The 123,032-nt window shown below is 33.4% G+C and overlaps 1 protein-coding gene and 1 pseudogene across 2 annotated transcripts; one reads left to right on the plus strand and one right to left on the minus strand.

Moving 5' to 3' along the window:
* Window positions 1-47,890: 47,890 nt before the first annotated feature.
* On the plus strand, window positions 47,891-97,573 carry Slc6a15 (solute carrier family 6 member 15). 2 transcript variants are annotated; one of them, XM_048804496.1, is made up of 12 exons: window positions 47,891-48,406; window positions 68,505-68,975; window positions 72,884-72,999; window positions 73,341-73,467; window positions 74,554-74,735; window positions 82,263-82,373; window positions 85,699-85,940; window positions 86,042-86,234; window positions 87,922-88,114; window positions 90,482-90,641; window positions 94,928-95,090; window positions 96,207-97,573. In XM_048804496.1, the coding sequence occupies exons 2-12, from the start codon at window positions 68,687-68,689 to the stop codon at window positions 96,585-96,587; spliced, it is 2,157 nt and encodes a 718-aa protein (XP_048660453.1). In that variant the 5' UTR covers window positions 47,891-48,406; window positions 68,505-68,686; the 3' UTR covers window positions 96,588-97,573. The 2 variants fall into 2 exon arrangements, with proteins under 2 accessions (XP_048660453.1, XP_015338142.1); XM_015482656.2 differs by having other exon boundaries at window positions 47,892-48,406; window positions 72,842-72,999.
* Window positions 56,678-59,484, minus strand: LOC107139708 (annotated as a pseudogene).
* Window positions 97,574-123,032: the final 25,459 nt, after the last annotated feature.

Raw genomic sequence — 123,032 nt, forward strand, 5'->3', positions numbered from 1 at the left:
GGGGCCGCTTGCAGAGCCGGTTGGGCGGTGGCTGCGGGATTGGACCTCTGCGCCCGCGTGGCCGGCCAAGATTCACTTGTCTGGGGCCAACTGTCACCTCTAATATAACTTACTACTTCCTGGCAGGTCTCCTTTCAGCGGAATTTTGCTAGAAGTTCCTCAGTAGGTAGAATGTAGCTGTTTTAATGGGTGTTTCTGATCCGGTTAATGTGGAGATACTGAAAGTGCTGCTTCCTTGCCGGCTGCCATGTTGGATCCCATAAGTGCATCTTTTGTCATCTTTGTTATTTCAAAACAAGTATAAAATAAAGTTGAGATATTTATATTGTTATAATTTTTGTCATATTTTATTGCATATAAAACACTGCATTTCTAGCTCAAACTAGATATTTTCTCAAAATCGCATTTTTATAATTATCAAGCTTGCAAAATTTTATAGTAAATAAATATGCATGCATCAACTAGATTCTACTATTAAACTTTTATTAGACTTGTTTGGTTACATAATTGCTAATACTTATTCATTAAATTATTTGAAACTTTTCCATGTAAGTCATAGACATCATTACATTGCCCAAATATTTATATATGGCTAGAATTATCTGTATTTGAATACTTTTCAGAATTATTATTTTATTTTGAGGTAAAATTTGCATGAATTGTACATACTTATTTTATTTATTCCATTTAAGAACCATTCAAAGGACACATTCTTGGGCCACCCAAAGACCTTATTATGATATAAAGAATTACTGCAACCTCAGAATTTCCTTCATGCTCCTTCCCTTGCTCCCCCATCCCGCAGGAAACCAGTACTCTTATTTTTTACATAAATTAGTTTTTCTTCTACTAGTACTTCATAGAGATTATTGAATATGCATTTTTTACATGAAATTTCTTTGTCTCAGCACTATGTGTTTGTGATTTCTCCATATTGTTGCATTCCTGCTTACTGTTGTGGACTATTCTTCTGTATGAATAAGCCACAGTTTATCTGTTCTCCATTTGGTGGACATCTGGGCTGTTTCTAGTTTGGAGATATTATGAATAAACCATCATGAACATTCTTATATAGTGTGTGTGTATGTGTATGTATGTGTGTATAAATGTTTTCTCTTCTCTTGAGTACATTCTAGGCTGTAGAGTAAGTGTATGCTTAGTTTTATGAATAACTGACAAACCAATACACAAAGTCATTAAGCTGTTTTCCATTCCCACAAATACTGTATGAGACCTGAGTTTTGTCTGTAGTCTTACTCATATTTGATGCTATCAATCTTTTTTTTATCCATTAATCATTTTGGTAGATGTATGATGTTTTAAAATGTGTTTCTAGGTTCTTCTTTTATTGATCACAGAAAACATGTTTTATTCTGATCAAAAACAATTCTGAAACATGTATGATGCTATAGAACTGATGAATCTTTCCTTCTTTTTTTTTTTTATGATCCTATCTCCAGGATGCAAGTTTGAGAAATGTCTTGCTGATTATGTCTAAGTAAGACTGTCCCACCTCAGCCATTACAGATTCCACCAGTAGTGAATATGGGGCCCAGAAGATCTGTGTACTTCCGGTATGTCCACCCTGGAGTCACCATTGTCCAGCAAAAGAGGGGGCCTCAGAACTCTGCAGGCTCCTGGCAAAGCCTTTTACTTTTCTTTTCTGAATACTTTTCACAGCCTCTTCATTACTATCTGCTTGAAAATGATCAGAACTCATTTATACCTGAAATGTAGAATTGTCTCTGTTACAACCAAGAGATAAAGATACCCAGGTCATCCTGAGTTCAAGTTCCAATGCGGTTCTGTAGGCAGTGGAGAAAATACATGACATAGTTCATATTTTATTTGTCATTTGGATTCTGTTACTAGTTTATAATTTCATACCAGCATTTTTTTATCTTTAGTGTCCAGAGTGCCTGGCACATAGTATAAAATATAAATACAAAAAATCATAAGAACATTATGAGTAGTTATGTGCCAAGAAGTTGAACAATCCAGAAAAAGTAAATAAATTCCTAGAAACATGTTCCCTATCAATACTAAATTGTAAAAAAAAATGTTGAAAATCTGAACAAACCTATGAGTAAAGAAGTTGAAATTAGTAATTTCCTATCAAGAAAAAGCTCTGGAACAAGATGATCTCGTGGCTAATTTTAATCAAACATTAAAAGAAGCAATACCAATCCTTCTCAAATTCATACAAAAAAAATTAATTAGGAGGGAATACTTCCAAAATCATTTCACAAAGATAACTTTACCCTGAGATGAAATTCAGGCAAAAACACTAAAAGAAGATTATAGGCCAATATCAATGATGAACAAAGATGCAAAAATCCTATAAAATACTATAACCCACATTCAGCTGTATATTATAAGCATCCTTCAGGATGACTGAGCTAGGATTTACCCTAGTATTCAAGACTGATTCAACAAATGCAAACTGATATATGTGAACCGCTGTATTAATAGAATGAGATTCAAAATAAGCAGTTGACAAATTCTGCTTCCTTCATGATTAGAATTGTCAACAAATTAGGGAATATTTCTCCAAAGAATAAAGGTTGTATATTACAAGTCCACAGTGAATGTCATATGCAATAGTGACAATTTGAAGGCTTTTCATTTGAGATCAGGAACACAGAACTCTTACCACTTCTGTTGAACATAATACTTTAAGATTTAGCCAAAACAATTAAATAAATAAGGAAGAAGTGAAATTGTCTCTGTTTGCTGATGACATGACCTAATATGTAGAAAATTCAAATAAGTCCACCAAAATTTTGTTAGAACTGATAAGTAAATTCAGTAAATTTGTAAATTTAATAAAATAATAATAATTTTAGTAAATTCTGTAATTTCAGGATACAAAATCAACTTACAAAATTCAGTAGTGTTCTACACAATAATAATTAGGAGTTTAAAATAAATTTAGAAAACAATTCTATTTGCAATATCATTAAAAAAACAAACTTATGAGTAAATTTAATCAAGTAAATGAAAAAGCTGTGTACTAAAACTATAAAACATTGGTGAAAGAAATAGAATATGAAACAAATAAATGGAAAGATATTTCATGTTTATGGATTGGAAGAATAAATACTGCTAAAATATCTATACTACCCACGCATCCTACAGATTCAAAGCAATTCCTATCACAATTCTAAAATCATTCTTCACAAAGTAGGAAAAAAGTCCTAAAATTTACATAAACACCCATAGACAATGCCAAAACAGCTATGAACAAAAAGAACAAAGCAGGAGACATCACACTATCTGATTTCAAAAAGCACTATAAGATCGTAGTAATCAAAACAGCATGGCACTGACACAAAAATAGACACATAAACAACCGGAAGAGGATAGAGAGACCCAAAACAAACCCAAACCATCTTCAGATTTTTTTTTACAAAGTTACCAACAAAAGAAGATGAGGAAAAGACAGTGTATTCAATAAATAATGTTATAAAACTGAATATACATATGCAGAGGAATGAATATGGATCCTTATAGCAGCTTTTATACAAATATCAACACAAAAGAGTGGAAGACATAAGGATAAGATCTAAAACTATAAAGACACTAGAAGAAAACATAAGTACAAACTGTATGCCTATGATCCAGGTGGTAATTTCTTGCATATAACCTCAAAAACAGAAGAAATAAAACAAAAATAAACAAATGTGATTACATCAAACCAAATACTCTGAGCAGCAAAGGAAACAATAAAGTGCAGACATAATCCACTGGAAGAAAATATTGTAAATTATATACCAGATACAGCGAATATCCAAAAGGCATAAGGAATTCAAAGTACTCAGTAGCCACAAGCAAATAATCCTATTAAAAATAAGCAAAGAACTTGAACAGACATTTCTCAGAAGAAGAAAGACTAGCAGATACATAAAAAAAATGCTCACCATCTCTAATCATCAGAGAAATGTAAATCAAAACCATAATGAGATATCACCGTACTCCAGTTAAATTGGCAATTACCAAAACCATGAAATATAAGTACTGGGGAAGAGGAGGAAAAAGTGACCCTTGGTAGACTGTTGGTAGTGTTTTAAATTAGTACAGCCACTTTGAAAAACTGTATAGAGTGATGAATTTTATTATTTTGTATCATATCATATCAATATGTTTAATAGACATATAAAAAAAGCAATGTGGAGATTCCTCGGAAAACTAAAAATAGAATTAGTATATGCCACCGCATTCCCACTTCTGTGTTTGTTCTCAAAAGAATTGAAAAAATATCTGCATTCCTACATTCATTGCAGGAGTATTCAAAACAGTTAATATACAGGAACAATCTAAGTGTTCATTAGTGGATGAATGGATAAAGAAAATGTCACACACACACACACAGGCACACACAGAATGGAATACCTATCAACCTTAAGAAAAACACCAGGAAATTCTGTCATTTGTGACAATAGGAATTAAAGCAGAAGTCATTATATTAAATAAGCCAGACACAGAGATATAAATACTATATGATCTCTCTCACAAGTGCAATCTAAAAATGTTGGCTCATGGAAATGGCAAGTAGAAGGCTAATTGTTAGAGGGTAGAGGGGCAGAAAAGAGAGATGTTGAACAAAGAGTAAAAAAAAAAACTTTAATTAGGAGGAATAACTTCTAGTGTTTTATTGTATAGCATGGTGTTTATAGTCAATGGTAATATGGTATATATTTTTAAAAAACTTAAAGAGGGCTGGGGTTGTGGCTCGGTGGTAAAGTGCATGCCTGGCAATTGCAAGGCCCTCGGTTTGAACCTCAGCACCACATAAAGATGAATAAACAAAATAATGGCATTGTGTCCAACTACAACTAAAACATAAATTTAAAAAAAGACTCAAAGAGATGATTTTAATGTTCTTACCACTTAGAAATTATAAATATTTTAGTTAATGGATCTTCTAATCAGTTTGTTTTTATCATTCCATAATATATATGCTTTGAATTATTACATTATGCCTCATAAAATATACAATTATTATTTGTTAATTAAAAAAGAAATAAAATTTTGCAAAACTCCAAAACAAAGAATTGGTATAAATACACAGCAATTCCAGAAATTTTATTTGTAAATGTAAAGATTTGTGTCATTTATAATATTTTGAAAATCATTGTATGTAATTATACATTTAAAAAAGTTTATTAGTTAAGATTATCAATTTATTAGTTATGTCATGCCAACCTATTGGTTTACCTGTCAATTAATCTCAGTGAATTTGAGAATACATGCTCCAGTTGGTTCAAAAAATAACAACGATTTTTTGGAAATATCCTTGTGTATTCACCCTCCTACCTCTACCTAATGTACAGTTAAATTCTCTCACTAGTTTGACATTCCAACTTTTGATTGACATTTCCAGGAGCATTGAGAATGTTAGCAGGATGTTAAAATAGGATTTTTTTTTACTTGACTTCTGGATTACTCTTTTTAGTGTTCTATACTACTACCTCTATTAATCATCATAATTAACTTTAGTAAGTATTATCATTATTAATTAAGTAAGAGAACCTTATTGAAAAGAAGTCTTAAACCAACAAGTCAAGTTAGTTGGAATTTGAATCTGGAAAATCTATCTCCAGGATAAGTGCTTTTAGCTAGCATACTATTAGGCAAAAGTAAGAGAGACTGTGCTAAAGGATTTATAGGAAGTACAATCAAAAATCACGCATATGAATCTCGAACAGTCACAGTCATTTTAGGCATATAGAAAGACTGAAAGACTAGATATTGACTAGAGTCTTTCCCAGAGTAGTAGGGAAATATGCTCCCTCTTCAGTTTAAAAAGAGACACAGTGTGAGTGTGTGTTAGTTCAAAGAGTCTCTCAGAAAAGTTGCTACCTAACTCCTAATGTCAGGGAAGTAAAGTGGACTTGTTCTAGACTCTCATCTGTGACAGCAAACAATAGAAATGGTTTAGGTAGCTGCTCAAAAGATAAAAATGAAAAAAAGTTTGCCATCCATTTAAATTTGCTTTCTCTCTAATCATTGGAGCAAAGTATGTGTGTGTTTCTTGAAGGCTATATGTGAGCCACTTGCAAAAGGAACATGAAGACACTCTTAGACCTTAGCCAGTAAGATCACATTAAGGTGTGAAAAAATACATCATTAAGCAGTAGAAATCACTATATTTGTGAGGTTAGGCAAGAAACCACAGAGAGAAGTATTCACTCAAATAGAGGGAATTGTGTGTGAGTGAGGGGTCTCTGATGAATATGTAAACACAACTACAAGTGACTGCCATATTTAAACTATAATATAGTATTCCCATAAAGAATGAAGCAAAGATCAAAAATACCAACCAAGTTTGACATGTCTTCCTCCTTGCTGTCTTGCCTCCCTGTTTATGCCAACTCTGAATAATCAGATTTTCAGTTAAAAAAATGGAGAAAAAGAGTTGGAAGACTAAGGAAAAGGGAGAAGTGCCCTCATTTTAAAGAGAATCAAAAACATTGACTGGTATATAAGACCAAGCATTCTAAATATTGAATTGATACTGTTTTGTGACATAGAAGTCAAGGAAAAGTTAATTATCTACAAATAATATATAAAAATCACAGAACTACCCCCAGTTTACCTAGACAGAGAACTTTCTTACAGAGGCAAAGACAAGTATTTTCTGATTATATTTCATGACATCCACTTTGTTCAATACAGAGATTATAAGAAGGTCTTCTCAAATCATGATACTTTCAAGATTTAGGAGTTGACATGTGGGTGGAAATAGGATTCCTAACTTCTTTTCATCTTCTTCACAAAACCAATGCATAGTATCTTCCTGTGTAATTCAAACTTTGTGTTGCTGTGGCTAAATTGTCTGATCAGAAAAGTTCAGAGAAGAAAAAGTTTATTTTGGGCTCAGAGTTTCAGAGGTTTAGTTCGTGGTTGGCCAACAACATTGCTCTGTGCCTGAAATAAGTTTAAAAAATCATTGCAGGAGGGCATGGTGTTGGAAAGTTGTCAGATCATGCCAGCCAGGAAGCAGAGTTAGAGAAGACAAAGAGTCAGGTATACAATATAATTATGTTGTATTTTATAATACAATATATTCCTACTTCCTCCAGTAACACACAACATGCCTACAATTACCACCCAGTAGTTCATTGAAATTATTAATCCATTAAATGGATCAATCCATTGACAATGTTATAGCTGTTGTAATCTAATCATTTTACCTCTGAACATTCTTGTATTGCTTAACATATGAGCTTTTGGAAGGGACACCTCATATCAAAACCATACCACCTCCCTTTTCATAAAAGTACATAGATAATAGATAATACTTGGTAGTACAATTTAACTATACAAAGTCAGAGTGAGTTGCCAATGATTGACTTAAAAAAAACACACACACAGAAATACTTTCAGAAAGCATTCAACAGCTACCTCTCAGAGATCAAAATCATTAATAGTCTAGGTGTATTAGCTAGTGCAATGAGTGTGGTAGCCAGTTTCCAAAGATAGTTCCAACCAGTTCCACTCACATTTTTCCCTCAAATCTGCTCCCCCCATTAAGAATTGGGGGTCATACCTCCTACTTTCCACTGAATCTAGGCTGGGCTTACCACTGTGTTGACCAATAGTATGTGAAAGAAAGGCTGTGCTGGGACTTGTGAACCTAGGAATGTAAAAGCCTGCCATACAGCTTCCTCTTCCTTCTTGTCAGAAGTCTGATTCTCACATGAAAATAGTTTAGGCTGCTCTGCTGGGGAAGAGCTACCACATGGAGGATCAACAAGGGGCCAGCCATTTGGTCGCAACAACCATTTGACTTTAACTTTACAAAGACTCCCAGCAAAAGCAGCAAGAAAAGTGTATATCTGAGGCCCAACTAATCCAAGCAATCTGAGATGTGACAAAATAGTTGGTGTTTTCTGCTACTATTGCCAAGGGTTTGAGGGGTTTGACTTGTTAGAAAGCAAGAGATAATTGAAATAGTGAGAATTCCCTAAATCATGTCTTCTCTAGGTTGTATTGAACTTCATTTCTTTTTTCAACCACATAAATAAAGAAGTCTACCTCTGTTAAAGCCAGTAGGCATTAGGTTTTTGAATTGACTCCCAACTTTTTTTTTAACCTCACACAGACGGCATTTCTTCTACCTAAAGCAAATGACATTAAAAAACAAAACAAAACTCATCTCCTATACATTAGACAAAACAGATCACAATCTCTCTTTTCCTCAGGGGCAAATGACTAATTTAATCAGCTAAATATTTATTCCAGTTTCACAGATGTTATCTAACAATGCCATGCAGAAAACCAGTAGAGTGACAGGAGATTGCCAAGATAGCCATTGGTACATTTTGTTTGTGACTTCTGCACAAGAATTAATACTGTGAGCTTACATTTTGTGAAGATTTACATTACACACATTTGAGTTGGTGTGATATGAAATATTTCTCATTTTATGATAGATATCACACAATTAAAATGACTCTTAAAAATCACATCATTTGGCTGGGTATGGAGGCACACGCCTATAATCACAGCATCTTGGGAAGCCATGGCAGGAGGTTCTCGAGTTCAAAACCAGCATCAGCGAAAGTGAAGGGCTAAGCAACTCAGTGAGATGCTGTCTCTAAATAAAATATGAAATAGGAGGTCTGGGGATGTGGGTTAATGGTTGAGCCCCTGAGTTCAATCCCCAGTACCATTGCTCCCCACAAAATCACATCATTTCAGAAGCTACTGACTACCCTTTATAGTTTGCTATGTTATTGTCACATGATGGATCTATATTGATTGGAAAATAGATTCACTATCTTCAGAAAAAAAACATAACATGAAATTACCAGGGTTTTCAATTATTTATATTATAAGAATCAAGATTTCTTGAATGAAACATCTCTTCTCTGAGTATTTCAGGGTATGTTGCCTGTCCTGGTAATGAAGGTAAGTAAAGAAGAATGGCAGATTTCAGAACATTATTTTCAAGATGTAAGAGCTGTGTGTCTACAGAACAAATGTTTAAAAGCCTCTCTCAGAATTCAGGATATCTGAGTGGATTCTAAACCTACATCTGCTACTTATCAAATGAGTCCAGTACCTCATTTGACCTCTGTTATATTTCAGTGATGAGAGTCATTCATTCTATTGGATTTATTTATTCATTTATTAACTCAGTGAACTTTTTTCAGTGTCTACACAGTCATTGCTGGCAATGTGTAATGAGAATAGAAACAGGAACACCTCATGATTGTTGATATTATAGAGCAGATATTATAGGGAACGGAAATGTATGTAGTAGATAATCTCTAGAGTATGCTCTAGATAATGATTCTTTTTTGAAGTTCAACCACAAACTGAAATTTAATATGCAAAGACAGATATATTTTAACTTTATTTCTTGTATCTCCTTGAAGTCATAAATGATCAACATACTTTCAAATGAGACAGCTTGCTTTGATATTGTAATAGCATTCCTGTATAGTTAATGAAATCCCCATGAGCTGAGGTATAACCACCAAGAAAAGACATATTTTTCCCAACACTCTTGACCTGAAGAATGGCCTTCAGACAGATGTTACACACTGCATGAGCAAATTGGAGCACTTTAAAAATATTGAAATTCTCCCTACTTCAAATTTGGAAACCAGAAAATCAGTTCAGTTTGGAAACACTGACCTGGGGATTTATGAGAGGTGAAATGAGACTTGGAGAGAATTTGTCATATTTTCAGGGTTTCACAGTGCAATCTGCAGACTACCTGCTTCAGAGATCTCCAGGGGCTTGCTGAGAAAAGCAAATTCAGAGGCTAAATCCAATCCTACTAAAAGAGAACTTTTGAACCCGGCCTTGGGAATCTGCATTTTAATACTCTCCCTGAGATGATACTTTAAGGCCCTTAAAGTTTGCGGCCCGCATCTTCCAGTCCCACCACCTTATCTTGCAAATGAACAAATTGGGTCACTAAGAAATTGAATAACTTATTTAGTAGTTTCCTACATTTTTTTTCTAGAAATCCAAGAAACAGCAAGGATGGCATTTTAAAGAGGCTCTACAGTGGAAAAGGAGAAAAAGAAAGTATAAAAAAGACAAGGGAAATTTTTTATAACTTGCTTTTTCTGTGTTTGGATCTATGACAGGTCTGTTCATACCTTTCCATTTTCTGTGGAAAATTCCTTCAGCTGTTCACTCTTCAGCTGGAATTTTAAATTTTGTTGACCTAAAGTCAGCTTCAAATCATTTGACAAGCAAGACAAGTAAAGTCACAATAACTCTTTTCTCTCAGCATATCTCATCATCTTAGGCTGAATACACAATCAAAACAGTGTTGAAGGGGGAAAATCACTTTGTAAAAACACCTGAATATATTTAAAGTCAACTGTCTCATGATAATCTGAGTGACCCACTATTCGCTTATTAAAACTATACTGACATTGTTTGTTTTATTTAGTTCATAATTATCCAACATAAGGTAAATACTCTTTTTTGGAATTAAGTATATAATTGAGTAAATGGCTTTAGGGTTTTTTTTTTTATATAATTTTAGTATTTATTTTTTAGTATTTGGCGGACACAACATCTTTGTTTGTATGTGGTGCTGAGGATCGAACCCGGGCCGCACGCATGCCAGGCGAGCTCGCTACCGCTTGAGCCACATCCCCAGCCCCCCGGCTTTAGGTTTTGAAACTTTAATCTTTGCATTTAATGTATACAACAGATAAACTCACTGACCTTGCTTTAGTATGCACTATCCTCATTTTGATTGACATGGAAGCAATACATCCTTCACATAGTGGGCACACAACTGACATTTAAATGACACTCTAAGTCATAAGCCATGCTTTGTTCAAGAACCTTTTGAATAGGTGCTGAACTTGTATAAATGAAAAACATTTTTAATATCACTAATATAGTTATTGTTTATTTCTACTTTTCATTTATGAAGAATTAAACATTTTATAGCTACATATTAGATATTTTACTATCATGAATTACTTCCTTTCTAGGAAAATAGAATTTTAAAAGTATTGTTCTTTGGAAATCATCTTCTGAGAATGGGATACCAGTTATTTATGATACTTCCTTCAAGGAAATGAAGGAAATGGAAACATATTTTTAAATTAGCTTAGGACTTGAGAAACTGTGACTTGGAAAAAGATTATAGATGTGAGCAGTGTCATCCTGTCTGTTGTGGTTTTATGCACATTGCTGGTGGAAATTAATTTTCTATTTGATGTTGAATTCTTAACAAAGCTTTAACTTCTCAAGAATTATAGGCTTATAAATACATGTATATGGTGAAATTTTATGCCCTTAAGCCTCATAATGCTCTTGGTATTTTATTGTTCTCAAAGGAGAGCCTTTGAACATGTTGTTTCCTGTACCCACAGGCTAATCCTTGAAGCGTACATTCATAACTGAACATTAGTCTACAATTTTGGAATAAATCCTGTGACATTAATTAGTTAAACATATATTACTTCCTGTAAAACAGTGTTTTTTATTGACATTTTCAAGTGGAAAATAGAATTAAGGCTTTTTAATATCCCATTTTTAAATTTAAAAATATGAAGAAATCTTATTTTAAACAAGATTTCTATCAGTGGAGATAGAACTGGAAGGGGACAGTGGATGCTTGAGTATTATCTAAGATCAATGCAATGATCCACTATAGTTAACATTAAGAGTTCATGTAGTTATATTTAAATACAAACTTACTGGAAGACTTTCATTAATTTCCCAAGAAATATGTGTATCATTGCAATTAAAAATAAGACAATAAGCAATCTTTCTATGCTATCTGGTTAACTATGGAATTTAATAACATGATACTGATAATATTGAACCATAAGCCTTAATTAAATATGGGAGATTTAGCACAAATATTGCAAAACAAATAATTATTTGGTAATCCATACAAGCAGTGTTAGTAGTACTTATATGTATTGAATAGCTGTTATATTTCAGGCACTGTGATAAGTACTTAAAAACATTTTTGTTTGTTTGATTTAAATTCACAGCTTAGCGATGTCTGAGATTAACCCACTGTGCTAGCAGAGGTAAATAAGAACTAACTTACTGGAAAGGGAATAGTTGATACAAGACAAATCTAAAATTTGAAACTGAGTCTGATTTCAAATTTCATAAAAGAAAAATATAACTTAGGTGTTCACATAGGCATTCACTTTTAAGGCAATCAACTTAAAATACCATTTTTTTTGGTGTCAACTCTTTCTATTTGCAGGTATTTTTCCAAAGAAAGTTCCTCAATATACCAAGGAGAATAATGTTGACTATGAAAGTAAATTGTAGTTTTAATCACAGCAAGTAGTGAGGCAGCATATATAACAATGGCTAGACTGCTAGGTTAGAATATGCATTTTGGAGTCCGACATGCTAAATTAAAATCTTACTGTCCCTGTCACAATTTATTAAGTGTGCAATGTTAGGCACATTATTAGTCTTAAAGTGGCTGGGTTTCAATATGTAAAATAAACATATTAAAAATAACAACTCCACAGAATACTAGGTGAGCTAGTGTTTGTCAAATTCTGTGCCTGTACAGCCAGTAGGGTGTACATTTAAACCAGTGCTCCTTTACATAGGACATTTGTGATTCATGATCATGATATTATGAGATGGGTACCAAGTGTCAGGTTAGGTGAAGGAAGTTTAGAGTCGAAGAAAGAGTACATACATTTAGCTCATTAATGGGATAAAGAGTGAGAAATGATTCCCATAATTAAGACAGAGAGCTCAGTATCATATTCATACTTAATTTATTATTAACTGATTTATTCATAAATATTTACAGAATGAATTTGCACTTTGGGCACTTGATAAATGTAAGAAATGACCTTGCACAGTAGCATATTTCTATAATCTCAGTGACTTGGGAGGCTGAGGCAGGAGGATTGCAAGTTTGATGTTAACCTAGGCAATTTAGCAAGACCCTGTCTCAAAATAAAAGAAAAAGGGGACTGGGAACGAAGCTCAATGGTAGAGTATCCCAGGGCCAGATTTCAAATTTCATGGAAGAAAAATATAACTTTAAAATATTGGCATTCACTTTTAAGGCAATCAGCTTAAATATAAACTTCAACTCTTTGCATTTGTAGTTACCCCACATCTGAACCATGCATACACGCAAAAATGATAGAAACAAAGTTAAAGAAAGAAGCATAATCCTTGCCTTTTTGATGCTATAGTTAAGACTTGTGTCAATAACAAAATTCAGCTCAAGTAATCATGTTTTAATGCAGCTATGAAACGGAGACTCACTAGAGTCTCCAACATGGGTTCAGCATAATCAGTATCCACTGATGTTACTTATTGCTGCAGTATCGTATAAAGAAAAGTACCTTTATATGAATTAGCATTATAATCAGTGAATGTAGCATGAATATACCGGAACATAAATTATCCTGTAGATTTACAAGAGTAAGGAAGAATAAAATTAAAATGTAAGTGCACAGTTTTAGATTTGGTCAAATAGAAATTGACATTTTGATAAAAATTGGTTTTATAAGGGGTATGACAGAATGTATAGAATATCTTATACTACTTTCACTCTTTCTTTAAAATTGTATCTAATTTCTGTAAGTTTTCTTATGGAGTAAAATTGGATTATAATTGTATTCATTTTAATGATTTATATAGAAAAAAATCAAACTTTTAAAAATAGATATTTTAGAAGTTTCAATAGTTAGTGACTGAAAAGGGAAAGCCTGCCCATGCAGTTTATTTTTATTTTGTTTTGTTGTGAATCATACACTGATGTAATCAAATTTACTAGCACTATTGAATAGTTTTGGACAGCTTAACTAATATAGACACTAAAGAATGGTTTGTTAATGGCATACCTCAATAGTGACTATGCACTCACATTTTATATGACACTCTTACTTAAATACTAGTTTTATTGGTCATAATGTGAATTTGGTTTAAAAATGCTGTCATTGTTTATATGGTTAATTTAAAAATAACCTGCATTTCCATGTATACTATATAAGTTAAAAAGTTATTTGAGTGTTTTTGATGAAATTTTAATTTTTAGCATGATTTGAGATGTAAGTCAATAGACATACTTTTTTGTATATGTTGAATTTTGTGACGTGTGGAATTTGCTATTAACTGTCCAACACAGTAAGAAGACTTCATTAGTTTTATTGGCATAATATCCATTGTCCGGAAGTGAAAAGAAAATGCCATTGAAGGGTGCCAGACTATTTTGAAAGAATTATAATAACCATAAGGAAAAACAAGGACATTAAATTTTCATTCTACTACTTGATATTCAATAGTGCTTTGCAATATTTGTCATGAAGTCACAACATCACATACAGTAACATATATAGTATGAGTAATATAAAGAAGCTTAGAAGAATCTCCTTGCTTTCAATGAATTTATGATTTAGCTAGGGAGAAAAGATAGGAAAATTGCAAAAAGGCAGAAGTAAATCTGAGTAATGTTAATGCAAAGGCGAAATATATACAAATATGATAATTATTGATTTTCAATAGGATTCTATAAAAATTTAATGGAAATTGAATTTGAATTAGATTTGAAACAGAATATAGAAGAAGTCATTTGCCATGCATAAATGAAGAGTGAATAATACCATTGAACAGGAAAAAATCTACCATGTGGTCAGAAGATGGTGTGTTTAAAGGCTGATTTGAATGAAGGGTCTATAAAAGAAAGATCAGTTTAGCTCCCTTCAGAGAATACTGTACTCAGGCTACATGCCAAGACTACACAGGATCCTGGAGAAGGAGAAGGCACAGATCAAGAAAACATTATGCATTCAGAGTTATTTTCCAAATACCATGAGAGACCTAGCAATGGTCTCCTGTTGTTCACACACTTGTGTGGTCCTTTCCATTGAGTCTTTAGGTTGCATATAGCAATTCCTTAAAAAGAACTAGAATACAGCAAAAGCAATTGAATATCCCTTTTAAGATTAGATAATAAAATGTGATGAGTCAATATCTTGCTTGTTCTGGATCCCTCTGGGAAAACCAAGAGACGTTCATTGCTAGGCAGATAAGCTGGGGGCAAGAAACTGGTGTCTTCAGCCATTGGGAACCCAGGCAAATATTATGGGTGTGTCTGTAAGGATGCTACTGGATGAAATTAACATCTGAGCAAGTAGTACAAGTGGAATAGATTGCCCTCCCTAATATGGATGGTCTTCATCCAAAAAACTGAAGCCCTGCATAGAATAAAAATGCTCATGAAGAGGAAACTGTAGCACCTGACTGTTAAGCTGGTACATACATCTTTCTGTTCTTAGACTCCAACAATCACATCAGTTCTTGGGTTTTCAGCCTAACAATTATGCAGCTTGGAACTTATATTATTGGCTCTCCTGGATCTCATATCTTCAGACTCAGACTAGAAATACACATAAACTATTCCTTGGCTTCAGCCTGCTTATTGCGAATCTTATAACTTAACAGCCTGCCCAATTGTGTGAGATAACTCCTTATAATAATTCTGTTTGTTCCATTTCTCAGGGGGACCTCAGTAATACAATTATTCTTTTGGGGTATTTCACTTACTATGGTATAATTCATTCCCTCTTCCTCTCGCCACCTCCCCCCCCCTTTCTTTCTCTGTTCTCCCAGGATGGACATGGTCCAATACAATCAGCCTGTCAGCCAGTAGCCAACTGATCACCCCCAGTGGCCAACTGATGTCAGAGCAGGTCCTTGGTATCTATCTCTCTGGTGGGCAGATAAGGCCCTCAGCATTATTGAAACCAAATCATTCTCGGTGAGGTGTAAATCCACATTGCAGAACTCAATACCTGAATCCAGTGCCTGATTCCTGCCTTCATGGTCACTTGGTTCAAGAATCCATTATGCAGTTATCAGAGTGGCTGGGGGAAAGAGAGGCCCACTGTTATTCACAGAATTGTCTACCTTATCCACTTATTAAAATCTTCATCTTCTGGGTTACCTTTTGGAGAACATTTACAAAGGACAAATATCCTCATGTTTTTGTCATTTTTAGCTAATTCAGAAATCTCTTCCATATACCTCTTTCCCACACCTCCTTGTGAACAGTTTTCCAATTGTGTTCCTTCCAAATCCTGACTATTCTGCCAAACCAGCAATCAACAATCCATGAATTTTTATACCTGAATTTGTGTAGGTCGGATTCTCCAGAGACACAGAACTAGATGGTAACATTGGGTGTGTATGTAGGGAAGAAAAAATATGTATGTATTTGAATATGTGTGTGTGCACACACACACACGTGAATATGAGAGACAGGGGGAGAGAGAGAGAGAGAGAAATATTTTAAAGGTCTGAAATCTTCAAGGCAGGTTGACTGACTGACAATTCTGGCAGTAGTCAATGTGGCAGTGTTGGAGCCTGAAAGCAGTCTAGAGACTGGATTCTTGCCCAGTTGGAAGCTTCTGTCTTTGTCTTCAAGGTCTTCAGTTGGTAGGAAAAGACATACCTCCTTTATGGAGAGAAATCTGCTTTACTCAAAATCATTTGATTTTGGCATATTTACCTTTATTCAGTGTATACTGATTTCAGTGTCAATTACATCTAAAAAATACTTGCACAACAATATCCAGACTGATGATTGCCCAAACAACTGGGAACCATAGCCTTGACAAGTTAACACATAAAATTAACTATCATCAACAATATTCTTATACACATTTTTATAGAGGCATAAAGTTTTGTTTCCTTAGGTAATACTTAATTGCTCCTCATATGTGAGTATATTTGTAATTTTACAAAAAGGACAAGTGGTTTTTGTAATCTTTGCAACCATTTTTAAACTTCTACCTTAAGAAACTAGAATAAGAAGATAAAATTAAACACAAACATAGTAGGGAATGCATAATAATGATTAGAATTAAAAATGAGTAAAATAAAAAAAAATAGAAAACCAGTAATAAACCAAACTAAAAATTCTTCAGATAGGTCAACTTGATGAAAAACTAGCTGGGCTTATAAAAAGAAAGCATTAAAAGGCTCACGTAAGTAAACCCAGAAATGAGAGAAGGGTCATCATTGTTGAAATTATGGGAAAAAAATGAAGTGAAGGAAATACCATCAACAACTATATGCAAACAAATCAGTTAAATTGGACAATATTCTGGGAAGAAACAAATCAAGCAAAACTTATTCATGAAGAAGCAGAAAAAAAAAACCCCAAAGGCTGAATGTTCTCTCTGATATATGGATGCTAACACACATAAGGGAGGGAGGGAAGAATAGAAGTTCATTGGAATAGACAAAGGGGAATGAAGGGAAGGGAGAGGAAATGGGAATGAATCAAATATAACTTTTCTGTGTTCATATATGAATATATGACCAGTGTACCTCCGTATCATATACAGCCACAAGAATGGGAAGTTATACTCCATGTATGTATAATATGTTGAAATATACTCTACTGTCATAGATATCTAAAAAGAACAATAAAAAATTTAAAAAATAGCCATCTAAAAAGAAAAGAAATTGAATTAGCAATTTAAAAACTCCCACAATGAAAAGCCTACTCTAATTGTTTCAGTGAATTCCACCACTCAGATACTGATGCATCATGAATTCTTCCAAAATATAGAGAATAGAGCACTTCTCAACTCATTCTATGAGCCCAGCATTATCCTGATACCCAAATCAGATAAAACACCTTATATGTATGAAGATCCTCAACAAAACACAAGCAAAACAAAACAAAACAAAACAAAACAAAACCCACCAACAACAAATGTAGTAAAATATACAACTAGAATTTATCCTAGGAATGTGTTTTAATATTTGAAAATAAATCTATGTAATACACAACACTAATAAAAATAAAAGTAAAACACCACACACTCACTTCAACATATGCACAAAAAAATTTGACAACCCCCCAAACCTTTTATGATAAAAATGCCCAACAAACTCAGAACAACTGGGACTGTCTCCAACTTGACAAGCTCAGGTTTACCTCAAACCTGGTAGAGAGCATCTATGAGAAATCCACATTTTAAAATCGTATTTGATATTGAAAAGAAAATGAGTGCTTTCTAAGATTTTGTTTTAAAGACAAAGATTTTGCTCCCATACTTCCTTTCTACATTGCCCTGGTTTACAGGGTCATTAAAGAATAAAAGAAATAAAGGCATCTAAATTGAAAAGAAAGAAAACACTCTTTTGACATAATCTTGTCTACAGAAAATTTTCAGGAATCCTCAAAATGCTCTGTGAATAATAAGTGAGTTCACTAAAATGATAGATATGAGATCAATATTAAAAATATATTTTCTTCATATAGATTCTAATGAAAATTATGAAGATTCAATGAATAAAACAGTTCCAGTTATCATTGTGTTCAAAAGAATAAAATACTTAGGAATAACTTATAGCAAAAGGTGCAATATTTATACCCTGAAGTCTTGCAAATGGATGAGACAGATAAGTTATACAATCAGAAAAGTATGATAATACCTTTGAAAATTGGAATATATTATGCCGCTCCATAGGGTGTGGGTACTTAGATGCTGAAGGAGTAAGTATATATGCTTTACAGGATACATGCCTAGTAAGCAGTGAGATGTAGGAATCTAAATTTCAAGAAGGTCAATATTGAGCAAATGTTCAACATTGACATATAAGCAGTTGATAAGTATGAAGTGAATGAGAATTTATAGAAGAAAAGTGTAACTGTTTTAGAGGAAAGAGCTCTAGGAGAAGACAAAAAGAAAAGTTTTTAGATATGAGAGTCATGGGGCCTATTTTCCCATGTAAACCAAAAAGATTATAGCTTTAAAGATATATCTTTTATACATACCAAAAACTTCAGGTAAATAAGACATAAAAAGTGTCATTGACCCTGAAAGCCATATGTTTGGTAAAATGGTAAGGACAGAATGTGAAATTGCAATAATTTTGGCATAAATAAAAAAAAATGATAAAATATATTTATTTCATTCTGTATTTTCTTCTGACCCTTACATATGGCTTTATATTTTTTTTGTTTACATTCCCATTTTAATAGCAGGGATCACTTACTATTTCTTTTGTATCTTCAGTACTTGGCCCTAGCAGATAACTTAATGATATATATGTGAGGGGAAACAAAAATCAATGCAGAATTTATTGGTAAATCAGTGAGGAGTTAAGTGGCGGATTGTGTAGGATCTGATGTGTCATGAATTGCCACAGAACTTTGAACAGAAGCAATATGGGCAGATCTACATTTTAAAAATATCACTCTGATTTAGGACAGAGGAATGTGAAGGGCACACTGACATGAGGAACATGACAATGTGTACATATTTACAGGAAGAGACGCTAAATGATTGATCTTGATCTTTGTTAGTATAGGTGGCAAGGAAACAAATTGAAAATAGATAGGTTTTAAGTAAATTATTAGATATTCCAAGTAGACTAGTTGAGGAAACTGAAAATGAGGAGGAGTTAGGGATGACCCTCAAAGTATCTCTCTTCCTGACCATATGCATATGGCAGTACCTAATAAAAAAGAACAGGACAGTTAGCTTTGGAAGGAAATTCTGGTTAAATTTGACCTTGTTGAATTGGAAGTATCTGCAGAATGTTCAGCTGCAGATGTTCAGTGGGAAGAGGGCATGAAGCTACAGAAGTCATCTAGGACTTTCATCCAGGTACATGTTTAAAAATAAACTAGTGAGATGACTCATATGCTTTCTCTTACATTATGATGGAAAAATGTAGAGATCGAAATATAATAAAACTTAATGGACATGGTTGACTTAAATTACGATTAAGATATTTTAAATCTTTACCTAACATCAAGTATATAAACATAATATAGAAGACCTGGATAGAAATTTTGGCATATGTTCAGTGTTTCATTGTATTCAGTCCCAATTAGAGAGAACTATACCACTTCTGAGTTTCTTGTTTTCAAAATATGAAAAGCTTTGGAATGGACATTAATTTATGAATAAAATAAAGGGTGAGAAATAAGAAGAGAAAGAAAAGGCAAATGATTAAGGGAAATCTTTGATAAACTTCTGGTGACTACTTCACACATGCTGTAATTAGATGCAGTTTCTGGACAGTGCTTGCATGTGGCATACTTAATACAGAGCATTAGATGACTGCCAGTTTTACATTCTTTATGTGTCCATGTGTGTCTCATACATATATCATTGTTGAGTCTTGAATGTTTTGATGAATAAGTATTAAATTGCTCAAATTATTAGTAAAATAGCACAATAAAAATAATTTGAAGAAAAGTAGTTTTTTTTTTAAATTACAAAAAATGTCTTCAAGATGGCCAATAGGACTGATTATCATTACCCTTGGTGTTCATGTTATTATCTCAGTGTTGTAAACTAAACTGAACATAAAAAGAAAGAGGAAAAAAAGTGTTCTAAATGTTTTATAACATATCCACAATATTTTCCCACAAATCTAAAGTTCAAAAATTGAAAATGGCTTATAATGAATTTAGGGATGAAACTTGAAGTGAACTGAAGGGAGACTATTTATGGCTTTAATAAAACAGTGTGAATATGTGTGTGTATATATATGTGTACACACATACCTATAGAACAATATATTTATATTTACCTCTTTAGCCAACCATCCCTCTATACATTATTTTGCTACAAAAATATTCATGCTGTTCTGCCCCAGGTTCTGCCAGTGTTACCCCAGGGTGTGCCATATGTATACTTTCTAAAATTATTTTTTAAATGGCTATAAAACATTTGTTATTCCAGGTATTTTGGATAAGGAATTGTGGACCCGGACTACCCATATTTTCTGAGAAGAGTTTTACTAACTGTAATGGTGAACATGCTCTTCCTTGCAATTATTGCTTTATCTACCTAGAAATTCAGAAGTAGACAAGGTTCCGGGTATATTAGTTAAATATGTGTAGTGTGTTTTTCCTACAAGCCACCACTCTTTTATTCTCCAATTTAATCTCTACTTGGCATTAAAAAAATATATATTTGACACTTTCCTGTTTTGTTGTCATATAACAAGATTTAGAAGAAAAAATACTAGTTCCCCTGGTCTTTTCAAAAATATTTTGTGTTGTTGTTGTACATAGACACAATGCCTTTATTTTGTTTATTTATTTTTATGTGGTGCTGAGGGTCAAACCCCATGCCTCACACATGCTAGGCAAGTGCTCTACCACTGAGCCACAACCCCAGCCCACCCTGGACCTTTTTTAATAGTGAGAAGCTGGGTGCAGTGATATATATCTGTAATCTCAGCAATTTATGAGACTGTGGAAGGAAGATGGCAAATTCCAGGCCAGTCTCAGCAATTTAATGAGACTGTTTCAAAAGGACTGAAGGTGTATAGCTCAGTGGCAAGTCACCCCTGGGTTCAATTCCCAGCACAGAGAGAGAAAGAGAGTGAGCATTTTTTGTTGTTGTTGTTTTTGTTTTCCCCCTAGAAGGCTCAATGAACTTCTCTGTGTGTTTCATTGGACTGAATTAAATTATGTGCTCTGGTAATGCCTTAGAGGGATGGGGTGAAAACAACAACAACAACAAAAACACTCTAATTCTGTAATTTGCTTTAATAAAAATGTAAAGCATAAATTTTCAGCAAAGAGTATTGATAGATATCAACTGGAATATGTAAGAATGATGTTTTCTAGTTTTTCTGGTCATGTTTTTGACAGTAGTATTGCTATCTTGCATCGCTATTAATCTAATAATTCACTTATGGATGCACATTAAAAAGTCCAAAGTAACAAAAAATACTGGTCAGAGGCTATGGAAATAAGGCCCTAACATCAGTATTTTTTTTTTTTAAGAGTGGAATTGGATACACACACATGTCTCTATCAAACTCTAAAAAGAACATTATTTGGCCTTACAACATCATGTGTCTACTTACTGTACCAATCATAAGCAAAGGAATGAATTTTGTTGTTGTTAGCCTGGAGCATGTACCCACCTCTGTGGTGAGGTAGGTCAACTCTAGAGCAAGAAAGGATTCTTTTTCTCATGGGAATTGATGTTGGATAAAGACATAATGGATAACACCCATAAATTTCATTCTTTAAAAATAATTCAATATAGCGCATAAAGAATGCGATGAATACATATCAACAGCATACATGAATAAATAAATGAATGCATTTCTGTTGCTATGAATGACTATCCTGTAATATTAAACATACCCTAAACTAAAAAAAGGAAGTCATGAAGGCATGTGTTAGAAAAAAGCAAATCATACCATAAGAAAGTTCAAATATTTTAATCTATTTAGAAATTTCAATGTTTTTCATATAAGTGCCTAATAAGAGGATATGGGTATTAACCTCATTTTACCCTACTATGGCTTCCTTAATCCTTTCTGAAATTTGATTAAAGATTTTGAACTTGTGATATTTTTGCCTGGATAGATTCTTAGTATTTTAAAGGAAATATGTATGAGATTTATAGTGTTAGGTTTTAGCTTAATCAAAATAGAAAAGAAGAGAGAAGCATAAAAATTTCAAGAATTATAAGTATGTTCTCACAAACAATATATATATATTTTTTGGGGGGAGGGGTACTGGGAATTGAACTCCAGAGCACTTGATCACTAAGCCACATCCCCAGCCCTATTTTGTATTTTTTATTTGTTTTAATTAGTTACACATGACAATACAATTACCTTGATATACCATGCATTTGAATCAGATGGGATATAATTTCTCATTATTCTGAGTGTACAGTTTGCAGAATCACTTTGGTGATGCAGTCACGTATATACACACAGCAATAATAATGTCTATTTCATTCTACTATCCTTCCTTTCCCCCCTTTAACTCCCCTCCCCTCCCATCACTTCTTTCTACCTAATCTAAGGTGACGCAAATCTTTTTTTTTGGTCTCACATATTCATACATGTATTCTGTGTAACGATGAGGGTCTCCTTCCATCTTCCATGCAATTCCCTTTCTCCCTTCCTTTCCCTCCCACCTCTCTTCCTTATCTAGTGGTAATATTCTTCTCATGCTCTTCCTCCCTACCCCATTTTGAGTCACCCCCCTTATATCAGAGAAGACATTTGGCATTTGTTTTTGGGGGGGATTGGTTAACTTCACTTAGCATAATTTGCTCTAATGCCATCCATTTCCCTGCAAATGCCATAATCTTGTTATTTTTATTGCTGAGTAATATTCCACATTGTGTATAAATGCCACATTTTGAGACAAGGTCTCACTGAGTTGTTTGGCGTCTAGCTGCTGAGGCTGGCATTGAACTTGTGATCCTCCTGCCTCAGCCTCCTGAGCTGCTGGGATTACAGGCATGCGCCATTACACCCAGCTACAATATTGCTTTATATTTTTACATTAAATTTTTTACAGTGATAATTTTCACTTCCTCAAGTGGCCAATCAATTCAAATATTATCATACAGCACAAATAGCTTACATATGGGAAATATGCAGGTAGAACTGTTTCATTTAGTGTGATGTGTGTTCATCGGATTGATTTGAGCATTTGTAAGTACTAATATCCATATGAATGAACTCTTAACTCAAGTAATTAAAAATTAATTTGTAATAATAATTTGCAAAATAAAAATTACAATTGTATTCATTAATCTTTTGTGATTGTATCAGGAAGGATATTAAACTTTCTTTGTATGTTCATTGCTTCAGGTTACTTGCAGAATTTTTTTATAGTTACAATGAATTTGGTTGCTGAAAAGGTGCAGCATGGGCTCCCAGTACTTATGGTAGATCATTTAAATGTGCCTGGAGAGCTTAGCTACACAAATTCTGTCAAAAAGCACTAGGGAGCATTGTTAGTAAATCCATCATTTTTTCTACATACCAGACTTGGCAACAAATTTTTAGCAATTTTTCCGCTACCTTCTTTTCTCAGCTAATTAGCAGTTTCCTAATTTGTTTTCTGTAAGGGTTATGCATAGTGTTTCATTTCTACTGAGTAGTATATTTCCCTACCTGAATAGAATCCATTCATTTGCAGCAGTGTATATAGAAAGTCCAGTTACATGTATGAGAATATCTAGGAAATTTTAAAATAGTGATTTAAAGGCTGGCAACAAAGTTAGATTTTATAATACCAGAATTTATCATTATAATGCCCAGATAAACATCATCACTCATTTGTTAGCCTCTCTTTTTAACACTATCCATAAACACCAGCATATAAAGTTGTTTTCTGCATCCGGCTTCAGGCAGGAATGGTGTTAGGAAGGGAATCATCAGGTTATTCTAGCACCTGCATCTGGAACACGAAGTGAAGAACCCAGAGTAGGCAGAGATTCCTTTAGAAATTGGGAGTGGTAGGTGATCAAAATTACAAATGTAAATGCGGGAGACTTCATAATGTTTCATTAGTATTATGTTGCTCAGTGAAACTGGGTTTTTATCACAGACCTTTGTTTTCATTTCCTGTCACATATTCAAAATCACAAGACATTATTGTTTACAATTTCAAGAACCAAGGTGATTACCTAAAAGGGTAAAAAGATGTACTAATATCTGTCCTTCTTTTATCGTAGACCAATACATATTGTCTAGTGAATAAAACCTAGGCTTGAAGTCATAATTGCCACCGATCTTATAAAAGGTCTGCTGTGCTAAACAAGTGTATAGTACATCAACTCAAAGTTTATTCTAGATTTGACTCCTATTGCTTTATGTCTGGATGCTGGTTGGCAGTATTATCCACCTACAGACTTTGCATGTCACCTTGTATTCTGAGCGAATTTATTTGGAATAAAATTACCCTGAGACGTAGAAACTTTAGGATTTTCCCCAAATTTTTAGAATATGGAGCATGAAGAAGTTCTTTAAAGCATATCCTCCCCACTCTCACCAAAGACAAATCACCACAATAATAAGGGAAACATTCTGGCTTAGAAATAAACATTCTTATTAGTTCTGTTGTTTTCCTGGTATGATATGTCGAATATAAACACTTTTCAGTAGAAAATAAATTATTCTAATTTTAATATATAGTTCAAATGTATTTCCAGACAACCAATATGGTACCATTTCTCAGGAGTTCAGGATACATAAACCTGGACCAATGTGTTGACTCTGACATAATAGAAATGTGATAAAAGCTACTCAGATCAATTTTTATTACAATATGACCAGGTTATTTATATTTTGCTTTCCACTTGAAATAATAAGAATCTATACAATTTGTACAGTTGTCATTCTCTCCTTTGTACTAATAGAAAGATTAATATGTATCTTTAAGAGTAATAGACTTTCTTCACCAGATTGAGTAACCCATCATTTGAAAATTGCATGTTTTCTATGGATCATCAGAAGGTACTTCACCTACTAGCAAAGATACATACGAGTTGGGAATGAAAGTTAGATAAATGTTGACTATTTGAAAAACTACTTCCAAGGTAAAGACATAATGAAAGAAAGCAAACTTCAGAAGCATGAAAAAGCATGATTTTTTTTTGTTTTGAAAAAAATCTAAGTATGGTTCTGCATCATTGAATCAAAAGGGTGCATAGTTCTTGGAAAGGGAAGATATTTTATTTTAAAGAAGTAAGATGTGAGCAGAACACAAAGAATAAGGGTTGAGGAACAAGTTATGAAAGGCTATGCAGTCACTGGGAGGAATAGAGGGTGCTGTGGTTTGGGTTGGTTTCAGAGTGTCCCTAATGGTTCATCTGATGCAAGTTTTGTACCCAATGTAGAAGTATTTAGAGATGGTGCCTATGGAAGGTAATTAGGTTATTGGAGTCACTAACCTAAGAAGTTTTTAATGCTGATTTTATGGAGTAAGTTAGTTCCTTCAAGAACAGGTTGTCATAAAGAGTAAGACAAGCCACTTCCAACATTTTGGTTTCTTATCTCACCATGTTATCTTTCCTGAATAAGGCCTTTTCCCTTCCTACCTCTCTGCTATTTTGTGAGACAGTCAAGGGGCTATCACCCTAATGAGGCCTCCTAATCTTGTACTTTCATCCTTCAAAACTATGAGTTAAATAAATCTCTCTCTCTTTTTTTTTTATAAAGTTCCTGGCATTGGGTAATATGTTATGCTAACAAAGAATTGGCAAACACAAAGAGTATGGTAGGGCTTAAATACCAAGATAAAATTACATGTCTATTGCAGAAATTTCATCTTTCTATCAGCCTGGGGCTGGGGTTAGTTTATAAATGCATACCCATGTGTAATGTCGAGTCAAAGAAGTTATCATATAATGAAAATCATAGAATGCTCAATATATGGAACTGATAGAGATAAATTTTAGTGAATATTGGCCTTTCAGTTTCAGAAGGGAGAAATTATCATTTTATTTATTCTATGGAATTTTTGCCTAGAGAAATTAACATTGTATTCTAATTGTGCATTTATCATTCCCTCTGCTCCTAGTAATGGTTCTTTCTTCTTTTAAAGTAAGGACCCTTTTTATGTTCTCACCCTATTACATACTCTATTATATCTCTGAGAAAAGTGATGTTGAGAAAACTAACAAATCAATGAACAAATTTCTAGCCAGCTGTCAGTATATATTAGTTATATCCAACACCTTCTTGTATTCTTCTGAAAAGCTTCTTCAGAAAATTACCAAGTAGTGATTTTTCATTCCATGTCCAAACCCTCTGCTGCTTTGTCATAAGTCAGTATCACCATTTATGTTTATAGGTAGCAAAGCAAGAATGTTTAATTTTAAATAATTTTGGGAAGACCAACTAGATTCAATATGATTGGTGACTATAATGCTAGTTACTCACCTACCTAGCATTCTGATCTGGGGTGGGAATAAGGATAAAAAGAGGTAGAAGTTATAGTTAACACAGAGATGAATTTCATATAAGTGTTTTTTATACTGAGTAGATAGATATCCATGGTATGTGTTTTGGCAGTGATTTAAAAAAAAAGGTGCCAGCACCAAATGAACAGAGAATCAGAACAAAACAGGTGGGCAGAGGTCTGTTCTCATCAAAGGGGAGAAGTTTTCCAGTCTGTTCCTTCCGTAAACCTACATAAGGCACCCCTCTCTGAAAGTGGCCCAAAGCCCAGGCTTTGATCTGCCTGGTGGAAGATCAGGTTAATTATCTGATATAGCTTCACAAAAGATATTTACTGTGGAATGACAAATAGAAAAATGAGTAGACCCTCACTTTGAAATTCTATAATTTATTGATCATAGAGAAAAGAAGTTAATTGGTCATTTTATATTATTTTTCTTATCCTATACATATTGTTGGTATTGGACATTCTAGCAAAAATTTATGATTAGAAATGAAAGAATAATGAAAATAAAAATTTAAACATAATGAAGGTAATCTCCCCATGAATAGAGAGTGAACATTTTAGGAAAAATTCCTAGTATTTTCTATTTGTTCATAAAAAAATGTGTTCTTCTACTGTATACATATTTATTATGTATCCTCTTTGAGTTCAACACTCTGCTGATTTAAGATATTTATGTAACAGAAATAGCCTTAGTTCTATGGGATTAAGGGAGCTAAGTATTCAATAAGCATAATAAATAATTAAACATGGTTCATAAGAATGCAACAAATTCTATAGAAAAAAATAGAATAATTGAGAGTATCAGGTGTTCGGGTTTGGATTTGAGATATCCCCCCAAAGCTCCTTTGTTAATTCAGAAATATTCAGCCGTGAAATGATCAGATCGTCAAAGTGGTAATCTAATCAGTTCATCCTAGTTTTAATGGATTAACTATGCGGTAACTGTAGTCAGATGGAGTATGGCTGGGGGAGGAGGTCACTGGGGGTTTCCTCTTCAAGAGTTCAACTTCCCTGTGGCCTCTCCCCACTTCCCCCACTTTCTAGCTGCCATGAGCTGAGTAGATTTCCGCTGTCATGCCCTTTGGTCATGATGTTCCACCTCACCTTGGACCCAGAGTCATGTAGTCAGGCAACCATGGATTGCACCTCTGAAACCGTGAATCAAAATAAACTTCTCCTTTTCTCAGATGAGATTTTGGACTTGGACTTTTGGGCAATGCTAGAACTGCTAAGACTAAAGGAATTCTTGGAGAGGAACTTAAAGCATTTTTCATTTTGAGATGGGCATGAGCTTTTCTGTGGCCAGGCAAGATGCTATGACTTGGATAAGAAGTGTCCCTCCAGAGCACCTGTGTTCATACAAAAATATTTAGAGGTAAATTATTAGATTATAATTGGTCCACTCAAGTTTGAATGAACTAACTGGGTGCTAACTGTAGGCAGGTGGGGCATGATTGGAGAAAGTGGATCACTGGAGGGCATATCCTAGAAGGGTTTATGTTTCCTGCCTACAACTTCCCAGAAACCACTAAATAACTTTCCTCCACCATGCGCTGTGGCTATGGTATTCTGCCTTCACTTGATCCCAAAGCAATAGAGACTACAGACTTTAAGTGAACCCATGAAACTATGAGCCAAAATGAATTTTTCCTTTTCTATGTTATTCTTGTCAGGTATGTTGGTCACAGAAAAGAAATCCAATTAACATACTAACGAGAAGGAGAAAGATATAATTCAAAATAGGAGGATTTAGGACTGGAGATGTAGCTCAGTGGAAGAGAGCTTGCCTAGCAAAAATAAGTATAATACAAATATAATAAAATATTATATTCTTGGATATTAAACTGAGTTATAAGACAAAAGAACATTAGTGTTTGGAGCAAGAGTGAGAAAAAATCATCATAAATGTTCTATATAAATGTGGAATATGTCTGAAGTGCTCAAGAACAGGAAGAAATCCAAGGTGCCAGGGGCTGAGTGAGCAGAAGGAATGTCAAACGATCATTGCACATAAGTCTGTGCACTGCATTAACGGATGGAGATGGAACCACAGAATACCTTGTAGATCATTTCATGGATTTTGGTTTTACTCTAAAATTAAAAGCCATTGTAATTAACCAAATTCTTTCTTCAGTAAAGATATGATTGGTACCTGTGGTTATGGTTCTTCCAAGTTTTGGAATGTGTGTGACCTTTACTCTGATATGACAACTTTATTGAACATCAGTATTCATGAATCACATTTTTTTCCCTTTAGAATTGCATAGACTTTGGGCTTGTATTCTAGCTTTGAATGAAGATATGGAAAAGTTTAAAGCCAGACGAGTATCTCCCCCATTTTCTGTCTGAATGCTCAAAGAATTTCTTTTCAATAAATTTTAAAAATTTAGGATATGTCTATGTGTTAATTGCAGATAACCAGAAATTTTTTAAGTGAACTTAAAAAATTTTTAAGTGAACTTAGATATACAATTGAAATAGACTGTTTGTGAATATTAAATGCATAGAAAAATGGATTAACCAACAATGTAATGCAATCCAGAGAAATTTTAAAACTTAATTTCATCATTATTCATAGCAAGTAATCTAAAATTAAAAAAAATTTAAAAGGCAAAAAAAGCCATTGTAGCATTTTAATCAATTTTCACAATATGATTTTGGTTGCTATTTTAGCTGAAGTGTAGAGGGACAAGGGAAGAATCAGATCAAACAGTTAAGAGGACAATGAAATAATATAAATGAGAAATACACAGGACTCATATTGCAGGAGTGAAAAGAAAGTGGTTGAGCAGTAGTATATGATGAGCTAATTAATTTGTTCATATAGTTGTTGAGTCTGCTATTAAAGTCTTAAAATGATCATCTAATGTTGAAATACTTACTCACAATAGTGTATTTATTGTTCCTTTTCAGTATATTAGTGCTATCTCCTATGTGGCACTAAGTTGCTTGTAGATATTTTATGTGCATATTTTATACACCTTGCCTTAACTTTATAAGGTACTTAGTAAATAAGGGTTTCTTAAATGATTTGAGAAACTTCCTAAAAATGTCTAATTTTGTTTAGCTGTATTTATTAAGACTACTTCAACACAAATTATGAGATAGTTAAGGATATATTTTAAAAAGAGTAGCTATTCATGATTATTTTAAAAAGTAATATGATTGCAAAGGTTATTTGTTAATTTACCTAGTCCTTTCATTAATTATAACTATTATGATGAGAGTATTTAATTTTATATTCTCCACTAATGTATGTAATTGAGAAGGAAATAATATAAGTGAAAGAGAACAAATAAAAAAGAGAAAAGACTGAGACTGATTTAAGTGAAAATTCTTCCTTGGAAGGAGATGCAAATGTATGCCAATAGGATATTCTTGAGAACAATTAACACATGATGTTTGGATTTAGTTTTTTGCATAAAGAAACAAAAATTAATGTAATAAATATAATTACATTTGGTCTTATACTTTTAAAGTTTATGTTCCTCTTACCATAAAACAAAGGAAAATGGACCAATAACCCCTGTAATATATAAGCTGTATGCTGAAGAAAAAAACAAATGATATAGCTCCCAAATCTGACACAAATGGAAAAGAAATATCCTGATTATACTTTCTATAAATGCCAATACATATTTTAATCTTGATATGGGAGAACATATTTTGCACTAAAGTAAAGAATATTGGACAAGAATTGTGACTTGGATTTATTAAGTGCAAATTCATTTAATTGTATTAGCCTAATTTTACTTTTTCATTACTTTGATTAAAAGTCCATAGTATAAGTGGAAGTAATTCATCCAAGAAATTTGAGAACAGGTCCAGTCAACAGAGAAACAAAGAATCTTCCTTGCATTATTGGGATAACCACATATTGCCTATATAATTAGTACACATGTAATTTTAAATTGATATTTAAATTTCAATGTGCTTTCAACTAGTTTTACAGTTAAATATAATAAATATATCTAATAAGTATAAATTGGCAATATTTAGAGCATTGGACAAAATGATTAATTCTATATTTTTATGTAACCAAAGAATGCAATTTAAGATACTTTCAAAGCATCTGCTCTTTGAAAGGTAGAAGAATACAACAGTTACTAATATGGCATTATGTAAAAATGTGGATATGTAACCGATGTGATTCTGCAATCTGTATTTGGGGTAAAAATGGGAGTTCATAACCCACTTGAATCTAATGTATGAAATATGATATGTCAAGAGCTTTGTAATGTTTTGAACAACCAATAAAAAAAATCTGAGTTCATTGTATACTTTTATAATTCACCTTAGTAGATACTACAAAACAAATAATAACATTATGAAACAAAACTATTTCAGAACCATCATTCTGGAGGACATTTATTTTTTATTTAGTCTATCAACAATTCAGAAGCAAAAAGAAAAACAAATCTAAGAAAACAATTTTGTTAAGGAAGCTGTTTTAAACTTTGGCTATTTTACTGTCAAGATGAAGATGATTCAAGTGGAACCACATGGAGATGTTTTAAAACCTTTAAGTCTCTCAGTAATAAAATCTATAAAGACTTTGAAATAAAATTTAAAAAATCCATCAAATCCAGTTTATTAAGAAAAAGTGCAGTGCACATCTACACTGGGTAGCTGACTGATTCATTAAGGTTACATAATCCTGCATCCTCATCTATAATGACGGCTTTGAATGGGAGGAGGGTTAGACATTCACCTTTGCCAGGTAACATTCTCTTATAACTTCCCATCCCCACTGGGAATGAAAACCATCCACAAGAAAAAACCCTCAGACTCTCAAAACATAGGATTGTATTTCTCTAATTGCATAGACATCTTTCATGCCTGTAGATATTTTTACTTATAAGACAGCCTGCAGTTCTGCTTGCCAACCTGAAACTTGTTTCGCAAAATTTTCAGCAGCTGGTATGATAATAAGCCAGTTTTATGTAAATTAGTGATCTTCCTAATCAATTTTTAACTACAAAATTAAAATTTTAAAGATTTTTAAGTAAATTATTTTTAGAGATAAAAAATATTTTATCAAATCTATGTCCTTAGCTTGATTCACATGATACTGTCTCTGATTTTAAGAAATATTTAGATGATGCTGAAGAAAAATTTCTCATAAATTAGTTTTTAAAAGTGTGATCTAAATTATTCTTGTTTAAAGATTCTCTTTTTACCTTTTCTTTTTGTTAATATTCTTATAGAACAATATATTTTTACTAATTCAAATATGGTGAGGTTGGCATATTTGTGCACTACTCCTTTAAGGCAGTATGTTCACATCAATCATTTCTTTAAAAAGGCAAACAGCTGCAAAATAAATATTCTGCTTTTGATTCAGAAGTAAATTATTCATTTTAGTAGCCTGGTACAACCCTTTTCAAGCTATAAATTGAGCAATGGTTAAAAGTATCTAGCTATTTGAATTATGTTATTTCAACAATAATTAGGGACAACTTCATGTTTAAAATTTCAAAGATTGAGCAAGACCTACCTATAATTCAATATTATGGGCAATTCAAATACACATTTAGAACACTATAAAACACCAATATTCTAAGTAGGTAGGGTCATATTATTCTCATCAATTTTAAAAAATTGTGTGAATTCCTATTATTAAAAGTCAAGGTTTTTAAAAGAAGATAGATTTGGTAGATGTTTTGGTATGTAGTTTTTTTTTTTTAAACTGTACTTTGACTTTATGTACACGAAGGTGATTATAGTACATAACTTATTATGGAACAGAGTATATTAGGATTAAAAAAGCAAAACAAATAATTATATTATTATAGTTATTATCATTTTTTTCTTCTTCCAAGATTTGAGGTCTATTTTCTATTCAAATATTTCTTTGCAGGTCCTCTGAAAATTTGCATTTAGACAAGTTCTTTTTCCTTTTTGGGCTTCTTCCCTCTCAACTTTTTTCTTCCTTAATTTTTAAAATGTATTTATTTCTTCCTTGCATAATTTATTTCTTAAGCTATCATAGTATGCATGCTTATTGTGTATTCATGATCTCTCACCCTCAAAACATACTGTTTATCTAAATGTCCAAGACTGACATTTTATCTAGTACTCTGATGGCCCATCAAACTGATGGCCTAGGTTTGATCTGAAAATATTACTTAGAAGAAGGCAGCATACTTAGATGGAAACATATTTGGAGATTTTCCCCCTGAATTTGACTATCGCCTACCATGTGACTATTAGCAATTATCTAATATTCTTAGCCTTCAGAATACTCTTCTAATAAAATGTAGATGTCTATTTTCTACATAATTGTTAAGCTTATTCTTTTAGCTTAGTTTTTAAAATATATGCCTAAATGCTTTTATTCAAAATGGTTTCATATTGAATAACTTCGGGTCTCTCATTTGTTCCCCATTATTACACTTTAGGCTGAATATTTGGAATTTCCACAATTCTTCCTTCACTATTGTTTTTCATTATGCCAGTGAACATTCATATGGGTTTCAAAGAACCACCATGTTCCATTGGCTAAAGAAGGAAAGAAAGTGAAATAGTTCATGCAAAAGCAAGACAAAGCAAGGCACACAGTAAATATTTTCCACCATTATTATATTATATATGGCCCTTTGACTTTATGCTTCATGTAATTATTTTTATTTGTTTTTCTGTAGTGAAAATTTTATTATTTTTCCATTATGAATTCTTTACGTCTTTCCAATAAAATATAGAATTTCACCATTGAACAAGCAAAGTGAAGCAAGTGTATAGCATTTATATACCAGACATCTTTATAAAACTTTAACTAATTTCTCAATCCATGGAATGATTCTGTAAGGTAGGTGCCTTTTCTCTATTTTACGGAAGTGGAAACAGAAGCACAAAAATGTTATATATGCTTCCAAAGTACAGATAGCACATAGCAGAGTTGGGATTCAAACCCTATCAGGGTGAATGCTGAGTCTGTGCTCTTTAATCACTGTGTTGTCTGCCTCTCAAGATGGCATAGGACCAAGATTAGAATGACTAACATGCTTGAGAAGAGGAGCCAGCAGTTCAAATCAAAATATCTGGCTGTATTTGAGATTTAAGGTCAGAGATAGGGGCTCAGAGACAAGAGCTGTGTATGGTAATGTTTGCTGAGAGATTGGTAGAATCAGAAGTAAACATTAAAAAGGATCAACCTGAGAAACATTTCATGAAGTAATGGGTAGAATCTCCTCATATGTTATACATAGAAGAAGATGAAAAATAGCAACTCCATAGACTTAGATGTTTTTCCTTTGACATTTGATGGAGACCTCCAAGGACTTTTCTTGAATCAAAATAAAGTCAACATAAAGGAATTCTCTGTCATGTGGTATATAGAAAAAAACTATTACAAAGTCAATCTTTGATTCAAGTGGATACAATTTTGAGGTCAGAGAAGAAATAAGTCTAGGCACTGTGGGCATAAGGTACAGACCAAGTTTTAGAAGATAGATTAGACTCTTTTAGCTGGATGGTAATTTGGGTGTATGCATTGAGAAACAAAGGAGGAAGGATTCTAGTTTTAAAACCTCTTACCACCCTGCAGGAGTTTTCTGAAAACAAAGAGGCAGATGCCCAGCAAACATATAAGTTCTATGCCAAGCACAATAATATTTATCTTCTATAGCAAAACTTACTAGAAATAAAATGACTAATAAATTGCTTTCCTTCGTTATTGATGACTCAAGGACTGGTGAGATTATTCCTACAAATGGCACATCATTAAACCTTGCCATTGGATAAAATTGGATTCATCAAAAACAGATAAATAGAACTGAGCTATGAGGGAAAATGTGTAGGTGTGAAACTGAAGAGAGAGGTCTAGTCTCTAGAAAATATTTTAGACTGCTTAAGTGTTCATGTGGTACTAGATTATCACCCACATATACTCTGTATTTTTCCTCTGCTTTATGGGAGAAATATGCTTCATTATTTCATTATGTGACACTTGGTCAAATGACTTGCTCCGGTCAATAGAATGTAGGCAGTTGTCATAATTTGCCATTTCCAATTCTGGCCTTCAGAGTCATCAAGTTTCTGTTTACTCTTTTTGTATTCCAGTCTTTTTGCCATGAAAAGGACATATGTTGGAGATCACTGGTCCCAAGTGGGTGAGGGACATGTAGAGTTTTCTGCCAATTGTAGGAATAATCTTACCCAGTCCTTGAGTCATCAATAATGAAGTAAAGGAAATTATTAGTCATTTTATTCTATTAAGTCTTGCTATAGGGACCCAAGTCCTGAGGGAAGCTTAGAAGCAACAGAACCAGGCCAGTTTTAAAAGGTACTTTCCAATTACACATAGATGGTAATGAAGATGAAAGTTGTAGTTTTAAGCCATTTTGTTTAGGAATTATTTGTTTTGCAGCATTAGCATGGCAATAACTGACTTATTTTTAACTGACTTAGTTTTATTTTTGAATTAGTTTATCTTCCAAATGAATATTCCATTTCCCCTATGTACTCATGATGTATCATATTATTTCAATTTGTGACTTCTATAGTAATTTTCATAGTCAGAAATTGATAGAGCAGCGCAGATAGGAGCAAAGGACCACACAATGGTGATCCAAGCATTTTGAAATAGAGGGAAAATTTAAATTATGAAAAGACCAGAACTTAATATGGGAGTATGGGTGGCAAAGATAGTGATCAAATATTATTCATAAGAGAATTATATGAAAATAAACAAGAGGTTACAGTGTGACAGGGGAAGGGCATGTGGAATATAATAGAAAAGAAAAATTCTTGTTGAAGCTTTTGTTTGACCATGGATACTCTTTGACTTACTCCTAATTACCTTATTTTGAACATATCCCCAAATCTTTTTTACATAGAAGACTTAAGTAACCTCTCATTAATTGTACATTGCTTTTTTCCTGAAAGATATATTATTTTTATCTCCCTTTGTTGGCTAAAGTCCAACAAAGCACCAATATTTATGTATTATTAAATTTATCAAAAGCTCTAAAATATTCTTTTCAAAGGAAATATAATATTCTTAGCAACATTTCTTACAAAAAAACAATGATTCTAAGAAATTATTCGTCAAATTCTTATAGCTATGATTGTACTATGATATTCAGACTAAAATAGCCTTATGTTTATTACAATGTAAACAAAGCTTTTGTTTTTCCTGTGTAAAACTTTGAACACTGAAACTCTGTTATTATTAGAACCTCTTTAATAAAATTCTTGGTATTATAGAATTACCATGTGTCCCAGCAGGTGTGTCTTCAAAATACTTGCTGCTTCTAGCTCCCTAGCTCTAATTTATCTTTTAGATACACTTTCTAGTGATGAGCAATATCAACTTGCCAATTTTTCAGACTTTGACTAATAGCAAACTCTTACTATTTTTCAGGAAACTAAATCCAGTTAATACTAAATTCTTTCATAATTGTCTTTTTCAATGTTTCTTAAGAGATCTTTCTTTTCCTAATATTGTGCTGCCCCAAACTGTTTGCACCTCTTCTTAAATCATTGGAAAGACTTGCTATGGTGCTCACTTATGTTTAGCATTCAGCCAATGATTCACATAAAGAATGAAGGACAAGTCTCTTCTTCCATCCCCCAACCCAAACACTCTCAGCCTTGCCCATTCTTTATGGCATTAAATTCCAAATCTTTAATCTTGTGATTAAACAACTCTCCAGAAGATGATTTAGTTACCTTTGCAACTTCATCTCTATATCTAAACACTTTTTTTTCTTTCATGGGCAAAATGCACTCTTATAAGTCAATGCTTTTGTTAGTAATATTCAGTTGATCTGAAAATATCTTTCTCTACATTTTCTATGCAAAAAACTTATTTTTTCCTGAAATTCCTCAACTCTACAGAATTCTCGTTAAGAGCACAGACTTCAAATCTCGAATCATTTAGAATAAGATATTTCAGATTCTATAAAACCAAACATATACATACTGTATGGCATAGGAATACTGTTCCTAGGAATTTTCCCAAGAATGTGTTCATGAAAAGAAGCATGTGAGAATATTTGTAGGAAAAAAATGTAGCAAAAAATAAAATTTGTAAAAACAAACAAACAAACAAACAAAAAAAAACAACCCAAATTGCAAATATCCCACTTGTCTATCAAGAGAAGTATGGGTAATCTTTGTATATTTGTGTCCATATGAACACATAAATCAAACATGTATTATGTTCAATGAAAGTAACCTTAATAAAAGAGCAATACTTTATGATTTTACTTATATAAAATTTTAGAGTTGTAAAAACTAATGTATGGTGGAAAAAATCAGAAAATTGGTTGAGGAATGGTGTAGGTTTTACATGGAAAGAGGAATCAAATTTTATGGAGTGATGGCAAAGTTTTATGTCTTGATAAGTTGTTGGTTGTACAGTTATGGAAAAACTCATCAAAGGATACATAAGACTTATTGATTTTGTTTTAGGTAAATCTTACCTCAAGGGGAAAGAAAAACCAAAATGTATATGGAATTCAGGAGAATGATATCTATGTTAAGTGCTTAGAGAGGAAATGTACTGATGTGTAAACTTTTAAAAAATGATTCAGTAAAATATGATGGATTGATGGACATATAGAATGATAGATGTTATTAATAGATAAAGGAACTTTGTTTCTTCACACATAACACTTCTGATGCCAAATAGGTAGATTTTCTACACCAAGCACTTTTCTACTTCTCTGTGGACACCAAATAGTTTCCTACTATTTAATTTAATGTGGGCACTAAGTAATCTCAGGATAAGGGCTCAGTACTAATAGACTTGCCCCCCAACTTCAGAGTCTGGTCACAAGCAGTGGTTACCCACACTTCTATTCCTCTTGGCTACCAACTAAGGGTTCCTGTAATCCCCTTCCCATATTTGATGATTTGATATAATAAATCTGAGAGTTTAGGGAGACACTTTATGTTCTCTTGTTTATCATAATGGATGTTACAAAAGATACAAAGGATAGCCAGAGGAGAAGGTACACAGGGCAAAGTATTGCAAGGTTCCAAGCACAGGAGCTTCTGCCTTCCAAGGATTGGGGTGTGCCACCATAGGGTAAGTGGATGTATTTCCAAACTGGAAACTCCTCACTCACCACAGTTTAGGAATATTTGTAGGCATGGCATAAACACATTGACATAAACAATTATTAAATCAAAGTTCAGCCTTGATCCCCTTACCAGAGGATAGAAGATAGGGTTTGAAAGTTCCAAACTTTTAATCATCACATGGTCTTTTTGTTGGTCAGAATCTGGACAGGAGCACATCAAGAGTTGGATCTTTAGAACACAAGGTGCTTGTATCATCTAAGAAATTCCAAGCGATTTTAAAGCTCTGTGTCAGGCCCTAGAATCAGAGATGAATGTACATATATTTTACTGTATTTTAATGTGTGATAAACCATGTAGCAAAATGTTAATGGTAGTGGGTAAATATCAGCACCATTAGAAAAATACTTCAAAGTTATCTGTATGTTTATAACTTTTCATAATAAATTTTGGAAAACATTTCAATCTCTAGTTTTAGAAATCATAGTTTATTATTACTCAAATCAAGTACTGTTATCCTGGTTGCAAAATAGTACTTAGTTTAATTTCCAATTCCATCCACCTTTATTAGTTGGCATTTTACTATAACCTTCTTCTTGAATTATTGACTTATTTATTGCAAGAACAGCTTCATGTATTTGTATTCTATTTATTGAGTAATGCTACATTGCCATTATTATTACTTTCCAAGCTGAAAATTCTCCATAGTTAGCAAGAGGGAAGTCTTTTAAGTTGTTGTCTGTTCCAGTCATATCTCTTTTTAAATCATTTCTGGCACAAGATTTTTCCAAGCTAATCTTGCATTTTCTTTGTACCACATTCCTTTCATAAACCTTGATTCTTTTGAGTGCAAAATGGTATTTAGTAACCAAGACCTGACAGCTAGAAATGCTCATTGCTAAGGGTGTGTTTGCTTCTAGAGTTTAAATGTATATAAATTCCATACTGAATAATGCTGAATATTTATATTTAAATAATGAGTTAGTTTTGATATCTGAAACCACACTCCAACATTAGGGGATTCTTCTTTGCATATTTTCCTTCTTTGACATCCTTCATTCCATGTTTTTATTATACTTCTTCACCAGTAAAAAATGATGTTTCTCAACATGCATGTATTTGTACATTATTCAAATCATATAATATGCTATATATGTATAATTCAAGACAATGATGTGAGCACAGGCAATTAACTCCTCCTTGGATTCTGACAGCAATGATCAAATGGAATTTTAAAGGAGTTTTTGAATACAAACCGAAAACTAAAGAATGATGTTTAAAAAGAACTGTGAAGAATTTTAAGTAGAAATGAGATACAAAGAGGATTCTTTTTCTTCTTGAAAATATTGAAATATTGTATTACTTCACAATAATAAAGATAATCTTTACAGAACATCTTAAATGCACTGTAACTTGTAGATCAAGCAGGAAGTTCTCTAGGACTGGACAGATATATCATTTGTCTTTTTAAAATTTTTAACACCATGGAAGAGTGTACACTTTGAAACAGCTGTACTTAAAGGCTAAGATAATAGGCAACTGTCCTTTCAGGAAAATACTCAAGATCTTGCTTCTCTTCTCTCTTCTCTCTGCATATGAGGACACAGCAAGAAATTGGCCATCTGCAGTCCAGGAAGCAGACCTCAATAGACTCCAGATCTGCTGGCATCTTGTTTTTAAATCTCAGCTACCAGAATCATGGGAATTAAATGCCAATTGTTTAAGCCACCCTGTTTATAGTAATTTGTTATAGCAGCATGAACTCATTAAAACACAAGCTTAATGGAAAAACTGATTTCTAAAGTATAAAATAATTACATGCACAACTCTATGTTTGATATTCAATTGAAAAAAAAATTTCCTGAAAATAATTCCAAAATTACTAAAGAGAAAGAAGAAAATCTAAATAGGCAGATTTTTAGAAAAGATCTTGGAAAAACATGTGAAAAAATTACCTCCCAAAGACTACTAGGCCCAGATGGTTTTACAAGCTAATTTATTTTAATTTCTCTGTGACAACTCAAAAAAATCATATATGTGTGTGTGTGTGTGTGTGTGTGTATGCTATTCAACCATTTAGTAAAAGAAGGTATTCAAAATTCATTTTGTAAAATCAGCACAGTAATAATAATATCTAAATTTTAAAAATCACCAAAGAAAAAAGAAAGGAAACTCCTGAAGAAGATTACAAATAAAAATAAATAAAATTATAAATAAAAATACTTTGTGCTAAACTGCTGTTGTCTATTTGATAGTGCTATTACTTCCTTCGAGTATAGTGGACACTGTATTTCTATGAATCCATCTTCCTAAATGTTCTCAGAGATTATGTGAACATGGATAAACTTTGAAAAATAGAAGTGAAATGAATGCGACCGTTCTCAGTGGTCATATAGTCAGGTGCAGAGTCTTCTTGGACCCTATGCACTTGGGAACTCCAGATTGCTTCAATCTGAAGTTGTTAGTGAATATTTGCCTCTGTAACTATATAACATTTTGGACCTTTATTTCTCAGACCAATTACTTCTACATATTTGACTTCCTATTTCCTACCTTAAATATCTGATTAACTTTTAGAGTAGCTCTGATTTTCTGATCAAACCAAGGGTAAGTAGAAATGTTCATACCAGAATGGAATGGGCAACAGACCTTCAGGAAGAGAATTTGAAATTGATTCTAAAATCTGCTTATGTTTAAAGGCTTTAGTGACTTAGCTGGCTGTGGTAAATGAGATTCTGATAACCTCTCTGATATTAGCATAAGGGTTAAGGAACAGTGGCAAAAGTCTCTGAGAGGGGCAATGAAGAATAAGTGGTAAAACTGAACTCAAGCCATAGGATCTACAAGGTTGTAATACATAAACCCTATTTATAGATATCTGATTATGATCTCCATTGTTTTCTGACCACACATAGATGCTCATAACTGGTACTATTCCTTTCTCCCTACATAAGCAGTGAATAACTGTTCGTTTGGGGGTTTCTCATACCACAGACATTATCATAAACATTTTATTCATGGTGATTCTTGGGCAATTCTGTTAGAATGCAGTTTTATTTACTTACACTCCCTGTTAGGGAAAATGAGGGGCATCAGTGAACTTTTCCAAGGTGTTTTAATTTCCCAGGTGTCCCTCTTTTATATGTGCTCTCCAATGAAGGAATATTAGAGTTGAGAAGGTAGGTCACTTGGTAATGTATGGAGATTCACAGAGGAGTCCACATAGGTATTTATTTGATAGAAGGCAATCTATCAATGAAATATACCCTTATAACTTCTGAGTTACTATTAGCATCTAATAAGCTAGCTAGGCAAAAAAGAAAAAGCCAAGATTAACTGTAGGGCTTGAAGAATCCTGGGCACAAGATTCACTGTTTTAGCAGATTCCTGTGCCCTGTGTTTGGAATGGAAACAGCGGTAACCTGAAGGGATAATGTGAACAGAAATAGTTGATATCTTAGTGATGATCTCTGTTCACAGATAACCAATAATGAAAGGATACAAATCTTTCTGCCTGTGAATTCCTAAAATCCTTGCTATACAAATACAGAAGTGAGATTGGGAACAGAACATGCTGAAAGATTGTAAGGAACCACCAAAATGATTGTGATACTTTTCTTTTTTTCTTTTTTTTTTTTTTTGCCATCTTAATTGTATGTGAGCTCAGAGTTAGAAATTGCATCAATTTATAGAAAATAACAGATTATGAACTGCTGAATATGATTTGATAAACACAGTGCATTTACCAGTAAGACTGTAGTATACAACTTTGTATACTATAAAGTAAGATGTAGTATACAACTTTGGGTGTGGGAGTTGACACGGGAAGCTTTACTACCTGAATCAAAGTGTATACATGCTGAATCCATGTGCACCAGAATGACCCAAGGTTCCTGGACCCAAAACCAATATCTGAATTAATAAATAAGTTACCTACAATCCAGCCCTAGTTTAATGTTTGTGAGGTAGAAGCCCACGGTGAGATACAGCAGTAACACTAGGAGGCCAGAGATTGCATTATTACTCAAGATGATGGTCTTCCCTCAATCTTTGGTCCTCATGATTCACAACCCTACCATTAGCTAAGAAAGCCAGATCTCAACTTCAATCATTTGCCAGTGGTGTTACTTGCCAGACTCTCATATTTTCTCTCAATAACCCAAACTCTCCAGTTCCTAGAATCCAGTGCTTATATTTCCTGGAGAAGTATTTTCATACCATGAGGTGTAGAAGATCTCCTATTAGCTCATAGTTTTGGTCACTTGAAATGTTAATTCCTCTTGCCCCTTTTCTGTTAATATTGCATTTTTTTTTCACTGGGAAAAGTTTCTTTCAGTCTGTTTAATCATTAAGGAATTATGAACCTCATCTGTGAACCCACATTAGTTCAGGTATAAGAACAAGTCTGATAAAGCACAGCTAAGCTCTTCCCTAGCAGGCACAAACAAAACAAAACAAAACACATTAAAAATACTCCATATTTCAGTTTTTAAAATCTAGGTACAGTAGGATTATGTATAGTCATGTGGGACTTAAAAGTGTATGCTTCATATTTAAAGATTTAAAATTCAAAATTAATAAGCCGAATTCAACAAATAAAACAAACATCTCTTTGGAGAATTTGCAGAGGAGTCCACATAGGTATTTATTTGATAGAAGGCAACATACATGATCTAAAAAAAAATGAATAAGTACTAGGTCACAAAGTACATATCATCAATTCCAACAGAATCTATATCACAAAAATAAGGTATCTGACTAAAATGCTTATGCAAATAATCAGTAGTAAAAATAAAGTTCAAAGCATGCTTATAAATTACTAAAATAAGCATCGAGATTTTTTTAAAGGAACACTTAATAAAGTGATATATAACTAAACTTTGTAATCTGTAGCTACAAAGAAGCCTGAGTCTGTAAATACGTATACATATTTATAAAGTAAATCATAACCTTAAAGCAACTTAGAAATAACCAATAATGGTTATTCAAATACAAAAGCTAGAAAAAGACAACGTGTAATCTCAAGTAGAAGAAATAAAAAATAGCACAAGCAAAAAAATTTACAAAAAAAGCAAAAATGTATGAGCAGTAATATAACAAGTTGGCTTTTTGAGAAGTTTAATAGATAAATGTTTAGAACCTTATTAAAAAGATATGCAACATTATGCAGAAATGCTTATGTCTACAAGTACAATCTAGGATTTAAAATTCAAAAGCAAATAGTAAAAATAAATTTATTGAAACACAAAAATTGGATAAAATGAATAAGTAAAATAAATGAATTACCATAAGTACTCATTTATTCAAGAAGAAATAGCTAACTGAAGAAGATGGATTGAAGAAATTGAGTCAATTATAAAATATTTTTATCTGACCCCCTTCCTTCCTCTCTCAATTTTCTAGTTGAGTGATAAAGAATCTCTATGAAAGCGTTTTTAAAAGACTAAAAAAGAAGTGTAAGTCTTGGATTCTCAAAGACACCTGAATAATCATGATAAGCAAACTTTATAAAAACAATATAAACAAATTACAAATCAACTTCATTTATGTATACAGAAGAAAAACACTGTAAATAAAATATATGAGTTGTATTATCAATTTATATAAAAATGCTCTCATCATCAAGTAGGATTAATTCCAGAAATGGAAAAATAGTTGAATAATAGAAAATATATGAATATAAATTTTAAAAAAGTAATTAAATATTAAAAACCGTAAGTTTGTTACTATAGAGAAAGACCAATGTATGCACTTCTGGGCTTCCTCTCCCTTCCTCAAAACACACCAAATAAACTTCCCTTAGGGTATTTCCATTCACTCTCAGTGATAGAAAAGACCCTTTTCATTACCTCTATAGCAAATGCACCCCCGGTCCTGAACCTCTACAAGGATAATTTGTACAAGTTCTTCAACTCATTGCTGCAATAGAAACACAGTGAGACTTTCCCAGATCACCCTATTTAAAATTGAGTCTATTAAGACCACTCTGTTTAAAACTGAATTCCCTGATCCTTTCCCAAAACAAGGGATATATGCAAAGGAGAGTTAACTTTTCATCGTGTACAAGCCCATGGTTTGAAATTTATTCAAAAAGCAAGTATTTTGAATATTAAAATATAACTTTAGAAACAAACAAAAAAAAACACACAGCCTATAGATTCTGAATTTATCAGTAATAGATTTTGCAGTGAAAGTAAGAAAAGGCAGCTCACATACTGCAGGCAAAACAAATACCACAAAATATTTGGGTTTTGAATCTCTAAATTTGCTGTATAGATTAATCCTGAACATAATATATGATATATACAAAGGGTTTTAAAAATGTAATCTACTCTTACATATATAATTGAAGAGTAACTTAAGGACTCAGTGATCATGATCCATACACTGAAGCAGGGGATACATTTTTGCATCAACAAAGTGACAGCTTGTGTTGGTATTTTAACTTGCCAGAGCCACTTAGGCTTTATCTACAAAGTGCAGAAACATTAGCAAAATTCAATCATTTTTACATTGTCGTGAATGCATCACTATTTCAGCCAATTAGATAAAAAGTGAATTTAATTGCTTTGACATTTGTCAATTCATTTAACACATTCTTTATTCAAGAGAAATTAGATAACCTAGTTATTTGCCTTGTCTCTACCTTGCAGTCCTTCATCTGTCATGAAAATGTAGGAAGAACAGAATATAATTATCTTTTGGTGTGTTAGTCAGCTTTCTGTTGCTGTGACAAAAATACATGAGAAAATAAACTTATAAGTAGAAAAACTTTGTTTTGGATCACTGTTTCATAGGTTTCAGTCCATGGTTACTTGGCCCTGTTACTTGGGCCTGGGGCAAGGCAGAATACCAATGCAAAGTTTGTAGCAGAGAAAACCAGTTTACCTCATTCCTTTAGGAAAGGGTGGGGGCAGGGGGAGTGGGAGAGCGAAAGGGAGGGAAGGAAGGAGAGAGAGAGAGAGAGAGAGAGAGAGAGAGAGAGAGAGAGGCAGTCAGAGGACAGGATCTTAATATAATCCCCTTCAACTGCATAGCCTCAATGATCCAACTTCCTCAAACTAGGCTCTTCCTTTTAAAAACTTCATCATCTCCCAAAGCATTATGGACTAGAAACCAAGCCTCCAATACATGGGCATTTGGCAGACATTCCCATTCCAAACCATGACATTTGGTATCCACTGGGGATTGGTTCCAGGACCCCTGAGGATACCAAAATCCAAGGAACCTTAAGTCCCTTATATAAATGGAGTATTGTCATATAACCTAGGCACATTCTCTTACATACTTTATACCATCTTTAAATTACTTATGATACTGAATATAATGCAAGTGCTATATAAATAGTTCTTACACTGTACTGTTTAAGAAACAATGAAGAGAAAAAGTCTGTACATGTTCAGTACAAATGTAATTTTTTTCTAAATATTTTCTATCAGCATTGGTTGAACCTACAGATATGAAGGTCAAGTGCATTCAGTAGATATTTTGGGATTGTGCAGACTTTGGTTTCATAAACATTTTGAAACTATATGACAAATTACACTTGAGAACATTATAAGAAAACATTTTATTAGAATGCAAAAAAGAAAGTCCACAATATACTACATGACTAGCCATAAGGGAAACTGAATAAATAAAATCTCATGATATGAATTGATTTCAGTATTCTCCTTTAGTATTGTGGTTTGATTTTTTAAATCTAAGAATTGTTTCTGTGAACTATGGTGCTACAACTTTGGAAATTTTAGCATAATATTATAATTATATGAGAGATTTAAGAAATACTAGTGTAGAAAGGCTTGGCAAATCAGATTTCCTCCCTCCTCCAAAGACAATGCTCCATTTCCTTCATATGATCTTTTATCTGAACTGTTTTCAACTGAGATGTGTGGTAATAATAGTTTAAAAGTAGATGTCAAATCTGGAAGGTTATGTGCCTAAAGAAAGGTGTTTATTTATAGTATTTAGCAGATGCTTTTTGACCATGTGATCTTGAACAACCAAATTCTTAGCTTTTTCTTCTACAGTGCTTAGCTAATTACCATTCTTATATCAAAGAGCTATTGTAATAATTAAGAGAAATAAGATATAGACATTGTTTCACACATCACAAAGGCACACAATTATAATTGAATCAATACCTGCTAATACTTTTGAAATACAGAGTGGTCAGAAATACTAGTTTCCTGTCATTTGTGGGTTGAAATATTCTTCCAAGTACTGCTATTCTCCTCCTGTCTTGCCTCCTTCTGCTACAACACCATGTGGTCAATTTTACAGTGTGATAGAGAAAACACTAAATAATTGTTAGCCAAAAAAGATATTAGCAAACTGAACTTTAAATTTTTAAAGAGTCCTTGTTGTTAAAATTTTAAAATAGACATGTTTTAACCCATGATTGGTGTTCCCAGCCTCTTTTTGTTGGACAGTCTTTCCACCCACACTCCATTTCAAAGATGCCTAATCCTTGTATTGATTCTACCCATTCCTCCCATTAAAAATCTCTAAATTCATTAAAAACTTGCAGGATATTATTTAAAAACATAAACTTTTAAGGAAGTAGATTTGGGTTTAATTCTCCATTCCATCATTGAACTAGCTGTGTGGCTACAGCTACATTTTTTTTTTCTGTGTATCACCTTTCTCTAATCTCTAAATTAGTAAGTCACCTTATTAATTAGTTGAGAAGATTAAACATTATAAGCTCCAGATACTCAGTAGGAAGCTCTCCTATTTCTCTTCATCAGCATCAGGTATCAGTCATCACTGAAGACATGGTCAGAAGTATTTTGTGACATGTAACTTTGTGTATGCTTCTGAGATAGGTGTCAAACACCAGTGAAAAAGCATAAAGGAGAAATACTTTTAGTACTCCTCTGTACTACTGAAAACCACTTCTGCAAGTATATCCATGACTTTGCTTCCCACAGATGAACAGAATCCTGATGATGGTGGACATAGCATTACCTATATTCTTAATTTTTTTTTTAGTTGTTATTGGTAATATTTGTACCTGTCTTTCAGTTTGGGTATGTAAAAACAATGATGTATATCAACATAAATATTTGTCATCATTATGTGAAATAAAAACCAAATTATGTAACATGTGCTCTAAGAAGTTTATTGTAACTTTTTCTCTTTTCGTGTGGTACATCTATCAAAGAGCGTATATTTACCACTGGCAGGGGAGGGAAATTCAGGGAGTCAACTCTAATTTAATTTTTTTTTTTAAAGGTGGGATTTGAAGAGAGTCTGAGGAAAAGCTCTCTTGGCTGCTTTAAAAGGATTAGTAACAATGTTCTGACCTGAAATTTTGGTCTTGTGATTTCTTTCCAGATTTTTTTTTTCACTGCATAAAAACCTGTCTGCAATGGTCTTATTATTTAATTCAATCTTAATTAGATACAATCCATTAAACTCTAAGGGATTGTTGTAAGTCCTAAAAGTGCAGAAGGTATTTTTAAAATGATAATTTTAATCATCTAGAAGTGAAAAAGATACTTTGCCAAGTAACCTTCCTTCTATAAAAGTTCTATGGTCATTTTGCTGTTCTTTCAAAATTTAAATTTCAAAGATCATAAATTTAATCTCTAGACCACATTCCCTGTTTAGGGGACGGTTCAGCCATTTTCAAAAGGAGGCTAGCTTTGTGTTCAGAAACGTATTATTTTAAGATTACGTGGCTTAATCATGAGCAAGTCTTGATTATCAGAGGAGGAGAGTCAGACTTCATCTGGTAATAAGACCCCTTGGAAAAGAGTCGCATACTGAGGCACCAACGTAGGGTGGGAACCATCTCCCTAAAACAACCTTTCAGAATCTTATAAGAATCACTGAGTACTATCAGGCCACCCCTGATGGAAAAGCAAATGCCCAGAGTGCTTTTCCTCTGCTGGAGACGTAAATGGCTGGCCTGGAGAGAAAGCTAGGGTCCCTTACTTCTAGTCCGGTTAAGGACTTCAGGAGAATAGTCTCAAGGTTCGAGGTAGGGCCATTGGAACAGGATTGTTATCCTCGCTGAGACAAAGGCAGGGGGCGGGCAACTGGTGCCCATCCTTTCAGTTGAGTGGGCTGGGGAAAGACTGGGTGGAGCGGGCAGAGTGTGTTTTGTTTTGCTTTGCGTGGGGCTCCCCAGGACTATCCTGCATCCAGTTCGCCCAACCCCCGGGCGCAGAGAGGACGCAGCAGGCAGCCGCAGTGGCCTCTGCGTCAAGGGGTGGTGGGGCGGGGAGGTGCGGCACCCAGCCAGCAGACCTGGCTAGCTCTTCAGAGCCCTGTCGCCGCCCGCTGCCTCCTCCCTCTCGCCCGCAGCCTTTCCGCGGCCGCAGCACTGGAGGGCCGGGCACGTGGGTACCTCCGTCACTCACACACACACACACACACACACACACACACACACACACACACGGGCGCGCGCGCATACGGATCCGCGCGCCTGTACTCGCCGGTGCGTGTTTCCCCTGGGCAGACACACAGGCGCTCACGAGTCTTCCTTGCCAGTCCGCAGGGCAGCGACCCTCTAAACCCAGTCCCAGAGCCCGCCCTTGGCAAGCAACTGCTTCTCGCCGGACAGCTCCTGTGTGGCCTCTGTCACAGCTACCTGGACCCGACCCTTTCTGGACTGCTTCTGGGACGTGGAAACAACAAGAGGTGCTGGGTCAAGACACAGTAACGGTAAAGACACACTCTTATGCTAAAGGCACCGCTGCGGATAGGGTGGGGCTGGCCATTAGTCTTCCTGGAGTCCGGGGACCAGGAACCACAGGAAAATTGATGGATGGATCCCAAGAAAGACTCAGGCTGGGTCCTGGGGTGAAGGAGGGAGAATGGATCAAAAACCCCCAGAGAGCTCTGCCAGGCTCAGTTGGCAACCCCCTAGGCTCTGCGTCCTGCACCTGTGCAAGTCTGAGATGGGGGTGAGGGGTGCACAAGAGGAGGCACTTGTAGGGAGAAGCACATGGGTGGAAACGTGTCGCCATCCTTCCTTCCTTCCCTTGGTGGAAATTGCCCACAACATTCCCGGAGACCTACTGGTTTCCAAGTCAAGTCGGGGTTGAACGATGGGGGTCAAACATCAGAAAGTCCGAGAGGAAAGTTGGGAGGGTCAGGGCGGAGAGGCACTTCCGAGGTGAATTGGAAGCTGATCCTCGTGCGGGTGGGCGGTGGGGCGGGGAGAGCAGCGGGCTTCATTTCTCATTCGCTTGAGGTTCTTTGGCAACTGCAGAAAGCGACTGTGGAAGGCACAGTGTTTTCACGTGACCTCAATTCCCTTTTGCTTAAGGCATCCTGCAATATATGATCCAAAAGTGGGCCTTTCGCCGCGCAAAAGGCACGTGGTTGATGAAGAAAGCACACTTTGAGTGTTTCTGAGCATCCTGGAATTTGACAGCGTGGCGGCGAGGGTGGTGGCGTTGGGATTTTAAGGAACGGACGGGAAAGAAGGGAAACCTAGTTGTTTTTACCTTTCATTCACTTGACTGGTCTTTGCGTACTCGGGTTAAAAGACAGTTTTGAATACAGTGCAGTAGGGAGAAAGCCTTTCATTCTTAACAGGCGCTCCAGCTTTATAAATAGGAGTGAATCTAAATGCCCTAGGCGTCCCCGCGACAGACGTGACCCACCTAGTCGCAGAGGATGCCAGAACGGGATTGTTTTCTGTTTAGTAAGGAAGCAGCATTGGGTCTGTAGGAACTGAGTGAAGCCTCCAGGCGTGCGCTCTCTAGCGTCTCCTTTCCCTTTCCATCCTCCACCCTCACCGGGAATGGTTAGAGTAAGACCGGGCGGGGTCTGGACTGGGCCGTGGTGACGTCGGCAGTGTTTGGGTGCTTATGCAAATGAGACTGCAACCATTTCTTTTGGTCAGGCGGTTTTCCCCTCTAGGTCTTAAAGGTAGACCCCATCCTGGTTTGCACCATTCGTGCCTGTGGTTCCCTACCAAGAAATATGAGAGGAATGAAGGGCTGCTTTATGTGCTGCAGTTGCGCTCTTCATTGCTTTGGGGACTTATCATTCTCAGCCCACACAGTCCCCTGGAGACTCCTGACCCCACCCATCCCCATTTTTGCAAGAAAGGAGTTGAGATTACAGATCAACCTGTCTCTTCCAAACCTACTACTGGATTTGACAGATTGTAAATACTTAATAAATACTTGATTTTGGACTGAATTTCTTTGAAGATAATGTGTATTTCTCTCAAGTTAAATTCGTAATATTCGACCATAAGAATCAGACGATTTTACATTATTCCGCCAAATTCAAAATTGAATTCAGTGACCATTTTCACTCCAATTTTTCTGATTACATGCTATAAACTGAATTTAAGAATGACTACAGTTCTAGTATAACTCAAAATGTAGTATTTCAATGGAATTAAGAAAGATATTTATATGTGTTTCTAGAAGATATGCACTTTGTCATCCAATTAACAAGAATTACTATAAAATTTTATATTGGATAGCTGGTATATGAAATATCAATTACTGATGAGTTGCCTTGTCAATTATTGAAACCTTTAGGCCGAGTAGTTACTAAAACTTAAACTCTGTATTGGTAACCATTAATTTACCCAGTGACCATAGTTCAAATTTGACTATGTACGTGTTAGAAAATAGGCTTCTCCTATCATTAAAATAAAACTTTTGTGTGAATAGATAATAAATTGTATTATTTTATATTCTGGGGTTTGCATCCTGGCAGTTAGTATGGCAGATCTGAAAGAGATCTGAGTACTTATCAAAAGCTCCCTGGTCTTTCTTTTACTTCTCAATTTGCCTCTCAACTCTTTTTTTTAAAAGACTATGTTAATTCTTTATTACTGCATACATATGCATGATTGGATAGTTAATGTATTCCTATGCAGAGTAGATTTTAAAATGATTTCTGAGCAGATGGCATTATTAACAAAAATCAACAGGCATACTCTGATGCATGAAAAACGTTCAAGGTTAGATGGCAGGAATATTTAGATACAGTAGCAATTTACTTAGGACATTACTCTTCTGGTAGTATTCACTAAATAATTTTTTATTAATTTATGTATTTGCATATTGATTTTAAATTGTGGAATGAATCACAAGTCAAAATATTAATTTTGACAAATAATTATGTTCTCTTTCTCTGTGAATAACAGGTCCCAAGGGTAGACTGGAATAAATGCATAATATAACTTGATATAGGATAAAGTTGTTTTTAGTCTTGAAGGTCACTTTATTTCCTTGCAATTAATGTATTAAAGTATCCTTTCACATGACTGATTATTGTCTTTGAATAGAATGCTTACTATGAGAGCTTTCTCACTATCAGACTGGCAAAGATTAAAAACATTGCTCATATTGAAGTGATCAGAGAGAAGTAGTCACTCTCATCTATTGCTCGTGGTAGTGAAAATTGAGATTATTTTTTGATAAATAACTCTTAGCAGTATTTATCATAATTGTAAAAGCTCATACCTTATCACTTCTAGGAATTCACAGACATGAAAAGCAAAGTATACAAATTGGGTTTCTTTGGAACATATAATAGGAAATTATAAGAAATGACAAATATATTGTATATTAAAATCAAGGGATATCATAGTTATCTTAGAAATTAAGTTAGTCTATTCATATTAAAAAATTTGAAAATTAAAAAAAATGGAAAACCAAGATGAGGAATAGAAATAATTGTGTGAAAAGAAATAGGTTGAGGGGTTGGGGAGAAAATACATATTGGATCTTTCTTTTTAAGTGAATGGACTGAAGTTTTTTTTTTTAATTTTAGTTTTAAGATAGTTACAGAATCACAAGTATTTTAAGGAATAACAGACTTCTCGTGAGCATTTTATAAAATTTTCTGCAAAAGTAACATCTTGTAAAAACCATACAACATAATCACAATCAGAATGTTTATACATGCACACATATACTCTTGAATACACACATATACACACACACATACAGCTAGGATATCTTGTGTTACTTTGATTAAAGGGAGTTAGAGGTAGTACTAGATATGCTGGGGAGAAAGGTTTGGAATGTATGTTTCACCTTGTTTTACCACATTATTGTATTATTATTCAAACTATAAATTAAAAATATGAAGTGAAAATAGCAAACAAATTTCTTTGATGGAACAGTATTCAGACATCAGATGTCCTCAAATAAATAAGGTAGAAATATAGGCATATTTACTTCATAATTTTTGTTGTTGTTTCTGAATTTATAGGAATGTTTTCTTCCAATATTTTGAATAATGAAATTATATGCTAGCATCACATTTAGTGGATTCAACAAATTTAGTCATTATATTAGCATAAAAATACATTTTCTCTTTTTAGTGAAAGAAGTAACTTTGTTTTTAAATTTAGTTTTGTTATGATTTCAGAATCACACATAACTGATTAGGAGTAGCAGAGTTTTAACAGCTTTTTACAATTTTTTTGCAAATGTAGCATCTTGCAAAAACTTGATTACAACACCATAATCAAAATATTGATATTGATACAGTCAAGTTACAAAAGAGTTCTATCACAGGATCCCCTGTGGTGTCCTTTCACACCATAGTACTTCACTCCTGTCCCCAGCCTCTCCTTAACTCCTGGAAACCTCTAATCTTTTCTCCATGTTTATTGTTAAGTCATTTCAAGAATGTCATATAAATGGAATCATATAGTATACAATCATTGATATTGGCTTTTTTCACTTTCAGCACAATTCTCTATAGATTCATTCAATTTATTAGATGTACTAGTAGTTAGTTTTTATTGCTCCACAAAATGGATATACCAGATTTGTATAACCATTCACCTAAAGAAAAACATATGGGTTATTTACAGTTAAGAATTATTGTGAATAAGGCTGACATGGAGACGTTGATACAGTCTTTTTGGAACATACATTTTAATTTATCTGGGATAAATACTTAGGAGTGTGATTTCTGTGTTATTTAGTAGTTGCATATTTAGTTTTTAAAGAAACTGCCAAATCAGAGACTCTGCGTCTGATAGAAGAAAAAGTTGGCTCCGATCTACATATTGTAGGGTCGGGCTCCAAATTCCTTAATAGGACACCCATAGCACAAAAGTTGATAACAAGAATCAACAATTGGGACTTACTTAAACTGAAAAGTTTTCTCTCAGCAAGAGAAACAATAAAAGAGGTAAATAGGGAGCCTACATCATGGGAANGTAAAATTGGGAGTTCATAACCAACTTGAATCTAATGTATGAAATATGATATGTCAAGAGCTTTATAATGTTTTGAACAACCAATAAAAAATAAATTTAAAAAAAAAGAAAAAAAAGAGAAAAATAAAGAATCAAAGATAATTAAAAAAAAAAAAAAAAGAAACTGCCAAATTGTTTTCCATGGTAGCGGTACCATTTTATGTTCTCAGCAACAATAAATTAATGAACCATTTTCTCAGTAACTTTGTCAGAATATGACTCTCACTATATTTAGACATTCTGATATGTGTGTGTATATATATATATATATATATATATATATATAGACATGTAACTGTATATATTATATGCATAATTATATAATATAATATGTATGACATATGATTGTATATAATTATACATATTATATGCCATATATATATATATATGAGAGCGAGAGTGAGTTACATTTCTCTGTGGCTGTAATTTGCATTTTTAATGGATGATAATATTAAATCTCATTGCATATTCTTATTTTAAATCTATACATAATATTTAGTGAAATGTTCCTTTATGTTCTTTGCCTGTCTTCTAATTATATTTTTAATTGTTGAGTTTTAAGAGTTGTTTATATATCCAAATACTACTTTTTTTATCCAATATGTGGTCTTCAAGTATTTTCTCCTAGGCTTTAACTTATTTTTCATCCTCTTTACAGGTCCTTTCACAGAACAAAATAAATTTTGAGACCCAGTTTATCAGTTGTTGCTTTTGATCCAGCTTTTGATATTATGTGTAGAATCTCTTTTCTTAACCATAGAATTCAAAGATTTTCTCTAATGATTTTTTTCTACAAATTTTAGTTTTGTATTTTATGTTTAAATATAGGACCATTTTGAGTTATTTTTTTTGTATAAGATGTTATGTTTATATCTAGATCATACTTTATGTCTAGTTGGTTTCTAAACTATTTGTTAAAAAGATTATCTTTTTAACCCAATGAAATTGCTTTTGTACCTTTATCAAAAATATACTAGTTTTATTTGAGTGCATCCCTTTTTGGGTCATCTCTTCCATTTCATTGATTTGTATCTATATTTCTATTGACCCCACCCAATCCTCATTATTATAGCTATGTAAATCTTGGAATGGGCAAAATAATTTATCTTGCTTTATTCTTTTGTTTCCATATTATTGTAGCCCTTACGTTTTTCATATAAATTTTAGAATAATCTTGCTTATAATTATTTTTTTCTGGGATTTTGATAGGAATTCCATTAATATCCATACATCTATTAAGAAAAAATTGGTATATTTACTATGTTGAGTCCTGTAATCTATGAACATAGTATGTCTGTTCATATATTTAGATCTTTCATTTCTTTTAACACAGTTGGTATTTTTCAGAAAAAAAATTACTGTACCTGTTTTGTTACATTATCATGTAATTATTTTAATCTTTTAAGGGTTACAAATACTAGGTGTTTTGGGGGGGGTTAGGGGCACTGGGCTTGAACTCAGGGGTGCTTTCTTACTGAGCTACATCCCCAGCCTTTTAATTAATTAATTAATTAATCTATTTATTTTTTTAGATAAGGTTTTTCTCAGTTACTTAGGGCCTCACTAAATTGCTGAGGCTGACCTGAAATATGCAATTCTACTGTCCCAGCCTCCAGAGTTACTGGAATTACATACAGGTGCCCTAGGCCTGGCTTGCTATTGTATTTTAAATTTCTGTATCCACTTGTTCATTGTTAACATGTAGGAATGTAAATATATATGTATGTTTATCTTGTATCCTGTGTCTTTATTGAAGTCACTTATTCTAGGAGTTCTTGTTTGTTTTTTTAGATTCCTTATGATTTTCAGAGCACTGAATCCTAAGCACTAGACCACTAGGGAGCTTTCCTTACGATTTTCAACATGGACAATCAGAATGCTTTTAATTAATTAATTTATTAATTTATTTATTTTTCTGGTGACCACATTTTATTATAGTAGTTTTCAAACTATAATATCTGATCTAGTAGTGGATTATAAAATCAGTTTATTATAATGAATTCGATAGAAATACAATAAAACAGAATATCAGAGTATAGCACATGTACTAAGGTTACATGTTGTGTTTTGTGATATTGTATTTCAGGAGTGTATACATGCATGGGGCTGAGAGATATATGTGATATATAGATAGATAGCTCTCTATATAGATACATATAGATATATATCACAATAATGTCTTTCAAAAGGTCATTTTCAGAAAGTTGCTACCTCCTGTTTTATGAGAAAATCATTAGCGTATCAATGAAAAGACCAAAAAAGTGCTTTCTTATCCTCCATTTTTTCATTACATTCCAAATACCATATAATTAACCTCTATTAATTAATTAATTAATTAATTTAATTATTTAATTGGTTTTATTTTTTAAATACGTGACAGAAGAATGCATCACAATTCTTTTTTTATCATTATGCGTTTAATTTCTAATTTGTTCAAATTACTGAGAATACATTTCTGGATAATGTTAAAATTAACTGGTCAGGGTTTTTTATTAGCTACACATGACATTACAATGATCTTATAGAACAATTTTCCATACCTCTATGTATAAAGTATGTTCACGCCAATTCATGTCTTCTTACAAGATGTAGTTTGGATAATGATGTCTATCACATTACACTAGAATGCCTTCAAATACGGAAAGTTTTCCTTCTTCCTTTTGGATCTGTATTCCTTATATTTAGTTTTTCTTGCAATATTATATTGTCTGCTACTTCCATTATTTTAAATATGAGTGTGAGAACGTACATTCTTATCTTGTTTCTGACCCTAGGGGATAAATATTTAGACTTTCAGTAGTAATATTACGTTATCTCTATTTTTTGTAGCATTATGAAGTTAGAATGTTCCCTTTTATTTCTAATTTGTGACAGATTTTAATCATAAATGGATGTTGAATTTTATAAAAACCTTTTTCTGGATCAGTGGATATGTTCAAGTGACTTTTTTCTTTAAACTGTATTTTTATGGGGTATTACATGGAATTTTGAATACTGAATCAGTCTAAAGTACTTGAAATAACTCCAGTTGATCATGATATATAATTCTTTTTACCAAAATTCTATTTTCTACTACCATGTGAATGAATTTGTGTTTATACTCTATAGAAATATTGATATATAGTTTTCTTTTCTGGTACTGTCTGTACCTGGTTTTGGTATCTGAGTAATACTAGCTTAATGAAATTAATTAGGAAGTGTTCTATTGTTTTCTATTGTCTGAAGAGACTAGAGTTCATGATCATATTTATTTACACATGTGATAAGATTCTCCAGTGAAACCATCTGGGACTGGACATTTGATTGATGAAAGAATTAAAACAGCATACTTAAGTTTTAGAAATAGTTATAGAGATATTAAATGATCTGTTTTACATTGGGTAAGTTGCAGTGGCTTGCATTATTTAAGGAACTGATTCACTGTATCTAAATTATCAATTATCTATATATATGTAGAAGGTTATTTTTTGCTAGCATTCTCTCTTTTAAAAGACTCTTCATTTCATGTTAATTATCAGTGTTTCATATAGAATATCCCATAATGATTAGTGACAAGAACACCATAGGTTTTTTCAAATACTAAGTGTCAATCATTTTTGGTAAATATTGGTTTTCCCCACACAAAATAACTGAATATTATACAATTTCAGGAGATGGTGATGCTATTTGCAAAGTTTAAAAATGGCAGTACTTAAAATCATGCATATTATTTCACAACTTTATAAAACTTCTTTTAAAAACTTCCACAAACATTCCTGGTGCAAAAAAAAGTCCTTCAAAAACTGCATGATAACATTAAGCTACAAAATTCACTTTGGAAAATAAAGAAGTTGTTTTTCTCAATTTGGTTTTAAGATTTTTTAAAATGTTAGAAGTATAATGAGGAGTGTATTGGAAAAGGTAGGGAAAAGGAGCTTCCAATTGTAGATTCAACATATCTGAAAATATTTTAATTATGTAATTTTCAAGAGCAAGACTATATTATAAATAATAGTCTTTCAGCAAGATGGACAAACGAGGAGTTATTATATCACCTGTTCCCATGAGAGAGGTGTTCTTGAAAAATTCTTATTTATAGAATCTTCTGTAAAATAGAGTTGGTACCTCCAATTTGTGTTTTACTAAAACAATATCATTAGAGTTTGTGTTTTTGTCTAAAAGTGCATCTACTCTACCATTTAGATGTCCAATTTTCAGAATGTGTTCCACATTGGCTACCCAGCTTTCATTCTTAAATCTCATTTGGAGTCTCCTAGCAGAATTATGTTGCTATTTTCTATTTGTTGGCTAAAATGTTCTATATTCTTCATGGTTCCATCTTGTTTTTGAAAAATACATGAACTAGTTCTTCTTTGAATCCCTTCACTATGCCATTTTCATCAAAACCCACGAAGCTGAATACCACTTTGATATTTGCATGATCAATCACAGCTTTGCAGGTAAGTTCCTCTAGTATATCACTGATACCAGCCAAAAATATGAATGTAGGGATACTGTGCCATTGGAACTTAGCTAAGAAATTCTCATATCCTTCCTTGAGGGTATTCTCATATCCATCTGATTTTTCCACAATTTCTTTAAGTTTAGATTGGTATGGCTTTCACACAGTGTGATTTAGTATACCATTCTGCCATACAAAAGTACTTCTCTTCCAAACAGGATCAACTTCTATGGCATAATCCTGTTCTTTTAGTTTCACTACATTTTTTGGACATTCTTCATTATTTTAGTGACATATGATATGTTGGATAATGTTTCCCCTTTGTAGGAAAATTTACTTAGTCATATAAATATCTGCAATTCTCTAAAGTCTGGCCCTGCAAGTGCTGGAGCTTCACATGCTGCGATATCAAGCCCTCTCTCCTTTCTGCAGAAACTGTTTTCTTTTGAACGTTTTGATATCTACAGATTTTTTTCAGTCATAATCCCTGTCTCATTTCTACTTTGAGCATGAATGAGATCCACCATATGGAGCTTTACATACATAAGACTAAATGTGGCTTTGGAAGTTATTATGAATTTTGTCCTTAAAAGAAAGTAACTGTGTGAATTTACAAATCTACATCACACCTTTCTACACAGGTCTAGCTTCATTGTGAAAATGATTTTTTTGGACAGCATTTTACATTTTAGTAAAGCATTTATACTTTTTGTTGTGTCCAGTAAATATTTTTCTTTTTTATAGGCAGATGTCTCAGTTATCTATTAACACACAAAAAACCCATTCTAAAACGTAGTATCTTAAAACAAGAAGAATGATGTTATTTCTCTTTATTCTATGGTTTGGCTGGGCTCAGTTGTATGGTTCATTTGTTTAAGTTGGCATTAACTGGCAGTTTGGCCAGGGCTAGAATGTCAAAGTCGTGTTATCATGCCTGAGGCTTCAGCTTAGATGCTAGAATAATTGGTACATGGTTGAAACCATTTATCTCTCTTTCTCTCTCTCTCCTTTTCCATGTGGGGTTTCTAGCAAGGATGATGTACTTCCTCCCCCAGCCCCCCGTGGTGTCTGGCTTCCAAAAGACAGAAAGCAGAAATTAGCAGGCTTGTTCAGCATAGCCTTGGAACTTTTATAGTGCCATTTCTCCTGCATTCTGCTGGTCAAATTCAGAGCTAGCTTCAACTTAAAAGAATAATAAATAGACTCCATACCTTGATTGGAGGAGTAGTAGACATATACAAAGTTGGGAGGAACTGTTAGTGTTCATTTTTGCAAATAACATACTACAGAAAATAATTGAAGATGACAAAATATGTTGAGTGCTTTCAAACTCATAATTTATAGGACATGCTAATATGAATTTATGTAAATGAATACAAATAATAGCTTATGGTAGGCTGATAAATGACCCCTAAAGACATGTCTACTTCCTAATCCTTGACAACTCTGTTACCTGATTTGAATACATGTGCTTTGCAGATATAATCTTGAGATTAATAGATTATCCTGGGATACTTAATGGGTTCAACATGCCCTCATAAGTGTTGATGAGAAAAAGCAGAGAGAGATTAGCATTAGATATACATAGACAAGTATAGGCCAGGTGACCAAGGTGATGTGGCCATAGATCAAGGCATGAAGAAGGTGGTAAGAGGCAAGGTTCAGACTGTTCCCTAAAATTTCAGAGGACAGTTCAGAGAGAGAATTTCTGATAAATTTAATACATTGAAACCTATTTTGGCTCTGAGGTCTCCAGAACTCTAAAAGTAGATATGTCTGTTGTCTTAAGCATCTACATTTAAAGGACTTTAGGAAAGTCCTTTAATTAATTTTGATCAAGTTCACAAGAAAATTAAATTAATTTTGATCAAGTTCACAAGAAGGTGCAAAGGGAAATCTTTTTCACCTTTTACCAAACTACCCCACATTAATGTCTGTGTCAAACAAGGTGTAGTATCATAACCAGCATATTGACATTTGTATAATCCATAGAGCTTTTCCTAACAATATAGGGATTTTATTTGTGTGTATTTGTGTTTGTATATGTATTCTCTGTATGATATTTCAAACATAAAACTTCATGTCACCCTTACCATTAAGTTGTACCATCCTGAAATATTCCCTCCCACTTCCAATTTATAGCAAACCACCTGCTCTCTTTGCAACTACTAATCATTGTTCATCTTTGTAATTGTTATTTCATAAATGTTGTATATATAGAATTATGAAATATGTATTATTTTGAAATTGGCTTCTTAATTTTTAAAAAGCTTGTTATTTTTTCCTTGAAGTTCATCTAAATTCTTGAAGGTAATGAGAGTTCTCTCCTTTTTAATGCTGACTGATGCTTTATGGTGTGGATGTAGCACAGGTGGTTTTAAGTCTTCACCCACTGAAGCACATATAGGTAGTTTCCAGTTTGGGCTATTATAAACAAAGCTGCTATGAACATTTGTGTACATACTTCTTAAGTTTCTATTCTCTGGAGTAAATTCTTAAGAGTACAGTTGAGGGTCACTTTAAGAAGTCTAGTACTGCGGTTGAAAGCAAGTTCCAACTGTTTTTTAGAATGGCTGTGCAATTTGACATTGCCATCGATGGTGTATAATTCATCTAGATTCTTTGCATCCTCGCCAACACCTGGTGTTATTAATGTTTAAAAAAATATATTCATTTTGATAGGTGTCTTGTAGTCCATCTTTTTGGCAGACACATATTTAATGAAGTATAAATTATGCCTTTTTATTGTGCATTTTTGTATTGTCATTTGTAAAAAAATGTTCCCTCCCTTTTGATTCGATATGTGATTTTTGTTTCTTTTTGCTTAGTGTTATCTTTCTGCTTATGTGCAGGGATATATAATTTACAAAATAAACTTTTAGGCTGAATTCTATATTTAGAAAATATTTTGCCTCATTTGTCAAGATCATTGTTTTAGTCAGCCTTTTCACTTCTGTGATTAAAAGACTTGACTAGCACAATTATAGAGGAGGAAAAGTTTATTTAGGTGCTCATGGTTTCAGAAGTCTCAAACCATAGGCAGCAGGCTCCATTCCTCAGGGCTTGAGGTAAGGTAGACCATTATGGTGGAAGAGTATAGCAGAGGGAACTTGCTCACATGGTGATCAGAAAGCAGAGAGACTGCACTGGCCAGATACAAATATATACCCCAAAGTCATACCCCCAGTGCTCACCTCCTCTAGTCACACCCTACCACTTCAACTACCACTCAGTTAATACCTATCAGGGGATCAATTCACTGATTGGATTAAAATGCTCACAACCCAATCTTCTCCCCTGAACCTTCTTGCATTGTCTCACTCATGAGCTTTGGGGGACACTTCACATCCATTTCATTGTATCTCTTTTCATTTTCATTATGCAATTGTTCCTTAGTGAGAAAATAATTAGCATGTTGTTCCAGTTTTTCCTGTAATATGATCAACATTTTGATTTTATTCAGGCAGTCTATCTTATTTATTGGAATTAGTAAAATTTATTTCATTGTGTCCATAATGAACTTTAGATTTGGTGCTCAGATTGATTTGTATTTAAGAAAAATTTCCCCAGTAAAATTTGAACTTGTCAAAGTCAAGAAGATAATTTGCTGGTGCTATAGTTCATTCTAATAGAATATTAAACTGTGGCAAATGCCAAACCATAATCAGTGCAGACAAGTCTCTAGGAGTCTTCCTTATATTTAAGATGCAAGTACTGGCCTGCTATTTCAGGTCTTTAAGTATTTTCACTTTAAATGTTAATTAAAATTTAATATAACATAATTTTAAAGAGGTAATAACAATAGTTTGGGAGCTAAACAATGCCTAGAAAGATGGGACAAGAATTGTCCAAATATTTAGATAATTCTCTGATAAAAATACTGGTTGAGACAAAAGCAGAGAAAAGACCTATTACAAATGTTAGGAATAAATAGTGGGATAAGAGTACAGGTGTTTTAAAAAAGCAGTTATGGAATATCAGGAGTCGTTATGCCAATAAATTGACAATTTAAATTAAATGAACAAGTTCCTCAGAAAAGATGACTTACTAAAACTAACAACAAGAAAATAATCTAAATGGCTTTATATCAATGAAAGAAATTGAATTTTTAATTAAACATATTCCATAACGAAAACTTCAGGCCCAGATGGCTTTATTGGTGAATGCTGCCAAACATTTAAGGATGAAATAAAAAAGTAACCCTCCACATATTGTCTCAGAGAATATACAAGAAACTCTTTTCATGGGGCCACCAAACCAAAACCAGAGAAGCAAAATCCAAGAATAAAACTACAGACCCACATACCCATGAGTGTAGTTGAGATCAATGCACAACAAAACATCACAGATTTATTCCAATGACTTACTAAAAGGATAATAAATCCTGACCAAGGAAGTTATCATAGAAATGAGAGATTGTTTTAAGACATGAAACCAATCAATGAGTCTGTATTAACAGATCAAGAAGGTTCAGAATTATTAAAGACAAAATTATGGTTCAACATTCAACACATTAAAAAAGTCACTAAACTAGGAATAAAAAGTAATCTCACTAAAATGATAAAGTGCATCTATATATTTTAAAAAAATCAATACCTGAAGTTGTACTTGGGTGAAATATTGAGTACTTTCCTAGGGACATTGGGGCAGAGATGAGGAGGTCAGCTGTTAACAATTCTGTGCAACTTTTTAGTAGATCTTCTAGCCACTAAATAAGACAGAGAAAGAAGCCATACGTAACTAATTAGAAAAGTATAAGATAATGTACGTATGATATGTCAAAATACACTCTACTGTCGTGTTTATATAGAAAGGACAAATTAAAAAAAAAGTCAAGTTAAATTGTCTTCACTCACTGAAGGTATGATTGTATAATTGGATATTCTTTGTGAACAATGACAACACAAAAGACAAAACTTGGCCGTCATTTTAAGACAGAAATCCTGTTTTTTAAAAATCTGATTACACATCCTAGCAACCTGAATCAAGAAAGCAATTATAATTATATCTAAAAGTATAAATTAATTAGGGATAAGCTTAACAATGTTCAGGACTGCTAACAATGAAATGCTTAAAACATTCTCAAGAGAAATTTAAAAAGAGATATATAAAAAGATATACCAAGTTCATAGATTGGAAAACTCAACTCTTTATATGTCAATGCTCCTCAAATGGATCCATACAATTGATGGACTCCCATTTAAATTTCCTATCAGGTGGAGTTTGTTTGTTTATTTTGGAAGAAATTATAAAACTGATTTTGATATTTGCATGGAAAGGCAAGAACCTAAAATATGTTAAATAATCTGCAAAAGGAGAAGACATAACATGAAATCCTTGAGTTTGAGAACTTCTGGGTTAGAAATTTATGATTTAAAAAACTTTGGGTGTGCTTGTAAGTGCTTCAAAAATTAAACACGAAGATAAAGCAATACAAAATGGGAAAAAAGAAAAATGTAAATATAAATCCAAATTTAAAGTTCTGATTTTTTTACGTGTTTATGCTCATACACATGAATAGAAAAAAAATAAAACAAAATAAACAAGAGTTTCATCTTTATCGTTTTTTTTTTTTTTTTTTTTTTTTTTTTTTAAAAAGATCCTCTTCAAGCTGTAGAAACTGATGCTGGCCAAAAGAGTAAAGCAAAAGATGTTGGCAGTTTCAGGGGCTCAAAGACAAAATAGGGTGCTTGGCAATATGATGGGAAAGGGCAAGAATGAAAGTAGTTCTAAAGAGTGGCACCAGGATCCATGACTACAGTGGTAGTTACAGCCTGGGCATCAAGCCTTTGTTGGAACTGGTTGAGATGCCAACTTTTTGATCTCTTTGTTACCTTGATATTTGAAGTTTAGGGAGGGGAGTCTAATTGGATAAATGTGGGAGATGATTTTCAAAGTTGGTAACAAGATTTTTCTCATACTCTTTGATATGTATGAGTATGAGTATACTCATACTCTTTGCAATATGACTTAGTTTCTCCTTCCACCAAGAAGTTAGATTTAGCCAGGTGCGGTGGCGAATGAATATCCGCAATCCCAGTGGCTCCAGAGGCAGAGGCAGGAGGATCGTGAGTTCAAAGCCAGCCTCAGTAATTTAGTGAGGCACTTAGCAACTCAGCGAGGTCCTATCTCTAAATAAAACATTTTTAAAAAGGGCTGGGGATGTGGCTCAGTGGTTAAACCCCCTTGGGTTCAATCCCAGTTACCAAAAAAAAAAAAAAGGATTTATTTCTCTAAATACTCTTGAATCAATTTGGATTTAGCTGTGAGACATGCTTTGGTAGTGAAACAGTAGCAAAAGGACACAGAGACTTTAATAGCACTTTCCCATTGGGCTTACCTTCTTTTGGCTGCAGCTGAGAATCTGAGTTTACAGTATAAATAAGACAGAGCTACCATTTGGGAGAGGTTGCATCCACCAAGACCAAAGAGCTCTGACTGATAGCCTAACTAGGGCAGAGAATGAGAGCTGGACTATCTCACACCATCTACCCTCAACAGATTTTACAGATGACTCAAGCCATGATGAGTAGAGCAACAGATCATCTAAGCAACACTCATTGCTGAAACAACAAATCCTAAGCAAGTAAAAAAAAAAAAAAATAAAGCCACTAGATTTTGAGATGACTAGGTATACAGCAATAGATAGCTGATACCAAACCAAACCAAAACAAAACAACTCTGAAATATGTAGCACTGGTTTGGGACTTAATTTAATGGATTAATATACAACAAACCAGTTCTGGTATAATACAACCAGTAAAAGTGATGATAATAATAGTAATAGAAGAATATATATATATATTGTGCTAGCATTATTCAAGCATTGTATTAGGAAAACATATTATTATCCTTACTTTATAAATATAGAAACTAAGGCATAGTTAAGTTAGGTAGCCAAGGTTATACAAAACCATAAGTGATAGAGCTAAGAACGAACTTAGACAATCTGTCTTTGCAACCCAAATTTCAGTGTTTGGCACTAATATGTCTCTTCATATCAAGACACATTAATTCCTTCTACATTGTACTTAGATAAAAATATTTTTTGAAAATGTGAAGAGGTGGAGTTTGTATCCTCTTTTAGACTGGATTTCACTCTTAGTATTACTTTCTGCATGGAGTACAAGAACATTGTCATTTATTTCTATTCCTCCCATTTTAGTTCCTGATTTTGTTGTTACTTTAAAATTTCAAATTAATTTTTTTCCTTTTTATAATTTCTACAGACAATAAACCTTATTCTCTTGTTTAATGTTCACATTTATTCTTTAATGTGGGTATTTTGTAACTGAGGTCTTTGTTTGCTCTTTTGTTTGACTGAAATTCATGATCATGAAGCCCCTCCCTCCCATACCCCAATTCCATGTTTGTAGGACTCATCCATTCTTTTAGAGATGGAATATTTGCCTGGGATTTTAATAATTAGAATACAAACTAATCGGGTAAAAATAAAAACTAGGAATTACTTATTTCCCTTTGATTTTTATAGGTGTTCTGAGAAGTTGTTTTATTTTCACTTTCCACTTCTGCTTGAAATACCTAGGAATTTTTTATTTTCAAATTTTCTGTTTTTACCCTTCTGTATTGTTACTATGATTTGAATGCACATATCTAATCAAAATTTGAATTATTCTTTCTTGTAGTATTTTATATTTTACTAGTTCTAACCTCTTGTTTGGAGAGTCCGATTATAAATGTGTTGGGTCACCTTTATCTGACTTTCCATTATCATTTTGTGTACATTACTTAAACTATTTGTTTCTCTTAAATATTTTTTTTTGTGTGTGTGTGTGTGTAGTTACTGTAAGCCAGTCTTTTATGTCTCCAGAAACAGTTTTAGTAGTGTTTATTTTAGTTTATATTGTTTCTAATGTCACTCCTATTATGAGTTCTCCCATTTCACACCTGTATTCACCTACCTAACTTTTCCCTTTCAGTTAATTGTTTTAAATAAGTGATCTCTTTGTAACCTGAGAGCCCTCATTTCCTGATATACATTCATATTTTACATTTGTTTAATGCTTATGTTTCTTTTCTCTCAATTACCACTCTTTTACTCCTGCTTATATGAAAACCTTTTTCATTCTTCATAACTATTCATCTTTGAACCAGAAACATTCTATATTGGCAGAGTTTTTGATAAAATATTACCCTACAAATTGAACTTAGATGGAATGAGCTGGCAAACTCCACATCTTCAGTTCAGATTTATTTTCTGAAATAGAGGCTGGCAAACATTTTTGATAAGATAATTGGTACACATTTTCACTTTTGTAGTCCATAGGAATCACTCTGCTGACATAAAATTAATCATAGGCAATTTGTATGGGCATGGATATGTTCCAATAAAATTTTATTTACAAAACAGACAATGGGCTGTATTTGGCTCATAGATGATATTCTGTTGGCTCATGTTCTTTTGTGCAGTTGTAGACAGGAGGCCTTTACCAGGTAATGATGAGGACAGCTAATGCAGCTCCTAGGTGCAGATGAAGTCAGTAGGTGATGACTCCTTCAGTTGATTTTATCAGAAGAATAGATGATGTCACCTTGGCAGAGTTTGCGCAGTTACTTGAGTTTGCTTAAGGTTCTTGCATTTAAAATATGAATGTATATATTTTATGTGCATTTAAAATGTTTATAAGGTTGCATTTAAATTTTATTTATATAGATACCATTTTTTAAATTGAAAATATTACCTTTATGTATTCTGATCAGAATTTTTAAATGTAAAATTTGCCACATGTTATCTCGAGTAAATTGATGATGATTATGCATTTGCTTTCTAAAAATATGTAGTAGAATCAAAAGATATTGCATTTTATCTTGATTTTTTTTATGTTTTTTTTTTAACTGCAAGAGCAGGAATGCATGGAAAAATGTACAATAATTTCTGTGATAATTGATTATGGGGAAGCCCATGTTGAACAATATCTTGTGAAGTTTTTCCCCATAAAATGGTGGGTGCTTTTAGTATACTAATATCTTCAAATCTGTATACATTTTTTTAACCGTTCTACTGTCTTGGGAGAAAAATAGATCACTATCTACTAAAGAAACTGAGGTTAAGAAAGAACAACTGGAAGTTACAAATTTAATACCAATAAAACTAGGATTCAAGTTCAAGAAGGTCAAGACTGAAATCAATGCTCCAATTCAAGTGTCCTTTGTTAGTAACAACTAACAACTTTTATCTTTAGACAATACAATAAATGCTAAAGTTTAATGTGGATATTTCATATTTCACTAACACTTTCTTATATGTTAGGTTAGGCTCTTCAGCAAAAAATATTTGGAAATTAGCTTATTTCAGTTTTTCAGTGGTTGTATTTATTCACTTATGCCACTGATATTACTGAGCCCTAGGGTAAATAATGCAAATCAAGCAGATAAATCCCAAACTACATGAACTGTTTACATATCAAACCTCATTGGCATCTTTAAAATAGGTGCTGTGAGAAGTTGTTCGTTTCTAGAGGTGCTTCTCTTTCAGAATTTCCTATAGTTTCTTCTAATCCTGTGTGAGTGTTTGCTTTTTAGGGTATATATTTCAATTATGGACATGACTAAACATTATGCAAATCTAAAGGCAACAGATTAGTTAACATGGTCAAGTTATTTTATTCCCCCATTGAATTACCCAGCACTCTGTTTTGCTCATTAATATTACAGGGGGGGTGTGATAGTTGTTTATTTGACTTTCAATGTAAATCAATATTTCTTTCTGTGCTAGGGATTGAACTTCGGGGTACTTTATTACTGAGTTATATCCCAAGACCTTTTTAATTGTTTGTTTTGAGATAGGGTGTCATTAAGTTGCTGAGGCTGGCCTTGCCTCCTGAGTTACTGGATTACAGAAATGCATCACTATACCTGGCTCTCTCAGTATATGTCTAATAGTAATCCTTTCAAGATTTTCATGAACTGTTTACATATTAAATCTCATTGGTATCTTTAAAATAGGTGCTGTGAGAAGTTGTTTTCCCAGCAGTGAATGCCAGAATTTTAGGGTCATTCTTTCTAAAGCTTTCCCATCCGATTCTCAAATATTTAGTCACTTTTTTTTTTTTTTGGTACAAAGGATTGAACTCAGGGGCACTCAACCACTGAGCCACATCCCCAGCCCTATTTTTACTTTATTTAGAGACTGATTCTCTCTGAGTTGCTTAGTTCCTCACCTTTGCTGAGGCCAGCTTTGAACTCATGATTCTCCTTTTTCAGCCTCCCAAGCCACTGAGATTACAGGTGTGCACCACAGAGCCTGGCTATTTAGTCACTTTTTCAATCAGACAATTCTGTTGGTCTGTGAATGTGCTCTCTACACTTAGCCTATGTCTGAGTTTGTTAAAGGATGTAAAATGTAACATAGAAATAGAAAAGATAAAAATCCCAAAGTGATAAGTGTTTTCCTTGAGTTTAGAAGATGCTCACAAATATATCAGGAATTTTCCTGCTTCCTGCTCTATTCATCCTACTTCTTATGTTTGGTGTGGTCTCACTCCATTTCTGACCAACTGTAATGTACCTTTTAACCATCATACCTGATCTCTTCTGTTATGATGATGTCAGATCATTTAAATTCTACCATATACTATAGTTACTTAATAGTCATTTAATCTCTGTTAGATATATGCTTTTAAAGCCAATTGAATAAGTCTCCATTACAATATCAAATAAGCGGGTGGATGAGGAATGAAGAATACTTGAGCAGAAGAAATAATGTAGAAGACAAATTTATGGGGTTGGCTTGCAGTTGTGAATGTTCTTGTATCAGGAACAAAATAAGACGTGTAGGAAAAAAATCAACTTTTAGTTAGGGAGGGAAAAGGAAGAATTCAACCTTTTAATTTCTAGTGAGTAGAATATACATTATTTATTGGGTGTATCCGAGATCCAAGATTTTTGCAAGGAGGAAGTTAGGTAAAAGAAAATGTGTATGAAACTCATACGCTTTTATATGTTTTATACTTTTAGAAATATTAAGCTCTGAAAGGCAGGGATAATCATATTTTTATACTCTATAGAAAGAGTTTCCATTGTAAATATGAACAAGAAAGGGTAGTGATTCAGTATTTGTAATTTTTTCATCATTGAATATGATCAATTTTCAACTTATAATTTTACAGGTATCTACAGAATATTGGACATAACAGATCCAGGATTCATAAGACTTTATCACCTTGAATCAAGGATTTATTTGATATTCTCCTAAGTCTTTACTTCATATCAAGTAACATTTTTTAAAAAAATAGAATTAACACATTTGCCATAAGGGAGTTTTTAAAAATAATACTTCTCGTACTTTCCAATGCCTAAAAATAGCAAGGTGGTAAAAAGAGAATTAGACGATGAGGTTATTGAGTCTGTCAAAGACCTTCTTTCCAATGAAGACTCTGTGGATGATGCTTTTAAGAAGAGTGAACTAATTGTTGACGTCCAAGAGGAGAAAGATTTAGAAGTTGAAGAAGGATCTGAAGCTGAAGATGAAAGACCAGCTTGGAACAGTAAGCTCCAATACATCCTGGCTCAAGTTGGATTTTCTGTAGGTTTGGGGAATGTGTGGAGATTCCCATACCTCTGTCAGAAGAATGGAGGTGGTAAGTTCTTTGTTTTAAGTGATAAAGTACTGGAATAGTAAATTGCATTTGATTATTTCAAATAGCTCCCATTGTTAGTCTCAGTATTTTTGAAACTATGAATTCCATTGCAAAGCTAGGGAGACCCATTTGTGGGAAATGCGCCCAGCTCTGTTTTCAGATTAGGTTTCCATAGGAACAGATTGGCTTGCTACAAATACTCAGGGAATGCTTAAGGGTAACACATTCTCAAATTCTTTCTGTGAATGTTATAAACATCTCTGGATTTCTGACTGGAACTTTTCTAACAAATGTTACATCGATTGTGCCTGTCATTTATTCCCTTTGAGAACAACCTAAAGTTTCTGACATAAGCCAACATTGGTGAAGGAAGACAGAGAGAATTTTCTCCCTATGGACTCATTAACTCTGAATTTTAATTTGCCTCACTCTTTATAAAGCAAAACTGACATGCAATGTGGAATGAATATGGTCTTTAAATGCTGACCAGGACTTTTAGAGCCAGTAGAAGGAATGGCACCAGATAATTAATATAATGCTAGTCTTCTTCATCCTTAAAGATCTTAAATCTTTGGTTTGCAATTCTATAGTTTTTGAAACAACATTCAATTTAAATACATGAGTATTCTTAATTTTAAGCAAAAATTACTGAACCATCATCGATATTCCTGCTATTTGTTTTTGTGCATATAATCATCCAGACTTCCTTAGTAGATATTGTCTTCGAAATCTAGGAAAAAAATCTCAACAGAGGAAGAAATTGTTGATGTATGAAATTAATTCTGTAGCACATCAATATCAAACAATGTTAAATTAAGTAACGTTTGGATTGAAATTTTATTATCTATTTACATGAAAGCTGTTAAAATAAGTATGACTAAACCCCAAATATTCCATAAGTTATACATATCATCACACAAAGAATAGACACTATTTGATTCAAGCCTATGATAATTTTTTTGATTGAACAAAAGATGTAGTTGAAATCTAAATCTACAAATGCTGCATCAAATTAAATAAAATAAACCTTTGTATGTGAAGCATTTTTTCCCCTAAGTAACAGATAAAAAGCTAAGGTTTTATAGTAACAAAATATGTTTAAGCTGGTTAATTCATCCAGGTACAAAACAAGAGGTTTGGGAAAAGTAGCTTATCTGACAAGTCTTCTGATAGGTAAGAATTAATACTAAAGTCCTGATGCATCACCCATCAATCACTGAGAGCTGTCCTCTCCTCAGCTGGTTACTAGCATCACATAAGACTTAAATTATCAAATCAACTATAAGCAACCATACAAAACCTTAAATTTTTGTTTCTCAAAATTCATTCAATTTTCCAGGACTGGCAGAAGACAAATTCTGATTTGGAGATCTTTTTCTTTGGAGAACTACTAGCCATACTAAGGAAGAAAGCTGTCTTGACTGAAAAGTTGGGTTGTGCATTCCAATCTATCTTGGTTGGGAGCTCTGAGAGATTTCATATTTAGCAATTTGTTATTAGCAAACATGGATCTTCCATTTTATTTCCATATGTAAAAAAGTGAAAATACCTCAGTATTTTGTAGTGTTGCTTTCTATCTTTTGAACACAAAGACTAGAGAGCTGCATTGCATGTATCATAAAACAAGAGGTTTTATAATTTAAGATGGCATTAGAGGACTAAAGGTTACACTCAGCATGTAGTATAGTACTGAGGTTTCTCAGTCATTTAGCCCAAGAGCCTGAGGCTACAAAAATCTTATTCATTAATAATTTGAGGCACTTTATGAACAACAGGAAAAAATAATAGATCCCCATATAAGTTGATTTATCTGAAGAGATCATACTTCAACCACAGTGATCAAGCTTAGTAAGTGCTATGGTATAGAAAATAACTTGATCTTATTTTGAAGTCACTTTGGTTGTTTTCCATGTTTGGCACCATGTGACCTTTCACGAGTTACCACATGAGTTAAATGGGGTTAATACTTGTACTTGCTCACTGGATTCTTTAAGGAAGAAATAACTATATGTAATGGTCTTAGAAATGTGCCTGGAAAATAGTGAGTTCTTTAATAGTAAATATTATATTTTAGCTATGACTTTTAAATATGAGACTAAAGTTAGAATCATTTGAGTTAAAGGAAAGGGCTGTGTATAAGTAGCATATCCTGTACACATAACAGGAAAGATTCCCAATGAGTCCAGTCTTAAGTCTCTCTCTCTTTCTTTCTTTTATTTTCCTTAGCTGTTCACATGTTAATAAATTCATTCACTTTCTTAAAGTTTGATCCTGGTGTTGAAATTCATTTTCAGTCCTTTGGGAAACATGTTCCAGTCAGGAGCCCCTGAATGTTACTCATCATTTTAGAATTAGAATTTAGGTAATTTTGTTTTGTAAGTTCAGTCATTTGTACAATCAACTAAAATCTGAAAGATTGAGATTAATAGGGAGGTAGAAATTATGTATCAACCATTCTATTAGGGGGAATTACTGTATAAAGTTATCACTGAAGGGATGTATAGATACTGAGATAATTAATTTGAAAATAATCTATTACTATTTACTTCTTCTTTGGAAGATATTCAGATTGCCAGAACAATCTGAATATCTTCCAAAATCTATTAAATAAAATTAAACACATTTTTAAAAATATGGAATATATAATAAATGACCTCATAAAAATGAGAATTAGTACCATCAATTAAAGGCCTTCCTGCTACACTTAACAGACTATAGTTGGACCACACTTAAGAAATATGAATGTAAAAAGTCCAACTTAAAGGTATTTATTAATAATTCGCCTGTTTTTCTCATGTGGAAATGAGTACAGGTTTCATGATTAACTTGTTTATCTAATTAATTGGATCTGATATTAATATTGACAAATCATTCATTATATTTTAAAATCACTAGTCATATGTCTTCACTTGGAATTTAAATGGAAAATAATTCTCTCCTCCTGGCACATGCATTTTTATAATAGACATCAACTATTTCAGTTCTTCAATTACTTGTGCCCTTCTTACAGATTTGAGGGAAAATTTTTTCCTGACATGTGCTTTTATTATGTAATGTATATGAGAAAAATGACATTTGACCCTAGTAGAAGTCATTTTGTCATTTTTTTTTAAATTTCAGATTAGGCAGTTGTTTTTTATTCTGTGATATTACTGTGTTTGGAAAACAAAAAGTCACTTTTAATACACATAAAATCTCATTCACTCCAGTTTTTCAGATTGGGAATATATGATTTAAATCAGTTTATATAGCTATTAATAAATGACTTTATAAACATTATATGAAGCTTTCTAGGAATTTGTAAAATCTACACCAGAAAACAATTACTTTTTGATTTACCTCCATTTAAAAACATAGTGCATTGTAATTATACACAACAGTGGAATTCCTTGTTACAGATTTGTACATGAACAAAGTGTAGCAATACAATATCATCAATTTCTTTCCCCAGTACCTCCCCGTTTCCTCCCCTCTTTTCTCCTTCTAGTCCCCTTCCTCTGTTCTATATGTCTCTCTTCTCTTTACATGAGATTTCTCCCACATTTTTTAGGTGATTTTAAATTGAGTTGATTTTAAAAAATCAATTATTTAATTGGAAAATGAAGAAGCCATTTTACAGTAGCCCCCCAAAATTAAACTATTAATAGCCTTTTATCATAATTATTTTATCAAAAAGTTTTTGTAGAAGTCAAATTCAGGTTTAAAAATTTTGAAAGTTTAAAGTAATAAAATTAAATTTTCTTTAATGTCATCTATAATTATAACTTAAAGAAGCTCAAATATTGTCTTTCATGTAATAGAATTAATTTGTTCTCTACTCTGACTATTAAAAATATAATCTGTTTTATTTGTTCTTGTCTCTGTAGGTGCATATCTTTTACCATATTTAATACTACTTCTGGTAATAGGTATTCCCCTTTTTTTCCTGGAACTTTCTGTGGGTCAAAGAATTCGGCGAGGCAGCATTGGTGTGTGGAACTACATAAGCCCCAAACTGGGTGGAATTGGATTTGCAAGTTGTGTAGTAAGTGTTCTGGTGGTGAATGCAATATTTTCAGGGTTTGGAATGATATAATTCATATCTAAATGAAACTCAGAGTGCGTTTAATTAGGTTTTAAGAACATTACTTGAGTATAGACTAATAGGCAAGATGGACTGTAAATCTTAATGTAGCTCAATCTCAATAATGCATGCTTTAAGGCCTTCAAGTGTCATTGACTTTTAAGAAAATATAATGTGTTTCAAATAAAAAATAAAATGAGGAGAAATTTTAAAATGTTAAATGGAGTTTTATGTATTACATCTCTTTTTAAAGGATGAGGCATGGGAGAGATTTAATGCAATCATATTATTTCATTTTGCAGGTGTGCTATTTTGTGGCTCTCTACTACAACGTCATCATTGGCTGGACTCTGTTTTACTTTTCTCAATCTTTTCAGCAACCTCTACCTTGGGATCAGTGTCCTTTGGTGAAAAATGCTTCACATACTTGTAAGACATGTGCAGTGTAGTGTTTGTATTTAAAGATTCTAAGATTTTTTTAAAGCACACATTTTCAAAATTATTTTTTGCCTTTTGAAAATTATGTGGAAAAATCTTTCAAAATTATCATCATGACAGACTTCCTTCTTTTTCTGGATTGGCATACTCAGAGAGAGAGTCTTTTGTTATCATCTGATTTTACTGACTCTTTCCAACTTATTTTACTTGTTCTGTGTCATTAAGGTTAAATATTTTAAGGTTAAATATTTAAATATTTAAGGTTAAATATTCACTTATAAACTTTGAGTCTTTTTTATTGTGTACCCTAATTGATACCTTACATCTTTATTAAAACCTACAAAAAAGTGGCAGAAATATGAATGTGAACTATAGTAATTGCCTTTACATCTTAGGTTCTATTTTTTTGGTAGGTTTCTCATCATAAAAAAACAAAAACAAAAAACAAAATCAAAGAAAACCCCCAAGAATATAAAGAACAATGTCCTGTATAATAGAACTCATGTATGTAGCTTAAAATTTTATAGTAGCCACATTTAAGAAATATGAAAAGTAATATTTTATTTATTCCAATTATTCTAAATATTATGCTTTTAACCTATAATTAATATAAGTATTATTAACATAATAATTTAAAATTTTCACATATGAAGTCTGAAATACAGTTTGAATTTTATACTTAAAGCACATATTGCTTTAGGCTAGCCTCATTTCAAAAGTGTGTGGCTAGTAGGTAGAGTTGTGGTGACAGTACTACCCAAGGATATCAATCAGATCATTATGGGAGTGATAGGTGCAACATACATAATTTATTTTAATTATTTTGATAAGAATCTCACATATTCTTACTTCAGAACTTCATAATAGGAAATATCAAGGAGGACAGATGTCATTTGGTTCTCCAATTTTTTTGTATTGTTCAGTTTTTTATTCTTCCTATGAATTTAAATGCTGGTGTACAACAGCAGTACTTTTCTAGAGAATGTTAAGAATGGATTTGCAGGCTTACTGAAAAAAAATGGACTCATTTCTCTATATAATCTGAAATGATTTCTTGTGTTACCTTTCTTTCTATAGTGATAGAGCCAGAATGTGAAAAAAGTTCTGCTACCACCTACTACTGGTACAGAGAAGCACTGAATATTTCCAGTTCCATTTCTGAAAGTGGGGGCTTGAACTGGAAGATGACTGTCTGCTTGCTGGCTGCCTGGGTCATGGTTTGCTTGGCAATGATCAAAGGCATCCAGTCTTCTGGAAAAGTTAGTATGTTAGAGCCACTCCTGATTCTACTAAGCACCATTCCCTTACCTCCCACCCCAAGTTGTCACAAATTTGTATAGCATTTTATTCTGGTGGAAAAAATGCTTTTGAAAGTGTGTTTAGGAAAGGACATAAATAAAGATATAAGTATTTTATAGTGAAATTTAATGTCATGTGTTACCTTTCCTTATTTCAGCAAAATCTTCAAAATTTTTGTCCATACATAAAAGACCTTTATTTTTGTCATTGTTGTTATTTATTCAGTTGGCCATTATGTTTCAATTTTCTCATTACCATTTAGTTCCAATCTTGGAAACTGGGGAAAGTAGTATAATGAATAATGCATTTATTCTGTTTTATATCATGCATTTCTCTTCTGTAGGGATTCTAAGGAATCATTGCATAAAGAATTTTAAAATTATGTAGAATGAAATGTTTCTTAAAGTTCTAAACATCAGTTAGGTAGTTTTGATAATCACAGAAAATTCAGAGTCATATAAAAGAATTAAGAGCTTGTCTACCAGGACAAATTGAAAATTTGAAGAAGCTGTAGTTGAAAATACCTTAAGTGAATTTTAGATGTCTTGGCTTGTTGTTGCTGTTCTACAGGATGCATGTATCTTTTTTTAGGGTAACTCACCATCATTTATTAGTAGGAGTAGAAATAGTAATAGTAACAGTAGTAGTTAATAACAATAGTAATAATAATACCAACAATAATAATATGTTGGTAAAGACAACAATTTATGCAAGAAAAATAATAGAAGTCACTATTTAGTACATGTTTATTTTGCTCGGGGCACTGGGATAACTACTTGTTATATTTTATAATTATATAAGTAACTCTCAGAAGTAATTGCTATTTTCAGGCCCATTTTACAGAAAAAAAAGAGGTTTGAGAAATTAGGTAACTTGCCCAAAGTTTCATGGCATAAATCTGTCTAAATCCAGAACCTGTGTTCAGTGATAATAATGCTAAAATGCCCATCGTTCTGATGTTTGAAATTACTAGTTAGTGAACTTTACAGGGTCAGAAGTCCATCTAATTCATCTTTGCTTCTTGTTATTTTCAGTTAAAAATAATTATGACTTTTTAACTTATAAATCAATTCATTTTGCATTTATCTTCCCACTGGAAACTTTATATGCTATTTTGCCATTGAAGCAGTAAATACAATGCCTAACACATCTGAATATCTTTAGATCTTTCAAAACTGTTATTGTATTTAATGTTTAAGTAAGTGCAAACAATGTGTTCTATGTCAGAGTCACATTACAGTTAGATTATAAATAAAGGAATAGAATTTAATCCAGATCTGACCACATTTAAATGATTCCTAAGATAAGCATGTATAAAAAGAGAACCAATTATGATGAGCCAGATGTTAAAAAAAATCATTGTTTTAAAGTTCTTTTACTACCAAAGTTTGTTCCTTTTTTTTCTTAGTCTTTATCTTATCTCCAAAGAGCTGCTCATTTTTTAAAATAGTACTTCTTTACTTTTGTTATTACATATTGACAAAGTTGTATATATTTATGGGGTACAAAGTTAGTATTATGATTTTTTGAGCACAATGTGGAAAGATTTAATCAAACTAATTAACATTTCTGTCACCTAAAATTTTTAGTATTTTTTGTGAGGAGAACATTTGAAATTTCTTCAGCAATATTGTTGTTTTTTCCTAATGTCGTGTAATATATCAAATGAAATATAACAATATATATAGCACATACAATTTATTGTTTTGATGAGAAGGCTTGGGGAGACAGTGGCATTGGGGTAAAATCTAAAGAAGGAATTTAATAGTCCAGATGGGAAGAAAGCTAACCATAAGTAATATGAACAGTAGTATGAAAAATTATTATAATTTCTCAATCTGGAACAAGGTGATAATATAATAAAATGAAAATTATGAGGAATATATATATATATACATATATATGTATATATATACACATTTACATTTATGTATGTATGTATATATATAAAGTTCTGTATTTGCCCTACACCCCCTGAAAAAAACCCTCCAAATAAATAGTTACACCAGTACAGAGTAGAGAAATATGGTGTAAATGTTGTATGTGTAAAACTTTCACAGAGAATTTAGCAACTAAAAGAAAAAACATGAGTTAGCTTGTGATATGCTTCATCAGAACACATATGCAACACATATGCTCATATGCTAATTGGAAACTGCATGATTTAAAAGGGGTGTGATAGTATCATTATCCTTTGGGTCAGGTAGACACACCACAGCTGGGCCACATCTACAATACTGGGTTTAACTGAAATCTTATTTTTCCCTTCTTTATAGAGAGGGGAAGTAGTTGCTCTGGGATCACAATCTTCTTTATAGTCAAACCAAAAGAAGAATAAGGTTGTTCTGTGTGGATACAGAGAACAGAACTATGATCCAATATGGGGATCATGGAGGGTGGGGGAGTGTTTTTCAGGAGTGAGGCCTTGTAACAAATCAGTTCCTCAGTGGTAGAGCTCAGCATCCTTGGTCAGAGGCTATACTGTCTCCCCATGGCAGTGTCAATTAAGGGGGTCTCCTACTCAAAGAGAAAGTACAGAAATGAGAACCTCTAAGGTTACTTCCAAAATAATGTTTTCTACCAGTACTTCTTTGTAGTTACTGCCAGAACTGTGTTAAATATTTTGCATATATTAGCTCATAGTATCTATCCGTCATGAGTTGAATTCTTTATCCTCGTTTTATCACAAAGTTGACAAACTTGGAAGGAATAAATAATTGTCCAGAATTAAATAGCCAATAAATGGCTCATGGAACTAAAACTGGTGACAAAATCCTCACAAATAATGATTCTTTCTGAGGGTGTTTTTATAATAAAGGCAAAGGAAGGTAAGATGTAAAGAAAAACTAGTTTATTATGTTTTCTAGTTTTTTTGAGAGTTCAGCAAAACAAAATTATTTTTTACAATATTTTGATTGCTAAACTTTTTTATTTATTTATTTATTTTTGGTATCAGGGATTGAACCCCAGGGGTGCTTAACCACTGAGCCATATCCTCAGAAACCTTTTTTACATTTTATTTAGAGATAGGGTTTTGCTGAGTTGCTAAGTGCCTTGCTAATCTGCTGAGACTGGCTTTGAACTCAAGATTTTCCTGCCTTTTTCTTAAAAGACTTACTGTGAAGTGTTTTAACTAAAAGGTTGAGGGGAATCTAAAAAATTAGCCAATGGAATATATTACATTGCTTCATCCCTTTGTTCTAAAAGTACATACTTTTGGACATCTTGAGGATGATTCAGGCTTTCACTGACTTGTGTAACAAATATTTATTGAACACTTAATAAAAAACACTCATAAAAAACTTATAAAACAGATGAGGTGTCTGTTTTCATGGAATTTCTATTCTAGTGGCAGAGGCAATAAACCAAAAATTCACAAAATAATTTTAGTTAATGTGAAAATAACAATGTATACTATTTTAGGTAACAACGTGTGTAGTATGTATGATAAAGGAACTTTAGGCAATAATGCATACAATAAAATAATTTTGGGGACTTGTGGTTGTGGCTCAGTGGTTAAGCACTTACCTCATATGTGTGGGGCACTGGGTTCCATTCTCAGCATCACATAACAAATAAATAAAATAAGGGCATTGTGTCCATTGACAACTAAAAGATATTAAGAAAATAATTTTGGGTAGCAATGTATACAATGTTTAGATGTGTCTGTGCTATATATAGCCAGTAAGGTTGAATTTATCCTATTTTTAAAGATATTATACAGCTGTCTATTTTGATATAATAAGATTAGAGCCATATGATTAAACGCAAAAAAAATTATTTAAAAACAACAGGGATGCTTCTGCTTTGTGTTAAGATATATCTTTTGTATTTTGGAATTTAATAATTGAATATTTTATCCTTATATTTGCTAACAGAAGAATAAAAATGAAATGTGAGCTACTAAGTACAACTTTTGTTTAAAATATTGATTGTTATTTTCTGTTTCTGTTCCTTGTTAGGAAGTTATATTAGTTATCTTATCACTGTATCCAGATCAGTGTCTTTAAGAACTCACATATGTGTTGAATCAATAAATGAAAATTGAAATAAGTCTGATTATATAATTAATATGAAATTAAGAAATATTATAGGATGAAAATAATTTTAAGGGAATATGTACAAAAAGGCAAATTTAATTTAATGTATGTTCTTTTCAATTTTCAATATTTTTGATTATATACTATATATCAGGCACTGAAGGATATGCAAATATTAATAGACCATAATCTTTCCCTTATGAAACTCACAATTTAATGGTATAGATATATATGTATCATAAGTGCAGTAATAGAGAGAGTTTTTGATAGAATCAAGGTAACCTTTGAAATTAACCTGAATTGGGGGTAAGATTTGATGTTTGAAGAGAAGATTTTCAGAAAATTCAGAGAGAAAACTGTAGACAGAGAAAACAGCATGCTCAAAGCCCAAAGATTACTGAGTACTTCTGTGTGACTTTTACCTACAATTTGTGCAGTTTGTGGGAAACAAAGCATGAGATGTAAGTTGATTACAGATATTGAGGTATTTGTGGATACTGGTAAAATAATGGGCTTTGACTTAACAAAAACTGTGGAATATTTGAGGATTTTTAGCAGGTCAGTAACACCATGAGATCTTTAGAAAGCTCACGTTGGAAGTAGTATGAATTTTGGATTTCTCAGATTCAGAGGGGAGCTGCCAGAATGTGGAGGAAAGATAATCTGGAACTACTGTCAGAATGAAAGTGGCATGTCACAGAGGATGGAAAGAGAGCTGTGTAATATCTGTGACAGAATCAATTGGACTTGGTGATCAATTGGTTATAAACATTGGGAAGAGGGACATATTGAGGATTTGTTGGAATTGATTAGCTTGGAAAAAATGTAAGAGGAAACTTTTCTTCCCTTAGTGCCTACTTTGAAATATTACTAAAAATATAAAAGTAAAATATAAATGTAAAATAATTAAGAGTAAAAAATACAATAGAAGTGTAAAATTTAAAAAGGTTATTCTTTGGAAAAATAATTTACCTATTCAGACTATTTTATTATATAACCTTCATTTCTACTTTCAAAATGTGGGATTAATGGAATGCATTTAAGTCACTAATGAGGTAGCAGATTGGAGTTTTGTCCAAAAAAAAAAAGTTTAAGATATTATACAAAAGAAAATTCATGCTTTTGACTATGTTTAAACACTGTGAAGAAGAATCATAAAGGGCATAGCTTTAAATCAAGTGAAATCAAGACAAATGATAAATTTAAAAGAAAACTAAAAGTGAGCAGGGAGAAAAATAAAGCCACAAATTTAAGTGAAGAAATATAATCAAAGTATTAACAACCTATAATAACTCGACAACTGTATTTTTTACAACTAATTAAAGTAAAATATAGATATTTCATTTATTATTTTGATTTTTAATATGCTGAGATCTTATACATAACATTTTTCTTTGGGTCTTTCACATGTTTAATTGTGATGATTAAGTGGGTAAAACTATACAGGAAATGCAAATTACTGTCATGCTTTTTCTTCTACGTCATTTTTAGTAAATATTGGATTCAGTCTCTTTCCTGACCTGAGCCATGCTATGTGATGGAAGTTTTTCTCCATTCTTTCTGCCTCCCAACCCATAGTCCTTCCTTCCACAGATATATAGCATATAACTACGGCATGTCAGCTCTTTGAGAGATGGCAGTGAATAGAAAAGACCCTGGCCCTCACAGAGCTTATATTCCAGGAGAGGGTACAGGAAATAATTGAACACATAGACAATTTCAGTAGTGCTAAGTGTTGTCATAAAATAACCAAACCAAACCAAACAAGGTTATATCATTACCTTTCCTGGGGCAGAGGGGAAAGGCACATGGGAGATACAGAATAGAAAAACACAAGGCCTTATTTTGGGTGGTCAGGGAAGACTTATGGGAGAGGATAAAGATGAGCTTTAAGTAATAAAGAGGATCAAGTTAGGTGCAAAAGAGGGAAAGGTGCAAACTTAGTACACCCACAGACAACAAAGGTCTGAAGGACCAAAGCTCAGCAGGGGAGAGAGATGGACAGCAGGCTCTCTAGTGCACAGCTTTGCTAGCCAGAGGGAGCAATTCCAATGGTATTAGAAACTCTGTGAAAAGCAGTGAATGATATAGCCCGAGGGTAGCATGGAAAAAACAGTTGAAAGACTATTACAAATAGTCCAGGACTGCTTCTAGATGTTTTGCTTCAGCAACTGAATGGATGGCGGACTATTTTCTGAAAGAAGATAGTTGAGAAAAGCTTTGGGGAAATTGAGAAGTTTGCTTCCAGACCTGAAACGTTTTAGAGACCTATTAGACCTATGGAGATTTCTAGGTGGAAGAATGTTTGGCGGGAACCTTTCCTTTGAAGTAATTAACTATTTGCTGAACTGTTTAATTTAGTGGGAAAAGTTGCTGAAGCAGAAGGTAGAAAATTTACACGGTTAGTTGTTCAGTTTGTATAGGAGACAGTGTAGAGACCATTCTCTGCTTTGTAAAATTTATCAGAATTATAACGGAACTTTGATTAAAAGAAAGGAACAACTTAAATAGAAGTAGGAAATTTGGGGGGAATTAGTTCACATTAGTTTTTTGTTGTCAATGTTGGTTGTTTTGTGAATTATAAGGAATCAACACTATTCCAGGTGTATTATATCTATGGACTATTATTTCAAAAGAAATTAAGTAAAAGTTTCCTTAATATCTCTCTCTCTCTCTCTCTCTCTCTCTCTCTCTCACACACACACACACACACACACACACACACACACACATACACACACACACTATTTGGTCATTTAGCCAACAGAATGAAATCCTATCATTTACAACAATGTGGATGGAATTGGAGGATAGTATCTTATTTGAAATAAGCAGGCAAGAAAGATAAGTACTGCACGTTCTCACTCATGTGGAAACTAAAGATGTTCATCTCATAGAAACTGAGAGTAGGATGATGATCACTAGAGGCTGAGATGGGAAGAGAGGACAGGGATAGAGAGAGGTTGAATGACAGGTTACAAAATACAATTAGGAGGAATAAATCCTAGTGTTCTGTAGCACAATAGAGTGTAGTTTACAATAATTTATTGTATATCTCAAACTAACTAGAAGAAAGGAATTTGAAAGTTCCTAACAAGTTAATTGCCCCATTTGGTGCTTACACATGAATACACCTGTATATATGTATTAAATTATTGTACTGTATCCCATAAATACATGCAATTATTATCTACCATTTAAAAATGAAAAATAAACTTTTAGCATTTTTCATTATGTCTCAAATAGGATCTTTGATAAGGCTGAGTCAAGACTAAAATCTATTCTTAAAAGATGGCTTTATAAGTCATTAATATTAGTATATTAATATTATAATATTATAGAATATTATAGAAACTGTGACTCTGAATACATATAAAAGAAGAGCAGTTTTAACTGTAAAAATAGTTTTTTGTGAATCTCATATAATTTTATTTTTCTTTCTTGCAGATTATGTATTTTAGTTCTCTGTTCCCATATGTGGTACTTATATGCTTCCTAACTAGAGCACTCCTTTTAAATGGCTCAATTGATGGTATCCGCCACATGTTCACCCCCAAGGTATGTGCCATACTTCTATTTAAAGTGTATCATCAGGAAACATTCATGTATATTGTTAAATATATTTCCACAGTTACATTTCAAGGATAATTGTTCCAACATATGTACATTAGGCTTTTTCCCCCCTTATTATTTTGGGTACCAGGGATTGAACTCAGAGGTGCTTAAACACTGAGCCGCATTCCCAGTCCTTTTTTTCATATTTTATTTAGAGACAGGGTCTCACCGAGTTGCTTAGAGCATCTCTGTGTTGGTGAGGCTGGCTTTGAACCTGTGATCCTCCTGCCTCAGCCTCCCAAGCAGCTGGTATTACAGGTGTGTGCCACTGCTACGGACTACATTAGACTTTTAAATTATAATTATGTTAACCATCCTAGCAAAACTAAAATGTTTATATATCTATAATTAAATTTATCTATCTCCAATGATAAAGGTCCCATTTTACTTTTAGACTAAGATGATCAGAATTTAAACTTCAAAAATCCTTCTCTTAAAATTAACTTCCAATTTTCACAGTAAATTCTAGAACCTTTCAATCTTCCCTTTCTATTTCAGTGGTTCTTAGCCTTTTCTGTGTCCTGAAATCATTCGAAAAACCAACAATAGTATATTGCTATCAGAAGATACGAACATAATGAGCATATTAATTTGCTTGGAGTTTGAGGAGATTAGCAGATCACCTGAAATCCATGGGCGTACGTTAAAGATGCCCACCCCCCCTACATTCTAGAATATTGTTTCATAGAAAATCTAATTTTTATAAGTTTTTGTTTTGTTTTTTGGTTTTTGTATCTCCTGGAAAAAAATATGTGTAGTGCTTATCTTAGAAATTTTTATAAATGCTTATATATTTCAGAAAAATTCTCATTGGGCTTCCTAGAGTTATTAGAACTCACACTGTCATTCAACTTAGTAGAGCTGAACTCAGTGCTAGGCACAGGGAAACTGGTTATTCAGAACTTGGGGACTTGATTATAACTTGTTAGTTTGATCTGGCAGGCCATCAAAAATAAATTTTGAGGAGCACAGGTTTATGTTATTCACTAAAATGAAAGGCTCCTCACTATGAATTTCCTGATGCTATCATAGGCAGACATAAAGATATGACAGTACAAAGACAGCTTCCAAAATCATTCAGAAGTTGGAATTTATCTGAACGGCTAATGTGCAGCTCCTGCTGGCTGTGACTGGGCAGGAGGGATTCACTTCTGTGGAATTCTCTGTGTCTCCTGGCAGCTGCCTTGACAGGAGCTAAACGCAGCTGTGTTCTCTCTGTGTCTGGTTCTGAGTTGATATTACTCTGTAGTCGCAAAAATGCTGACACTGGTGTCTGGTTTTCTTGCCTAGTTCAAAAGTCCTGTGTAATTTAGAGTTGTTGGAACCTGTACTCAGGGAGAAACTAGAATTATAAATTTCAGCCACTTTATAATTAAAATCTGCTTGAAATGAGCCATACTTAATGACCCCAAACATTTATATTTATAATATTGGAAAAAAAATATTTTCTGAGCTCGAGACAACCAAATTCTTTATGAATTTCTGGAATCTATCTGCTTTCTAAATTGTCAATTTCTTGTGACAATTCTAAACATTTGATTTACATAGATATTTTAGAATTTGATATAGGACCTTTACATGGCCCCACAATTGAAAAATGCAGCATAAATTAAGATTTTTAGCCTGGAGTAGGAATTACTATTAAAATGTTAATTTTTTCTTAATTCACTTTTCATTCACTATTGAATTGAGTTACTGTATTAGGTCAGCATGTAGGATATGATAGCTAATATAAAAATGATAGTAGTTTTAAATTACCTTTTAACTTATAATGTTTATGTAGGGTAAAAAACGTACCTAAGTATGCAAAATACTTTGAAAGAACTAAATGGAAGAAATCTGAACACTGCCTTTAGTAAATAGGTATTTCCTGCCATCTAGTGGGCCAAATTGAGATAGGCACTTGCATGTCTGACCAGCATTTCTCAGACTGGTAATGCAAAATGGTGAATGAATGTTGTATGTATCGTAGTTAACTGTTCATAAATTATAAATATAATCATGATTATGTTTGACAAGAATATTTAATATTTTTTAAAAATAATAAAGACTAAAAATTAAGTGAAACAACAAATCCTAACACCTGAGAGAGCATGACTTTTTGGAATTAACCTATTTTCATATTTTACTTTGACCACAAAACTTCTGTGAAATCTTAGGTAGTTTTGCTGGCCTCTGAAAGATCAGATAATAGTAACCACAACTTCATGAGCTGTTGTGAATTTTAAACAAGATAAGCTATATATGATGCCTATCAGTGTGTCAGCCACTATAGTTTATATATGTTTTCAATTATTGAGCACTTAAAGTAGGGTAGGTACTGTGGTAGTAATGCATGTCTTGTTACTTCCATCTTTCTGTTGAGGAGGTTGAAACTCAGATCTCACTATTATTCAATCATTAAATGGCAGAATCAGGATCTGAAACTCTGTGGAGTTCATTTCTTAACCACGTTTGACCCTGCTCTCATAGGGTTAATTTCACTAAAGAAGTAAAAAGTACAATTTAAACATTAGTTACTATTAAAATAGAACTTAAATGTCTAATGATGTCTATGTCAACTATAGCTAATAATAGTTGGTCTATTTAAAAGTTTTGTTTATGTCTTTGAAATAATTTGATAGTTACTTAAGAAGTAAAGCCATAGTTACTTAAAATATGTGTTCACAGATTCAGAACATTAAAACATTGTATCTGAAAGGGTATCTTATAGATTGCATAGTTGAATTTCCTCTATTCTCAAAGAAAAATCTTTCAGGAAAGTTTTGAATGAAAACTCTGAAACAACGTTGACATAGTTCAACTCTACCAAGTTGATGATTGCTTACTGCTTCAACCACTAGATTTCTACCAGAAGACACAGAATGGAAGAGTATTTAGTAAAATAATTATTTAACCTTTACTAGTAATTGATTTATTTTGCTTTGGAAAGAAAAAAAAAAGACAAATGGGAAATAATTGAAGATAATTTATTTTTCTTTCATATGCTTCTGTGATAATTTGCTGTAAAATACTTAAAATTCCTATATAAGGTAAAGAATTTTGATGTTAGTAAAGCCTCCATGTAAAGGCTTGATAGTTTTTCCTATTCATATTCTTTGATTATTTCTCTGAAAAAGAAAAGATTTCTGCTTAAGAACATATTATCCTCCAGATTTTAATACCCTTTGGGTGCATAAATGTCATTGTAATTTATTTAAAAATAGAACTACTGCCATATGAGTTAATTATTTTGTAGCTGATTTCTATTCTGTTTAATTTCAAACAGCTTGAAATAATGCTGGAGCCCAAGGTGTGGAGAGAAGCTGCTACTCAGGTGTTCTTTGCCTTAGGTCTGGGATTTGGTGGCGTCATTGCCTTTTCAAGCTACAACAAGAGAGACAACAACTGCCACTTTGATGCTGTTCTGGTGTCTTTCATCAATTTTTTCACTTCTGTTCTGGCGACATTGGTGGTGTTTGCAGTTCTGGGGTTCAAAGCAAATGTTGTCAATGAGAAATGCATTGCACAGTATGGATAATTAATTTCCATTAGCTTTTGATGGCATAATTGTACAGAAAATACGTGGCAAAGAACCTGCGTGCTCATTCACATGTTGTTCTATTTTTCAGAAATTCTGAGATGATCATAAAATTTTTGAAAATGGGAAACATTAGTCAGGATATTATTCCCCATCATATCAACCTTTCTCACATTACTGCTGAAGATTATCACTTAGTTTATGACATCATTCAGAAAGTGAAAGAAGAGGAGTTTTTTGTTCTTCATCTCAACTCCTGCCAAATCAAAGATGAGCTAAATAAAGTTAGTAGGTCATGTTTGAGCAATGAAATAATTATTATATTGTTAAAATGTGCATTATCCAGCAGATTTTTTTCCTGAAAAATAGCCTTTAAAATGCCCAGATGATATCATGCTGTTTCAAAATTCAAATGCTTCATTGCAGAGAACATACTTTCTCACAGCATGAAGATTTGCTTTATTTTAAAAAGCCATTTTATTGATTGAGCCAGAGCAATTTAAAATGTGAATATAAATAAAAAGACGTTTTTTATCCTAGGATGATGAGTAGTTTGATAGCTTTCTTGTTTTTAACATGGAGTTTGAATTATGACTCATTTGCTATACATTGAATCATTGTCTGAATGCCTTCCATGACCTCCATATTCAACAAGTCAGGATTGTCTTTCCTCTTAGCCATTATTACATATTTTAATAAGCAAGAGATTAGTAAACAGTAATAAATACCCTTGTATTGGCTTTCAGTGTTTCCTTGTATTGTCAAAAATAAAGCCATGGTGGTAAAATTGGCCACTATCATCTGGCTTTAGATAACTAACTCTACTTGAGACTGATATAAAGAATAATGTTTGAGATTATAGATGAAGCCCCCTTTGACATAATAACCTTGGATTTAATAAGGAAACATAATTCCTAATTTGCTTTTGCAAGTTTCTAAAAAAATTGTGATCTATCTGTTGTATTCATAAAATAACACAATCAACTAAAAGTTTGGCTAGAGGTTTAGTTTCTTAAAAGTAAGTTGTTATTTTAGAATTCAATATTTGTGATGTTTATCAGAAATAAACTCATGTTAATATTTGCTAGTAATTTCATTTCATTCTGCTGGACCAACTTTTTTTTAATATTTGGTAATGAGATGAGACTATCAGAAGTAGAAAAGGGTAAATGTAGTGGATTTATCTTTTAAGATTGAAAATTGGCTTTTTATTTTCCAGTTATTCTGTTCATTTTCTTTTATTTTACATTCACACTTTTTTAAGTTAAAACAGTTTAGTATTCATAGCCTATTTTTGCTTTATACCAGTTGGTAAAGCTACTAATTAATCAATACTAAGCTTTTGTCCAGAAATAGGTACATATGTACTTGTATTTATGTTTCTATGATAGTAAATCACTACGCATATTCATACATTTTAACCTAGTAAACACCGAGTTTTCAATTCTGTAAGTATTTCAATGAAATTGATATAGGTATGTTGAAAATTTTGAAAGTAATAATATAGAGCTTATGATATATTATATCAATATGTTAATATTATAACTATATCCTTATTATATAATATTACATATTATGTACTATACTAATTCTATATTTTATAATTACATAGGATATATATTTTTTTAGTTTTTAATAGGTATTCCATATCTGAGACAATGGGACGTAATGGGTTAACAGAAACAAAATTACTGTATATTGTTTAATATAATATATCATTCCAGGATCCTTGTGAAATCTTTAGACTATCTCACAGTGTAATTGCATACACTGTTTAGCAATTCTGCTAAATTAGAGTTTCATTATTTGGGTTACTTGATCTAATTAAATCTGAGAAGGAGAGCATGATCTAACAAGTTAAATTATGTCAGCTTATTCCTAGTAGCCCCTGGCCATTATTTAGAGATTTCCCTTCTCTTTCCAAGGTGATATTGCTCTGTATTAACATTGCATTTTTTCTGTATTTTTCAGGCAGTCCAGGGTACTGGTTTAGCTTTTATCGCCTTCACAGAAGCCATGACACATTTCCCTGCATCTCCCTTCTGGTCAGTGATGTTTTTCCTCATGCTGATAAATTTAGGGCTTGGCAGCATGTTTGGGACCATTGAAGGGATCATCACACCCATTGTGGATACTTTCAAAGTGAGGAAGGAAATTCTTACTGGTGAGTTTTTATGCATTTGACTTTTCATTAAACTGATAGAGGTCATTTTATTCTTGGTGAGAGATTTAGAGATGTGAACAGGAAAGTGTTAGGCTTTGGATTTTATTAATATCCACTGACATTTAAAAATTTTAATATATACTTACATACTATATAAAGAATATGTTTAGTATAGGTTATATTTAATTCTTCATTGATAAATATTTATATTTTTATTTATTAATAGTAATGCCATTAACATGAATTACTGAGACTAGAACAAAGTCATGGAAGGTCCATGGATTATTTTGTATATAAGTCAAATAATTATAACTAGAATAATTCAGATTGAATAATCCTCAATCAAAAATGCTTATCATTTGAAAATGATAAGCCCAAATCCAGTACTCATATGTAACAATTGTAATTTACTAGCAATTAATGTCTCTAGGTAGAAAATAAAACAATTTATCAATATGGTTATAAATATGACCATGTTTAATATTAATATGATTATTAAAGTACCAGTTCTGTACTTTGTTATCCTTGTATTTGAGGAACATAAAGAATATAAAAGAAATCACAGGACAGATACAAATATACAAAATATCCTTTTCTCCAAACACAACAGTGCTATCATTGAGATTAAATAAATATTATTATCATTTTAATGTACTGATAGATTAATGAAGATGTTATAATAGTCCAGAAGAAGCTAGAACTTTAGAGAAAAAGATGGCAGTTGAATTGGAAAGGGAATGCACCTTCTTAGCCATTGGAGGTTAGCTTTAGTTAACATATAAATGAAGATAAAGGGACCATTAAGGAACAGTACTGGCAAGGGATGTAGAATAAAATTGTAAAAAGATACACAAGTGATTTTTGAATGCTGGGTAGTGGTGCACAAATTTCCCAAGGCCACCTTTTTTTTTGCTTTGAACAATTTAGTAATAATGTATGTGTAAATAACTCTGATATATACCTTTATCACTTGCTGCTTTAAGAATGTGTGCACATGTGTATGTGTATGTGTGAGCAAAGCAATTTAATTTCAGCAGTTTGTTAAACATTTATAAGTCCTGCACTTAACTGAACAAAAATGATAAACTTCTTTTTTTTTAAACTTCTTTGTTTTCTCTCAGAAAGCCATTTCTACTTTTGAATATCAATTCCATGCCTGATATCGGTTAAAAAAGTTTCTTTACAGCTTTGTCTTTGCCACCTTCTCACAAACCATTCCTTCTTATAGTTGGGAGCATGTAAAATGTAGAAAAAACTAACATGTAGGGGGGAAAACACAAGGGACAGTGGGAATTCAGGGGATTCCCACTGGAAGACTCATTTGGAAAGAGCAAAGGGAAATGCACTGTTTTTCCCATTTCCTATCTGTTGGGGTCATATTTATACTTCAAGCTATATTTACTCTGAACTGTTACCTTATTATCTTTGTTAGGTAAGTTTTTTCTTCTTTAGTATAGTATGACTCAGATAACTCAGATAAGGGAATCAGTGATTAACTTTTCCTTTACATCTCCACCAACACCAAGACCACCACCACCACCACCAACAACAACAACAAAAAAAAAAAAAAAGAAAGAAAGAAAGAAAGAAAGAAAGAAGGAAAAGAAAAGGAAAAAGAGAATAGAGTCTAACAAGAATTTGGGAATATTGCATGGTTCCCAAAAGCCTCTCAAAGTTTTTACATTAAGTGTAACTGTTTAGAAGTTTATGTATCTGTTTGCTAAATATTACTGTGAAAGCTCCATTTAGATGTTTTTTTCTTAGTTATTATTTGGGTAATCAGATTGCTCAACCCTGTCATCATTAGTTTCCAAATTAACCTGTTCAGACAAGATAAAGATATAAATGTAAGTTGGTGGTGAGGCAAGTTCTGGTTAAATTTTTCCAGTTACGTTTTAAAGGGAACTATATTTCAATCCAGTATAAAATACCTGGGTTTTTAAATCTTAAGCCACATTAGACTCCTTATGAGTTTAAAACTATAGAACTTTAGTAAATATAAGCAGACCTATGAGGGCATGCTACCTTAAAGGTCACTTTGATATTAGAAATAGAATTAGAATAGGGAAATTTATTCTTTTTAAATTTTCTCTCACTTTTGCCTTATATATTGTTTGTGTTTGGTAATGAGTTTCCTCAGACATGGGGAGATGAGTAATTTTTTATAGTGAATTAATATTACTGCTCAGGTTAATCCCAAGTAGCCTAACTCCAAATCTGTCATATCCCATAGTATCAGGAAAGGTATTACCTATAACAAATTGTGGAGGTTGAAAATTATTCTTTAAATCTAATAATAATGAAGCTTAAAAGATTTGTCTTTGATTGGGGGCTCATTTCTTTTTCCCATTTATTCATTTCCTCCAGTTATCTGTTGTCTTCTGGCATTTAGTATTGGCCTAATATTTGTGCAACGCTCTGGAAATTACTTTGTTACAATGTTTGATGATTATTCTGCTACATTGCCTCTGCTAATTGTAGTCATACTGGAGAATATTGCCGTAAGCTTCGTTTATGGCATTGATAAGTAAGTATGTTTGTTTTTATGGTTTCATTTTTCATCTCTAGTTTGAAAACACCAATTATCAATACATAATTCATTTAGAAGGGTATAGAAATGAATAGAGGGAAAATTCTTTACAAAGTCAAATCTTTTACAGGCTTTTGTTCATTCAACAATTTTAGTAATATTTATTCCTCTCTTAGGTGAGTATTTAGAATTGTGTAGATATAATATAATGTAGAAGTCTGGAGCTTTGATTTAATTTTGATTATCAGATTAAATCCCAAGAGCTAGGGAATGTTGTCATTGTTCCAAGACAAAGTTCTTTTGAGTTACTCTGTTATCCACATTTCATAGATGAAGAAAACCAGGTTTACAGACCTAGTGACTTGGTCATCGTATTCCTGGACAGTGGCCAATCTGGGTTGCAAAGCCATTTCTGTTTAATCTAGAGCCTATCTCCCAATTATTGTGCAAAACTATATTATGGGAGGACTGTTTGTGTCCTAATTCTGTATTTAGGAGGATGATTTTGGTAAATGATATATCCTGTTCTGTGTTATATATGTAAAATTTGTTGTACCCAAACATCACATTCATATGGAGACATTACTTGAATTCACTTTATATCTAAACCTCTGAACTATGTAAAATATATATATATATATATATATATATATATATATATATATAATTGATGTGAAATGAAGCATCAGATTAATCTCAGAAGACACATTCTCTTTTTAAATTTTTTTTTAGTTGTAGATGGATGCAATACCATTATTTTATTTATTTTTATGTGGTGCAGGGGATCAAACCCAGTGCCTCACACGTGCTAGGCAAGCGCTCTACCACTGAGCCACAACCCTGGGCCCAGACACATTTTATGTTTTTGTCCAATATATTTTAAACTCATTGCCTCTAATTAACATAAATGAACTGAAGGGGAAAATCTTCAGATTATCAAAGCCTGTGTAAAGTAGGAAGGAATGTATATTAAGTGAACACCAGAATCTTCTTAACTTACATTAAGAACATCAAACTGATATCAAATGAGTTGTGACAAAGCTTAAAGAACATTTTTTTTTCAATTGTCAAAAGCTCCAGGCCAGGAAGGACAGGAAGCCTACATTTAATGATTACATACTTATATAGCAATAGCAATGATAGAGCTGTGTGACATTCATTGACCTTTACACCTTATAAAAATACTGTATGGATGGCAAATAAGCATATCAAAAAAGATGTTTCATATTATATGTCATCAGAGAAATGCAAATCAAAGCAATATTGAGATACCACTGACAAAACAAAATGCTGATGAGGATATGGAATAGCAGAAACTTTTGTTCATTGCTGGTGGGAATGCAAAATAATGTAGTTATGTAGAAGGCATTTTGGCAGTTTGTAACAAACCTGAAAGTACTGTTATTATAAGGTCAGGATCTCTACATCTTCAAAGGTCATATTTTGTCTTAAAAGCAGTATAAAATTCTTACTTTCCCTTCCCTTATGATTCTGGAGCAATTTTATATTTTTCTTGTTCACCTTCAACAATTCTATGAGCTCAGTTCTGCTCAATTTCCTCTGCCACTATTACCTATATTTCTACAGACAGGATTGAGAGAAAGTAGGCAATCAAAACCTCAATGTCTGAGACAGCCAATAATTCAAATGCATAAAAAGAAAATGTTGTAGCATTGCAATTTAATGATCAGGAAAAAATATGAAGAAAATGAAAATGAATAGGAGAATGACCTGGAGCCAAAAATTATGGCAAGAGTTTTTTTTTTTTTAATTTAAAAAATTCATCCACAGGATTTGGGAGGTATTAAATCAGTGGGAGAGACACAGAGTCCCCAGTCATTGGCAGCTCTTCTCTGCTGAGTGTTTCCTGCTAAACTGAAGACATGCCTAAGCTTGGAGAAATGTCATAGGCTCCTTGTTCTAATTTTAAGAATTGCAAAGGGATAAAATGCAATAAAATCATCAATGCTGGAGCAAAACCTCTCGAAACTAACAAACTAAAGTTCCCTTTCAAGACCAAACGCTGCACTGCGGAGAATGTGATGGACTCAAAATCCTCATTTAATAGAGTGATGTAAAAAAGAAAGAGAAGATAAACATGAGGTGGAGAGCAGAGGCAGTAGATTTGAGGCATTGTAAAGCAATCTTTGATGACTTTGCAGAAAAGGAGGAAATATACTCATCTCTCTTTGCAAAAAATTCAAGAAAATTTATTTCATTCAAAGGTGGTTGAGTCTTAAGAACAATTATTTTAAGGAAAAAAAAAGGAAAGGAGTATAATGATTATCCCTGCAGATAACAAAAGGCACACAGGAAAACTAATTAAAAACCAGTGCTATTTCAAAGCAAACTAAAATAATTTTTCAAAGTTGTTAGATACTATGAAAGGATAGCATAATATCAGAATTATTTAAAATTTAAAAAAAATGATAGCAAAAAGAAATATTTGAAACAGAGAGGTGGAACTTAGGAAATAATTGTGAATAAAATAAAAACACTTTAGAAATGTACACCAAATTAAAAGGAACATAAAACTGTAAGCATAATGTTAATTCTGTGAGAATTAGGTGATAGCAAAGAGGAATATATGTTTTAATATTTTTAGTTGTAGATAGATACAATGATTTTATTTTATTTATTTTACTTTTTTTGGTGCTGAGGATCAAACCCAGTGCCTCACACATGCCAGGCAAGTTATAATCCCAATCCAAGAGGAATATATTTTTAAATAAAGGAGAAATAATGAAGTGTCAGGTGGTAGCACATGGCTGTAATCCCAGCTACTTGGGAAGCTAAGGAAGGAGGAGTCCAAGTTTAAGACCAGCCTGAGCTATTTAGAGACATCCTTTCTTAAAATAAAAAGATAAAGGGATAAGAATGTAGTTCACTGGTTGAGCTTTTCTAGGTTCAATCCCCAGTACTGCCCAAAACCAAAAAACAAACAAAAAAAAAAAAAAGAGAAAAAGAAAGGAACATAAAAAAGAAGGAAAAATTTAAAAAACAAATAGAATCATAGTTAAAAGGAAAGCTAACTCAAAATATATACACATACACATAAAAATCATTTGCCAGACCAAATATAAAACTATAATTCAAGAAAATTATCTGAAGTAAGTGACAATTTGAATGTTGTTGAGTGTTTTTCAGCACACAGAAAAATAGGCATAATGGCCAGCACCAGGCCCCAATCTAGATTATTCCAGAGAAAGAAAGAAAAAGGATCATTCGTGCCAAAACAAAACAAAACAACAAAAAAAATAAAACAGCAAAATCATTTCTCAGGGAAACATCTGACTTTCTGGAACAATATGATGTTGTTTGAATCATCTATGATATTAAAGGAAAGAGCAATCTATTTTTAATTAGCCAAACTGATATTCTAGTATAGTGACCACATATAATTATGAACATTCATTGTTATTATGATCCCTGTAAAGAATTTACCAAGAACTAGTTTTAGACATCCAGAATGTCTATAGAAAATTCACTATTAGCTGTATAAAGAGAAACAGAGTACTATATAGTGGCTCTGTGCTCTGTGCCATGACAGCCTTGCCATCAAACACTGTGGGTAAATTTTATTTTAGGTAACCTATACCTCAGTAACTTGACTTAAAAAATTCCAAACAAACAAACAAGCAACAACAACAAAACACCATGTCTACTCTAGGTCTAACTATATTTTAGAAGAAATGGGGAGTCAGATGTACTTGTGAACCACACTGTGGGGAGACTGGTAGACTTTGGGGCAAAGAACACAGTTGACTTATCAGAAAATGGCAAGAAACAAAAAGAGAGAAGAAACTTAGAATTAAACATGGACTTGAGAGATACATCAGCTAGATACAATGTGGAACTTCTTTCAATTCAAGCAGACTGTGAAAAGGATTTTATTTTATTTTTTTAATAAGGAAAATGTGAACACCAATGAGGGATATCTGATAATAGCAAGGAGTTATTACTATGTGAAAATAATATAAGGATTTTTTCATGTATTGAGCACATGTTGTGCTCATAAAATAGAAAGTTATCTATAGGAGGAGTCTTTTCAATAACTTGCTTAAGAGGGTTTTCACTGAATGAAAATTGAAGTACTTAACTGATTTAATTTTACTTTATAAATATTCTTAATTTATAAGTCATCTTCTAATATGAATTTTTGACTTATTGTAAATGTCACAAGGCATTCACAGTTAAATCTCTGTCAAACATTGATATAGTGCACATTTTCTGGTATAACTATGTTAACTTGAGGAATAATTAAATTCTTTCTTTTTATTCAGGTTTATAGAAGATCTAAAAGATATGCTGGGCTTTGCTCCCAGCAGATATTACTACTATATGTGGAAATATATTTCTCCTCTAATGTTATTGTCATTACTAATAGCTAGCATCGTGAACATGGGGTTAAGTCCTCCTGGCTATAATGCATGGATTGAAGATAAGGTAAAACACAAAATAAACAAGTTTTGTTTTAAGAAAAAGTATATAAAAAGCCACCTTAGAGATTTTCATCTTTTGTTTTCTTCATAGTATTTTTTGATGTTTAATGGTGTTACTTTTTTTTTTGTTCAGGGATCTCAAGATTTATGTTAGGTGCCCTGAACATCTGAGGTTGCTTTTAAGACATTGTGAATTTCTTTTTAGCACATGGGAATCACTAACTTGTCCTTGATGAAGCAAATGCTTTCATGTGAACATTGATGAACTAATAATGATAGGCTTTAACTCCAGAAAACATGTTAATCTGGAAATATTTTTTCTATATAGTTTTATTAAATTTTATTTCAGATATTATACAACAATGAAAATACACATTAGCTTGGTAAACATAATCTAAATAACTAAATTTTAAAGTGTTGTTGTAACTGATTTCTATCAGTATTGACTATCTCTATATTTGTTTTCAAGGTGATTAAGTACATATTGATATAATTATGAGATATATATTAACTGTTATAAAATCAGAGTGCTTATTTTTCCAAGATAACTCTGTCCTTATACTATGTATGGTCAATAATTATATAATAATAACCACATCACAACTGAGATATGATCAAGCCTGCTATTGTTACTAAAACCTTTGGCACCAGATGTGCTTGAAATTTTAGATTTTCAGATTTTAGAAAGATAACTTGGTACATGCAACAGGTTATCTATTACTAACTAATCTAAAACTTAATGACTGAAAACTATGGTAATTTATTGGTTCTTACACTTCTGTGGGTGAGCCGGAATTTTTTTTTTTTTTTAATCTTTTGTCGGCTAACTCACACAGTTGTGTTCAGGTTGAAGAGCCAGCTCTCTTAGGGGTCTTTCTTTCTTGCCTTTCTCGAAGCATCATGAGCTCAGGATAGCACTCTAAGAAATAGAAGCAAAAATTGGAAGCCTTTTAGGGTCTAGTCTTGGAAGTTTTTGAATGTCACTCCCACACTTTTCTAGCACAAAAGCAAGTCACAAACCTAGCCTAGATTTCTTTGCTTACAAACTTGAGACAAATATATTTTTTTGATGTATGTACATATTAGAATATTAAGAATTTTTTTCTTTTTACTTTCACAGGCATCTGAAGAATTTCTGAATTATCCAACTTGGGGTATGATTGTCTGTATCTCTCTAATGGTCCTGGCAATACTTCCCGTCCCAGTAGTCTTCATTGTTCGACGCTGCAACCTCATAGATGATAGTTCTGGTAACTTAGCATCTGTGACCTATAAGAGAGGAAGGGTTCTGAAAGAGCCTGTAAACTTAGAGGGAGATGATGCAAGCCTCATTCATGGAAAGATATCAAGTGAAATGTCATCTCCCAATTTTGGTAAAAATATTTATCGAAAACAGAGTGGATCACCAACTCTGGATACAGCTCCCAATGGACGTTATGGAATAGGTTATTTGATGGCAGATATGCCAGATATGCCAGATATGCCAGAATCTGACTTGTAGCTGGATGGAATCAGCAGGCTGTACTTGGTTCATTTATCAATGAACAAATTGGCTCTACTAAGAGAAGCATTAGGCTTCACTTATCAGAGGGCGCTCTCAGGTGTTCCAGGGCTGTGATCTTTAATTCTAACAGTATGCCTCAGTTCAGCTAGAGCATTCCTTTGGATTCCTTGGTTTACATTTGTGCAGAAAGGATTACAGACAAAGCTTACAATGACTGAGGTCCATGTTTGTCAGGATTTTTTAAAGTACTTTTGGTGTATATCAAGTATTTCTATCTCTGAAAAACAGGTGTTACCTCAGTTTCAAATAATTTCTGGATTTAATAGTACTGGCAAATTGAAAATGGTATTCCTTCAAAGTTGTAGGTTTGCCTTCAGGGTAACTCCTAATATCACAATGAGCATTTACATCAGTTGGTGCCTCTCTGCACATTTCTATGAATATATTGTGTAGATAGGCTGTACTTATTTTGGTAGCATTGATACCTTCTTAGGCATTTAGTTGAAGAAAACTGCAAAATATTTTCTTATGTAATAGCTGTATAGAGCAATAGTATCAAAGAGTGAGAAGGCACTAATGCTGGGATGAAAGGTCAGATTTAGAGATGACTGAGGGTCAGGTAGGTGATGGCTGTATATTTTGTGTAAAATATATGTGTGAAATTGATCCAAGAATGAGTCACTCAGCACTCTCAAGAATCATGCAGACTCTGCATTTTTCTTATGCCGTGTGCCTAAAAACCTACTTGATATTTATTGTGGTTCCAAGATTACTCATAGTATATTTATATAATATACTTGTGATGTATATAGATGTATATTGGTACTCTAAGTACTGATTTGAAAACTTGAAGCAAGATGGCATTTTATTTCGTATATTTCTGTTTTGCTTCTGTTTTATGCAAATAAAAATCCTTTTTTAAGTGATTGTTAAAATTGTATGGCATTACACTTTAATCTACAAATAAACAAAGTTTAAAAATGGTGTTTGTTTTTCACATTGATTTTCCTTGAATCACCTGAACTGGATTATCTTGCATTTCATAACAATTAGACATTGCATTCCAAGCAGAAGTAATAAATCAGTTAATAGGGCTACAACCACTTTAGGGACACAGGAAATATAAAGAGATGATGTTTTAGTATAACCTCATGAGTTTTGAAAAATACTTATAGCCTCCCAGGAAGCCATGTATACCACAGAGTCAGTGCTTCCTGCTTAAATAACTGTCTCTGAAGTTAAAATGTTGTGAGTTTTGAAAAATGAAGCTATCATTTTTTGATAACAGTTAAAGCAGATAAACCTAACATGTAGCAAATTTTCAGAAAATAATACAAAATTATTAATTATGGTCCTTTACATGCCTGCACTTATTCATCCTACATAGCTGCAAGCTTATTTCTTTTGTCCTACTGAAGCAAGAATTAAAGACAGGCAGTCCATGTAGATAGGGAATCAGGTCTGATTGAGAAAACAGAGGCCAGTTTGAAAATGGGAAGTTGGAGACCACCCCTGGGAGATTGGAATGTTAATATCTCCAGAGCCCTTTAACTACAGATTACCAGCCTATAGGACCCCTCCCAAAAGGTTGCAGATAGGGAATTGTTAATACCTCCTGGGCTACTACCTGGCTGGATCACTCTATTAGGCCCTTCCCCTTGTCCACCTGCTTCTCATTTTTGGCCATTTGACCAGCATCTCCTGGGCCTAGTCAGGTAAGCAGGAATGAGAGAGATAAGGGGGAAGAGGACTGGGGAACAAAGAAAGTCTAAAATGTATAAAAGGGACAGGATACTCTCACTTCTTAGGGTACCAGTGATACCACTGGCTACCCGTGACAAATTCTGCTTCCTAAAAAAAACATGTTGAAGTGTAACATTAGAGAAGCACAGCGAGGTACCCATATAAAACAGGGTTTATTTAAAAAAGAGGTAACAGACTTTTCCCAGGAGGGAGAGGGGAGCCATAGCTAGTATCCTGGTATCCCAAGAAGCGAGGGTGTTTTGCCTTTTTATATGTCCTAGGCTTCCTTTGTTCTCCTGCTTGGTAGGATGGCCAAAAGGTGGGAAACAAGTGGGCTGAAGGGGTTGGGGAGGAGTGATCTGGGCAGGAAGGGGCTATAATTAACAACTCCTGGTCTGGAGGGACTATCCCTGGGACAGGTTACCTCAGCAACAGGTTGGAACAGGGGCAGGTTATCATAATAAGGGGGGAGGAAGGGCTCTGAAGGAATTACCATTTCAATTCTTCCATTTTCTGGATTCAACCCTTGCCTATCTGCCTAATACACTAGTATTAGGCATTTTCATCAGTACACCAGCTATAATACTCTTCTCCCTCAAAAGTCTGTTATTATTTTTTTTTAAAGAGAGAGAGAGATTTTTTTTTAATATTTATTTTTTAGTTTTCAGTGGACACAACATCTTTATTTTATTTTTTATGTGGTGCTGAGGATCGAACCCAAAGCCCTGCACATGCCAGGTGAGCGCGCTACTGCTTGAGCCACATTCCCAGCCCACTATTATTATTTTTAAATAAAACCTGCTTTATACGTTTGGTAATGTATAAACATTGCCTCTCAACTTGAACATTTAAAAGAAAGCAGAGCTCATTACTGATAATCAGTGGTATCATTCCTTCTCCCCATCTACCCCCCACCCCCTGCCATTGCAGCCCATTGCCCTACTCTCTGATTCACGTATAAGTGAGATCCTGTGGTATTTGTCTTTCTGTGTCTGCTTTATTCCACTGAGCTGAACAATATTCCATTGTGTATATATATTCCAGTTTCTATATCCATTTATCCTTTGATAGACAATTAGGTTGCTCCCATATGTTGGTTATAGTGAATACTGCTGCAGGGAATGTGGGAACAGAAAGATTTCTACAAGGTGTGGACTTCATTTCCTTGTGGTATGGTGAAGAGTCTGGGTACCTGCCTTGCACTAGCAAATAGGTCTCCAACTTTCTGTTCACAGAAAAATAGTGTGAAGAATTTAGGAATAATATTTTTGAAATGGAAGAGAATCTAAATGCCTTCCCTTCTAATATTCTCACTTGGCAGAGGAGGAAATGAGGACAAAGAATTCAGAGACTTGAACAAGGTCCTCTCCTTTTTGCTTTTTTCTGGAATCACCTCTTCAAATGTTCTTTCAGTCGGTTTGTTCACCCTTTCTTTCAGCATCTATTAACTAAAAATATACTTTATTCTTAGCAGCAAGCCAAGAGGACGATTTTAATTATGGTAGAAATGCTGTCCATCTTTTCATTTACTTGCCTTACCAGTGCAGCCCTTATGTGCCCTTTCTCAGGCACTGTAGTGTCTAATCAAAAAATAGTGGTTTTAAGTATCTTTCTCTGTACTCTAAAATTTGAGACTTTTGTCTTTGTGTTATTTTCCACTACTTCCATACACTCTGGCCCAGTCTTACCCTTAATGTAAGCAGCCCAAAATTGTCTATGACCTTCGAAAGGAAAGGAGGCTCTGGAGTGGCAGGAAATCTAATGCAGTTTTCAGAGTGGACTAAAAGGGTGAGGAAGAAAATGCTCCCACCCTTACGTGTGAGAGTCATGGGGGAGACCAATAGCTTGATGCAATGGGGTCATAGATATAATTTCATGAAAGTATATTTGCTTTTCCACATATTTGTGTTTATGTGCACTTTTAAACTTAATTTTTCAGTTTTTAAAAAGTTATCTCTAATTGGTACATAACAATTAAACACACTATGGAATATATTGTAATAACTTGATATAATGTATGATGATCAAATCAGGCTAATTAGCATTTCCATCTCAAAAAGTTGTCATTTCTTGTGTTTGGAGTCTATGAACTGCTCTCTTCAAGTCCTTTGTAAAATTTATAATAAGATGCAAGCTATTATCACCTACTGGGCTGCATAATATTAGAACCCATTTCTCCTATGCAACTGCATTTTGGTAGCTTTTATACAAAACTTCCTTCTCTTTCCCCCTTACCCATGTCCTTCCTAGTCTATAGCCATTACTATACTGTTGTCTTCTATGAGATCAACTTTTTTAGCTTCCACCTGTAAATGAGAACACTTTAGGTGCATTACTTTTTTTTCATTAAATCTTCAAATATGTATGTGATTCCAAAAAGTTTAGGACATAAACTAAACTTTATGTATCAGTACATAATTCTTCTAAGCTATGATGTTTTCAGGTCACCTGTGTCCTTTCATAGTCTTAAACTACTGAATGCAATTCCTTTTGGATTTAGGTGCAGGGCATGACTTGTGTTTTTTTTTTTTTTAATTTCTATTTAGAGTTATTTTGGTGTGCATTCTTGGTTAGGAATTGTGAGAACAAAGAAAAAAATGACAAAGGAATTATTAATCCTAATTTGTTTTTCACAGAATAAAAATAAAGATGCTACAATCTGATAATTAGGGAATAATTATGTTGGTATGGAAAAGTTGGATTTACTAGTAATAATAAAACTTGAAAAACAAAATATTTTTCCTTTTGAGTTTATTCTGTAATTATTATGTCTCCTGAATGCCCTCAAAGGAGAGAGTTGGTTGAGTTATTGAATAAAATCAATATCAATGATAGCAATTACGTAGATTTTTTTCAATAAATTTAGTTGTAAATGCTTGAGCCATAAAAGTTTCATGAAAAGAAAAAAACACATAAAACTATAGAAATCTGTTAGAAATATTTAATATTCCATAAGCTGAGTGCAGCATATTTTTACCTATATACTTCAGGAAAGGAGTAATATACTCTATATGTTATTCCCCTCAAATGACAGACCCCAAAATTGGCTTATTTAGTTTTAAGACCTGCATTCCTACCTAATACTTCATCTTAAGAATGCTTGTCATGTGGAGGTAATAAGAAAAGCAAAAAAGGGACCAAGACATTATCTTGCTCTAAATTCAATTCCTTTGGGATTCCACTATTGTTTAAACACCAGTGTTCTTTTTATCATTACCACCAAAACTGAAAATGCTTGATTTATATCAACAGCAAGAAAAGTGCCATGTGATGCCTGGGTAGTATCATACATAAATAAGAGCGCTACTATGTAAATAAGAGAAATCATGCTCCATACATTGATGGTAATATCCCAGCTGCTATTCTTCTATCAATGACTCTTAAACCCTGGTACATTCAGCTGTATGGGATGGTAAATAAAAAGTTCTTTAGAAGACATTAACATATTTCTGAGAATAGAACTTTCTCAGGCAAAGGCCATTATACTAGTTATAATTTTTTTTCAGCACCCTTTAAAAGAAAATGTGCAAAAAGAAAAAAAAAAGTAAAACATGGTACCTTGCTATACCCTGGTCTGAGAATATGGAGTAAATTTTACATGTTTCAAGTACAGTAACGATGTGACATTCATTTGATCTCTTCATCACTAGCATTTACCCTAATCATTGACAAGGTCAACAGAATTCACAGATTCAGATGCCAGGCCTGTGACTATTCCCCTTGAAACTCTCTCATGCTATTATCAGGAATATGTCTTTTCTCCACTTTATTTTAAAGCTTCATTTTAAATTGAGAAAATAGTAAAAGGATCCCTATGGGAACATTTGAGGTTAGTTAAATCAATATCTGACAAAATTGAAAAAAATGAAGATAGCCTCCCTGAATAAGAGGAGACCTGTGTAGCCTAATCTCTGCTAAATAACTCAAATAGACGTTTAATTATTCACTGAATACTTTCTTAATCCATTTTTGGAGGGTAGACTAATTTGAATTCAACCTTTTAAAATCATTCCTGTCAGATTTAATCATATCATTTCTGAGTTACTAGAGACAACCAATCAAGCAAGCAAGCAGTAATTCTAAATATTAATGTCTACTCTCCATTTCTTTTGCCAACTAAAGGCAATAGCAAACTAATTATAGAATTTAGTTTCAATAGAAAAAAATCTGATTTATTTATGGAATATGTACCTTAATATCATGATATAGGACTTATTTTCTATTTTGTATTACTTACAACTATGAGTCATAATAACTCATGCCACAAAACATGGAGAGTTTTTTCCAATCCCAAAATATTTCACCTTTTCCTCCACTGCTGAGAGCCATAGCCAAGTAGGAATGACGCATGGCAATTTCCTTGTCAGCCTACCCAATGTTGCTTAGAGGGAGGACTCTCCATTGTGGAAATGGGCTTGCCTTGGACCCAGGTCATTTGCAGTGACATTGCATGAATGTTTGAGAAAGGTGACCCTGCTCAATGACCAGGGTGGATCCGGGTTTAGGGTTTAGGGTTGATCCTGCTGGGAATAGGGCATATCCTGCTGCCTCAGGCGCCTGCTCCTTGAGTTCCCGTTGAGTTCTCCCGGGATTCAGAGAGTACTTGGTATGCAGAGCCCGGTGGAGTGTGTGGATTTTCGCAGAATGTGCGTGTAGAGTGCCGATGACAGTTCGAGAATAAAGAGTTGCTGTTTGAATCTACAAGGTGTATGGTAGCTCAGTTATTTTGTGCCCAGCCAGACTGCAGCACTCCATATCTTAAAAAAATACTTACATATTCAAACAAATCTTAAACCAAACAAGCAGAAACATCTATCTTCTGGGTGAATGTGGCAGTCATCCCAATAGCACAAACAGCAAAATTTTGATCCACTTTTCTTCTTTACTTGTTTGTTTACTCTGGAGTCTTTTAGAAAACAGAATAGTTTCCATGATAAACTTCAAGTGTTCAAAATTTCCAATTTTTCAACTCTTCAGCTTGCTTGAATTAGACTATTAGAACTGGTTCTGCATTTTCAGGCAAAGTGAGCTAATACCTCTAGGATGGGGGTTGTAGATAGAAGTATTTAGCATTGTTGGTATTCTCACCAGAAAAGTACACTTTGTAATGCCTTTAGTGACAATAAGCACTACTTTGAGATTTTGCCTTGATTCTTTCAATTGAAAGCACCTGAAATTTCACAAGAAGATAGTTTCATAGAAATTCGATAGTTGTCTACAATTAAGGCATAATTATGATCATATAATTAGAGATAATATTAAGGCCATAAAAGATTTGTGGTTAGAGGGGAAAATATTTTTGGCATTAAATGATGCTATTTCTGAACAAAATAATGATAATGATAATGGTTTGACAATAGACTAAAGAAAATTTTACATTTCTGTCTGACCATCATAGTCATCAGAGAGGAAGAAATAATTCATATGTAGATGAATTTTTGGTTTTTAATAGGGAAAACAAAGTGTTGCCTGTAATAACATTATCTGTTAATAACATTAACAGATAAGACCAGATAAAGAAATGGACTTGTGAGCTCTTGCTTTCCTTTACCTTGCTGAGAGGTCCTTCAATGATTAGTCAAACATGGCCACATTGTGTGCCTTTTTTCATGAATTCTCAAGGTTAACTTGGATTTTGAAGAACTGAGACCAAAATCCTTTTCAGTAGTCCTGTTATCTGCATTTGCCTCTAGGAATGTGAAGTAAAATTATGAAATCTATACTATATTATTGCTCTTAGCAGTAAAAAAAATATATTTTACATAATTTTGAGCATATTATTCAAAACGACATGAATAAATTTATTTTGTGAGCATTTCTATTACAGAGAGGTTCTATTTATTTTCAAAGTTGATTCATGACATTCTACACATGGTAATACACACACAATAAATGTCTAAGCTAAAATGGAAAAATCAATTCACTCATCTTTTAAATACTTTTATTTTAATAAGACATTTTTCAAAGTTATTTTTCTAATATCCAGATTGTATAATATCAGTACATTATATCAGTTTTCTTGATGCTTACTTTCACTTAGGAAAGCAACATTTATATCCTTATTTATTTATATTTTTCTTTTAAGATTCAATTATGTTGACCTTTTTAAATTTTTCATATTTTTTCCTACATACAAGAAAAAAATACATTTTATTTTAAAATAACTTGGTAGTAGTGGTGTATTAAAGAAAGCCTTAAGCCACGCAAAGTAAAACTCCAGATCTTACATAAGCTTACGCGTTCTGAAGCACTACCATATTTTCTAGGTTCTGCTTTTCCTTAGTTCAAACTCCTAAAGATGAAAGCCTTTGTTCTTCATGATATGTTACTCTTCAGCAAATCTCTCTTCTAGCACATTCTATAGCTATTGCTGTAGTTACAGTCCTTTGACTATTCTCAATTCCTTCTAATCAATTTCTTTCATATGCTATTTTCTGTTTCCACATTCTTCTCCACTCCTCATTCTTGCTAGTTTTTGGTTAGAATCAACCCATCTGTTTTAGTCAACTTTTTCACTGCTGTGACTAAAAGACCTAACAAGAACAGTTGTAAAGGAGCAAAAGATTATTTGGGGACTCACACTTTCAAAAGTCTTAGTCTATAGACAGCTGGCTTCATTCCTTGGGGCTTGAGGTCAAGCAGAACATCATGACCGAAAAAAGTGTTGGAGGGAAGCAGCTCACATGATTATTGGGAAGCAGAGAGAGAGAGAGAGAGAGAGAGAGAGAGAGAGAGAGAGACTTCATTTGCCAGATACAAAATGTAGATCCCAAAGGCACACCTCCACCTCTTCTAGCTACACTCTACCCACACTCAGTTACCACTAGGTTAATCCTATCAGGGGATCAATTCACTGATTGAATTAGACTCTCATGATCTGATCATTTCTCCATTAAACTTGCACTGTCTCACACATGAGCTACTGGGGGACCCCTCACATCCAAACCAAAACACCATCCTTCAACTCTCAGTTTAAGTGGTATTTCCTTCTATAGGGCTGGTTGTCCTAGTTAGTGCTCTGCCTACCTTTGCAGCAGCACTCATTGCATTATATTCACATTCTCTTTTGTATATTAGCCTATAAGCTCCCCAAATTAAGAAGTGTTGTTTTGTTCAGAAGTGGATTTCCAGAACTTAATCAGCACTTGGCATGGAAGAAACATTTTATATATATAATGTTTCTATCTATCTATCTATATCTATATCTATCTATCTATATCTATATCTATCTATATCTATATCTATATCTATATCTATATCTATATCTATATCTATCTATCTATATCTCTCTCTCTCTCTCTCTCTCTCTCTCTTAGAGAGAGAGAGAGAGAGAGAGAGAGAGAGCAGTAGAAAAAAAGAGATGTGATAAGTTGGAAGAAAACATCAGAGGAGAACAAACATGGCTTTATCTGAATGCCCACACTCTTTGCTATGTTTTGGATGTTGTTATGGTTTGGATATGAAGTGTCTTCTAAAGGTTCATGTGCTGAAAGTTTGGTCCCCAAGGCAAAAATGTTCAGAGGTGAAGTTTTGGAGAAGGGACTGGATCGTGAGGGCTCTGATCTCACCAAAGGATTAATCCATCAATGGGCTCATATTTGATCGGACTATTGGCAGATAGTGGAAAACTGTAAAAGATGGGGCCTCCTTGGAGGAAGTAGGTCACTGAGGATGTGTCCTGGAAAGGTGTATGTCCTCCCCAGCTCCTTCCTTGCTCTCTCTTCTTCCTGGCTGCCATAAGGTGAGCAAATCTGTTCTCCTAGACTATTCTGCCATGCTGTATTGCCTCACCACAGGCTGAGAAACAATGAAGCCAACTGACCCTGCATGGGAACCTCTGAAACTGAGCCAAAATACACATTTCCTCTTTAAGTAGTCTCTACCAGGTATTCAGTCACACCAATGGAAAGCTGACTAACACACATGTGGTTAGCTGCTTAAAGGTTCATGTGTGGGAAGTCTGGTCCCAGGGTGTGGTGATGTGAGAGATGGTGGAAACTTCACGAAGTACAATCTGGACGGGAGATAATTGGGACTGCTGTTCTCAGAAGGGATCAATGTTGTTCTTTTGAAATGGCCATTAGTTCCTGTGAGTGTAGTTGTTATTACAAAGCAAATATGGACGCTTCCTGTATCTCTGGCTTCCCGTCTCACTATATGATCATCCTTCCTCATTAGTGCTCCTACCATGACGCAGTCAGAGGTAATATGATATCGTCAAGAGGGTTTTCACCAGAGGTTGAAGAGATCTTGGATATTCAGATGCCAAAACTGTGTGTTAAATTAAGTCTTTTTTAAAAATTTATAAAGTACATAGCCTTAGGCATTTTGTTATAACAAAAGAAAACTGACAGATATACTCATTATAGGATATAATTAGTCTGCCTATTTAATTTGTTAAAACTCCCTAAAGTGATCTTACTGGGCATAATATGACAATTTCTAGGTTCTTTTAGGGAGCATGGATAAATATATAAGATTGTTGTATAAACATCTTGATCACTGAGAACCAGTAGTTTTGAAACTAGGTTGCCTAAGGGCTCAAATAGTACCTTAGTACCTCTGGTACCATGTAATACACATAGCTTCTCCATGCCCTCAAATTCTAATCTCAAGTCAGGGATCAAGACAGTATTTAACTCAATAAGTTGGTGTGCTCCAACATAATGGGTTAATAATGTGGAATGCTTTGTACCTAAAATAATACATGTCAAATAAAACTAATTTTATAGACTTCTGACATTTTATTATACTCTTTATCCAATTTTTCCACCTGTGTTAACCAGCCACAATTTAAACATTAAAATGAATATTTTTATACATGATTAAATACTTAACCATTATATTTCAGTTTTCCATTAAATATACAATTATACTTTTGATACATATTTAAAGGACATTATGTGAGAAGGAAATTTATTAAAATTCTACCTACTTAGATTAGTCAGAAAATAGAAAGTTACAAATAAGTTAAAATATTTTATATTCACAAAAATTATTTAAAAAGCAAACAATAAACAAATAGAAGAAAGAATATTGAATCATAGCATTTAAATCTTTACCTCACCACTTTAAAACCAGTATAAAATCACTGTCATTCAAGAATATTCCACAAGATGGCAGTAGCACATTCTCAAAATAAGATTTTCAAGTATCTTCATTTGTTATGTCCAAGTAAATTGACAATAATAATTAGAGCTTTGGAAGGTGTATGAGTGTGTAAAATGCTTTCTTTCTTTCTTTTTTTTTCACTTAAAGCTTTGTATTCTACACTTTTACTAGTCTGTAATTTAAAAAAATTATTTTTATGTAGAAATAAAACTTTTGTAAATATAGATAAAGATGAACACTGCTGATTTCTAAAAAAAAAAAAAAAAAAAACAACAACAACAGATAAACAACCATTAAAAGTGTTGTTTTTCTAAATGAAACATGCATAAGAAAACCAAAATAAGCAATTCTGGACATTAGTTAAAAAAAAACTTTGAAAATACTCTTATTAAAATAAAAATAGTTAAAAGATGAGTCAACCTATGTTTCTATTATTGCTTAGGTATTTGTTTACCTGTGTGTGCAGGTGTGTGTATGTGTGGAAGGCGGGTATTAGCATGTGTGAAACGTCATGAATATTCTTTGAAAATAAATAGAATCTCCTTGTAATAGATAAGCTAGCAAAATAAATTTATTCATGCTATTTTGACTAATATGCTCAAAAGTGTGGCAGCATTTCTCTTTGCTATAAATCTTCTCCTTCAGCAAGTTTAATGGCACCAGTATAATATATGATTATGATTTTTAGAATACATAAATTCTTGGAGAAAATAAATACGGAGAGTATCAATACTATTATTTACAAAAATTGAGATTGATAGCAGTAGCAATAATGTTACTCAAAATATATTTCAGCAACAACCAACATTTTTGGATTAAGTGCTTACCTCATGTCAGGTAAAGCTCTTGGTTATAGCTTTACAATTGCAATCTTATCTTTTTCCCCCAGGACTTATGTATGAGTTTGCTGTTCAGTACTATGAGTTCTATTTTATACTTGAGAATGAAAATCCATTGCCTAACTTCACAATGTTAGTAGGTGGCAAGATCAGGTCTTACAGAATCTGAGATCTTAACAAGTTTCCTGAAATAAAGCATCAAAACTTTGATGCAGGCATGGAACAAAAAGTCCATTTTAAAAACAAGGTAATTGATTTTCTAATATTTTACTTAGAATCTGTGTGTTCTTATGTGAAAAGGGCCCACTTTATATGGTGGTTGCATTTGAGCTAGGCATTCTAGGATGAAAGTGAATTAGTTAAAAGACATGGTGAGATTTCCTACTTTTTTTTTCCTTTTCCTTTGTCATTTTTTTCCTCTCCATAAACTTGGAGCTTTTGCCAAGACTGCTAAAAGACTGGTACATACAATACAGGGGAAGGGAGAAAATAAGTAAATAAATGAAGGTTGAAAGAAGCCAAATTTCTTATCATTAAAAAAAAAATGCAGTTATAAACAAGGAAGGAGGAAGACTAAAATTGGAATTTGCAGTGTGAAATCATAATTTTATAAAGTAAATTATAGATAACTATATAAAGAAGTATGTGTATGCGTATAAACACACACACACACACACAAATTTATTTTCCCCAACTTTCTCTATAGCCTAATGAATAAATAATGATACTCCATTTGAAATGTGCACACTAGCAATCAAATCTTAGTTTATAATTACCATTCTTCACCAGGGTTCCTTGAGGAAGGGACTGACTCTAGGACTTGGCCAGAGAAAATACAAGGATGATCTTGGGACAATTTGTTGGGCTGGGAATTAGAAAGTGCTCAAAGAACAATAAAGATATGTCAATAGGATATTGCAACAACTTTGAAGGGGTTTTCATGGACCAAAAATGGAAGAATGTGAACATCAATGTAAATAATGATAGTAACATCTGTAACACTGAGAAATAGAAATCTACAAGGCATATATACATAAAGAAGCAACAGTATATATAATAGAAGAAATGGTAAACTCTAAGGCAAGTATCATGCCAGCTAATAAAAATGTAAAGGGGATGCTGGAATTGTGAAGTTAAGTATTTGACAACCAGCACAGTGATAATAAATGCATGAATCATAAATGGATGCAAAAATTTGTGGATGAAAGATTAATGAAGAATAGGACATTTATAGACTTTCAAATTATATTTCTACAAAATACTTTGAAATTCCTTATTACCTAATGCATACACAAATTAATTAATTCTACAGTGGAGAATTATAGCACTATCTTAACCAAATTATAAAATTTGGCATCACAAGTGAAATGAGAATTACTCATTGTGATGTTTTTGAAGAGAATACATGTATAAAATCAATATAAAGCTTCTAAAAAGCAACTGGCTTATACTCTTCACACCTGTCAAAGACATGAAATACAAGAAGAGCCTGAAAAAATTGTTTCAGATATCTTAAGTCTAAGGAGACATGCAATTAAATGTATCATACAACACTGGATTGGATCCTAATCCTTTAATGCATACTATTGGGAAGATCAGTAAGATTTGAATAGGGTTTGTGGATTAGAGGATAATATTTAGTCAATATTTGATTGGTAGTGGTTTCCTGATTGTGATTATTTTACTATGGTTAGGACAAGTGTTCTAATCTGGGAAAAATGAGAGTGCTTAATACTATCTGGCAACATTTATATTGAAAATATTTCAAAATAAAGATTTCCTAAAAAGGCACATGGAAGAATTTAATAAAACAGCAAATGCTAAAGAAAGGAGAGAGAAATAAGAGTAAAGTGGTGAAGCCCTGAGAAGGCAGGGGTAAGTGTAGGGATAAAGTCCTACCTTGCAGGACTTTGCTGCCTAAAGGCATTTGGCTTTTATCATAAAAGAAGCAGCAACCCTGACTGTTTTTAAATGGATGATTAAGATAATCGCTTAGCAAGTGTGACTATAATGTAGAGGAAAAGGAGTAGATGGATTTGAGATATAATGTGGGGTTAGAATCTACAGTTATAGACTGGTGTATGAATGGAGGATTTTGGATGACTCTGAGGTTTTCTTTAAAATCAAAGAGCGCGTAAGGTACACTCTTGGTACATGCCAAAATACATGCATACCATAGGGTCTTGCCTGTAGGAAACATTCTATGTATTTTGTGTATACATTAGTTGGTAATTTTTATATAGTTTGAAAATAACTGGAAGCCTGGGAAGAATTACAGAATAATACTTTCATAGTGAATGTTCTATGAGGGAATTACAGAAGCTTGTACCTCAAAGCACTTTAAAGTGCTAATGTGAGCTACTAATAAGATTACCACTATTGTTCTTTCACATTTTAGATAATTTAATAACAATTTCATCATATTGCAGAATACCAACTCCTCAATTGGTATGTGATGGTTCATAGAAATAAAGTATTGTAGCATTAAAAGTCATTTTAGATGTGATTACCAGAATCTTAAAACAACATTATTTTTTCAGTATTTTCTGATAAACATTCATCTGATCCATCTCTAAGGATATCTGTGACTAGGAAATTCTTGCAGTAATTTCAGAGAAACATCAACAAATATTGATCATTTCTGCCGGTTTGTTTGTTATTCCTTCTGTTTCATCAAATTTCCTCACATTATTTATGAGGAAAAAGAATCTGATAAATGTGATAGAATCCTCTGTCATTTATAGGTGATTGTCTGTTAGTGTGTTGCAGAAAAGAGATTGAAAGGGATAACTGGAGACTCTCCAAACCCTTGCTAGGACTGAGAAAGGAACTTACTGGAAGTTGGGAAATGACAGTAAGCAAGGCAATTGTCAACAGAGATTCAGGCTTCCAGCTGTACCAATGCCAGTCATTTTCAGGAGCTCAGAAAGCCTCGGTAAGATTCCATGAATGATCTCAAGGGATAGAACACTAAAGTGGGTAGTTCTCAGATGTGCTATGGTTTGGATAAATCCCCCATTTGTGGACAAGTCCCTATCATAAAGGCTTGGTCCTGTGCTTGTGGCACTATTGAGAAATACTGGAACTCTAAAAGATGGAGGTCTGTTGGAAGGTCTTCTGGTCTCTTGAAGGTCATATAGGACCTCAGCCTCTTCCTCTTCCTCTTTCGTTCTTTTGCATCCTGACTATAAAGTTAATCATTTTGCCACATGCTATTGCCATGATTTGTTATCTCACTGTAGGCACAAAAGCAATAGGACCAATCAATCATGGACTGAAACTTTCAAAACTGCGAGCCAAAATAAACTTTTTCTGTTTATAAACTATCCCAGGTATTTGTTATAGTAATGAAAAGCTGACTGACACAGGATTCTCAGTGGCTGCAAAAGTACCTTTCACCTGCTGCTTGCCTGCTAATACCCACACACCTGCCCACAGATACTTCAGAATGACCCTCCTTTCCCACCTGTTTTAGTCAGCTCTTTCACTGCTGTGACCTGACAAAAGATCTGACAAGAACAATTTTAAGAAGGAAAAGTTTATTTGGGGGCTCAGAGGTCTCAGTCCATAGAGAGCAGGCTTCATTCCTCAGGGCCTGAAGTAAGGCAGAACATCATGGTGGAAGAGTGTGGCAGAGGGAAGCAGCTCAAGACATCAATGCCAGGAAACAGAGAGAGAGTCTAAGCTCAGATCACCACATATATACTTCAAGGGCATACCCCTAATGACTCATCTTCTTTAGCCACATCCTATCAGCCTACCATTTCCATTCAGTGAGTTCCTATCAGGGGATTAATGCACTGATTAGGTTATTGCTCTCTTAACCCAATCATTTCACCTCCAAACCTTCTTGCATTATCTCATACATGAGGTTTTGGGGTCAATTCATATATAAACATCACCTCATCACTTGCCTGAGATTTTTGCGTTGCCCTACTATCCTGGGATTCAGGGAAATGTGGCTTTTGACTTCCTTCCACTTCAGTCTTTGAGAAAACTTTGAAGAGTGTGGATGTTATCAAGAATCTGCAAACAATACATACTGGTCGGTTTGGTGTTTTCTTTTTTCAAGCTCAGTATTGAAATTAATGGTTTGTTATTATTTTGCACCTGCTGTGAAGTCAATTGAAGATGACTGTTTTATCTTGAGCTTTGTAGAATGCCTGCTATCAATATAATGAAAATCAAAGGGAGGAATTCAGGAATCTATAATCAGGAATAGGAATACTCAGAAGTTTTTATTTATTTATTTTTATTAGGCTAGCAAAGTTAATGTCATCACTGTTTGGGGGCTGTATCTTTTACATATGTTTATTTGGAACACATAGTCATTAATGGATTAGATAATTTATTTCAGAACACATCAGCTGGTTTAATGATAGTTTATGTAATTATCCTTGTAGAAAAATTTTGTTCAGTTGCTAAATTTATCTTGAGAAAAATGTCATAAATACTGTTAGATTTTGGGAACACAAATATTAAAAGTTAGAGTTGGGGATGTAGTCTAATGTTAAAGCACTTGGTTGGTATATGCAACAGGCTTTGGGTTTGATACCCAGTACCGCACACACACACACACACACACACACACACACACACACTTACTAGTCAATGATATTTATCCATTGCACTGTTCATATGTACTTTGCTTTCTGTCAGAGTCTAAGCTGGTTTTTGTTATTTACCTGGCAGCCTCTATTGGTAAATGATCTGATTCATGGCATTTGTATGTTTGCTAGTTGTTTTTTTTTTTCATTCATGTTGTGCTTTGCTCTAATATTTAATCAGTTTTACCAATTTACATAGAAGGAATGTGAGCAGTCCCTACAGAGTCTCGTAGATTATAGGCAAACTTCTTGACCCACTCTGCAACAACTCCAATTCATCTTTGTTAATTATGGTTTTTCACCCCAGCAAGTAGACTGTCCTCTTTGACTCTTGTTTCAATGGCATGAGGAGTGCAAATGGGCAGGTGTAATTCCAGCTTCCAGTACTATGAAAGCAATGGCTGCTAGAGCAAGCTCATGTGACACGTCTCATGTCCCAACTCTGCCTTCCGTAATGTCAGCTCAGCAACTTGACATTCCCATTTTTGTGAGTGCAGATCACTACAGAAACCAGCAAATGCTGGAAACCAGGGCCTAATATTGACTGGCTTCAATATATTGGTTACATAAGCAAGTCATATAGCAGGTAAGCACATCTTCTCCATACTATGCAGTGATATGGTCTGTGTACCAATTACCTTGTTACCCATTCTGTTGTTATCCTTATTGTTTATTAAGAATCATCATGGGTGTATAACTTTATACTATAGATTACAGAATATTTGGTTGGGACTGTAAATGAATTTGGAAAGTAATTCAATATTTAGGTATGTATTTTATGACTGAATTCTGTGTCTGCCCTTTTTAGGAGTAGATGAGCATATCTTCATAAGCATAAAGGGTAATCAAATGTTTTTTAGGTGAGAGTATTACATTGTTATTTCTATTATGTGGATCTTCTAATATAGGGAGAAAAATGTGTACAGCAGCAGAAAGCATTCATCAGGGTGATAATTTATGTATGTATTCTCATCTCAAACCCACATTTCTGTTCTGAACTCCATAATGATAGGGTTAATTCCTGACAGTGCTGCCCAGCAAAAGCTCCTCATTCAGGGGCAGCACCTAGTCCCACTATTCAGTTTTTCAGATCCTTCCCCAAATAGCTTTAATATGTCTCCTTAAAGGAACCAGTTCCATCTGGGGAGAACACTGTCTTTAGAGATTTGGACCTCAATCTCTGCAAAGCACTGGATCTAAGTTCCTTGGGTACTCACACCTACCTGACAGCCACTTGTGTTCCCCAGGGGCTATGTACCAGCTGACTGACCTCTCCTCCACACTTCTGGAATTTCAGCTCCAATTGATTGCTGCCTAAGAAGACCTAGACAGCTTCACAGGAGTGTGTTTCCAAGCTTCTTAGTTTACAAATTTGCAACCTTAAGGATTTACACCAACCTTAAGGATGGTAATTGTTTCCTCCCTTCACTCTCTTTGTGTTACCTGTTTTTAGTATATATTTGGAGATGCCAATACATTTTAAACTAAATATCTGTGTTAAATTTTCTCTATTGAAGAAACTAGTGTGGTTTTTATTTTCTTGACTATTTATTTATCATCATACTATAATGTCAAAGCTAAAAACAAAGAGAATCTCCAAAAGTGATGAATTTAATTAGAAATGAGCATTGCAATGGGAATACACATACTGTGATAAATTATGTTTGCATTCAAGAAAATAATGGAAGACAAGTTTATATAAGTATAAATGAGAAAGGCTATATGTGTGTGTGTATATATATAATTATCTTTGACTGTAAGGAGCAATAACAAGTGTCTTAAATAGTAACCAGAATCCATTATGATTAAGAAATGATGAGAAAATAATGTTATAGCATAAACAGCTTAACATAATGGAACTTGATAAAATAGAAAAGAAAAATTATTATAGAAACAGAAAATAGAGAACCAGATGATTAAAGGAAGGATATAAGATGAAATATAAAATTGTAGGTAAAAAATAGATAGTATTCCTGGATTGGGGGGGGAACAATTTTGATGCCGTGCTACCATATGTTAGCTCCATCATTTCTTAAAGAAGAGATATTTTAATACAAAATGGAGAAAGAACATATCATCAGAGTCAAAATGGAAGAAGAACATTTCATCAGATTAAAAGCCTTTCCCAAGAAGAGACAGTTGGCAACTTATTGAGCACAGAGACATGCAGACTCACCCCTGACATTCCTCAAAGCTCATTCTCCAATATTATGTTTGAGAAAGAAGGTAATTGTATCTTCTTCAGCTAAATGGATCAGTTGGAAGTGAATATTTTTAGAATTCCTTTTCAATTCTCCCACTTCCAACATGGACTAGAACTCACTACAGCTGCTTTATTGGTTATGGTCTAAAGATTCTGGACCATTGCCCTCCTCAGTATGATGTTACAATATTTTCAACAGAAATGTCAACATATAAAAGGCCAAACATTACTGTAGGGGGAAAACACTTCAAAAGGTCACTATGTTAGAGTTTGTGAAAAACAAAAGTGATAATGTGTTTTGGGATAAAACCTATTTGAAGCTTTTATTATATAATTTTCAAATACACATAGGGAAGTTGGGGGTAATAATAAACCCTCATGTACTTCCATTTATACATCTTGAATAACGATAAAGGATTTGCTAATCTTGCTTAATCTATTCCAAAACTTCTTTGTTTTTTTTTTGTATATTTAAGGTATTTTAGACTTCATATAATTTTAACTTTTTTTTTCCCTAAAGAAATAAAGGTTACACAGAGGCAGAGACCAAATTCCTATGTCTATTTATTATTTACCCCTAACCTGTCTTAAATATATTCAGCTTCTGTGTCTATAGGTTTCAGGCTTTAATTCTAATTAAAATAGCTCCTTCTATTAGGGGAAAGACAGATGAGTATGGTGGGAACTTTAAGTTAAGAGAATAATTCTATAAAATGGGCTCACTCTGCTGACCCTCACATGCTTTCTTTGCCAAAAAATATTTGCCTTCAGCACTGCCTGCCCTAAATGGACAGGATAGGTTATACTCCTCAGCCAACAGCCTATTATCTGAAAGGAAATGCAGCCAGGAAATAATATTGATATGAGGAACCCAAGTAACTTTGTGTGTGTGTGTGGGGGGGGTATTTGTGACTCTTTTCACAGACCAGATTCTGGAAGATAAGTATAATTCCTCCTAACAATAAAATCTGTAAGAATCCAATTAGAACCAAGAAGGATGGGCCAACAGGACATATAGTTGTCATGGCAGTGGCAACTTGAAAGGCTGATGTCACTTTGCTGTCAGTCAAAGTCTAGAATTGGACCTGGGCTGGACTCTCTGGAAAATTCCCTGGGATCCCCAATAAAACTGGAGTGCAGGAGAGGCAAATTGTCTCTCCTCTCCTTTCCCCTTTCACATCCCTTCAATAAATTCATTCTTAGTTACTGAGTGACATGTCTGAAATCATTTTGACTTGATTGCAATAATTGGGTTTTGAAGCAGTAATCTTCATGTTGCCTCAGTTTCCCAGAAGGCCCCAGCTCTGTAAAATTTCTCTCCCCCCTTTCCTAAAACTGAGGAGTTCTGGGCTTCCCATTGAGCGAAGTTCTGGTTTTGCTTACAACCAAGTGACTGTTGCAAAGTAGAGAGGAATTTGTCTACTTTTATTACTTCCTCTTGCACAGAAACACTGAGTCATGGTAACAGGCAATTATAATTATATCACTTCATTTAGGATGAGTTCATGAACAGGTGGTCCCCTTCTGTTCTCTGAAAGCAACACTGAAGTTGTAAGTCATCACTGCACATTGCTTATCTTATGGTTCATTGATCTTTTGGGGAGGGGTTAGAGTTCATAAGACCAAATGGCATGAATCAAAAGTTCTTAATCTCACCTATAACCTGTGAGAATTAGGGGGAAAAAGTTCTTTTATGATGAGTTTAGGAATGTTCCATGTTGCTTGGAACCCTTTAACCAAAGAATTTTCAGTAAAACCCAGTTCCCTATGGGCAGACTCCAAGAACTCAATGTGCTTCCTTGTGTCAAAGCCTACTCTGTTCTCTGCCTCCTGAAAGACACTTGTCTTGAAGCTACCAGAGTTCCATTTCTCACTTTGAAAATGCCTTTCACATCTGAGTAGTCCAGTCTAGTATTAGAAGCAATTCTTCTCCATCAGCACAATCTACAGTAAAGAAAAGCATTTGCTAGAGTAAATATCAGTGTTTTAAGCCACTCTGTTTAATATTAACCGTGCCTAGGGATTGTAGGGAAGGCTTAAACATAACTGTTCTTGATGAGAGCTGGGAGTTTAGGTTTAATACACAAGTCTGGATCAGATTTTGGCACTGCAAATTTCAGTGCCCTCTGAAGCCCCTCCATGAGAATGTACTGAAAGGTGCAGTTGTATGTCAGTAATTAGAGGGAAATGGACACATGCACATATGCCTGAATGTATCCCAATAATAATTTGTCATTAGGGTCATATTAGTTTATATTAAAATACTATATTTTCTATTGGATATTTTGCCTACTATGTAGACTTTAAGATGTTATCAACCGTTCTTAGTTTCCTTTTTCTATTTCCAAAAACCACAGCCAAAGGGCTATGAGTCAATGAGAGATAGTATTAATTACTCTGTATTTTCCAACCATCTACCCACTGTGGGTACCTACTTCTGTAAGATGTTCTTTCAGAAGAAAAATAATATCACATTTACTTAAGTTAAAGTACCTTGAAATAAATAATGGATGTGAATGAGTGCAATAAAATGATGGCTGTTGTCCTATACACAATAGTCAGTTTACCACTGGGTCAGAGATTAGGAGAAGGAGGGGGTGATTTCTTAGGTACAGCCTCTTCTGCATTATCCCCTCCCTGCCTTCTTATTCTGAATCAGAGAAGAGTATCTGAGTCTGAGAAAAAGATGAAGGATTTGCCTCTAGAAATGTGATGACATGATTTTAATTTATGAATATAAAGGTCTTTAATCAAAATTCATTTATGCCTTTATAGTAATAATTTTACAATTTTAGTGTGATTAGAATGACTTTGGAAGCTCATTTGAATCACAGCTTCTTAGCTCTCAGAAATTCTGATTTAATAAATCTGGGAGGAGCTCAGTAACCAATATTATTCTTAACCAATAACTCATGAGAGCTTGATGTAACAGATCTATATTATTTACTGTGAGAAATATTCTTCCCTAGAATGTAAACATACAAAATAAATTTAAATTAGTAATAGAAAAAAATATAGTGGGTATATATCCAATTCCATGAACTCAGATGCACAAATTATTTCACTGTATCAGGTGCTCTTTGTTCTGACTTTCTGTAAAACATCTGGATCTAAAGAATATGACTTCCAGCTGGGCGTGGTGACAAATACCTGTAATCCCAGTAGCTTGGGAGGCGGGGACAGGAGGATCGCAAGTTTGTAGCCAGCCTCAGCAAAAAGTGAGATGCTAAGGAACTCAGTGAGATCCTGTCTTTAGATAAAATACAAAAAGGTCTGGGGATGTGGCTCAGTGGTCAAGTGCTCCTGAGTTCAATCCCTGGTACCCCCCCCACCCACAAAAAAAGGTAAAGAATATGACTTCCTTAGAGACAACACTCAGCCTTTGCTATATTCTCTTGCCCTGCAAAGACATTCTCCTCCCTAAAACCCTCAATCTCCCTCATCAAACTTAAACAACAACAACAACTACTTCTTCTTCTTCAAAAAAAAAAAAAGAAAAAGAAGTTCTAATGTTTTGCTAGCAAACAAGAAACACAGGCAACTCCTCTCCCAAAGGCTATGATTCTGCTCATCAGCAGGAACAGGCGATTTTTAAAGTGTTGACTCAAAAGCTACATTCCACATGTTCTCTGTCTGGAGTTGTAATTCATTTGTTGATTTGGGATATAGTCATTTCTGAGATCTTCTATTACCATTACTAAAGTCTGGATTACTTTGTTTCTATGTTGGATGTGTACTCAGGAACTGTTTCCCTTGAGATTATGGAGGGGAATTAGGGAGGAGCAGGAAGAGAGGAAGAGAATGAAATATGTCTGTTTTAAAAATAAGTTGCAATGGCAGAATAGTAAGGGTTATGTTCAAATCATAATTTCTACATTCCATTTCTATGGAAAAATGGGTGACAGCATCTCCAAACTTTTTCGTCTGAAAGAGGGCAAAGTAGGGGGATGCAACCCAAAGTCCTTGATCTCTAGTAGGTGGGGAGGTGGACAGTCAAAGGCATTCAGCATCAGAGCAGTCCAGAAGTCCACAATGGCAGATGGCAGGTGACTGGACAAGGGCGCAGATTATGTTAAGACAACAATTAGGATAGCAAAGTATTACTTTTTTGTAAATAATTATCACAAGAACAATAAGTATTTCAGTCAGTCTCTGAAAACCGTGACTGCAGTAACCAATAATCTTATCAGTTAAAAACAGATCAAGTTCATCAATGTAGGAGGTTAGGAAGATTTATACTCTATGAAATCAGACTCAAATTAACTCAGAAGAAATTTGTGACTCAGGTGATCACTCTCACACAGGAACACTTCCTTTATACCCTCCAGCTTTATTTTTGGTAGGGCTGACATACAGGTACATCTCATGTTACATTAAAAATATAAAAACATTGTTTTTCCTTTGAAATGTCCACGTAGGACTGTATTTTATGTTTTTGTATTTTTTCTCTGTTAATTTCATTTTGTATTTTCCTTGTAAATTTTGTAACTGTTGCCAGTTAGTGTTTTGCAGAGGTATTGCTTCTTAAAACAACAACAACAACAACAACAAAAACAAAACCAAAACAAACAAACAAAAAACAATCTGGGTTTATTTTCGATAATAAGCCATCACTGATAGGACAGATAGTATATAATGCTGACTTCTAGTACTAATACTACCCCCAATTAAATGAAAGAAATAACTGTAAAATTATAGATACAGAAGTTATAATATGGTACTCCTTCTTTAAGATTGGTGAAACTGGCTTGCTGGGTACTTAAAACCAAAAAGTTGGAGACCAAAGTCAAGGAAGTAAAAGGGCCAAGGAAAATGCAGCCAACACTTTTGCCCTTGTTCTCTAAGGACAGCCAGGATCCAGAAAATAAATGCGATTCTACTTTATCCTCCATTTCAAAAGCAGAATCCTACAATAACCAGAGATGGAGCAATCTCCTAGGAAATAGCCCTCTCTAGGCCCTGCACCTCTGGTGAGTCACCCAATCTGCTGATCAGGGAGATTAAGAGGACCCTAGAGAACAGGAAGCTGACCAATGCATATTCTGCAAAGAGGAGGGTCATTGGAGATGGAAATATCTCTGATGGCCACAGTCAGCCAGACCCTGTTCCATCCTGATAAGTGGCACCACTGGTAGAGGAAAGCTAAAGGAGCCAGGAGGCTTCATATATGTCCTGAAGAGTGATTTCTGAAGAATCTCAGCTGATTCTTAAGAGTAGACAGGAACAAGGTCAGTTTTGACCAACTTGGTCTTTAACCTGTGGCAGCAGAGTATAGCCTAAAAGTACATCAAAATTTTGTATCAAATATCTGTACCAAATTTCTTGGTGACAGAAAATGAGGTAGGATTGCACAAATCTTTTTCTTTGCCTCTAAGGTAGGACATTCCAAAGGCATAACTTGACAAAAGGGGAAGGAAAAATATTATCAAGAATGAAAACATGCAAATTATTAACTTGATTAATTATCTTGTCACAAGAATAAGTCAACTGATATAAGTTATCCTTGACAATTATAATATTCATCTCACTTAAAATTACCATTTGGTGTGTCTTTAAATTTTTTTTCTGATATCTATAGCCATTCATAAACATTCTAGAAATTTTAGAAAATATAAAAGTTCATAAAGGTATATAAAATCACACATAATCCCATCAAACAATCTGAAAATTTTTAAAGAATTTTCTTCTAAATAGCACTAAAATTGTTATCCTATTTTATCCTCCATTTCAAAAACAGAATTCTAAAATAACCATAGATGGAGCAATCTCCTAGGAAATGGCAGTCAGAATAAACATGGCATAATGCAGTGTGGGAAATAATAATTGCAGAGATTTTACTTGGGGTTTTTCTTTTGCCTTAAATATTTCCATTTACCACAAGAGCTGGCATGAGTACCTAGTTGCACTGTGTGGTCAATATGGTTCATCTCTGAGAAAATATATGGCCTAAAGCAAGCTAGATTTTACAGTTTATAAAAAAAAGTGTCTCACTTATCAAAATCTTTAAGCAGTTCCACACTCGAGTACTGTGCAATATTCATAGACTTTTAGTCAGTCATTACATATTACCAGGCTTTTTGTTTTGTTTTATTATCTTTTTAACATGATCCTGTATATTTACATTTTTGGCATAGATTCTAAATCCTCATTACTATATAAGCCCTATACAACTCTATTAGGATCTTTCAAAAAAAATTTTTTTTCCATTTATAGAGCTCTACTGAATCAAAATCTTCAGGAATGACCTTTTGAAATCTCAAATTTAATTAAACAGCATGAGAAATTTTAGTGAGTGAACAAGTTTTGGATTTATTGAACTAGAAGAAAAAGTTGTGCATGTCACTAAGAGGTTGTTTTCCTTTTAAGATAAGTGTCCAAAATATTTGAACTTTTTTTCATAAATTTTTCCCCTCTGGACAACAGCCTCCAAATTATCAATGACTGAAATGTCTGTATTTTGGGGGTTGCCAGATCTACATTTTGAGGAAAGATTTGATAACATTGTTTAGAATTTCTAAAGGTTAGATGATATTAATTATTAGGAAGTTTTTTACCCCTCTGGTTTTTACACTGCTCAAGAAAACTGACACACTACATTTTTTTTTGTTTGTTTTACTAAGACAATTCAGTGAAAGTTAGTTTTTTTTTACTGCCCTCCTTCCTGAATTATTCAAATTAATTTAATACACTATTGAAAACTTTTCATGTTATTTTAATTTCCAGTATTAGACTCTATGACAGTTGTAGTTAAAATGAAGACAATTTAATTTAGCTATGAAGAGCAATTTCTTTGATCTTAAAAATGTAGGCAGAACAGCATTTTCTTTTGAATCTTAAGTATTCCAATAAATCAAATCACAAACATTATGCATTCTCTTCATCCTCCATAGCCCTTATACCACTGTATCCTTAGGAAATATGGGCAAGGATAGAGAATATTTCAGGAATGTGTACACTTAGATGGAAGATGAGTTGATAAACAAAGAGTATTTGTTTTCTGAGGAATAACCCTAAAGAATTTACTCGTCCTCTTGCAGAATTATAATGCAGTAGGAATGAATTCACAGAATCATGATAAAATAGAATGAAATAGTACATAATATTTCTCTAAGCACACAGAAAACAATTGTTCAATTGCTTTTAATTAGCACTTTTTGCATGTATTATGTTTTATCTGACAATTCTTTAAGTCAAGTTCAAATTTATAAGATGCAGGCCAGTTTCTCTCTCTCTCTTTCTCTCTATCTCTATCTCTCTTTTTAAATTTCTGACAGTATTTTGATGCTTTCTCCCAAAGTACTTTACTAATTTCGCCACCCGGACCAATAACATATTTTACTGAGTTTTGATTCACTAATGATCTTCCAAAATTAATCCTACCAATGAGTGATAATCTTTAGGGAACCATATGGAATTGAGCTAAATGTCATTTTACTAATCGACTTTACCTTTTTCCAAGTGAATTTTTCTCCCATGTCAGAAAGCATTGACTTTTAATGATGAAAAACTCCTTCAACTTCAAAATCAGATATTAAAATAGACAGACCAGTTTTTCAATTGGCCAACATTACATAAACAAATGTGAGCCACTGGGAATTTTGGCAACCACATACAATATTGCAGGTTGCTATTTCTGTAGAATATTTGCTTTCAAATACAATGTTTGAATCAGAATTATAAATTGCTGTTTGCCATGAACTTGAGGAGAGAAATGTTCTGTGATATATTTATTTTATCCATTAGTGGTGATGTTGGGATTTTGGGATGTTACTCTAGCAGCTGTGGAAATTATATAGGCTAATTATATATGATTTTGAGGTTTATTATTTTTGCTGGATATGTCACTGCATTTAATGCTATATGTTTATATATATATATATTTATATGTATATATATATATATATATATATATATATATATTTATATATATATATATATA

The sequence above is a fragment of the Marmota marmota genome, unplaced genomic scaffold (assembly GCF_001458135.2).
Source record: "Marmota marmota marmota unplaced genomic scaffold, marMar, whole genome shotgun sequence".
Classification (NCBI taxonomy): Eukaryota; Metazoa; Chordata; class Mammalia; order Rodentia; family Sciuridae; genus Marmota; species Marmota marmota.

Coding starts and splice junctions, on each gene's coding strand:
- Slc6a15 (XM_015482656.2), top strand. CDS start 68,687: ATGCCTAAAAATAGCAAGGTGGTAAAAAGAGAATTAGACGATGAGGTT. Junction 86,235..87,921: donor TCAAAGATGAGCTAAATAAA/GTTAGTAGGTCA, acceptor TGTATTTTTCAG/GCAGTCCAGGGTACTGGTTT. Junction 88,115..90,481: donor GAGGAAGGAAATTCTTACTG/GTGAGTTTTTAT, acceptor CATTTCCTCCAG/TTATCTGTTGTCTTCTGGCA.